Genomic DNA, 144,179 nt, shown 5'->3' with positions numbered 1-144,179 from the left:
ACACCAGTCTTTACTAAAACATTTGGGTGCATAGAAAGAGACTAGAAACCACTCAGTCCATCATTACATGTATTTTCATAGTGTCTATCAAAAGCCTTCTCACCCTCGTCTGTCTCGATGCAGCTTAGCCAGAAACAGCATTGTGAAGCTAATTCTCCCTTAATGCAGTTTTTTCTTGCAGTCCTTGAATTTGTCGCACTTCATCTGGGTAGCTCTGGAGTAATCGGTGAAAATCATAACACTAGTTTCCCCAGCTCAGCTTGCTTTTGTTTCTCGCTGCTCACAACACTGCATCTCGATCTGACGACCTCAAAAACCTTGCCAATATTGGTCTGGGTCTGTCTCCCGGTGTGGATCACTGGCTAGCGAGCCGGTGTGCCCATTCAATCTTTTCGTCTCCCTTCAATGTTTAGCAATTTTGGCAACAGTTCCTCCAGAAATCTCACCATATCACCTACCTCTTTGCCCTCTGGTAAGCCAATAAAGCAGATATTGTTGCATCTTGAGTGATTTTCTATGTCTTCTAGTTTGTCCTATAGCTGACCGACATCTGTCTTGCTAGCTGGAGGGTTAGCTTATCACTCCTGCTCAGTCATTTCCAAGTACTCCACTCGCTTCTGCACGTCATCCATTCTAGCCGATGCAGTGGTGCCACATTATGTTAAATAACTACAAAATTCCCAATTTAGGTCAGAATGGATAATTGGCTCAACACCTATTTATTATTATGTCTATATTACATACACTTAGATTATACATACATTTTTGTTGAATGAATAACGACACACTCCACATGAACTGAAGTGAAGTGGAAGTGGTTCAACCTGTAAACTTAAGAGTGTTCTGTCACTCAGGCACTTTCTTGTCCCTCAGGTGATACACGTCACTAGAAGTTTTTCTGAGCCTTATGTTCCTCCTTTCACCTATTCACATCTGGTAGTGACATAAGCTGTCACACAGAGTCACAGTTTTTTCTGCTACAGTTAAATCATGTGGTACACAGCAGCTGTCCTCATGGTAAGTCCCTCAAGGCTGTCAGGTTTTTTTTATTTTACTGTTTGTCTGATAATTTACAGAAATGCATATAGTTTACAGTATCACAGTGGGTGTAATGATATTATTGCTGCTCCTTAAACGATGTTGTTGATGTTTGACTCCATAGAACATTTGATGATGACATTAGATTGATAATATCATTGTTACCTAACCTAGATGCAAGACCCAGGAAAATCAGGCAGCAGCAGAAGACAAAGAATATACTAGAACTAGCTGAGAAAAATTAGACAAATAAAGACAGAGGCTGACAGCGCCAATCTATTAAAAAAATAACAAAGCAGTAGCCCTGTTTGTTACCTAGCAACCTGAATTAATTTCTGTTATGTGTATGTGTGAAGAGAATTAGCATGGCTAATTAAATACTTTGGGCTATGTTCTCTGCCCATCTTGTCACCAAACTTCAACATTTATGTGGATCCTGCAACAGAGGATCCATATGTACTTTTTTATATTTTGGTTAATGAATTTCAAAGGGGAACAATATACATTTACATCTATATCTAATATCTATATGTTGTCTGATATTGTTTCAGAAACACAAGCTCGCACAAGCTATTCTATTCTATATTCTATTTGTGGACCTTGGAGGGGCTGAGCCTGTTCCTTCTGTCTGTAATGGTCTGCCCAGTCTTTGAGAAAATTCTCTCAGAGGGCACAGATGTGGCCACAATGCACAGTCTTGTACTCATTACCTCACACAGAGTTTTAAATACAGGTAAGCACATCCTCCACCATACCAGAGAATCTGATGTGCGGGATAGGAGTGGCTCTGCCCGGTAGGCCTGCATCTCCATTATGGCAGCAGTGAAGGTGCTTGATGTGGCAGAATCTGGTGGCTCATCAAAATCTTCCCAGAACTTGGCCCCTCCACTGGCAGTCACAGCAGGATCTTGACCCTCCTCCTCCTCCTTCTCCTCCTTACTGTGACTAGGGTGAATGTGTGCTGCAGCAGCTTTGATCCTCTTGTTGCTCTAACGATGATGAGTAAAGCATAGCATGTGGTCTCTCAGGGCTGCCACAATGTTGCTGGCATTGTCTGTGACACAAGCTACAACTGTGTCACTGACACTCCATTCACTTGCAAACATAGTGGCTGGTCACAGACATGTAGCTTGTGGTTGTCACAGATGTCCAGCAGTCTGTTGTGAGGCATACAGCAGGAGCACTCCTGATTTTTTTCTAATAACTCAGTTCTCAGCTTTCCATACATCTTAGTCAGTAGAGCTTAGTCAGAGATAGTGTTTTCCTGCTAGGCAGAGTGTATGAAGGGTCCAGGGTCTTTGAAAAGTCTTTGAAGCCTTTGTCCTCGACGATGGAGAATGGCTGATAATCAGAAGCTATCATTTTAACCAGTACTTCATTCAGTTTGCTCTTGGATCCATTGACCTTGCAACACAAGTGCCCATAAGTGTCACGGTTCGTGGATGAGAGGGCTCAGGCGCAGACAGAAAGGTTAGTTTCTCAGGCAGATTTATTGAGAAACATGCTACAGTCAGGAAAACAGGAATCCAAGCAAAAACACTAAGACAGATACATTCCAAAACTTGAACTCAAAAGATAGCTGAGACTTACAGTGAAAAACCAAGTAAGGACCAGGGGTAATGCAACACATGCAAAGTAAAAGACGACGCATCACAGACAAAGGGGAAGACAGGACTTAGACCCTGTTTACACACAAAGACTTTTCCCTTCGCTTGTGCCTTTCATTAACATAGTTTTCACCTTTGAAAACAAATCTTTCTAAAAACTCCAGCAAAAGTGGAGATTTTGGAAAACGCTGTATTCGTGTTTCAATGTGAACTGACAAAAACAGAGAAAAACAGAGTTTTCGGCAGTCTGTGCGTCAGTTCGTGTGAACTTTTTTTGTGTAGTACAGCTGCCAGAGCAGCTGTAGTCTAGTAATGCAAAGGGTAGCGTTTGCATTTCTGTTGGTGTAAGCACTTTTTACGTGTTTGCATTTCCAAATACAGCTCCTTTACTATGTAGAGGAGCAGAGACATGTTAGGTCTCGAGGTTCAGCAATTTTCGAACATCTTCTGACACAAAGAGCCAGACTGCGTCAATGAGGCTTCTGATTGGCTTGCACAGCTTTCACCTTCTTCCTACACTGCCACCCACAGACCTGGCGTAGTTATGATGGCTCTTGGGAGCGTATTTATGCGGGTTAATGTAAACCAAAACTTTTTCGAAAACGATGATGTGAGCATGATCTTATTTTAGAAAACAGAGGGAAGGAAATATTTGTTTTTTCAAAATACCTGGCTATGTGTAAACGGTGCCTTAAATAAACAAAGGGTGGTGCTGGTGATGATGGTAGGTGCTGCTGGTGTACTGGATGTTGCAGAAGCTGTATAGCCAGTGTTGCAGCTGCAGTGACTTAAGGTCCAGATAAAGTGCAGCTAGAGGAGATATTTGCAGCTGCTGCAGTAGCCCCATCGTCACTCTCCACCCTCATTTATGCAAACTGCACAGTTGGATGTCCTGCTGCCTAAGGTGTCTTCTCACATTTTAAGTGACTTTGGATTGATAAAACTCTTTTGCAAGTATTGCATTTGGCTCTAGTGGCTCATTTTTTCTCCACTCATTTTTCTGACCTGCCCAGACCTCTGTTGTATGTGTTCTGATTTTACCTGGCACCTAATGTAAATGTTGGGATGGGTCACAGCCGTTAGGTGCTCTCCTTTTATCTGTCGGTTTACCTTGATGTCTCATCCTCAGTGAACCTCCATGTTCCTAAGTCCTCCTGTGTGTGTAGCCTTTGTTCTTTTTGTACCATTTGGACTTTGATTGTGTTGGACTTTTGCCTTTTACTATTAAAGACTCACTTTAAGTTGAACACCTTTTTTGAGTGTCTGCATCTGGGTCCTAAAACACTACTCCACATAACAACACAGGCATATGCCATGACTGAAACCAAGTGAACTCCCTCTTGTGCTGTCAAAGAGTGTGACAAAGTGGTCTTTTAACCAAGATGCAAACTTGGCCTGTGTGAGCTGCACTTGGTCAGAAGCTCTTAAGTTAACATTTAGTGAGGATTTGCGTTTCCAATTCTTTTTTTCATCCAATTCTAAGTGGTTATGTGTCTGTCAGACTAAAGGAGATACCGCAGCAACAGAACAGGGTTATGCACAGATTAGTATAGGACAGGTAGACTTCTCATTAAACACATTTTCTCCCGACATGTCAGAGAACACATGTGCAGCAGAGTGACTAAAGTACAGCATCTATTAAAGTTCCTGTGTTTAATGTAATTAAAACGATATAATTCAAATTTAAAAGAACCAGTGATTAATTATGATTTCATGAATAAATAATGTATTATGATATTTTATTATTTTATAGCAGTGTAACACAAAATCGTCAAACATGTTGATATAATTTTCGAAAGTATTCATTTAGCTTAACTACAAGAACCAGACCACTAATTAATAATGATTTAATGAATAAATGATGTATGCTGTTACATGACACATGACGAATGACCGTCAGATATCAACATCATTCATTTCCTTGTTTGTTTCTCAGTCCACAGCCCCATAGCTGAGCTACAGCTGTCACGATCCAAAACGATACGTATGAACATCAATTAATCCATCATCAATTTGTTAGTTGTGATCGAGTAGGTCAGCAGGACAGGAAAAAGAAACGAAGTTCATGACTCACTCCTCTGTGTGTCTGTCGTCAGGTCCCCATTCTTTTTTCACATGGCTGAATTCCACGCAGTGCTCTTGTCCAACCTTTACAGCCAGGTTAAGTTGTGACAGCCTACATCCACAGAAGATGTGGCTTCTGTCTGCCAATGACAGACACAAACAGCAGAATTATTCAAATAAATTCCAAGATTTGGTTCCTGAGGGTCAGGAATCAACGCTCACACAATACAGCCACAAAAAGGATCTGAGCAATAAGTGATGCAAACTTCCATCTTTAATTTCCTCCCAGTTAACATCATGAGTAATGCTTTCTAAACTAAGCTTCCTAAGTTGTCAGCATTTAAACTCATGTTTATAAGCCAAATCAATTAAATGAAAAAAATCAATGAGTAAGATGAACTTAAAACTGTAAGTTTTTATTATGGCTGTGCCTAACTGTCCAACTGCAAGAATGAATACACACATTAAATGGTTCTTAAACTTAAACTCTTAAACTCTTAAACTGTTTAATTCATCAGCAGATACTATAATGCTCCCCAATTTGCTAATTAAAAACAGAGGAGAAGGAGTGGAGCGGAGCAACAACAGAGAAGTAAGCCAAGCAGCGGTCGGTGGAAGACTACGTGTTTTCACAACAACGCTGCTGAACGTGACCTGACGACGTGCTCGGTGCTTGTCATTTCAGTCCAGGAGGAGAGGAAAGCAACGGGAGGTGAGTGAACTATTAACAATTTAAGTCAACCGTTTTAATACCGAAGTCAAAGAGAAATAAATTTGAGGCATACTGATTGGCTGTTGTAGTACACCATTTTTCCTCGAGTGAGCTAGCTTAAGTGGTGTGTGTGTCAGTGTCTGAACAGAGTTAGAACAGAGTCAAATTCGGATTTGGGGTTAGTTTAGGATGTAGCGGCATTTGACAACTTTAAGCATGACATGTGCAAAAACGTTTCAGTGTCGTTTATTCGTTGTTTACTACCAGCTTAAGCTCACCCTGATAAACAGCAACCGGAGAGAAAGAAAGGCTACTGGCGGCATTTTCAAAAGAGTGACGTCGCTTGCCATAATTTAGGCGGGCTTCAGCCTCCTTAAAATATTACAAAGCTCCCCTAACTAGAAGTCGACCGTGTCGTATACGACTTACACAGTCGCTCATATCTCAGGAATAGTAATAATAACTGTAACGTTCTGTTACTCCAGGCTTACCACGGAGCTATCCGCCATGTCTGTGTCGTGTAAAAAGGCTGTATTATTCTAAGGGCAAGTCAGTGTCCACTCGGGCCATCGAGCTATATCACGAGGGGCTCAAATATCCAATTGTAGAGCCTTGTGCTCTGACGTGGTATATCAAAGATGTCTTCTGAAAACAAGAGACGTATCTCTCCCGTATCAGCTGAGTCGTCGACACGTCTGAAACGTTATCTCAGCCAGAAAGTGCATTGTTCTGTATACCCCTGTTATACACAGTAATTTCTTACTGCGAAGGTTTTATTTGACTTATCAGCGTTACTATGTTTTGTTACGCTAACCCAGAAGTTACGTCGAAGACGTTCCGGATGAACAGTGGAGGTTAACTCTCTCAGACGCTCAAAGTAAACAGCTCTCATTTAACGTAGCACATTTTAATTTTTCAACTTTTGCCACACAAATATTGTAGTGACAAAAGAGACATTTACAGTGCGACTATTTCTGAAAGAATAGGATGAATTACGAGGAATGAATTACATTCCGGTCCAATAACCGGAAGTTTGGTGGTTCAATCCCAACTCCTCCATTATTATCCAGGCACCTGCATAGCCTCCAGTGTACCCACTGATGTATGGCGCTCTTTGCTGGGCTGCCTTAAGGAATTTCCCCATTGTTGGACTAATAAAGTTTTCTTAATTTAATTTAATTTACAATGATGAATTATTTATTTAATTTAATTATTTTTGTGTTTTCTCAGGTTAGGGCAGAGTTCAAGAGAATCATCACTAAAGAACTTATTGAAAACTTTTTTGATGGGCTTGATGGCATGGTCCCAAGACTGATGGAAGTGTACAAAGCAGCAACCAGAACTGGAAAGAAGCAGCCACCCAAAGACATTTTGGACGCCCTTGAGAAAGATGTAACGGGATAAAATCTGTACCTAAACATTACAGTATCTGTAATGTTTATTATATTTTAATCTTACTGCACATTTACTTGTCTTGCAGGATACAAATGAGAGGAGGACTGCTGCTTTGCTTGGTCTGCCACACTACCTCTCTGATGATCCATCAGATGTCATCAGGACATGTCATGTAAGTTCATAACTAATAATCTGATGCAAAAATTCTGGTTATGTATATAATTAGCAAAGGTTATTGACTATAAACAGTACTGAAATCAAACTTGACTGACAAAGTCATGTAAAATTTCAGTCAGCGTTGCAGGAGACCTTGAGAGAGTAAACAAAAATAGTCACATTATTATCTTTGCTTTTCAAGGCTCATGGTCAGACCTTGGACACAGCCATGCAGGGGATGCATGTTGGCCTACTAATAGGCCATGAAGATGCAGGTGAAGAGGCCTTACCATATGAAATATTCAATGTGCCAATTGTGGTTGAGGAGACCATTGTGCTCTTCAACATGACAGATGTAGCATACAGCTTTGCAATGCTGATGGGAGTAATTTACACTCTGAATCTTGAGTATTCAAGAGCAATGCGATACACTTTTGAGTTTCTGCAGAGAGTTGTAATGAAGATACAACCAGACCATGCTTCTGCCCAAATACACGGGGTAAGAAACAAACTTCAGAGGTTTACATCATAGAAATGTGCTATGTCTGTATGTACTCTGTGAATGCATGTGTAATACCATGTGACCAGTTTTAATCGTCTTCTCAGGTTGTCATTTGGAAGAGTTACTGTTTCTATTTCTCTTTCATACACACAACAACTCATTGTAGCTGATTTTGAGCTTATTTTTAATTTTCTTAGCTGTTCTCTGTTGTTGTTCTCTACCTGAAGTTTACATTATAAAAATGTAATTGGCTTACTGAATGTATGTTGATTCATATTGTTATGAATCATTTTATGAATTTCTCGAGAAGAGTTATTTTATTTCTGTTTCATCCACACAAGAAGTCTTCCAGTGTGTTTTGTGAGAGTTAAATGCAATCATTTTCATACACATCTGTTTCTTCTTAGAGATGTTTGTAAGCATTGCAGGCTTGCAAGCGTTCAAATAAATATGATATTTGATGTCAGAAGTTGAATTATTGTGAAGCTGGGGGAAAACTGGAAAACTTGTATTTGTTATTTTAGACAAGGGATAGAAATTAAAAATATTTGTCCACTTAATTTGAAAACTTAAAAATTTGAGTTCATTTGCTGCCTTAAAAATGTGAGTACACTTAACTTTAAATGTTTTTTAGAATGAATATAGTTAATAGTTGCTTTACCTTGCATATGTGAGTTAAAAATACTTTAGATTTACATGTTCTTTTAACTCAATGAAGCAAGTTTTTGTGACTAATGTCACAGTTAATTTAACTTGAAGTAACAAGTTGAAACAACAAACAGGTTTAAGTTAAGCTACTTTTATTACTTGTCATTTTGGGTTTAAAAAATCCTTCTCTTCAGGTTGAGCTTACTCACAATTGAATAACATTAATTATTTTTACAGTGTACCTAAACACAGTTAGCAAATGCTAATTTATGCTCTCTAAAAATCCTGTTATTTAACCTCCAGTGGTTCAAGATGTGACCATGCTCTGGGGACATGGAATGTCACCTTACTGGGGGAAAAGGAGCTTAAAATTGTGCAGAATGCTGAGCGATACCGACTTGATTAGGGCCCGAGCACGAAACGTGCGAGAGCCCTATTGAAATGCAAGCGTTTATGGTTCTCTTTTTTTCTTCTGCGTCATTGGGCGCAAATTTGACCCCCTGAACGTGCTCGAAAACTCACCAAATTTGCCAGACTGGCCAGGTTCGCGAAAAATGGATCTGAAACTCTGAAAGCAATTTTTCCCATTTAAATTAATTGAAATCCCATGAATCCGTTCCAGCTCGCAAAATTCCACTACAGTTGATTGTGTGTTTTGAATATGGATAATGTACAGTACCTGTAATTATAAATAATAAATATTGTTTTGTTAAAAAAAATAAACTGGTTTTACTATAAAGTGTATTATTGACTTATGCGATCTGACGACTTCAGCTAACGGAAGATGCGCATGGAGGTTGAGGGGGGGATTAAACAGGCAGAAGAGTTTTCACTCCCGTTCACTTACTTGCTACTATACACTCTTAATGTAGGGTGTGGTGATGTCTCTGGTCAGAGTCAGAATATTTATACCTGAGGGAAAATCATTTAAGATTAACGCTTGTCCCACAGTGAGGAAATTACGTTAAATACGACACAGTAGAATTAAAAGTAGGACAAAATTTAAAAAAAAAAACGTACTGTATTAAACTACCAATAAAGATAGAAGTGAATTAAAATAAAAACATAACATATTACCACATATTGCACAGATGAGGTGAGTAGGTGGGAAGCTTGTAGAGAGGGTAGCTCATAGGGACTAACTACAGCTGAAATAACTTGTTTAAGTTACTGTATGTTACCATATTGAGGAAAACGTCATCTCAATAAGTCAGTTTCTATTCAATTTAGTCATTTACATTAAAAAACACAATGCTTTTGGTAGTAAATTAAGGTCAAATATTGGGATTCACAAAACATATTTTGTGAAAAACAGATTTCCCCAAAATTAAAACGGAACAAACAGAATTTGGGAAAAAATTAAACGGAATTTGGGAAAAAATAAAATTGATTTCATAGGGCCCTATTAATGCTACTTTACACTTAAACCACAGCGGCGGCACCTCAAGGTTCGTATCTCACATGTGGTCGTTGGGGATCTTTGTTTTGGCATCGAAGGTTTGGATGCTCATATCTCAAATATTTGTTCGTATCTCAAGGCAAAAAATTGCAGAATCACAGCTTGAATCTCAAAAAATTTGGATTTGGATTTGAAAGGCTAAAGTTTTCTCAAAAATAATAATAATGCAGTGCGTCTTGTGTATGGGTTGAGTACCAGACACGGGGACGTGATACGTAAACTACGTACGCTGGCAGCAATTCACCAATCAGCTGAACGCTACGGTACTGGTGCAGCAACTTCCAGCGGATTACAAAGAAAAGCTGGCCAGCTTCCGCGTCTACTGCAGTGACAAAATTGCCAGCAAAAACATCCAGCCCAGCCACATCACCAACATGAATGAAGTCCCCCTCCAAACTGTGGAGAGAACGGGGACCAGCACAGTATCAATACGGACCAAGGGGCACGAGAAGTCAGCGTTCGCTGTTGTTCTCGGTTGCCATGGTAATGGACAGAAACTTCCGCCTATGGAAGAGGAAGACGCTGCCTAAAGAAAAGTTTCCAGCAGGAGTCGTCGTTAAGGAGAGACGAGGAGACGAGGAGAAAATAGGACAGTGGCTCAGGGAAGTTTACGTAAAGAGACCAGATGTTTATTAATAAAGTGTATAGATAAAGTTGGAATCACAACAGGCATTCAGCAGCAGCCACTGTTCTGCCCATAGAAACACACACGCTGTTGTCGCTGTCACCGTCGAGAGAGGCTGCACCGGCTCTCCTCACTGATATGCAGCCGGTGTTTACTGAATCGCTGCTGATAGAGATGTGAGCGGCTTGCGGAGGATGCAGAGTGGTTTCCTGGGTTTTCACTTCTGCAGCGCAACGTAACTCTCTGTCTTAAAGCTCAGACCGGAGGATCCAAGCGCAACTCAGAGCACAACAAGAAAAACACCACACAGGCGTGGCATGTGAAACAGAAAATTGTACATACATATTTCAAATTGTTATGCAGAATAACGTGTGAGTAACAAACTGCTGCATCTGTATTATGTAATTATTGCGAGCTACAGCGCTATATGCAGCGAGTAATCAAACTCAATCAAAGTTGTTCCTTCACAACAATAAAGTTCGACTTAACTCACTGTTATGCTCCCATTACCTTTTTATCAGAATCAGAATCAGAATCAGAATCATGTTTATTGCCATGTAAGTGAAGGGGGTTCACACTAGGAATTTGTCTTAGTGATTGGTGCATACAAAGAACATATAACAATTAACATGCAATAAGATAAAATAAGATTATTTACATACTGGTAAGTTTAAGCGTAGCATGCGTCTTATAATATGGTGCGCCTTGTGTATGTGCTGAGGACAGAAATAGACCCTGTAACTGACACTGCGCCTTATAATGCGGTGTGCCTTATGGTCGCGAAAATAAGGTATGTTTGGAGCAGGAGTTTGGTTCGCATTGGCGGCAGTAAGTCAGACCGACTTGCAGAACCACTAGGCAGAGAGACCCCATTTCAATCATGAGAGACTCAGCGAACTGAATGAGAAAGAATTTATTAATACAATAATTGTGAATGTGCATTGGCGTCCTAGACCCCGTCGTGAGGACCACGTCCGAAATGGGGGAAAGCTCGAGCGGAGAGGCCGCTGATCCGAAGACCCCCCGGGGTCTAGACCTGGTGGTGGTGTAGAAGCAGGAGAGCAGGAGAGGGGAGACCTTGAACTGCATGGATCGGGAGGTGCTTGGGGTGGAGGAGGGTTGCCGGATTCGATCGGGAGACAGCTGGAGAAGAGACAGAGACTTTTAAATCTCTTGCTACGTTATGATTGGGCAGGAGAGGGACAGATCGACAGCTGATTGGTGAGGGAGGTGCCATCTATTAAACACCTGACTATGTGGGAGGTCACTAGACGGAGTGCAGTGCAGTGAAGGAGAGTGCTAGGATGGTGAAGAGGGAAGGGGATAGAGATAAGAGGTGGATGATGTGGAATAGAGTCTTCATGACTGAACTTACGCTGAGAGCTACATTTCAATCATGAGAGACTCAGCGAACTGAATGAGAAAGAATTTATTAATACAATAATTGTGAATTGCATTGGCGTCCTAGACCCCGTCGTGAGGACCACGTCCGAAAGGGGGGAAAGCTCGAGCGGAGAGGCCGCTGATCCGAAGACCCCCCCAGAAGAGAAGGAGATGAAAATTGAGTTTGATACTTACATGATTTGGGCACTAACAGATACCATGTAGCATGAAAAGACAATTGTTAGAGGCAGCATGCAAAATGAAATTACGACAATCAGATGCAGTTGGATTCGAAGCCTAGAGAGGAGAATAAGAGAGAGCTTAGGGAGCGAATGCTTGAGCTAAGGAAAGTATAGAGAGAGTTTAGCGAGCATGCGCTCAAGCCGAAGAAGGTATAGGGATTTAGCGAGCGTGCGCTAAAGCTGCGGAATGTAGGGAGAGTGTTTAGCAAGCGAGTGCTCAAGCTAGGGAAGGAATAGAGGTTTAGCGAGCATGCGCTCGAGCTATGGAAAGTAGAGAGAGGATTTGGCGAGCACGCGCTCAAGCCAAGGGGAGAGTGGAGAGAGTTTAGCGAGTGCCGCTCAAGTAGGGAAAATTTATAGAGACAGTTTAGCAAGCATATACTTGAGCTAGAAGCAGGGAAGGCGTGGAAGAAGACTTTGCATGAAAGAAGGCAGCTGACTGTGACTACGTGGGGATAGGTCAGCATGAATCGAAGCCCACTGGCTGTTAATAAAGGGGATATGGTTGCATGAACCGAAGCCCACTGGCTGTTAATAAAGGGGATATGGTTGCATGAATCGAAGCCCACTGGCTGTGAATAAAAAGGATATGGTTGCATGAATCGAAGCCCACTGGCTGTTAATAAAGGGGATATGGTTGCGTGAATCGAAGCCCACTGGCTGTGAATAAAAAGGATATGGTTGCATGAATCGAAGCCCACTGGCTGTGAATAAAGGGGATATGGTTGCGTGAATCGAAGCCCGCTGGCTGAGAATAAAAGGGGATATGGTTGCATGAATCTAGGCCCGCTGACTACAAATACATGGGGGTATGGTCTGCATGAATCGAAGCCCGCTGGCTGAGGATAAAGGGGATATGGTTGCATGAATCGAAGCCCACTGGCTGTGAATAAAGGGGATATGGTTGCATGAATCGAAGCCCGCTGGCTGTTAATAAAGGGGATATGGTTGCATGAATCGAAGCCCACTGGCTGTTAATAAAGGGGATATGGTTGCGTGAATCGAAGCCCACTGGCTGTGAATAAAAAGGATATGGTTGCATGAATCGAAGCCCGCTGGCTGTGAATAAAGGGGATATGGTTGCATAAATCGAAGCCCGCTGGCTATGAATGGATGGAGGTATGGTCTGCATGAATCTAGGCCCGCTGGCTACAAATACATGGGGATATGGTTGCATGGATCGACGCCCACTGGCTATAAATACATGGGGGTATGGTCTGCATGAATCGAAGCCTACTAGCTGGGAATAAGGGGATATGGTTACGTGAATCTAGGCCCGCTGACTATGGATGCATACATTTTTGGGGTAGCGTGAACGAAGCCCACTGGCTATGGATGAACTGATTGTTAGGGTTGCGTGAACGAAGCCCACTGGCTATGGATGCATTGATTTACGGCCTTGCATGAGCGAAACCCACTGGCTATGGATGCGATGGTTTAAGGCCTTGCGTGATGAAGCCCACCAGCATTGGTGCATTGATATGAGGCCTAGAGAATGCCGTGAGAATTAAGTTAGCAGACATGAATTGACAATACAGCAATAATAGGTGAAACTCACCAGGGACGGAGAGATTTCTGAGATGCGAGCACATGTCCGGTGTTTTGGCCAATACAGGACGTGAAGACCATCGACCAAGTGATTGCAGAGATGAAGGGGATACCTTGAGCTGACAGAATGACGCCCACTGGCTGAAGCACAGGGACACGGAGCAGTGAGGCCGCGAGTGCCACATGAATTGCTGAGATCATTTGGGACCACGGCGATCAAGGCCAAATTCGCAGTCCACAGACCAGGCCAGGCTAGTAGCCGAATAGTGAGAATAAGCGCTGCTTACTGGAAGTGCTAGTGATATTGATTGAATATGTTTTCCGACTATTGGGATGGAGGTCTCCCGTTAGAGCTAGATAGACCATTCTTGGCCGCAGATTTATGATGCTGAGGAGATTACAGGATGAGGTTTACTAAAATATTGTCTCCGCCTGCAGAAGTAAGCCCTCATATTTTAGTGGATTGCGAAATGAAGGGCCTACCTATAGGAGGGGCAGGCCGAGCAGATGCCAGAGTGTAGCGGCGGAAGATGGCGGAGGAGATGGGAGATCAGCGGCTGAGATCAAGCGGCTGGATCGGCAGAGACCGCAGGAGCAGGAGACATGGACTCCGCGACTGCCCTCAGGTGGAGGTCGACTGACCGAAGAAACAACGACCGGCACCGAAGTGTTTGATTGAGCATGTCGGGGGGAAAAGCGGAGCAGCGGCAGCGGGAGAGCGAGAAGCGTTCCCTCGTGTAGCCCTGGGAGCAGAGGAGGCTGACTTCTTGCTCCTTTTAGAGGTAGAGGGTAGCCACTGCGGCGCGGGGCAGGGGAGATGGGATTGGATCTGAAGTTGGATTGAGTGAGTTCCGGAGGAGGAATAATGCCAGTTGATTGCGGCATAGAGCAGCGCAGAATCGTTGCCGGATTCGATCGGGAGACAGCTGGAGAAGAGACAGAGACTTTTAAATCTCTTGCTACGTTATGATTGGGCAGGAGAGGGACAGATCGACAGCTGATTGGTGAGGGAGGTGCCATCTATTAAACACCTGACTATGTGGGAGGTCACTAGACGGAGTGCAGTGCAGTGAAGGAGAGTGCTAGGATGGTGAAGAGGGAAGGGGATAGAGATAAGAGGTGGATGATGTGGAATAGTCTTCATGACTGAACTTACGCTGAGAGCTACATGTGAATAATGGAGACCTGTCTGTGCATCACACCTTCAACGACATGTGCCCTTTAGAGAACATCCTTTGCTAACTTTTGATCAGCATGGCTTTTTAGGTGACATCCACCAGATATGAAGTCAATCGGGCAAAATCCCCAAGAAGGGTTTCTCTGCATACCAATGGTGGAAATTTAAAAATTCAAGCTATTTTGAAGCTATTTTGAGCTATTTTGCCCTGTCCACTTGCCACTCCCGTAAACGTGTGTATGATTTTTTATGATCATAGAATGTCGTTAAGGCCGGTAAAAAGCCAAACATAATTTCACCACAAGGGATCAACAGTTTCGGCACCACCACACAGACGCCATTGCACGCAGCTTCACCAACTAGTTGGGAAGGTTGTAGAGCAGAAAAAAAGTTGCTGGTGTCAACTATGTAGGAGCAGTATACATCAGAGTAAAAAGAGGTCATTTCCTGTCACCAGCAGGCGGCACCAGGAGCAAGGCAGGATTTTGAATACGGAGCCCTCATCATACTCATAAAGTTTAAAGACGTTTGGATGAAGCTGAAGTTTGAAATTTAATGGCGAAATCATGAATCACCGACTGTTATCACACTGTCGTATTTTGTGAGGAATATGCATTTTGTTTGTGTTGCAATGTGTTTTCTCTAGTGTGTGTTTGCTGGCAGCTCTACCTTCCCTTCCTGGTGTGTGTGCATGTGTGTGTGGGCATGTGCATGTGTGTATGTGACTGTGAGAGAGAACAGGTAGTGCCCAGTGATTGGACCTCAGAAGAAAGAGGCCTTCATAACAGCAGCTGAACCGGCACTCTCTCTCTCTCAGGCTCTCTCTGTCTCTCGCTCTCCTCCTCGCCTTCACTCTCAGCAACTGTATGTAGCCATGTGTTAGGATATTGTGTGGCTTGTAGCCTTTGTGTGGTTGTAGCCTTTTCCTGAACTTTGTTTGTTTAATTGCCCAAATTTCCCTGAGGGACCTTCCCAAAGGGATTAATAAAGTGTATTCTGCCTTATAGAAGTACAGAAGCTACATGTTGTGTTTTGGTATATTTTCCTTTTTTTTATCTTTGAATGGCTGTATATTTAATTTGGATTGTTGAAATAAATTGTGTTTATGGACTGCCAAACCTTGGTGGATAAATGAGGGTGAATGGAGCAATCATGTTGCATCCAGGGTGTCCCTAGACCTGGGACGTAACGCTGACAGATTTTGGCGAGCCTCAGAGGCCACGCCCTTTAACTCAGAGAAAATTATTTGATAACTTTTGATCAGCAGGTCCTTTAGATGACATCCATTAAATATCAAGTCAATCAGGCCAAATCCCTAGGAGGAGTTCGTCTGCATACCAATAGTGGAAATCGCCAAAATCGCCAACTTCCAACCAAGATGGTGGACTTCCTGTTAGGTTGAGGTCATAGTGTCAAGAGAATTTTTGGTGTGTCTAGGTATGATAAACGTGTACTGATTTTCGTGCACGTACGCCAAACTAAGCCAAATGTGAGGGGGGTTTTGAAAATTTCAAGGGGGCGCTGTAGAGCCATTTTGCCCTGCCCATGTTCAACAACTACAAAATATTACATTTTTTGCCAGACCTAATGAGTGTGTGATGTTTCGTAAGTTTTGGTTTTTCGTAACTTGGAGTAGTTTTAAGCATGGCAAAGGAGGCAAAAATTGCATTTGTTTGGGGAACATATAATAATAATAAACAAGAACAAAACAAAACAACATTATGATTACAATAGGGCCTTTGCACAACTTGGTGCTCGGGCCCAAAAATTACTTTTTTTGAGGTATCCATCAATATACATAAACACAATCACACTTTTTGTTGGTGTTGGTGGCAGACTAAGGAGAATTTGCTATCGAACTCGGAATAAAATCACTGTTTTCGGTAACATATGGTGAGCCTTTTATTAACTTTACAAATTATATCAATCTATCTCCCTGCTGAGTAGCTTAGTTGACACAAATGAATGTTCATAAGCACAAGTCGGAATGAATGTAATGACACTAGTGCTGTGCGTAAGTAGGACAGAGTCAGGAAAATGAGTGTGTGGGTGGAAAGCAGAAGGGCTGCAGTCAGACTGACTGTGATGAAATGAAATTAAGCCAATGAAACAGAGATGAGATTAGCTCAGTCGTGACCTGTGGAAGATTACATAAAAAGACAACATAGGGCTCAATATAACAGAGAACTCTTATTCTCATCTATAATAGTTTAGGACTGATAGATAAATAGATACTTTGTTAATCCCTAGGGGTAATTCAAAAGAAGACCAAATCTTGTCCTGTAATCCCTTGACAATAGAAGTAAAATGTTACTGTAGTCTTGAAACCTGCCTGACAGAGAGAAACAGGCTAGATAGCATAAGTTGTTAGTTAATAAATAAACAGTATTGGAATTGCTCTACAGATCACACATTCTGGATGTTTTTAAAGTAGCTGGTGGAAGTGTTCAACTTTTGATAACCAGGGTCTTGAGCTGAGTTACAGCTCTGGTTATGGCAACCATTTAATACAGCATACATATCACATTACAGAGGACAAACCAGGGCTGGTTGTTTAACTGTTGTGTATTAGAGCTGGGGAACTCCAGTGAGTGCTTTTTTGCATTTTTTTAAAAGTTAAATTATGTTAGATCATGTTTTTAAACATCACATAGGAGCAGCAATCATGGCGGCAGCTAGACCCAGAACGATTTAATTTGGCTGTTGCAGATGATGCTATTAAGAAGAGGGCAGCGGTATGCAAGGTTTGGAGTTCAAATTTAGTTACACGACCACCACAAGATCCAACTTCATCCGTCACTGCAAAACCCACAACATTATTTGTCGGTCCCGGACCGACAAAGTTCCCCCTTTCCCCTGGTCGGTTGAACACAAAGATGTCCAGATATCCAGCTAAGCAAAGGTAGGTGGACAGAGGAATGTGATATCGAATAATTTTGGTTCCTGTTTCTCTCTTGAAGTCTGACATAGGGTCAACATCCACTGGCTGTTTCTGGGGATATTTGTAGTCACATGTTTCTAGATATTTACAATACATTATATTCTATATTGATGGATACCCACTGGATACGTTTGTGAATGTAAAAAGTTTTACATCATCATCAAACATTGACTCTTTCCAACCATTTTTGCCCACTGTTAAAAAGCTATGTTTTGTTTCTATAAGAATAAGAAGCCGAGAACTCTAAAATGGCGCTACGGATTTCAGGGTAACCAGTAGTGAACTCGAATTTTTAATTTAACCCTTATATTGTGTTAGAACGCTGCCGACGTCTTTGGTGTTAGTGGGTCAAATTTGACCCATGACTTAACCCCAAAATAATCAAAGACCAATGATTATCATCCAGTATAATGTTTCACCTCATATCTTGTTATGCATTCATAGCCATGCAAACACTGTTTCAAATGTTTTTATGCCCGCATCACGCTTACTAACAATATACCACTCGTTTTCATTTCAGACTGTTACTGAAATAAATATAAATATAAATATGTTTCTTATGAAATTATGTTATTAATAATGTCCTACTATCATATACAAATATGAGAACACATCTACAAACTTAATTGCTTGTGGATTTTTTTTTTAAATTTTTAACTTTTAACCAAAGTGACATCTGTGGTGTTACCGGTCAAAACTGATTGTAAGTAAAAACGTAAAAAAACGTAAAAAAAAGTCTGCTTGTTTTTTTCCAAAATCAAACTTTACAGTCAATGCAAATTTGTCAATTTTAAGCAGGATAGGTGGTGTTATGCAGTATATCTTTTAGATCCCGGGGTCATTCTGATGATGTTCTCAGCAGATGCTCTATCTAAGATGTCATAAGGTTGACAACCATGAAATGTCACTTTTTTTGGTATGAAGATCTCTCTTTGTGCAGCCGGTATCTGGCATCACACCATATCGGGTGATATTTGCCAGTCAATAATAGCAGCAACAGCCAATAACATTGACGGATCAAATTTGATCCGAACCACAAATGTCACTTTTTTAAGAGACCGTCATAATTTACAGAAATTGTTAAAGTTGCTTTTATTGTATTAAAATACTTGTTTCTGAGGATATCATGCAGTCTTGTTTCGAAAACACATTAAAACTTGTAAACGACCAACAACTAAATGTGGAATTTCATTCTTTGCACATTTGCATGATAAAGGCTGAGCCACCAGTCCAAATACAGCATTTAAATTGAAAACTGAACACTGCTAATGACTGTATACAATTATATACAGCCAATGGGTTAAATAATCACATGTTTAATTTGAATTTGTAATATAAACACATCAAGCTTTTATTGCATTATTACTAGAGTCAGTTTTGTTAACATAACTTTTTTGGGCACCCACCCCTTCTGGTGGATGCAGCCTGTTGCAGCAGCTCTTTTTTACTAACGTCTTGTCCATGAAACATCAAACCGATGGATACCAAGATTGTGGAGTTTGCCCTGGTATTTCTTCAGTTTTTTACACTTCTTGCCTCACACGTAACCGCAGACCACATGCGCAGTGGAGGCCCCATTGTTTACATAAGGGATCAGCTGTTAGCCCTCAGGGACACAGCGGTGCTGCACAGTGTTGTGGAAACTTTTCTGCTCCGGTGAAAAATGAAATAGAGACTTCTGACGGCCGACAAGGATTTATTCTTTGCAAAGAATGTCAATCAAAAACACTCTAGCAGTCAGAATGAATGAAACCAGAGACAATAAAACACTGGATTTATTCTTTGCCAACATCAAGAAGGCCTATGTGACATTGCCCCTCCCCCCTCTGGGAAGATCTGACCATAACCTGGTGCACGTTCAGCCAGTGTACAAACCCCTTGTGAGCAGGCAACCACTAGTCACTCGCACAGTGAGAGGATGGAACGACGCAGCTGAGGATGCCTTGCAAGACTGCTTCGAGTCCACTGTGTGGGAAGTTTTTTCAGAGGACCATGGGGAGGAAATAGATGGCCTCACTCAGTGTGTAACAGACTACATCAACTTCTGCATGGAGAGCTCTGTAACTACCAGGAAGGTACGCTGCTTCTCCAACAGCAAGCCCTGGATTACCCCTGACATCAAGGCTCTCCTTAAAGAGAAAAAGAGAGCCTTCAAGTCAGGAAACAGGAACTAAGGACTGTACAAAAGGAACTGAGGCGGAGGATCAAAGAGGGGAAGAATATCTACAGGAGGAAACTGGAGGCTCAGCTGCAGGACAACAACATCAGTGGTGTCTGGAAGGGCCTAAAGAACATATCTGGCTACAAGGGGAACAATCTCCAGCCGACGGGGGACCAGAAGTGGGTGAATGACCTGAAACTCTTCTTCAACAGATTTGATCAGCCATTCAGCCATTCAGTCCTCCCCTAGTCATGTCTCCCCAGTAGCAATCACTACCTGCACCTACTGTGGACTGCCCCCCCACCCCTCCCCCCTCCCCCTACATCTCACGCCACTCAACTGAGTAACACAGTCACTGCACCTTCTGTCCAGAGCCCAACCCCCACACAGCCCCCATGCACCACTCTGACCATCCCAAGGTACCAGGTGAAGAGAGAGCTGGCTAAGATCAAGGCGAGGAAAGCTACAGGCCCGGACAGCATCAGTGCCAGGCTCCTGAAGTCCTGTGCTGAACAGCTGTGTGGGATCTTTGAGCACATGTTCAAATTAAGCCTGAGGCTGGCAAAGGTACAACTGTGGAAAACATCATGTGTGGTGCCGGTGCCAATGATCTCTCACCCTAAGGACCTCAACAGCTACAGACCAGTGGCACTGACATTCCATCTGATGAAGACCCTGGAGAGGCTGGTTCTTTCCCACCTGCGCCCCCTGGTGAGCTCATCAATGGACGTCCTGCAGTTTGCCTATCAGCCTGGCATTGGAGTGGATGATGCTGTCACCTACCTCCTGCAAAGGTCTCTTTCTCACCTGGAGAAAGCTGGGAGCACTGTGAGGATCATGTTCTTTGATTTCTTAAATCAAAGAACATAAAGGTTTTAAAATTTACTACCATTTTGTGTCATTAGGGGACAAAAAGTATTTATGCAGAAAAAAGTAAGAAAAAATATTAATCTGTTAATTTTTTATAGCAGTTTTTTGGAAGTGGACTTTTTTGTCCCCTAATGACACAAAGGGTAGTAAATTTTAAAACTGCTGCTACACAAAAACTAATAATGCATTAAACTCAATATTTTGGCTAATCTTTGACCTATCCATGGCAGATATAAAAATAATGCCTCAGCCACCTAACTTTTGTTTTATGGAAAATAACTCATTTTTTGTGTTTTCTTCATAAAAAAATTACTGTGACATCAAGTAATCAAACTGGCATTTAAAGGGCTAATAACTTCTCTTGCAGCATTCTTGGGTATTTTGACTACATGTGGTTTTTGTTGTATTCCCTGTGTGCACTGTTTAGGTAACAGGTTACTTGTGTTAGCCATTGAAAAGCAGGATTCAGGTGGTTATTCTCCATATCGGATGTCTCTGCTGGCAGCAGATGAGGAAGATTTGTTGTGAGCTCTTAAAAGAGCTCAAAAGAGGGAAGAAGGGTTTATTCTGCACTGTGTTATCATGCAGTATGTGTTCACATATCTAGAAGTGTGTTCCTAACATCAAGTATTCGTTTTTATAAGTGTTTATTACTCAAAATGTGTTTTTATTAGTTTTTATGTTAGGAAGTTTTATAGAAAATAAAAGTAAGTATACTGACTGTATTAAGAAGTGTGGAATTTTATTCTTCTCATGTAACTTAGTTTTGTAGCTGACTCCCTCTCCCTCTTCTTAGGATGGTACAAGATGGTCATAAATTTAGACCAACGGCAGGGCCTTTGACATGATAAAAGCCAGATTCTATAGGAATGAGTTTTTCTCCTGAGTGCTCCACAGGAGTGTGTGTGTGTGTATATAATTAAGTGTTTGTCTCTATAAGCCGTTATTACTAAAAGGTAGGGTAGGAGATTTTGAAAACTCAGTGAGAGTCAGCCAGATTTTGAAAGTAAACACACGCCCCTTTCTCTCGGAGTTCACCCCGAAGCCACGCCTCCCAACCAGTCTGTGACTTCGGCCATCATGCATGTACGGTACCTCTCTGGTGCGTGCAGAGCAGGAAGAGAGTGACAACCAGCCAATACTCCACGAAGGTGTGCCTCGTAGGATTGGCTGATGTTTTTAGCTTTTATAGCTTCCACAGATGATTCATATTCTTCGTTTTAAAGCAAAACTGCCGAACTAATTGGTTGCTATCGGATTGTAAAGATTTTAAAGAATTTAACAAAAAGTGCATCACAATGAAATCTCGATCTTTATAAGTGTTTAGGTTTTATGATTCACAGAATCAAAGTGGGTCTAGTATTGTGTAAAACATTAAGATGTGTTTTTCTGTGTATCTCCAGCAACGCGAGGGAAGAAACACACAAGCTGTGTCTCAATTCAGGGTCTGCATCCTTCGGAGTGCGCATTTTAAGGCCGCTTACGTCACAAAGCTGCACGAAGGCTGTCCCAATTTGCCAAAAGTCGAAGGGTCCTTAAAATGCATCCTCCAAATGCGTCCTCCTTTTGCCTGAATTTGGAGGATGCATCGCTACCATCCTTCGTGGCCTTAAATAGAGAGGGAGAGAGAGGAGAGAGAGAGAGAGAAAGAGCGGACAGACCTCAGCTCATGGAGAGGATGGTGGACAGCAGTGATTTTATGTTCTGTGTTATTTAAATGGTCACTTATTAAATTGTTCTTGTCTCTGTGTTCTTAAACTCTTCTCACCTTGTTACATTATGTGTTTCATCACCTATTTATAATTTAAGTAAACTTTTGAACAACTTCTCAGTGACAACAGTAAATCATTTATTGTTCTGTTATGTACAATATTTACAAAGACACAGTTTGAACATTTCTAACTATTTACCAGTGGGCATTATGAAAATGTGCAGTTTATTATTTATAAAATATCAGCAGAAAATACTATTCACAAAGAACATATATATAAATGTTTGGCTGAGCAGGAGTCTCTGGTGGTGCTGGACTGGACGATGCCACGGTGAAGACCTTTGAGTCCTCTGGCTGTGAGTGGGACATCATCTGGGGGTGGGGGGTGCCTGTCTCCTCTGTCCACCACATAGTCCATCAGGGTTTGCAGAGCTGACGATCGGCGGCTGCCATGTTACTGAAGATGTTTTTAAAAAGGGCAAAAATAAAAATAATAACTTCAACAGAGCGGCTTCCAAAGCAGCTTAAAATATGAAAAGCTATAAAATATGTATCCTCACCCTCCAAAGGTGATGATGGTCAGTACACCTCCTCCAGGACAGACAGCTGGTCCTGCAGGGAGCCCCACTCTCCTCCACCCAGCAGTAATTCTCTGGTGCAGTGACAGACCTGATGCTTAATGACACATTAAAGCAGTGGTTTCAGGGTTATTTGCAGGGTTCTTACACATTTAGCTATTTAATTTAAAGTATTAAAATTACAAACAGACCCTGTATCAAGTCTTACAATTGAATAAAATATAAATTACATTTAATCATATTTGTCTATCTACTGGTTATATGGCTAGCGTTTGCTCAGTAACTGGTATATTAATTATGATCAATAATATGGTTAAACAGCAGCTTACCGTCACCTCCCCACTGCGCTCTCCCAGCCTGAAGAAAATGAGCCGTCACCGGTTTTGCTGCCGCTGGAGCCGCCTCTCCTCTTCCTCCAACAACAAATAAATATATTAAAAAATTCCAAATTTCTATATCCACACTGTTGTCCCGCTTGTTGTGTAGTCCGTGTTGTGTCGCTGTCGCTGCTTTTGTTTTTCCCGGGGCAAAAAAAATGTCACGCCACAATCAGGAAGTGCTTTGAAGGCCAGACCGTCCCATTTACCAATGGTTGAGGATCCTCAGGAGGATCCTCAGGAGGACGCGGCCTCCTGAGACCGCGTAGGCTGCGTCCTCCGAAGGATGCAGACCCTGAATTGAGACACAGCTACAGGCTTTATACAAAGTAGGGCGGGAAGACAATAGGACACAGGTGAGGCACATTAGGGCGGAGTAGGTAATCAACGGGAGGGGGAGGGAGCACACATGAGGAAGGGGAAGTAAAGACACCTGAAACAAGAGGGAGAGAGTGAATACAAAATAAAGCAGGAAGTAACTCAATGAAAAACAGAACTACTGTAACTGGTTCTGGTATTTAATCAAGCATTCATTCACCCAGTGTTCATTTCTATGTATCTATTTTCTATATATTTTTTTTCTTCTTACGTGTGCTGCTGTAACACTGTGAATTTCCCCTGCAGGGGACAAATAAAGAATTATCTTATCTTATCTTATTATAAATTTAGAAGAATTTGAGCAAATATGTGAAGAATATCAGATCTACATGTTTTCCTGTACAGGAAGATGAAGATGACAACCTTGATGATTTTGACATTTGGAACAACCTGACTGTAGAAGAGCAAGAGAGAGTTGAAACTTTTTATGTGTGGCAGTCTATTTTAAAGTGACATGAGGAATAACGGTAACAAAGGGTGAGCTTTTATTCAAAACCCAAAGTTCAAAAATCAACACAAAGTCCAAAAGTTCTAACAAAGTACACAGTGAAAACCAAGGAAAGAATAACCAACCGACCAAACAATAATCCAGGAGGTGAACAGGAGGACAAAGGAACATGGAGGACGACATGATGAAAGACAGCAGGCTGAACACTGGGGAGAGAAAAAAAAAACCGAGCACAGGACTTAAATAGAGGAGGGTGACAAGACACAGGTGAACACAATCAGGAAGGAGCAGGTAATCACAAGAGGAGGGAAACAAGAGGACTATCAAAATAAAACAGGAAGCACAAGACAATACTACAAACACACGAGGGAGGTCAGGAGACAACACAAACAAGGGAGGTCAAGGCAGGAAGGATAATGCAACAAACGGAAAACTAGCAAAACACAAGGAAACAAGGGCCCTGAAGGGTGAAAGTATTTACTTTGCACTGTGTTACCATGTAGCGTGTGTTCACATATATAGAAGTTTATCCATATTCATTTTTATACATATACAGATACAATTATATTTTTAAGTGTTTATTACTCAATAATGTGTTTTTATTAGTTTTTAAGTTAGGAACTTTTATAGAAAATGAAAGTAAGCATACTGAATGTATTAAGAAGTGTGGAATTTTATTCTTCTCATATAACTTAGTTTTGTAGCTGACTCCCTCCCCCTCTTGTTTTTCTGCTCTCTGGGGATAGCATAGATGGTCATAAATTCAGACTAAGGACAGCAGCACCTTTGACCTGATAAATGCCAGATTCTAAAGGAATGTGTTTTTCTCCTGAGTGCCCAGTTTATGCTCATCCCTAGATCGGACTCACAACCTATGAGATTTAAGGAATTAAAACTTTACCTTATTAGGCAGTAAACACTAATGGTCTGTTCGCTGTATGGCCCAGGGTCTGCAGGGGGGGTAGTAGATGCCCCTGTGGGCTGGCAGGCGGCAAGGCTTATGGGGTATATATATCAATGTGTATATTACATGTCTGGTTGTTGTTGATGAGTTGTTCTTTGTGGTTCATGGTTGTTTTTGCCTTGTTCTTTGTGTCTCACCAACCCAGAGCTCTGTGACTCAGAATCTGCCTCATTGTTCAATAAATTGTAATCTTGAGACCAGAATTTATCCGCTCCTTCCTCATAAACCAACTCGGGAGGTGATCAGAAGGAAACAAGGCGATTTTTACCCCGACAGCCCCTGAAAACATCAAGGAGGATGTGTTTGTTATAATAAAAAGGTTTGTTGTGTTTTCCGTAGTAATACAATTTTATGTCAGCCCTAAGAAGACATAGGTTCTAAAAGATATTTTCAGTATGTTTAAATGCACTAACTAAGCACTGAGTTTTTGTTGACATTGTCAGAAAGGTGATGATTCTATTTTATATTTATTATTGAGGTTGCAGTGGGTGACAGTGGTGTACTGTAGAGTATTATATTGAAAAGTGTTCTGAATATTTACCTCCTACATTTATGTTAGTGAAGCAGACAAAATATTTGGACTGAAATATTTTTTTTCTGATTTCTGTTTTTGCTTCTTAATCAGACTTGATTCTCAGAGAAGCACGCACAACCAGCCAAGCCCCTGTTGAGCAGGACCAAATGATAAATAAGTCTGGCTGAGATACATAAGTCTGGGCTGGTCTCAGCATACCGTAAAAACAGAGGATGTCCCTAAATTCAGCTGAAAATCTATTTGGAAATATGTGATGGACAGAACCTGCCTTCAGTTTTTAAACATGTTCAAGGTGGCTGTAAGAATTATGGCAGTCCCTGCATCAAGTGCACCTGTTGAACGGGTGTTCAGTCATGGTGGTGTGATAACATCATTCACAACTCACTGTCAAAGTACTATCAAATTAATTTATTTTGCAAATGCAATGCATTGTAAGCATTGAGGCAGCAAAATTGCTACCAGCTTTGAGGCTTGTGTAAATCCACTTTCTACAGTATGTCTGTGTGATATTAATTTGGAAATATTCCTTATATTCATGTCTGATATCATGTGTGCTATGTTCTACATGTAGGGTGATTGACTGATTGACTTGATCTGTTCTCATTTGTATCCAGCCTATAAATTCTGATTAATTCTGTTAATAGGTTGCAGATAATAATAAATGTATTCAAATATCATAATAAGTAAATTATTATTATCAGAAATGTGCACTGTAGCCTTGTTATCGGCACATAAAATATATGCCACATTTTACATATTAAATGTATTTTCACAGGGTAAAAATGAACAAAAGTTAAAAGTATTAGTATTGAACAGCTGAATTGTGGAAAGTAGATTTTCCACAAGAGGGCAGTGTCTGAGTAATGCATAGAGATTGGAAAGGGTTGCAGCATCCTCAAGTCTGAACAGTCTCAATCCCTTTCTCAATAAAATCTAGTTCTGCAGTTAGGGTTAGGGTGCAGTCACCACTGTATCAGAATTCATCCCTATTATACACATCCCCCATTGACTGAGGCCCTCGTCTGTGTGGTGGTGACTAGGTCTTTCAACAGCACAACGCTGCAGTTCACAATGCCCCTGATCGTCTTTTTGTGTTAAGCAGTTCAGCATTTAGACTTACTGATCTGTAGAATGATAGAAAGCATTGTATGTGTCATGTATCTTTTATATAAACATTTATGCTATAACACTTTTCAACACAACACAGTTATGTCTTAACTAAATTTAATTGTAAATTTTACAATTAGTAATTACCTTTTAATCAGCAAAGTATGCAATCATTTTATCACACTGTTATAGTTAATAAAACAAGCTGAGTGCTGTTTCTGCAAATACTACTGATATGTTTTTTGTTTCTACATGTTTAGTTGCAGCCAGTGAAAACAGGTAGTGTTACTTTAGAAATCAGCCTTGAACAGAACTTTCTTTTGCATCTCCCTGATGGCTTGATAACAAGGCAACATTTAAAATGTATTTATTCTATATATATATAGAATAAATACATTTTAAATATATATATATATATATATATATGAATTGTTTATTTGTTATTTTTTTTATACTGATACTGTCGTTCTAGACTATTATTTTGAAAAGTCTTACAGGAAACGTTGCAGTATGGGTCTCTTAGTAGCCTACACTTTACTCCAGGGATCGGAGTGGGAGAAACACTCAACAGTCGGCTGAGAAACAACTCTTGTATCTGTGGCGGTCATCTGTGTCATCGTCCCACGTCCCGAGTTGAGTTGCCGACACCGCGCTGCCGATGAGCGGCCATCCTTTCCCTCACACCTCTGCCGAGCACTCCTCATCTGCCTTTTTATCAATATTACATCACTTCTGAACTTTCCGCACACTCTGGACTGCTATTATAAGCCCCAGCGCAATAACTTTACCTTCCGTTTCTGAATGACGGGTGGTCGGTTTGACTTTGATGATGGTGGCACCTACTGCGGAGGTTGGGAGGACGGCAAAGCCCACGGCCATGGCGTGTGCACCGGACCCAAGGGCCAAGGCGAATACTCAGGCTCGTGGTCTAACGGTTTCGAGGTGGTTGGTGTTTACACCTGGCCTAGTGGGAACGTGTACCAGGGTTGCTGGGCGCAGGGAAAACGACACGGGCTCGGAGTAGAAACCAAGGGGCGGTGGATATACCGCGGAGAGTGGACTCATGGGTTCAAGGGTCGGTACGGAGTCCGACAGAGTCTAAACACGCCTGCCAGGTATGAGGGCACATGGAGTAACGGACTACAGGATGGGTACGGCGTGGAGACGTACGGCGATGGAGGTGAGAGGGAGCATCATGAGGGGGGAGGGATGCTTATCTGGGTGCTTATGAACAACCACAGACACACACACACTCACACAAACAAAGATGCGATCAAAAATTGCACAATTTAAACAAGACTAGGAGAAATAGTTCATAAGAGTGGGCAAGAACAATAGAACATGTATTTTGTGTTAAATAATGCAGTTTTCTTTTGTAGAAGTTGTAGATTTAGGCTGTCTTTGTACATGTTTGAGCAAAGTTTAGCAATATGAAACAAGGGATAGTAAAGATTACATCATATATCTGCCTTGTGAGGGCCAACAAAGTGATTTAGACCTGGTGTCTCAATTAACACACGTTTGTTCCATAACATCTTGCTGCAGGCATTCTAAGTATTATGACACCTAACTTGGATCAAATTCAAGATTCACTAACTGAACTGACCAGTCTGAAACATGACGCACTCATAAAATAATAGACCTAGTATAGTTCATTTAGGAAATGTGATATGTAACAGGGACCGTTTTTTTCATTTGGACTCTCATAATGTTGTTTTGTAGTAACTACTTGAACTGTCAACATCTTACTATGTTTCTACAGGTCTAACAGTACAGGTTTTTTTAATCTAGCGTACTTACATAGTAAGGTAAACCACAAAATTTTAGTAATGAATTTTATCATTCTTTTATTCATGCCATTAGTAAATTATATCTTAATTTGACCCTCATTTACAATACCCCTTTGTGAAGTCTGTTTCAGCGTGTGCCCTATAGATTAATCTCTGTGATCATTTACATGTGATGAGTTAAAGTCTCTATAAATAGCCACAGCCCTGCTCAACAGTCACACCTCGGTGTTTTTATTTCCATTTAAGGATAATTGTGGGAGCAGAAATTTAACCTGTCTATTTTTATTGGAGAAAATTGTCACTTTATAATTCTCATTAGGAGAATTCATATATAATCCTATCTACATGTGTACACAGAGTTGTAAATCTTCAGTTTTTTTGCATCTCACCTTAGATCTGTAGTCATGGCACACGGTTTGTTAACAAATACTCCAGCCTGTTCAGATTTTTGTTGTTGTTGTCAAACATTCCTCTCAGTAGATGCATTCAGTTGGAAGTGTTTTTTCAGTTGTTTTTATGTAAGGGAGAAGGCATGCACTGCATTGCAATGTCCACACTTTGGTTGTCAAAAATTACATACTGTGTTTTGGTCTCCTTGTTGATGGTGCATGATATAACTGAACTAGTCATTAATATAACATTTTTTTACTCCAAATCACATAAAAATAAATAAATAAATAAAAATAATTTAAAAAGGCTATAAAATAAACCCTGGAATAAATGTATTTGGGAAATATGTACATAACTTTATTATAAACCTTTTTTATTGTATGCCAGTTACGTTTCATAACACTTTATTTCTATTTATTTACAAAGAGCAGCAGGGTGCTAATAACGAAAGAAAGAAAGAAAGAAAGAAAGAAAGAAAGAAGTCAATAGCACATTTTGCTGCAGAGCAAAGAGAAGTATGACTGGTGGTGAGGGTGATCAAATGCCCCAATGTATCTTTGAGAATATTAAATTATTAACTGTGCTCATGGCCATTTTATTTACAAAAGTGATCACAGCTATCGGCTTACATAACAACAATAACCTGCCTGGTTTGTCCTTTGTAATGTATGTTGTATGTTGCTTGTTAGTTCCTCTTCTCTCTCTCTCGCCAACTTTTAGGAGGAAGGTTCTCCTTATGAGTCAGGTCCTATTTAAGGTTTCTCCTGTTAAAAGGGAGTTTTTCCTGCCACTGTTTGCCTTAAAGTGCTTGCTTGGGGGCTGGAGCAGGACAAAATTCGTAGTAGGCTTGTGCAAAATCATATCGTGTGCAATTAATCGTCAGAAAAACTGTAAGCGAATAATATTTGCTACTTATCGATTATGGCGATTAGTGCCTCGTCTTGATGGCGTATTTTTGTGTGCGACGTACTCTCACCATCACCTGCAAGCGCACACATGTGAGCCCACAATAACAATAATGACGGAAGGCAGTGGTATTCAATTAAATGATGCGGAGCAGCAGGTTCCTAAAAAAGGTTCAACGTCTATGTATGAAGAAAGCCGAAGAAAGAGCAACAAGGCCACATGCCGGCTACAGCGAAGTCTCCTCCAGCAGATATTGAAAGAATTCCACTCAGCATCATCATGATATGTTTAGTCATTGTGCTCCTTACGACCGGTAAAGTAAGCACTGGAAGGACGTAACGCAGGTTGATTTGCACAGACATACATGTGAAATATATGTGAAATTGTCCGGTTTGTTTGTAATGTTTTTTCTGCTGCTGTTCTACAGTATGAGTGAAAACATGCACTAGTGTGTGACACATTCCAGTCACGGGTTCATTTGCGCAGACACATTTTTTTTAACTTGAAATAATCACTGATGTGACTTTTTTCTGGACTTATTTGTCCTGTTTAATTTTAATGTTGATATGCACTCCTTTGTGACCTTAAGATAATAATTTGAAGGACAAAGTTACTTTAAATGTTTGCTTCATTATTATTTTGCATTAGCAGTTTGTGCATTGTGCAATGCAGTGCAATGTATAAAGGAAAAAATATAAGCATAATGTTATATACGCTGTTGTCCACTTATTTGCAACAGCTATACTGTATTTAGGCTACTATAGTGTACATATTGTGGTGAAATTCTAAATATACAACATTTGTGGTACTGAAAGCACAACTGGTGCATGCCATTGGGTGATAAAACAGTTAGCTTCGAGGACTGGTTAGGGGGGCTCAAGTTCTGGCCCTAATGGCTTCAGCTGTAGATCGTACTATTTTGGAAGTAACTTGAGACTCTGGGAAGTCTGCTGGATGGTCAAACATAACTTGAAGCTGCTATTTTGAATAAATCTTCACTACACTACAAAGTCAGACTCAGGGCTAGTTTAAAAACAACCAGTGGCTTGTACTTCTGAATTTTCTGAAAGATTTGTCAACTCACACAGATATGGTAAAATACTGTTGAAAAATTGTCAGTGCTAATTTTTTTCACATCACTGTTTTCCAATATAAACACTGCTTCAATCGGAGGTGGGCCACATTGAGTTGTTCATCATGGGAGTCATTGCTGTTGCTCTTCTGTCCTTCCCTCCTCCCTGGGTGTTTATGTGTGTGTAACCAGTGGGCAAAATTATAAGGGCTCAAAGGCCAAATGTTGCCTGTCTCTGGGCTTTGGCATACATTTAGTGTGAGCAGTTCTGGAACAAAATCGGAGCAGGACACAGGGCAACATTACACACTGTCTTCCCAGATAGAAAAATTGGTGTGGTCCAAATATGGCTTAGAATGATGGCACTCAAGTGATCCTCTAACTGTTTGCCACATCTGAGCCACAAGCAAGCCAGACCATAGCTACCAATCTCTCAATCTCTCTCATATCTATACCAAAATGAACCAAATAAACCACAACTGGCCCAAATCTGGGCCACTAGCCCAGACAGGCCGATTACCCAGTGCTTATTGTGCCACATCTTTTCCTTATAGAAGAGATATATAGACTAGATAATTTAGAGAAATCTTTGTGCACTGTGCCACCTTTTTACCAAACGTGGCTCACATATGGTATGTGACATTTCAGCCACACTCCTTGTTTATCATGTGGGCCACTTTAGGGCCACATACAGAATACAGTGTGAATAAAAACAAATCTTCTTAGCCAGAAGAAGCCCACATTAAATTTGGGAATTTTGAGCTACATTTGCATGTGGGCCACATCCATTTCCTATTTACTTTTAAAAATTCTGGGAACCAAAAGCAACGTGCTCTCTGATAGTGGAGCATTCTATTGGGAATATATTGTAGAGGTCAGCCAATAATTGCTGGCACACTCACAGCACTATTTATTTAGCAGTGCCCACAGTTCAATGCGATCGGTTAAAATTGTGCATGGTGATGCAACAGCGAGGTCTTCTCAGTAGTGCCAGTTATGACTGAACATTAGGCTGCTATAAAGCAGAATTAATTTAGACATTGCAATATGTATTACTGTAAAATTAGTGTTACTGTGTAATAAAACAAAAGCGAGAAGAGAAGAGGTATTCTCTTCTGTCCCTCCCCTCTCTTTCTCTGTGCCTCAGTTTCTCCTGTCTCCTCTCTTTCTAAAGCTGAGCTTCAGCTGACAGCTTTTCATTCTGTCTGTTAGAGGAGGAAAGACACTTTGAGTTGTATGCAGATATTATACTGGCAGACAATGCTCCACTATAGCAGGATAATAACGATATGTTTTAAATAGGCGTTCATCATTTTACCAAGTATTTTAACTCTTAAAACTACCAGACTGCTGCAGAGTTAATCAGCATGGATGAAACCACGCAGTTAAAATATTACTGTCCGTCAGACCTATTGTTCACTGCTACAAGCATGTACTTGCCCCCCTCCCTGAACATTACTGGCTTGTTATCTCCCTCATTCAGGTAAACAGCAAATTAGCAAATCCCAGATAGTAGCAACACCTTCTCCGCTTCAAACATGTTCACCAAAAATGCGGTTTATCTAAACCTGTGTGTGTGTGTGTGTGCACGCTGCAGTGGGAGGGTCATATGAGGAGTTCTGCACACACGTTTCTTGTAAAGTATGAAAATGTGAAAGTGCAACCAGATTTCTCCATTCTCGTGGAGTATGCAACAAGCTTTAGCACACAGCATTCAACTCTCTGTGCAGAACATCTGTCTTTTTCTTCTTTTTATGGATTTCTGGTAGACGGTCTCGGTCTGACTGGAGCAGTCAAACGCAACATGTCCTGAACTTCACTATTTCTGGTTTAGATCACGATATGCACTTAATGTGTGTCTGTTGTTAAACCAGGGAGACTTTTAAGAGTCGTGGAGAATTTTTGGTCGCACCAGTGCAACCTCAGATATTTTTTGGACCAAAATAGTTGCACGCTAGAGCCCTGCTCCAGTTTGACTGTGAGGAACCTCAGAGTTATTTTTGATCAAGACATGTTGTTTATCTCTCATATTAAAGCCTTTTTTCACCTGCTTAATATTGCTAAGATCAGGAGCATCCTCTCTCAGAGTGATGCTGAAAAACTCATCTATGCTTTTGTTACTTCTAGACTGGACTACTGCAACTCTCTATTGTCAGGATGTCCACATTACTCCATCAACAGCCTGCAGTTGATCCAGAACACAGCAGCTAGAGTTCGGACAGTCGTACTGGAGTAATGCTGTCCAGAGAGAGAATGTTATCAGATAATTAGGGGTGGGACAGTTCAGGAAAAAAATCAGAACCATTCGGTACACATGTTTCGGGGCGCAAGTTTTGTTCGGTTCTGAACATGCGCATCAAGTAATGCAGGGAGGCATTTTTCCAACAGCATTGAGACGAGTGCATCTCTCGCTACATTTGGTGGCTTTCCAAACCTTTTTTTAATCAAAAGCTACTAGCGACTCTCTCTGGTGACTTTTGGAGGCTGACGTGAAAGCACGTAAGTATGTGCGCACACTGTGTGTGGTTGTCTGCGCATGTGTGTACGCACATCGTGCGCAGACAGAAATGACATGCTGCCGTGCGAATAAGATAAGGGTTAGGGTAATAACATGAGCTGTTTAGTTTGGTTAATAAAAGAACAAGGTGTAGACCTGCACTATAGGAAAGGTTGTCTTAAATGGCTTCAGTTATGATCTGGTGCTATATAGAAATGAAATTGACTTGAACTGATATAATGATGGGGAAACACTGAACTGATACTTGAATATGTTGAATGTTGAATAAATAGGATGTATTGTATGCTCATCTGGCATTTCCAGAGTGTTAAAAGTAGAAAAAACCTCAACAATGTGAAGCGAACTGAACCGAAAACTGTGACCTCAGAACTGTGATACGAACCGAACCGTGGATTTAGTGAACCGTTCCACCCCTACAGATAGTTCTGAGATGTTTGGGGCCAAAAACCATGACCTCAGTTTTGTAAGTTTAAATAGTACAAAATTGGAGGTCATCCAGTCCTTTATGTCCTTAAGACATGCCTGTAGTCTAATGGCTCTGTTTCTTCAGGCTTCATAGATAAATACAGCTGGGTATCGTCAGCATAACAATGAAAGTTTATGCCATGTCTCTGAATACCTCTCTCCTTCTCTCTGTACCTCTTCTCCATTCAGACCAATTTATACTAGTGATTCTTGCCATTAACTGTTTGCTGTCTTCCTCATCATTTATTTTCTTTGGTTTGTTGCCTGCACAGTCTCTGATGTTCATTTCTGTTGTATAATTAACTCATGATATAAACATCACCTACAATATAAACACAACAGTTTCAGCCTGCTTGACAATGTCAACAACCTGTCATGTTTGTCATTGTATGATATCTGCTGTATGTTTGTTCCGCTCTCTCTCTCTCTTTCATCCTCTGTCCTATCTCTTCTTCTCCTCCTTTACCAAAACCGGCTATCAATTCAATTCAATTCAATTTCAATTCAGTTTTATTTATATAGCGCATATTACAAACAGAAATTGTCTCAAAGCACTTCACAGGAACCCCCCTAAGAGCACTGTGGCAAGGAAAAACTCCCTAGAGGAAGAAACCTTGAGCAGGACCCGTCAGCTTAAGGGGGAACCAGTCCTGCTGCTAGTCAGAGAGGATGAAGGAGAGAGAGAGAGAGAGAGAGAGAGAGAGAGAGAGGATGAAGGAGAGAGAGAGAGAAAGAGAGGAGAGAGAGAGGATGAAGGAGAGAGAGAGAGAGAGAGAGAGAGAGAGAGAGGAGCAAACATGATACAAACATGATACAATACAGAGCAAACATGACAGCAAGATGAAACAGTGATTATATTATAATGGATATCTATATATATTGTCAGTCCATACGTAGTAATAGTAATTTGGTAGCAAAGATGAGCAGCAGGGGCTAGTGAAGTCGATGAGCACAGGAGAGATCAGGGGCCAGACTGCAGGTCAGTATGCAGGTCTTGAGACCTGCAAAGAGAGAGAGCGAGAGCGAGGCACAGAACTACGAGGAAGACAGTAAACACAGATTATGAGACGATATTACCAGTATGAGCCAGACTAAGGAGAGTAGAGGAGAGGTCAGAGGGTGAGGGGGAAACTGCTCAATGGGTCATGTTTGTACCCCCCGACAACGTAGGCCTAGAGAGAGGTCAGGGGCCGGACTGCAGGTCAGCATGGTCAGCATGGGTGTTGAGACCTGTAAAGAGACAGAGCGAGAGCGAGGCACAGAACTACGAGGAAGACAGTAAACACAGATTATGAGACAGACTAAGGAGAGAAAAGGAGAGGTGAGAGGGTGAGAGGGAAACTGCTCAGTGGATCATGTTTGTGCCCCCCCGACAACGTAGGCCAAGAGCAGCATAGCTTTGCTACACACTAGGTCTAAGGCTAACTGTATGCCTTACTAAACAGAAAAGTTTTAAGTCTAGTCTTAAAGGTGGAGGCAGTGTCTGCCTCTCTGACCCAGATTGGTTCCATAATAGCGGTGCCTGATAGCTGAAAGCTCCTCCTCCCATTCTACTTTTATGAATCCTAGGAACTACAAGTAAACCTGCACTCAGAGATCTGAGTGTCCTATTAGGAACATATGGTACAGGTCTGCAGGTCTGATTGGTCCTGCAGATACAATGGAGCAAGTCCATGAAGAGCCTTGTAGGTTAGAAGAATGATCTTTTACGTGTAATCTTGAGTCCACTGGGAGCCAGTGAAGAGACGCTAGGACAGGAGAGATATGATCCCTTTGGCTGCTTCCTTTCAGAACTCTAGCTGCTGCGTTCTGGATCAGCTGCAGGCTGTTGATGGAGTAATGTGGACATCCTGACAATAAAGAGTTGCAGTAGTCCAGTCTTGAAGTGACAAAAGCATGGATGAGCTTTTCAGCATCACTCTGAGAGAGGATGCTCCTGATCTTAGTAATATTACGCAGGTGAAAGAAAGCGGTCTTGGAGACCTGCTTAATATGAGAGACAAACGACATGTCTTGGTCAAAGATGACTCCAAGGTTCCTCACAGTCGTAGTGGAGGCCAGAGTAATTCCATCCGGAGAGAAAGTATTATCTGATAAACTAGTTCTGAGATGTTTAGGTCCAAAGACAATGACCTCAGTCTTGTCCGAGTTTAATAGTAAAAAGTTGGAGGTCATCCAATCCCTTATGTCCGTTAGACACGCCTGTAGTCTGACTAGCGGCTCCGTTTCTTCAGGCTTCATGGATAAATACAGCTGGGTATCATCAGCATAACAGTGAAAGTTTATGCCGTGCTTCTGGATGATGTTTCCTAGAGGGAGCATGTAGAGGGTGAACAGGATCGGTCCGAGCACAGAACCCTCTGGAACGCCGTGATTAACCCTTGTACCTGTGGAAGAAACATCGTTAGCATGAACAAAGTGAAATCTGTCAGATAAATATGATTTAAACCAGCGCAGTGCTGTTCCTGTAATCCTGATCTCGTGTTCTAATCTGTGTAGCAGGATGCGATGATCTACTGTGTCGAAGGCAGCACTGAGATCCAGTAGAACGAGTACAGAGACAAGTCCACGGTCCAATGCCATGAGGAGGTCATTGGTGACTTTAAGCAGTGCTGTTTCTGTGCTGTGATGGGCTCTGAATCCAGACTGGAAAGCATCGAGCAGACTGTTCCTATGCAGGTGGTCATTTAGCTGACTTACAACAGCTCTTTCAAGTATTTTGGAGATAAAGGTGAGGTTGGAGATCGGTCTGTAGTTTAATAAGACGTCTGGGTCCAGTGAAGGTTTTTAAGTATCGGAATGATCACAGCAGTTTTAAAAGCCTGTGGTACATATCCTGTTTCCAGAGACAGGTTGATCTGTCCTAATATAGACTCTCCGATCAGAGGAATAGCATCCTTGAGGAGCCGTGATGGGATCGGATCCAGAAGACAGGTAGTAGGTTTAGACTTGCTGATGCTGGTGGTCAGCTCAGGGAGGCCGATGGGCACGAAGCAGTCCAGAGTTAGATCAGGATCCGTTTCCAAAAGTGGCGGTGTATCCTCCGCAGTCACAGAGAGATTGTGGTTGATTTGTCCTCTAATAGTGGTGATTTTATCGGTGAAGAAGCTCATGAAGTCTGCACTACTACTACTGCACTAGAGCTGCAGGAATGCGAGGCTCCACAGAGCTGTGGCTTTTTGTCAACCTGGCTACAGCGTTAAAGAGAAAGCGCGGGTTGTTCTTGTTTTCTTCTATTAGTGATGATGATGATGATGATGCTCATGGTGAAGACCCGGTGAAGCAGATCAGGTCCTGCAGCCTAGCTGGTGGGGAGTTTGCTCAGCTGTCTAGTGCTGTCTCAGGCAAGAATTGAATTAAATTAATCATTTATCAGTCTATCAGCAGTAGGGTCCCCTCCTTTGAGCTGGGTCCTGCTCAAGGTTTCTTGCTGTTAAAAGGTCCTTCCTGTTAAAAGCATATATAAATAAAAATTATAAATAAAATTTAATTTAATTTAATTTAATTCTTGCCTGGTATTCATCCATTCAGCTGAGACAGCTGAGACAGCACCAGACAGCTGAGCAAACTCCCCACCAGCTAGGCTGCAGGACCTGATCTGTGGAGTGCTTCACCGGGTCTTCACCATGAGCCTGAGTCTCCAGAGGGTCCCTGTGCTGTGACGTCCTGCACAGTGCCGGTGCCGAAGGCCCAGTGGTTCTTCGAACTACCAACCAGTGGCACTGTCTTCACACATCATGAAGACCCTGGAGAGACTCATTCTGGAACAGCTCCGGCCTACTGTTAGGCCTCACCTGGACCCTCTCCAGTTCACCTACCAGCCCCAGCTGGGAGTTGAGGATGCCATCATCTACCTACTGAACCATGTCTAAACCCACCTGTCTAAACCCACTGTGAAGGTCATTGAGGATTTTTTATGAGTCTGTGGTTTCCAGTGCGATTTTGTTTGCTGTTGTGTGCTGGGGCAGCAGACTGAAAGCAGCGGACACAAACAGACTCAATAAACTGATCAGAAGGGCCGGTGATGTTGTGGGGGTGGAGCTGGATTCCCTGACAGCAGTGTCAGACAGAAGGATGCTGTCTAATCTGCAGGCTATCCTGGAGAACAGCTTCCATCCTCTCAACAAGGTGCTGCTGAGGTGCAAGAGTACTTTCAGTGTTAGACTGATCCCTCCACAGGAGGTCATTTCTCCCTGTGGCCATCAAACTATACAACTCCTCCCTCTGAGATCAGACAATCTGATCTAACTCACTGTCTTGTAATTATATCCATATTGGATTTATTGTAGACACTGTAAGATTTTAGTGCACACAGTATAGGTTTTGTTATATATGACTACCAGTTTTGACTTGCGGGGATATAACCTGAATGTTTATTATTGTTTAGAATTTTATTAGGTTTTATTTTTTTTCCATTCTTCTTCCACTTTGCCACTATTTTACCTTATTTTATATTTCTAATATATTTCCATGAGTATACATGGAGCACCTGGAATGCAAGCAATTTCCCTCTGGGATCAAGTATTTCTGATTCTGATTCTGATTCAGTTTTGACAAAATCGCATATTTTTGTCACATAATTACATCCATATATGAGGATTACTTAGTTCACTTGTCTGTCCTCTCTTTTTTGCTATAGGTACGTATCAAGGTCAGTGGACTGGTGGAATGCGTCATGGCTACGGTGTACGTCAAAGCGTTCCATACGGTATGGCTTCTGTCATTCACTCACCTCTACGGACTTCACTGGCGTCCCTCCGCAGTGAGCAGAGTAATGGAACTGTGCTGCGTGACAGCCTGTCTGACAGCCCTGCTGGCACACGAGGTGGCTTTGTGCTTAACTTCCACTCCGATGGAGAAAGTTTAGAGAAAAAGAAGGGTCTTTTCCGGCGTGGCTCCCTCTTTGGTACCCTGCAGCGCCTCCGCAAATCAGAATCACGCTCATCAATTTCCAGTAAGCGCAGCTCAGCACACAGTGACAGTACTATGAGCCGCATCAGTTCAAGTGATGCCAACTCTACCATTAGCTTTGGAGACGGAGACCCAGGCGATGACTACCTGCCAGTGGAGGATAATGTGGATGCCACTACTACTGAGTCCTACATGGGCGAGTGGAAGAATGACAAGCGCAGTGGATTTGGTGTCTCAGAGCGGTCTAATGGCATGAAGTATGAAGGGGAGTGGTTGAACAATAAGCGACATGGCTACGGCTGCACTATCTTTCCTAACGGTACAAAAGAAGAAGGGAAGTACAAGAACAATGTTCTGGTTCGGGGCATAAAAAAGCAGCTGATACCACTGAAGAACCCCAAGACCAAACAGAAAGTAGATCGCGCAATTGAGGGAGCAGTGAGAGCAGCAGCCATTGCCAGAACAAAAGTTGAAATTGCCATATCCAGGTAAAATGTCTTGTATGATTAAATCGAGTTGTTTTTATAGTGGCATAATGTATATTGGTAAATGTTGACCTGGTTAATGATGATGAAGTGGTAACCATTTGCAAAATACAGCCCTTTAGATTTTTAGTTATTTTTCTTAGTTTTTGGTGGATTTGCTTTTGCTTTTGGTGGAAAGAGTCCAGCTCTTTCATATCTTTTCCACATGATTTAACATCTCAGCATGATGTGGCATAAATATGATTTTGGTGCTAAGCTTGGTTTTTAAGTAAATTTTTTTTGGGTTAACATTTTCCCATACTTTTTACATCTGCCAACATCAAAACCTCACAATGACCTATGCATTTACCTAAATAATCAAGTGTTAGCTGCCCCTCAATATCTTTTGTTTACTAACTAGGCCACACCTCTGAATTGTTGGCTTTATTGTCTTAGGGGTAAGGGGAGGGGTAGGGATGAAGGAATGAGGATAGAAGGGATAAGGAGTTGAAGGCTGGGATAAGTGTAGAGGAAATAGAAGGCATGTTTAATCTGTGGAATCCAGGAGGTGAGACTATCCAATATTTGCATCTATCCATTCGGTCACTGATTCACTGATTCGGTAGTAAAGAGAGGATCTTGCGGGGTAGCATGGAGGGCTCGACAAAAGTGAATGTACCAGAGAATAGGTTTGTAGGGACTGAGGTAGGAATCGAGGTGGAACAGGTAGATGGGATGGGATAAGCCAAGTTGGTGTTAGGTTTTATTTTGGGTCGAGATTCACAATTTGAGATGAGTGCAAAACTGACAATTGGCAGTGAGGTGGGTTGATGAGATCACAGTGCGCCAACCACCAGCCAGCAGGAAGCCACACCCAGCTCCTCTGAACAAAAGAGGAACTCCCAAATGAGAAGGAGGAAAACACCAGGCACAAAACTAAACACAAAAATAGTCCATACATTTCCCATGCATAACAGTGAGTATAACAGAGTTACCTTCGGAGGGAGTCAGACCAGTGACGAAATCCACAGAAATATGGGTCCAAGGGCGATGAAGAATGGAAAGAGGCTGACGGTAGCCATAAGGTCCATGATGAGTAGATTTGCCATGGGTACAGACTAGGGGTGGGCGATATGGCAAAAATTTTATATCACGATTCTTTAATGATAAAATCACGATCTCGATTTTATCACGATTTGTTTTTACATTGACACTAATTTGCATGTTTCTGTGTAAATGACGTCAGGTAGCCTACTCTGTCACCTCTCAAAAACTATCAGTAGATTTAAGGGCAAACAACAACTCTGATAACGTGTACTCAGTATTAGTTTTCAATAAACATGAAAATTTAAATAACAATTACAGAACAAAATAAAGTTTTATTTCAAATAGGTTAAAACGAAGACTAATGTAATTTTGTAAAGTATTATTCAACAGTCATTTAAACAGACTGAAGTGTGCCTCCTAAGGTTAAACAATAAATACAGTATTGAGACATAAGTAACTCTTAAAGTTCAATGTGATTTAGAACAAATGATCAAACTTTAATGGGAATCATATCTAAGGACAAACGGAGCTGCTGCTGTCACCGTTTACTAGAGTCCTCATATGGAGCCTCTTCATGAAATGCCTGCGTTATTGTTTTGGTGACGTCATTAGCTGTTGCCTCTGATGTACACACGCGGCCCTCCCACTGCACACACACACACACACACACACACACACACACACGTAGAAGAGCTGCTGACGGCACAACAGCAGCGAACCTGAATATAAGGAGCTGGTAATGTTCAGAGAGGTGGGCGCGTACATGCTCGTATCATTATAATACATTCATATACATGCGGCCCTTCCACTGCGACACACGTTGCGCACACACACACAGGCTTAGAAGAGCCGCTGCTGCCGGCAGAAACAGTACCGAACATAAAGGTGGAGTTTGTTAGGGACCAGTTGCTCCGTTCTCTTTTCGTTTTCAGCCATAGCTTCCTAACAGGGAGGCTGTCATTGGTTGGTCAGGTTCACATTAAGCGCACTGAGAGTTGGACGAGTGAAAAAACTCATGCATCTGCGAACATAGAACGTGCTCTATGGACGATAAAACGATCTCTCCGTTCTGGTAGATCGCCGATACGTTCAAATCCTTCACGATCATTTATCGTCAAATCGCACACCCCTAGTACAGACAAAGCAGGCATTCACAAACTCCATGCAATCCTGGGCCATCCTAGGTCACAACAAACATTGCTAGAGGAAGATGAGGATTCTGTGGATTCCAGGGTGGCAGTTTATTTTTGAAGACTGACCCCACTGCAGCACTTGGGAATGGAGATGAGCGGGAACGAACAGTTGGTCTGCTGGACAGTTTTCAAGAGGCGAGTGATCACTCTTTGACCCTATCTTTGACCCTATCCGGGAGGGAGGAAGGATGGGAAAAAGAAGGCACAGGGATGGATCTTGTGGTCCTCAGGGCTGCGTTGGCAGAGGACTGCACCTACTCCAGTAGCAGATTCATCTACCTCAACATTAAATTGACAAGAGGGATCAGGGTGTGAGAGTATGGGTGCACTGGTAAACAGAGCTTTTAGTTGAGTAAAGGCTGCCTCGGGTTCCAAAGGTAAGGTTTACTGGTAGAGGTGAGACTGGTGAGAGGCAACGCTACCTTGCTGTAGTTCCGAATGAATCTTCTGTAGAAATTGGCGAAACGTACAAACTGCTGCAGTTTCTTCTGGGTTTGGGGTGTGGACCAGTTCATGACAGCCTCTGTTTTGACAGGATCAGGATGGAGTTGGCCAGAGGCAATAATGAAGCTGAGGAAACTGATTTTAGGGACATGGAACTGACATTTCTCTGCTTTGACAAACAAATTTTCTAGCAACTGCTGGAGTACTTGGCGGACATGTTGATGGTGTTCTTCCAGAGAGCGAGAGAAGATGAGGATGTCATTCAGGAAGACGAAGAGGAACTTGTTGAATATGTCCCAGAGAATGTCATTTTTTTAGGGTTTGGAAAACTGTTGGGGATTGGTGAGACTAATTGGTTGAATTAGGGGCAAAGAGGCCACAATAAAGGCACAAGCATCCTTGGAGCCTCCGAAGCCTTTGCCTACCTAGCTGCATATGCCCCTGCACAGCACGATCAAAAACTTTTACGCACCTCTGAGACAAACCTGTTGTATGAATGCAAAATAGGCGAACTACCCTGCCAAAGGGCTGTGGCCCACTGACTAGCCTTCCCACAGTGCAGATTAACCACATAACCAATTTTAGCTTTACTATTAGGATAAGTAGATGGCTGTTGGTCGAAAACTATCGAACATTGCAACAGGAAACAGCCACAGGAGCCAAGATCTCCCACATAGGGCTCAGGAGAGGGAACAAATGTCCTACGTCCCACTGTTATTCCCTGGGTGCGAAGGGCTTTTGTGATAGTGTCCGAGTTGGCTGGGTCCATATCTTTTTGGCTGGATTGTTCTGTTTGAGGTGAGAACCAAGAAGCAGACAGATAAAGGTTTAGGTGATATTTAATGGATGATTCACAATTTGAGACAAGTGGTGTGGTGTGAGGGATCATAGGAAGAGGAGGAAGCAGTGAACTCAGAACATCTGAGAAAGCCAAAGATGGCCAGTAGAAACATGGCCAGGGTTGTAACAATGGATGGAGATAGGTAGATGGAGTGGAGGGTTTGGATGCATCAAGCTAGAAGATACAAGGAGAGAGGAAGACGTTTAGGGGCCAAAAGCGGTTTTGACTTGCATAGTCTTTTACGGAGCATTGAAATATGTGGATGAGAGACGGATGAGCATGGAGAGCCAGTGATGAGAGTGATGAAGAAGTTCCAGTTGGGAACACTAGGGAGTGGATAGAGTGAAAGGCTTTAAAGCAGTTCTACCCAGTGTAGTAGGAGGACCAGATGTTATAATATTGACAGCTCCCACATTATCTGTATATGGAGGATAACCCTCCCTGTCTATTCGTGCCTCCAAAGGAGTGAATGATGACTGGGTACACTTTGAAGAGGGCAGGGCGGGGTACACCCTGGACAGGGGTACACAGGGCAAAATACAGGCAACCATTTACACTCACACTCACACCTATGGGCGATTTAGAGTGACCAATTGACTTGAACCTTGAGCACTAAAACCATATTAATGCCACATCGTGCTGAGATATGTGAGATCATGTGGAACAAATATGAAGGATCTGAAGAAATTCTATAGATGTATATAGAAAATTAACAAAAGTTATTTGACAGATCCTGTAGTCCAGTGCTTCTCAAATAGTGGGGCGCGCCCCCTAGGGCAGAGACACCGCACACGTTTGATTTTAATTCAGCTGCTGTAGCCTACAATTCACTGCAGGAAAAACACATTATAAACTGCCTGAAACATGTCAAGCGATCTTTTACAGGTAATATAGTTTTTATTGAGGCTATTTAAAAATGCATATAGTGAACAGACTTTTTTAAATTTCATTACGTTATTAAATTGGTATTCTTTATATTAGAAGTTACGCATGTGTGTCAGTTGACGGCACTTTAATTTGATACAGCCTATAGCCTGCATTTCATTAAAAAGATTCTAATTGATATGCTTTGACACAGGTGTGACTACAACTCTCTCTCATGTGAGGACATCAAACTTTATCAAACGTCTCCAGAAGTAAAATATATTATACTACTGAAGTAACATTGAAAATTCAACCACACAAGGCATCAAATATATTGGTTTAATGTTTGATCCTTATCTTCTATATACGTACATTGCAATTTTTTTGACGGTTTTGAAAATGATGATGGGGGGGAGAAAAAACATGTGCTCTCTCTTTTTACAGGACATCCCATGCCCGAGTGAAAGCGGAGGCCGCTGACCTGGCTGCACAGTCAGCCAGTCAGGATTCAGATATTGCCAGAGGTGTGGCCAGAGAGCTGTCCCCAAGCTTTTATCAGCCAGGTACTGTAACAGAAGCAACAGCACAACAACACAGCAGAGGAATCAAGTAAGACAAAACTAAATACTCAAAACTAGGTATGTGACCACACCCTCGGCTCATGAGATAAGTCTGTACTATATCTGTCTGTACGTAATATGTTGGGCTCACAAGACAGGCGCAGTTAATTTCAGCAGACAGTGGGATGGTAAGGGGTTGGACACAGTTCACATTTAAACTGATACTGGTGCTGTTTCCGTAAATTGGATACCTAGCAGTACTATTTATAGGACCTTTACTACATTAAAATGTATTAATTTTTAGTATTGATCTTAATTCAGATCCTCTTATACTTAACATGCTGCAGTATGCTCCAGGGAGAGGTTTTTTTTTAGATTGGTAGACCAATCATTGTGATACAGTGGAAAATGGATGTATTGTCTGTAAGATGTATTTATGGAAGGCTGTATGGAGTGCCAGGTATACACTTTGAGTATATTTAAATATCAAATATCAAAATAACTTTAAATCAGACAGCTTACTTAACATAAGGTGGCCATATATAAAAAAAAAAAATTAAAAGGTAGACACTTGGCTACTAGATGTTATGTCTTATTATGTCTTATCTCTGTGTTAGTGCATGAAAATAGATTGTTAGATTTATTGAGAGTTGATTTTGAGTGAAAATTGATTCATTGATATAATTTTTCTTAATTTTGAATGTATTTACAGAATCAGGGAAACCTGATTCAAACTTTCCTAATACTTGTCTTTAATGTGGACTTTTACTTTTATATTTATTTATATATAGCTTTATATTATTCATGCAATTCCAGGTCCTGACTACATTCGGCAGAAGTTTAATGAGCCATTAGATGTGAATGAGGTTATTGTTGAGGAGAAAAAAGAGACATCTCCATCAGGGAGCCCTCATTTCTACCGGAAAGGCACGACACCCACTCATTCTCCATCGCAGAGCCCAGCTCCCAGTCCTGGTCCATCACCCACTGTGGTCAAAAAGATCCCTCCCAGCAGTGAAACTCCGGACAACATGGCTTCTGCAAAACCTGCTGTGAAAGAAAATAAAATGTCATCAGCTGAGTCAATGTGCTCGGGTAAGCAGTTTGGGTTATTGCTGATTTGTCCAACATGTCTTTTTTTAGTAGATAAAATTAAAAAAATCCTTGCTTGAAACACACCTACAAATTTTCATGGTTCTGATGTCACCTGCTCATGACTATAAAAACATTTTTATAAATCACTGTAGATTAATAATAATTTCTTTATTGGTATTCACTGGTTTGTGAACAAATGAGACCTTGCCAGCCTGTCCTTTGAAGGGCCTACCAAAAATGTGATATATATGTATATGTGTATGTATATGCTCACTTATAAGTGTCTAGCACCAGAGATGTCAAATTGCCGCAAGCACTACCCACAGAAAGATTATAGCAAAGCAGTCAAATATGCTTTCTGCGTGCAAACCATCTCCAGCTGCCAATCTGATGGCAAAATTTGCTGTTTGCAAATTACTTTAGATAATTACAATTTGTAAACAACAATAAAATTATGTGGTGTAACCTCTACTGGTATGGATTTAGATATAGTTAGTTGGTATACAGTAGTTTAAAATATAAAACATAAAACACAAATAAAAGTGAGAAACTAAGTACCTGACGTCCAGGATACTGTGACCACACGGACCAATACCTACTGTTTGATTTACACCACCCACAAGCTGGGAGTAATTTGTAACTTTAAACAGCGTTTTTTTCTGTCACTGACTCATAACCACCTTTTCAAGCATTTTAGACATGAATGATATTAGTTTGTGGTACATAAACTGCTGCTTAGGACAAGTTGATCTGATCCAATATACATACAGCCAAGTACAGGTTTAGCAGGAATGTGAGAAGTGCTAAATCACTGTACTCTGAGAAAATCCAGCAGCAGTTCTCTGCTAATGACTCGGCCTCTGTGCGGAAAGGGCTTAGGCAAATTACCAACTACAAGCCCAAAGCCCCCCACTCAGCTGACGACCTGCAATTCAGCCAGTCTGAATGAGTTCTACTGTCACTGTCACCAGCGCTGACACCTCTCCACACCCCATCAACACGGACATGTCAAGGCTCCTGGACCAGATGGTGTTTCCACCTCCTCTCTAAAGCTGGAGCCATACTCCACAGGAACAAAGAATTGTATTTCTCGCTCTCTGGCTGGCAAGAACAAAAACCTGAGAAAAAAACAAGTCTGTGTCGGCACAGAGTATTCATATTCCCCACAAGCTTGTGTGCAGAACTCCTCATACGGCCCTCCCACTGCAGTGCACGTCACACACAAAAGGTTGACAATGCAGAAATGAGGTCATTTTGTTGTCAGAGCGAGGAGAAAGTTCTTTGTTTTTGTGGAGTATAGATCCAGCTTTAGACGCTGCACAGACCGGCTGATTCCAGTGTTGACAGACATTTTTAACACCTCAGATAACAGATCTGTAGATGATGCTGTCAACCTGGCCCTTCACTACATCCTGCAGCATCTGGACTCCCCGGGAACCTATGCTAGGATCCTGTTTGTGGACTACAGATCTGACTTCAATACAATCCAACCAGCTCTCCTCTAAGACAAGCTGTCCCTGCTGCACGTGCCTGACTCCATCTGCCGGTGGATCACTGACTTTCTGACAGACAGGAGACAGCATGTGAAGTGGTGAAAGAATGTCTCGGACACCCCAACCATCAGCACCGGTACCCCCCAAGGCTTTCGGAAATTGTCAGCTCCATCGCTTCATCACCCTGACAGACACTCCCATCTCCACAGTGGACTCCTTCCGCTTCCTGGGTACCACCATCACCCAGGACCTCAAGTGGGAGCTCACCATCAGCTCCCTCATCGAAAAGGCCCAGCAGAGGATGTTCTTCCTGCGGCAGCTGAGGGAACTCAAGGTGCCAGCCAGGATCATGGTTCATCATTGAGTCCATCCTCACCTCCTCCCTCACCGTGTGGTACACTGGGGCCATGGCCAGGGACAAGCACAGATACTCATGTTCTGTTCTGTTCTTTGAATGTCTGTAATGTCATGTCAATATATAGCCTTAATTTTAGATTACATTATTTACTTTGTTTTACTTACCTATTTTATTTTTTTAACCCATGCATGCTTCTTATTTCATGTTAATTGTTATACGTTTTATGTATGCACCAATCACTTAAGGCAAATACCTACTAATGTGAAACCACTTACATGGCAATAAACATGATTCTGATTCTGATATGTAAGTGCCAATCAGAGGAGCAACATCCCTGCTTTTTTATTAGTGATTTGCCTGGTAAAGAAACTTAAAGAAAATCTTTAAGCCTTCACTACAAACAGATGCAGGAATACTCATCAGAGCTGTGACATTTTGTCAGCCTGGCTACAATGTTAAAGAGAAGTTTGGGTTGTTGTTTTTTTTGTATTTATAATAAATAATGAGCTAATCTGGCATTACCCTGGGTCTTTTTTATATGTTGATGTACTGTCTTTCCAGGCATGATGGAATTCTTCTGATATTGAGGAATGTAATTAATAATTACAATCAGACTTGTGCTTATGTCATTCAGGCAACCTGTGGCAGTAAAAACATCATCAGCATGCTAATACAGCATGTGTTTAGTTGACATCTTGCACTACCCCTGCCTGAGCTAGAGTACAATATACTGTATATGTTTTTTGTTCTTTGGCTGATTACTTTTCCTTTCTTCTTTTCCATCTTTCTGCTTGGCAGGTATAGGAAAGGCAGTATCAAAACTTTCTCTGAGACACGAAAATAAGCAGCCTCCAGTAGTCAACCAGTCTGTTAGCACCACAGTCAGCAATTACACCAATAATGGGCAGATTCACTCCCAGTACCATGGTTACTATGTCAAGGCAGATATCAAGATTCCGCCACCCGAAGAACCTGTTGGTATGGAGGATGTCCTGCACCCATCAAGCCTGGCACGCTTGCCACCACCTGCTAAAGAGATATGGGCACCAGCACCAAAATTACTGCCAGCTCCTAGTCCATCACCAGTACCACCACAAGACAGCAGCAAAACTCAGGAGCTTCCCAAGCCAAAAAGACAAGAATCAATCAAACCAAAGAGTCTTGCAGAAACCAAGAAACCCAGTATTGAAATTGTTCCTGAAATTGTTGAAGAAGAGTCGGTAAGTTCCATTTTTACATGTGTATATATTTTTAACTTTTAAACTGATCTGGGGCAGTCGATCGTGGAGCAGTTTATACAGTCATTTTTCATATTTTTACATTTATGTATATAGATTATGTATAGGTTTGTATACGTTTTTATACTCGGTTTAATAGCATTGCAAATCATCTCTTTTTTTTCTCTACATTGGTAAAAAAAAAAAACTTTTCTTCTTCTAACTGAGTGGGGGCCTCCACCACATTTTCCCCCTTTGCTCTGAGCAATCCATGGATCACAACATGGACAAATTTGGATTTTTTTTCTTGAATTGCCCCTAGGGGACAACTAAAGTTCTTTGACTTGACTTGACTGGAGACTTCAAATTGCTGTTGTTCCCGCAATTTTAATAAATATTTTCATCCCTCTATCCATTTTCTAATTAACTTAATCCACCAAGGTTATGGTAGCAATAGGGGCAGTCCCCAGCCACTTCTTCTCAGCTGCTCCCGGCAAGCCAGGAGATAAAATTCTTCCTGTGTTGGCCTCATGGTCTCCGCCCAGATGGCTGTGCCTGGTATACCTCTAAAGGCCTCCCGCCTAGAGGGCATCCTAACCAGATGCCTGAACCACCTCAACTGTTGAGTAGTAGCGACTCTACTCGGAGTCTCTTCGCAGATTTCAAAATTTTTGTACCCAGTCTCAAAGAGTAATCCCAGTCACCAGAACTAATTCTTTCAGGTTTTTAACCAGATTTCATTACCATAGGTGAGAATAGGAACAGTCAGACTGGTGATCTGAGTGCTTCACCTTCTGGCTTAGTTCTGTTTTCATACTAAAAACCTGAGATCCAGATCTGATTGTACACATTTTAATAATAATAACAACATACATTTTATTTGCTGGAACCTTTCTGGACACTCAAGGTCAATATTAAATTCAGATCAGTATTCTCTCAAATGTAAAGCATTTTACAGCGACCCAGAGCCTGAACCCCTTTAAGAGCAACAGTGGCAAGAAAAACTCAACAGGACCCAACTCATAAGTAGAACCTTCCTGCTGACAGTCGGCCAGGTAGAGGAGGAGAAGAAGAGGTAGACAGAACAGAGAGGATGAAGGAGAGGGAGAGAGAGAGAAACAAACATGCAGCAAACATCCTACATTATTGGACAATCATGGAAATTCAGAAATAAAATGCAGAAAAACTATGTCTTGTATATTTTAATGTTTTGTCTGGTATATCTTGTTAGGTTAAGTATGCTAGCACTACATAGATGAACAGCATAGGCAGGTGTTTGCGTCTGACTGCAGGTCAGCATGCATCTGAAGGCAGAAAGAACTTGCACAACTTAACATATAGTGCAGTTTGTCAAGGGCAGTAGGCAGTTTTAAACAGATGGGTTTGGAGAGAGAAAGAGAGGGAGAGAGAGAGGGAGCCATTTTAAACAGATGGGTTTTGAGTTTGGTTTTGAAATGTTGGAGTGAGTCAGTGTTATGCAGGTCAGTTGGGAATGGGTTCCAGAGCTGGGGAGCACAGTGGCTGAATGCTCTGCTTTCCATGGTAACAAGGCAGTAACAAGAGATGTGGATGGGAGAGGATGATCTGAGGGTGCAAACGGGCATGGCAATATGGAGCAGGTCGGAATATATATGCAGGGACAAGGTTGTGGATGACCTTAAAATTGAGTCAAAGTCAAAGTCAGCTTTATTGTCAAATCTGCTATATGTGCTGGACATACAGAGAATCGAAATTGTGTTACTATTCACTCCACAACATATAACATATAACTAAAAACTTAAGATAAATATAAAGTGTAAAAAAGTGTACCTACAATGAGGCACACACAAAATACAATGCACAAAAAGAAGGCACAATGCAGTGAGAGTGCAAAGGATGTATAGTGCAAGACAGTGCAGTTGGCATAATGTAAACAGTCCAGGAATGGTTTAAGTTATAGCAGCTTATATGAGACTGGTATGACATGACTAAGGTGCAAGAGAATACACAGGGTAAAGTGGCTGGTGCACAGAGTTCCTTTTGGTAAAGTGGCTGGTACAAAGAGTTCCTATCTTGGGGGGGTGGGGGGGGGTGTCAGGGTCAGGGTTCTTTTGTAGAGGGAAGGGGGAGAAAGTGGGGCACAGCAGGGAGAGAGTTAAGCTTCCTGACAGCCTAGTGGATGAAGCTGTCCCTCAGTCTGCTGGTCCTGGCCCGGAGGCTGCGCAGAAGCGGTGTGAAGGGTGGGTGGGGTGTCCTGTGATGCGGAGGGCCTTTCGGGTGAGACGGCTGTCGTAGAGGTCTTGGAGGGAGGGGAGAGGGGCGCCAATGATCCTCTCAGCTGCTCTCACTATGCGATGAAGCGTCTTCCTGCAGGTGACGGTGCAGACTCCGTACCACACAATGATGCAGCTGGACAGGATGCTGTCAACAGCCCCTCTATAGAAGGTGCACAGGATGGAAGGAGGGGCTCTGGCTCTTTTGAGCTTGCAGAAGTAGAGGCGCTGCTGTGCTGTGAGGGGTGTGCTGACTGTGTGCTCTCCTGTAGTCCACAACCATCTCCTTTGTCTTCTCCACATTCAGGGAGAGGTTGTGGTCTCTGCACCACTCGGCCAGAAGGTGCACCTCATTTCTGTAGTTAGTTTCATCTCCACTGGAGATGAGACCCACCACATTTGTGTCGTCCGCAAACTTCACAAAGATGTTGGTGTTGTGTGTTGGCGTGCAGTCATGGGTCAGCAGAGTGAAGAGGAGGGGGCTCAGCACACATCCTTGGGGAGCCCCAGTGTTCATTGTGATTGTGCTAGATGTGTTTCTGCCGCCCCGCACTGTCTGAGGTCTCCTGGTGAGGAAGTCCAGCAGCCAGTTGCACAGCAAGGATTTCAGCCCCAGCTGGTCCAGTTTGTTGATGAGCTGCTGTGGGATGATAGTGTTGAATGCTGAGCTGAAGTCTATGAAAAGCATTCAAACGTATGAGTCTTTATTTTCCAGGTGGGTGAGAGCTGTGTGGAGTGCTTTGGAAACAGCATCACTGGTTGACCGGTTGGGCCGATATGCAAACTGGAATGGGTCCAGGGAGGGAGGGAGGGCCGCCTTGATGTGTTTCATGACTAACCGTTCAAAGCCCTTCATGATGATGGGTGTGAGCGCTACTGGACGGTAGTCATTGAAGCAGGCGGGGGTGGACTTCCACAGGGATGATCGTGGTGGCTTTGAAGCAGGTGGGGACAACAGCCTGGCTCAGTGAGATGTTGAAGATGTCTGTAAACACCTCAGCGAGCTCCTCAAAGCTTCCAAAGAAGTCATTCAGCTGGTTCAGCAGAGAGCTGTTGCTGTCACAGGTCTGTGGTGGGGGCTTGTAGTCTGTGATGGTCTGTATCCCCCGCCACGGGCTCCGGGTGTCCCTGCTGTCGCTGAAGTGGTGGGCAACCATCCTGGAGTACTGCCTCTTCGCTTCCTGATGCCACAGGACAGGTCGGCTCTGGCTAACCTTAGGCTGGTCTCGTTGCCTCTTCTGAAGGCAGCATTCCTGGCCCTCAGCAGCCTGTAGACATCCCCTGTCAGCCATGGTTTCTGACTGGCTCGAATGCTGTCAGGAGGAGGACAAGTATTTTGTAGTTGATACAGTGTATGATGAGGAACTGGTGGAGCTGCTTACAGTTCTAGACAGAGAGGACAGATGGTTTTAGAGGAGTCAAAGAAGCCATCAAAGTTAATTTGGCAAACCTTCCTTTAACAGAGGTGGTGGACTCAGGCATGATCTCCCTGCCACGTATAATGCAGTTAAGTTACATGTGTCCAGTAAAAATCTGATCAGGGAGTCAAACCAAATAATCTTTATTGATTAGATAAAAGGTTCAACTATTGCACTTTGAGACAATTCTGATTGTAAAATGCACCATATAAATAAAATTGAATTGATTTGAATAATTAGTCTTAACCTTAGTTCCAATACTACTACTTTATTTACCGGGGATGTGGAGGAGTATGATGCACTGACAATTGGGACACACCCTTTTAAAGATGGGGACCACTACCACAGTTTGCCAGTGAGCAAAACAGCACTTAGAGAAATAATAAAAATGGGTGTGTAATATGTGTGTAATAATGTAGTATGACTCGTTTCAGATTAAACCTTTTCTTGTGTCTTCTCAGGGCCCTAACTCTATCCTGGTGGCTCTTGTGATGCTATTGAATGTAGGTCTAGCCATCATCTTTGTCCATTTCCTCTCCTGACCAATTCTGTCACGAGTCAGGTGACCTCTCTCTCTCTGGCTAAGTATTGATTCTGACATTTATGTGCATGCATTGTGTCGCACCATATCTGTTTTGTATGTAATGTATGTTCAATGACAATTAAGAAACGTGTGTATTAGTGTGATAACAAAGTTAGATTGAAGGTTATACTGTATCTATTTTGTTTAAGTATTCCTTTATGGATGTCTTCAGTATTCGTTTTTTTGTATTATTTTCTGCATTGTAGAAAAACTATCCAATAAGAAAGAGTGCCTGAAGTTTTGTATGGTAGTGTGTATCTATGTACATTATTTCATTATATTTATTTTATATATAAATATATAGTTCACATATAAGCCTGTATTTCCCATCCAGTTAAACAGATGAAGCTGTTCCCCAGTCCCTGCTTTCAGCTCTTGAATATGTACATTATTTTCAAATAACTGGTGTTAATTTGATTAAAATCCTCCTTAATGGCTGCAATACTTGAATGCCATTGTAATATCTGCATTTTGTCTCTGATTCTGTACTTTCCTTACCCTGCAGTGGACTCAGAAGTGTTGCCCAAGCCGCTCTCCATGACGCGTGGGTGTTAATAAAAAATGGCGCCAGACTGAACAGCAGACATGGGCAAAACGGAGAACTAAAAATAGATGAGTGAAAGATGAGAAGGAGAAAAAACATATGGAGGATGGAGAAGGAAGAAAAGGCAGAGTGAAAGAAAGATGAAACCACCACCATACCTGGATGGACTAAATGTCATTGGTGCCTAAGTCCAACCTGACTGGACTGGACTGGCAATGATTTGTGAATGCAATGAAAGCTGAAGCAGTAGCAGGTGATAGCTGTTTGGAAATTGGCCCTTTAGCCCCATCTACTGATTTTCTATCTGCGGTTAGAAATACAGAGTCTGTAGAGTGGGGGTGAGGCCTTGCATCAATACTCTTTGTAGATGCTTGTCGGTCTGTATCTATCCAACTGACAAGCACATTTGTAAGATTTTGATAAAAAATGGTGCTTTGTTCAGAAGAGTTAAGGAGAAGTTGTTAAATCTGAATCAGAATTCCTTATTTATCCCAGAGGGGAAATTCTTTTTTGTTACAGACATACAAGATTACAACCAAGAATCTAGAGATGGCATAGAGTTGAAATATAGCATATAATAAATATCTAAGTAAATATCTAAGCAACATTTCAATCACTGAGGTTTATCTTAAAGAATCATATTTACTACTGTATACACCTTTACATGGTAAAGACCATGAGAAGAATGAAGAAACAACAAGTATGTATTAATAGTAATCATGCATCAGATTGACTTCTTAGACTCTGGATGGAAAGCAGCATAAAATCTAGTTTTTGTACTTTGTACTTTAATTCAATCAATGCTTTTTCACTGCTACTGTTGTGTTATCTGAGTGTTTGTGGGAAAATCATCCTAATGTTTAGCTTTTGTTGTATATTCAGTGAAGTGTTTTCTTCTGTGTTGTGTGTGTGTGTCTGAGAGAAAGAGAGAGAGAAAGAGAGAGAGAGCATGTGTGTGTGTGTGTGTGAATCTGTATGGTGACTTTGCACTGATGGAAGCCGACAGCTGCCTTACCCTTTTACAGAGTGAAGTGGGTGGCTGGGTAAAAAGGGCCCAGGGAGAAATGTGAAGCCCTTGGCGGATTTTCCCAGTAAGGGGCTTGGGAGAGATGCTCTCTCTCTCTCTCTTTCTCTCTTTTTTTAATCAGTCTGACCTGTTTTTATCTGTTGATCTCAGTGCCTGCCAATGCTGCATTTTTATATATGGGTTTTTAAGAGAAAGTGGAGCTTTGCAAGTAATTTTATTTCTTGTTCATGAGATCTGATTTACTTCAGCCTTATCTAAAACTGGCATTGTAACATGTAGCATAACATGTTTACTTTTTTTGACTGACAGATACATCTAAGCCCAATTTTATAAATTTAGAAAGATTCTTTATATCTTTGGTGTTAATGGGGCAGTGTTGTAGCAGACACACTTACAGTGCAGTGCTGTTTAAGAATTACTCAGTCTTTGTTGTGAATCAGGCATTGTTTCAGTTCACCCCACTGTAGCTATGGTTGACCAAGTGCAACATTCAGAAATGATCAGTCTAGCAGGTATTACCCTCAAACATTCTGCTTCATTTTGTCTGAACAGCACAGAAGCCAAACATATATTTACATTTTAAAACAAGTGCTGAATAATATGCATGTGCTATAATATGAGGTAACTATGTCCTAAGATGACTGCAATATCCCTCACAGTACATGTTATGGAGTGCTGAATGTGTGGGTAATGTGTATCAGGCTCATGTACACATGTAGTATGTCCAGACCCACATATTACCAATGTTCTTTTCTTTAAAATACATAGGAGTATAGGATTTATTTTGGAATATGCAAAAGAAATGCACAATGCTGTAACAATAAGAACAAAATCATAGAAAAGTTTTTTTTTCCTTTTTCTTTTGTCACTTTAGTGTTAGGTCTACACAAAGTTTGGTTGTACTGCTTATGTTTGTATATTGGTGTATGAAATGTAGCATTGCTAAAGATTCATTAATGTACCTATCTGTTAAAAAAATATTATTTAATGATTTTGAGTTAATGATTTTCCTGTATTGTTAATCATCACCCAGTCTTGCCAGAATTTTGGAGCCTTTGTCTCATTCAGTGCCTTTAACACAGAAGAGCTAGGGAACCCTTGGTAAAGGCTTTGGAAGAATCACAGAACACAGTGTGTGATACACAATTTATAATAATAATGATCGTCATATATAATTTATTTATTTAATATAGGCTACCATCGATTTTAGTAGGCCTCATGATTTATTTATTGATTTTTTTTGTGGACAATTTTTGCAACAGGTGGACACTTTTAGGGAATGGAACATGCCGATAAATGGGATGGGATGATTTAGTGATAAAATATAATTTAAATTTAGGCTAACACATTTCAAATACATTTCTCAATACATTAAGACTATGATGAATCAGAGGCATATTTCTGATGTTGTCTTCATCCATATTTTATTTCACAGCTGGAATAGAGCTACCGCACCATTGTAATGTGCAGTAGTTTTGGTGGTTTTTCAAGTTTTACTTACTTTTATTCAGATTAAAGTTTCAAATTCTTTTTTATTTTGAAATTAATCACTGCTAACATGCATGATACCTTCTCATATATCTAATGAGTTTGGATGAGAGGTTTAGAGATTTGAACTCTTAATTAAGTTTACATTAGAGTAAAATGTCTTAATATTTTTCCAACCTGATTTCTGTAGTGTAAATTGTTTTTATTCTGATGTGTTTACTTTAGCATACAGATAATAGCGGGTTTGCGTATGCACTCATGACAGTCTTGGGGTGGACTGCAGTAATGAAAGTTACAACTTTTTTATCACTTAGGAATGTGATAAAAAAATACTCTACTCTGCTCCCCACTAATACTCCATAAAAAATTAATTTATTCCTGGATCTTGTAACATAAGACCCTAATAAATAACTAAGTTGTGACTGACAGTTGAGCCTCTCTGACACTGCTTTGAGGGTATGGACAGGCAGAGAGGATGCCGTGATCATGTGATCATTTTATCATAAGGGAGGAACTCATGGAGGCATTTGTAATCTCTATGGTAGGTTGTTATGAAAACTTTTCTTTGCTGGATGTGGGTGCTGTACAGATATATAATTTACTCAGGTCTGATCTTGGAAAGAGAACATAAGGAGGATGTTTGAGTAGTGCAATGAAAGTGTTGGAGCAGCACTTTGCTGTTGTTTTTGAGAAAACTGGAAAAGAGAGGGTAAGAGAGTTTTGAAAGTTTCAGCGATGTTTTCTGGGCTGGATTAATATCATATTATAATTATTACAAGACCAGCTTGTCTAACAGGTTTGACAAATCAAGGTGGAACTTGCCAATGTGTTGTCAGCTGTCAACATAGGTTGATGTAATTACTATTAATAAATTGCAGAATCATTTAAATTAACTTTGATCACTAATGCTGATCAATTAACATATTTGCCCCAGTAGACATTTTAATGAAGACTCTTTCTGTTTGTTCAGATTTTCTGCATTATTATATTAAGGCATTTTGTTTACTTTTGTCTAAAGTAATAATAATAACAATGTTTTCAATGTTTGACTGTCAAATGTAACTAGCATGTTATCACCTGTTGCAGGTGATACTGTGGCCACAGTTTACAATGTTGTTTTTTCTGTCTTTTGTCTCCCGGTTGTAAGGAGATCGATTAAAAAAGTGGGTTATGATTCCACGCTGTGCATTTGACTGTTCTTTGTCCCTTATCATTCCCTTTACAATTACATTATTTAATATGATTATTATTGTCCTAAAATGTAATATATGGTCAAATATATTCATAAAATATATGAACTAATATATTATACTAATACTATAATTACTATATTATAATTAGTATATTATACTAATACCGCCCACATGGTGTAACATCGATCTGCGTATTTGATAACTTTTTCTCAGACTCTCATCAGAGTATTTCCCTAGGATGAGTTCGTTCAAATACAAGGTGTGGAACATGGAAAATCAGCCTCAACAACATTCATACTGCCAGTAGGTGGCGCTGCAAGAGTATCAGCTCATTAGCATATCAATCTGTTCAGAATGACAGGCTCAGCATGTCTGATTTTTTTCATCCACATTGGATGAAGTATGTGGGAGATACAGGCACAAAAACATCCATTTCCTGTGCGATGGCGAAGGGTCAACTTCGTGGCGGCGCCACAGCAGGGCCCCAAAAAGCCATGGGTTTTGTATAGGGGAGAGGAGATAGTTTGTGTTAACTGTTTGGTACAAAAATACCATTTTTACAAAGGTTTGAAGAGTTACAGTTTTTTCTGATTGCTTAAGCACATTTCTGTAACTATTGGCTATTTGTGCAAAACTCTACACACAAATAAAAAAACCTTACACCAAATCAGCAAAACATTGTAGATCTCTTGCAAAAGCTAATACATCTTGCTTAACTCTTCAAACCTTTGTAAAAATGGTATTTTTGTACCACACAGTTAACACAAACCATCATATTACTAAGCACACAATGTGCCAACTACACACTGATGGTATTAACTGAAAACACATCTGGCTTTTGCTTTCTCTGTGCACAAGGTCTGTCCATGTGAGGTCAAACTTTTGTCATAAATAGTTCTATAAACACACAGAGATTCAAATTTCAAGTATGAATGTTTATTCACACACATCAAAACAAACATGCAATTTCACTGAAAGAGAGAGAGAGAGAGAAAATCATTGTCTCATTGTCTCTCTGGGTCCGGCCACAGAATTTCATCGTCTCATGCAATGTCTTCTAGTCCAAGTCACCGGGGAACATGTCTCCTGGAGTGCCGTATCCAGGCCTGACATGATGCCTGGTCCATATCCTCGCATGCCTCCTTCCAGATGCTGGATGTCTAGTAATTCTGTGGAGTAACAGTTTCAGTTTTACATGTACAGTATTGTTGTTTTTCTCATTAGAGAAAAACTTAGAGTGAAGGAACTGTACTAACCCATTCTCATCAATATGTCCTCATTATGCTTGCTATATTGTAGCGGCTCAGGCTGAACCCGTTGTCCAGCTTCCCTCAGGGTCATTCCATGGTTGATCACATGATCCACTATTGTAGCTCCGATGACATCAGTAATTCTATTTCTTCTTACCCTTCCTCCTTCCTCTTCACCTCCTCGTCCTCTTCCTCCTGCTTCCTCATGTCCTCATCCTCCTCTAATTCTCACTCTTCTCAGTCTTCTTCTCCCTCCATTGTTCTCCACACTGAAGTTTACCTGTGGCTTATTTACAGAGCTCATGCTGATTGCAAAGTGAACTAATGATGTAAAACAGTTCTCACATGTGACAGTGTAGCCAGACAGTTGGCAAAATAGTGTAAATACCAGCCATACATGTGTGTAGTTTTACTAGGAGTGTGTTGATCATTTGGAAGTTGTGTGTAAAGCAGTGAGTTGTGTTTACAGTTCAGCAAAAAGAGTGCTGTGAAGTTGATTATATTTATACAATTGCAAATTGTTTGTTACAAAAGTGCAAATTGAGTGTAAAGCAGTTTTTTTGCTTTTAGTTTTGCAAACTCAGTGAGTGATTTTGCTAAAACTATTAATAGTTTTAGAAATTGTGCTATAAAAATCATTGTTAGTGTTTAAGCAATCAGAAAAAACTGTAATGTGAGGGAACTGTACTAACCCATTCTCATCAATATGTCCTTATGATGCTTGCTACAGTGTAGCGGCTCAGGCTGAACCCGTTGTCCAGCTTCCCTCAGGGTCATTCCATGGTTGATCACATGATCCACTATTGTAGCTCCGATGACATCAGTAAATTTATTTCTTCTTACCCTTCCAACTTCCTCTTCACCTCCTCGTCCTCTTCCTCTAAATTCACATCCTAGTCTTCGTCCTCTTCCTCATGTTCCTCCTCTAATTCTCACTCTTCTCAGTTTCCTTCTCCCTCCATTGTTCTCCACACTGAAGCTTACCTGTGTCTTATTCACAGAGCTCATGCTGATTGCAAAGTGAACTAATGATGTAAAACAGTTCTCACATGTGACAGTGTAGCCAGACAGTTGGCAAAATAGTGTAAATACCAGCCATAAATGTGTGTAGTTTTACTAGGAGTGTGTTGATCATTTGGAAGTTGTGTGTTAAGCAGTGAGTTGTGTTTACAGTTCAGCAAAAAGAGTGCTGTGAGGTGGATTATATTTATACAATTGCAAATTGTGTGTTACAAAAGTGCAAACTGAGTGTAAAGCAGTTTTTTTGCTTTTAGTTTTGCAAACTCAGTGAGTGATTTTGCTAAAACTATTACAGTTTTTTCTGATTGCTTAAGCACATTTCTGTAACTATTGGCTATTTGTGCAAAACTCTACACACAAATAAAAAAACCTTACACCAAATCAGCAAAACATTGTAGATCTTTTGCAAAAGCTAATACATCTTGTTTAACTCTTCAAACCTTTGTAAAAATGGTATTTTTGTACCACACAGTTAACACAAACCACCATATTACTAAGCACACAATGTGCCAACTACACACTGATGGTATTAACTGAAAACACATCTGGCTTTTGCTTTCTCTGTGCACAAGGTCTGTCCATGTGAGGTCAAACTTTTGTCATAAATAGTTCTATAGAAACACAGGGATTCAAATTTCAAGTATGAATGTTTATTCACACACATCAAAACAAACACTAGAAAACATACAATTTCACTGAAAGAGAGAGAGAGAGAGAGAAAATCAGTCTCATTGTCTCTCTGGGTCCGGCCACAGAGTTTCATCAACATCACATGCATGCAATGTCTTCTAGTCCAAGGCACCGGGGAACATGTCTCCTGGAGTGCCGTATCCAGGCCTGACATGATGCCTGGTCCATATCCTCGCATGCCTCCTTCCAGATGCTGGATGTCTAGCAATTCTATGGAGTAACAGTTTCAGTTTTACATGTACAGTATTGATGTTTTTCTCATTAGAGAAAAACTTAGAGTGAAGGAACTGTACTAACCCATTCTCATCAATATGTCCTCATGATGCTTGCTATATTGTAGCGGCTCAGGCTGAACCCGTTGTCCAGCTTCCCTCAGGGTCATTCCATGGTTGATCACATGATCCACTATTGTAGCTCCGATGACATCAGTAATTCTATTTCTTCTTACCCTTCCTCCTTCCTCTTCACCTCCTCGTCCTCTTCCTCTTCCTCCTGCTTCCTCATGTCCTCATCCTCCTCTAATTCTCACTCTTCTCAGTCTCCTTCTCCCTCCATTGTTCTCCACACTGAAGCTTACCTGTGTCTTATTTACAGAGCTCATGCTGATTGCAAAGTGAACTAATGATGTAAAACTGTTCTCACATGTGACAGTGTAGCCAGACAGTTGGCAAAATAGTGTAAATACCAGCCATAAATGTGTGTAGTTTTACTAGGAGTGTGTTGATCATTTGGAAGTTGTGTGTAAAGCAGTGAGTTGTGTTTACAGTTCAGCAAAAAGAGTGCTGTGAAGTTTATTATATTTATACAATTGCAAATTGTGTGTTACAAAAGTGCAAATTGAGTGTAAAGCAGTTTTTTTGCTTTTAGTTTTGCAAACTCAGTGAGTGATTTTGCTAAAACTATTAATAGTTTTAGAAATTGTGCTATAGGAATCATTGATAGTGTTTAAGCATTCAGAAAAAACTGTAATAGTTTTAGAAATTGTGCTATAAGAATCATTGATAGTGTTTACAGTTTTTTCTGATTGCTTAAGCACATTTCTGTAACTATTGGCTATTTGTGCAAAACTCTACACACAAATAAAAAAACCTTACACCAAATCAGCAAAACATTGTAGATCTCTTGCAAAAGCTAATACATCTTGCTTAACTCTTCAAACCTTTGTAAAAATGGTATTTTTGTACCAAACAGTTAACACAAACCATCATATTACTAAGCACACAATGTGCCAACTACACACTGATGGTATTACAGTTTTTTCTGATTGCTTAAACACTAACAATGATTCTTATAGCACAATTTCTAAAACTATTACAGTTTTTTCTGATTGCTTAAGCACATTTCTGTAACTATTGGCTATTTGTGCAAAACTCTACACACAAATAAAAAAACCTTACACCAAATCAGCAAAACATTGTAGATCTCTTGCAAAAGCCAATACATCTTGCTTAACTCTTCAAACCTTTGTAAAAATGGTATTTTTGTACCACACAGTTAACACAAACCATCATATTACTAAGCACACAATGTGCCAACTACACACTGATGGTATCAACTGAAAACACATCTGGCTTTTGCTTTCTCTGTGCACAAGGTCTGTCCATGTGAGGTCAAACCTTTGTCATAAATAGTTCTATAAACACACAGGGATTCAAATTTCAAGTATGAATGTTTATTCACACACATCAAAACAAACACAAGAAAACATACAATTTCACTGAAAGAGAGAGAGAGAGAAAATCAGTCTCATTGTCTCTCTGGGTCCGGCCACAGAATTTCATCGTCTCATGCAATGTCTTCTAGTCCAAGGCACCGGGGAACATGTCTCCTGGAGTGCCGTATCCAGGCCTGACATGATGCCTGGTCCATATCCTCGCATGCCTCCTTCCAGATGCTGGATGTCTAGCAATTCTGTGGAGTAACAGTTTCAGTTTTACATGTACAGTATTGTTGTTTTTCTCATTAGAGTATGGTACACCTACAAAACTTAGTGTGAGGGAACTGTACTAACCCATTCTCATCAATATGTCCTCATGATGCTTGCTACAGTGTAGCGGCTCAGGCTGAACCCGTTGTCCAGCTTCCCTCAGGGTCATTCCATGGTTGATCACATGATCCACTATTGTAGCTCTGATGACATCAGTAATTCTATTTCTTCTTACTCTTCCTCCTTCCTCTTCCCCTCCTCGTCCTCTTCCTCTAAATTCACCTCCTAGTCTTCGTCCTCCTCCTCTTCCTCCTGCTTCCTCATGTCCTCATCCTCTTCTAATTCTCACTCTTCTCAGTCTCCTTCTCCCTCCATTGTTCTCCACACTGAAGCTTACCTGTGGCTTATTTACAGAGCTCATGCTGATTGCAAAGTGAACTAATGATGTAAAACAGTTCTCACATGTGACAGTGTAGCCAGACAGTTGGCAAAATAGTGTAAATACCAGCCATACATGTGTGTAGTTTGACTAGGAGTGTGTTGATCATTTGGAAATTGTGTGTAAAGCAGTGAGTTGTGTTTACAGTTCAGCAAAAAGAGTGCTGTGAAGTGGATTATATTTATACATTTGCAAATTGTGTGTTACAAAAGTGCAAACTGAGTGTAAAGCAGTTTTTTTGCTTTTAGTTTTGCAAACTCAGTGAGTGATTTTGCTATAACTATTAATAGTTTTAGAAATTGTGCTATAAGAATCATTGTTAGTGTTTAAGCAATCAGAAAAAACTGTAATAGTTTTAGCAAAATCACTCACTGAGTTTGCAAAACTAAAAGCAAAAAAACTGCTTTACACTCAATTTGCACTTTTGTAACAAACAATTTGCAATTGTATAAATATAATCAACTTCACAGCACTCTTTTTGCTGAACTGTAAACACAACTCACTGCTTTACACACAACTTCCAAATGATCAACACACTCCTAGTAAAACTACACACATTTATGGCTGGTATTTACACTATTTTGCCAACTGTCTGGCTACACTGTCACATGTGAGAACAGTTTTACATCATTAGTTCACTTTGCAATCAGCATGAGCTCTGTAAATAAGCCACAGGTAAACTTCAGTGTGGAGAACAATGGAGGGAGAAGAAGACTGAGAAGAGTGAGAATTAGAGGAGGATGAGGACATGAGGAAGCAGGAGGAAGAGGACGAGGAGGTGAAGAGGAAGGAGGAAGGGTAAGAAGAAATAGAATTACTGATGTCATCGGAGCTACAATAGTGGATCATGTGATCAACCATGGAATGACCCTGAGGGAAGCTGGACAACGGGTTCAGCCTGAGCCGCTACAATATAGCAAGCATCATGAGGACATATTGATGAGAATGGGTTAGTACAGTTCCTTCACTCTAAGTTTTTCTCTAATGAGAAAAACATCAATACTGTACATGTAAAACTGAAACTGTTACTCCATAGAATTGCTAGACATCCAGCATCTGGAAAGAGGCATGCGAGGATATGGACCAGGCATCATGTCAGGCCTGGATACGGCACACCAGGAGACATGTTCCCCGGTGCCTTGGACTAGAAGACATTGCATGTGATGTTGATGAAATTCTGTGGCCGGACCCAGAGAGACAATGAGACTGATTTTCCCTCTCTCTCTCTCTTTCAGTGAAATTGTATGTTTTCTAGTGTTTGTTTTGATGTGTGTGAATAAACATTCATACTTGAAATTTGAATCCCTGTGTTTCTATAGAACTATTTATGACAAAAGTTTGACCTCACATGGACAGACCTTGTGCACAGAGAAAGCAAAAGCCAGATGTGTTTTCAGTTAATACCATCAGTGTGTAGTTGGCACATTGTGTGCTTAGTAATATGGTGGTTTGTGTTAACTGTGTGGTACAAAAATACCATTTTTACAAAGGTTTGAAGAGTTAAGCAAGATGTATTAGCTTTTGCAAAAGATCTACAATGTTTTGCTGATTTGGTGTAAGGTTTTTTTATTTGTGTGTAGAGTTTTGCACAAATAGCCAATAGTTACAGAAATGTGCTTAAGCAATCAGAAAAAACTGTAACTGAAAACACATCTGGCTTTTGCTTTCTCTTCGCACAAGGTCTGTCCATGTGAGGTCAAACCTTTGTCATAAATAGTTCTATAAACACAGGGATTCAAATTTCAAGTATGAACTTTTATTCACACACATCAAAACAATCACAACAAACACAATTTCACTGAAAGAGAGAGAGAGAAGATCAGTCTTGTCGTCTCTCTGGGTCCGGCCACAGAATTTCATCAACGTCGCATGCAATGTCTTCTAGTCCAAGGCACCGGGGAACATGTCTCCTGGAGTGCCATATCCAGGCCTGACATGATGCCTGGTCCATATCCTCGCATGCCTCCTTCCAGATGCTGGATGTCTAGTAATTCTGTGGAGTAACAGTTTCAGTTTTACATGTACAGTATTGTTGTTTTTCTCATTAGAGTATGGTACACCTACAAAACTTAGTGTGAGGGAACTGTACTAACCCATTCTCATCAATATGTCCTTATGATGCTTGCTACAGTGTAGCAAGCATTGTCCAGCTTCCCTCAGGGTCATTCCATGGTTGATCACATGATCCACTATTGTAGCTCCGATGACATCAGTAATTCTATTTCTTCTTACCCTTCCTCCTTCCTCTTCACCTCCTCGTCCTCTTCCTCTAAATTCACCTCCTAGTCTTCGTCCTCCTCCTCTTCCTCCTGCTTCCTCATGTCCTCATCCTCATCTAATTCTCACTCTTCTCAGTCTTCTCCTCCCTCCATTGTTCTCCACACTGAAGCTTACCTGTGTCTTATTCACAGTGCTCATACTGATTGCAAAGTGAACTAATGATGTAAAACAGTTCTCACATGTGACAGTGTAGCCAGACAGTTGGCAAAATAGTGTAAATACCAGCCATAAATGTGTATAGTTTTACTAGGAGTGTGCTGATCATTTGGAAGTTGTGTGTAAAGCAGTGAGTTGTGTTTACAGTTCAGCAAAAAGAGTGCTGTGAAGTGGATTATATTTATACAATTGCAAATTGTGTGTTACAAAAGTGCAAATTGAGTGTAAAGCAGTTTTTTTGCTTTTAGTTTTGCAAACTCAGTGAGTGATTTTGCTATAACTATTAATAATTTTAAAAATTGGGCTATAGGAATCATTGATAGTGTTTAAGCAATCAGAAAAAACTGTAAGCAATCAGAAAAAACTGTAAGCAATCAGAAAAAAACTGTAAGCAAGATGTATTGGCTTTTGCAAGAGATCTACAATGTTTTGCTGATTTGGTGTAAGGTTTTTTTATTTGTGTGTAGAGTTTTGCACAAATAGCCAACAGTTACAGAAATGTGCTTAAGCAATCAGAAAAAACTGTAAGCAATCAGAAACAACTGTAAGCACCAGTTTGTGTGCACACCTGGTGGCTGTGGTTAACCATTTGGTTCATGGGGTTTCAAATGCATACGTGTGTTTAGTGTTTTGTAAACGTGTTTACAGTTGTGCAAATCTATCTTAATTTCAGTGTGTAAGCAATTGAAAAAACTGTAACTTTTAGCATAGCTATGCTGCTAAAGGCCTATACTGTCGGGGGACACAAACATGATCCACTGAGCAGTTTCCCTCAAATCCCCCTCTCACCCTCTGTCCTATTCTCATTAGTCTGGTTCATACTGGTAATTTATGTCATAAACTGTGTTTGCTGTCTTCCTTGTAGTTTTCTCTCTCTCGTGCTCTATCTCACTCTTTGCAGGTCTCTCTGCCTCCAGACCTGCATGCTGACCTGCAGTCCGGACCCTGATCATTCCAATGCTTATTGCCTACACCAGTCTCTGTTGTTCATCTTTGTTTTAACTACTATTAAATTACTATTTATTAACTGAAAATATATGGACTGTGGTTATCCAGTGTTGCATTATTCTTTGGGACTGATTTTTGTGTATGAACTTTTGCCTGTATTAAAGGAACTGTCTTATCTTTACCACTGAATCTGAACCTGCTTCTGAGTTCAAACCACTCAGTAAACATGACAAAAGGGTGCCATTATCTATCTTATATTTTCTAGATAAATAGGTTAAAAATCCATCTGATCAAGCTTTATCATTAATCCCACCTCCCTTGTCAGTATTTTTTTTAGAAGTTTATTATATTGTCTCCCAACCTGACACAATGCCAGAAATTTAAGTAATCTCAATGCTGGGCAACAGAAGGCAACTTTTGAGCACCCAAACACACCAACATATCGTAACAAAAGGTATAAACTATGCCTTCAACTATGCCTTGCTTTTAAGTACTGTCTAACTTATGGTTTCTAAAATTTCCAGAAGTAGAATGGGTGGCTGAGCCTATCAGCCTATATTATTGTTTGTGTTGTATAAATAAAAATGAACTACTTGAAACATAGGCTGTACGTTAGATTTAACCTCCTTCAGCTGGATGCTGCAGACTCTTTCAATAATCACTGATGAGTTAAACAATATCTCAGTACAAAATCAGTACAAAAAGGGGGCAAAAACAAACAATAAACAACAGAAAATCACATTATAAGGTTCATTAAGTGGAAAGTAATTTAACTTTGGCAAAGTTGTTTTATCCTGTCAGCCAGTTCCAGGCAGTGTAGGATCCTGTCTTTCTCTCTCTGAAGCTCCTTGGGATGCACTTGGCCAGCCAATTTGGCAGAGAAATAAATCAGGTCTTGCATGAAGAGGCCCACAGCCCCTCTGGGTGCAGGAGGGATTTGGGTCAAAGTGCAGGAGTCAAAGCGAAAATTGATATCTTTCGCCCTGGGCAGCCCAGGTCCGCGTTCCTCAATCCATGTCAGGGATCTAGAAGGAACCATACTCATTTTAATCTCTGTGTATGTACCCTCTTATCCAGAACTGGACATTTACTGCAAAAACACTACTAATGTGAAATTCTCAACATTTAAAAATTGTGTAGGAATCCTGCCATGAAATGCCCTGAGATTCTTACAAAGATTGATTTGAAAGTTTGCAAATGCAGGGGTGGCTTCTGCACATGGAGGTTTGAACACCTGATAAGGGAGGAACTTGGATGCCTTCCCTCAAATTGTAATTGAATACATACTTGTTTAACACAACAGGAAAAAAATCATCCACTTTGAGCCCCAGGGGAAAACCGTATCTGCAGTTATTAAGTACTTAATAAAGTAGTAGTACACCTTAAGTACAATATGTGGTACAGGAGAACCAAATGTGGGTTACCCAAAAAAGTCCTGAACATTCATCTCCTCCTGTTTCAGTAACAAATTAAAACAACAACAATGTATGTCTGTGTGTGGTAAAGATGCACTCTTGTACCTGTTTTCAGAAGTTTGCAGCTTTGCAGTCATTTTGCTGTAGCCGTTTGCAGAGTTGTCCTCCATAGTTGCTGCAGTTACTGACAACTCACCAAACAACTCTACCAACCATGTGAGGCGAGCAATGCCACTAAATGATGGGAATCCAAATCCTGGCTTCAGGGATCCACCTTCAATAAATGACAGTACAATTATTACTGCTACATTTCCTAATGTCCTGCATCTGACCACTGTTAGTGTACCTTAACACTTACTCCTCCTTGGTCCCCACCTTTGTCTTTCTCTAATGGTTCCAGTGGTGGAATAATGATAATAACTTTATTTATATAGTACTTTTTTAAACACACAGTTTGTGTTTGTACAATGAAATCTAACAAGAACAACAGTGAGTGGTTAAATTACCATCCAGTGAAATTCATAAAATAAGACAGGGATTGCACAAGGTAAATTAATAAAACATAAAACAAATTAGAATAAATATATATATATATATATATAATATAATATAATAATAAAGTAGAATACAGATAGGCCCGTAAGATAAAACCAGGGTGATAGCATAAAACAATAAAGCAATAAAAACAATAATAAAATGCAATAATGTAAAACTGTAAATAAATAGATGAATAAAAACGGCTTAGGAAAAGGCTAAGCAACAAAAGTGAGTTTTAAGAAGAGATTTAAAAAAAGACAATGAGTTTGCCTGCCTAATATCCTCTGGCAAGGAGTTTTTGGGCGCATAGATGGCAAATGCGCAGTCACCCTTTGTGATTAGCCGGGATTTGGGGACTGATAAGAGGAACCCTGAACAGAGGATCTCAGGCAGAGTTCAGGCTCGTGAGGGGTTAAAAGGTCATGTATATAAGAGGGGGCAAGGCCATTTATTGCTTTAAAAACCATCAGTAAAATCTTAAAATCAATTCTAAAACTCACAGGAAGCCAGTAAAGGGCAGCTCGAACTGGTGTTATGTGGTCACTTCTCCTTGTCTGAGTTAGAAGCCTTGCAGCGGCATTCTGTATTAGTTGTAATCTGTGAATTTTGTGTTTACTGATACCAGAGTAGAGGGTGTTGCAATAGTCTAGCCTGGAGGAAATGAATGCATGACACATGACACATTTTAAATGTAAAACCTAGTCAGAACTCAAAAATGTCTCTTACCAGTAAAATGAAGAGTTCCGTCCTGCAGTGTTTTTCCTTGCACCTGTCTCTTAAGTTCTTTGTAATCTTCTGTCAGCAGCTCTATGTGCTCTTCATGGAGAATCACTCCTACACACACAGTGTGTTCTTTAAAACTTCACAAGCCAAAATGTCATCGCCAGTATTGATGAGAACAGCATTCTTTGGAAATCAATGTGAAGCATCACTCTAAACATCAGTAATGCCTTACCTTTTTCTTTGGCTAAATCCCATAGTTCTACAGCAGCCTTGTGATTCATGGTCATTGGGTACTCCACACAGACATGTTTCCCTGCTTGCAGAAATGTTCTGAATAGAAAGAGAAGTGGGAAGAGGGAAATTGTCAATTGTGACAGGATTCCATGGTCAGAACCAGGAAGAACAAAACTATGTTTCAGACATAACATTTAGAGTTCCTGCACAGCTTCAATTTACTTTTGCAACCAAGTGCATAAACAAATCATTCTAGTGAATTTTATACTTTAGAGAACAGTATAGAACAGAAACTTTGAACATGTGTATCAAGATGAAATAATGTTGGGAAGTGCAAAGACAAAATAAAAGGTTCTTGAGAGTAGCTGTATGTGGGCCTGGTGGATTCTGCACATATGGTTAGGTTCGCAGGTTAAACAATACTGTCTGTCAGACCTGTTGTTCAATCTATTATCATGCTACAAGCATGTATGCGCCCACCTCTCTGAACATTACTGACTTGTTATCATCCCTCATTCAGGTAAACAGACATTTTGGCAAACAAACAAAAACGTGAAATCCCAAATAGTAGCAACATCTTCCTCCTCATCTGCTTCAAACACCTACACAACACCTACATTGCTGTTTCTGCCATTGTTCAGCAGCGAAATGTCTTAAATGTCTTCAAATCCTGTGTGTGTGTGTGCGACATGTGCCACAGTGGGAGGGTCATAAAAGGAATTCTGCACACACTTTTTATTTTGTGAGGTATGAAATGTCCAGGCCCAAGCGATCTTGTTCTTGCCACCTCGGGAATACAAACAGATTTCTTTGTTCTCATGGCGTATGTTACAAGCTTTAAAGACAGATCAGCCAACTGGAGTCCTACATCCGAGTTACCACCATTTTTTGCCGCCACAAACATTACCTGACATGGTCCTCATGGAAGTCATTTTCAGTGCAGATAAAGGCCACATTAATATCTTCTCTGCTTACAGCCTCCTCCATAGAGATCTGACACACGCCCTGTTGTGTGTCAAGGTTCCTTCTGTTGGCAAAACGAAGGCAGATGTGGTCGACTTGTTCAGTATGATCCATCTAAAATATCTATTTATTTATCTGCACACAATCTTGACAATCCTGTTCTAATGCAGCATTCATTACATTAATGCTTCCAACCATAATTAATCTGAAATAGATACTTAGTGTTTAAACAGTGTTTCTTGATTGCCTTTTAACAGCAGAATCATGTATTGAATTGTTCCAAAGGCAGTCACACAATACTCTTAAACTGCTCCTGCTTACTTACGCAATGTTTAAGCTGTTTGTCAGATATGCCCTGTTTGTTCTTCAAATATACCTTTGGTAACTGGCTGAAGAGCTCAGTAAACATATGTGCACATAGGTCTACATGACGAAGGCGCAGACACAGCACTGGTTTATCCAGTAATCTTGCAGATTTCAGAATGGACCTTTTGAAAGAAGGGGGACATTTTCTTTCTTTTAACCCTTCTTGTAGTTCCTGTCTGTGTAACTATGCTGTATAATGGAACACTAGTCCTCTGGCTTGCATTAGTGACACACAGCATTAATATCACTTTAAGCATTGCACCAATACAGTATCCACTGACCACAAGCCAATGATGTTTGCCAAACGGCAGTAGCAACATACCAACCTCAAACTGACGGTTTCTCTTCAGGCCTGACTATATTTTATTTTTGTTTGCTGGTATTTCAAATGTAGTTTCAAACTTGGAAAATGTTTTTTTTATTATTTAAAGTATTTCAATATATTATTACCTGGAGATAAATCCTTTAACAGCAAGTTTCTCTGCAGGACTGGCAGGCAGTGGAGCTAACATGTCTCTAATCCTCACCAAACCTGCTGTGCCAATGCCTACCACCACTGCTCCAAACATATCTGAAAGACAAAAAACAGTTACTGTAGGTAAGTAAAATGAGTATCCATGATGATGAGAAATGAAACGATGAACAGAACAGCCAAGTGAACCCTTTTAGGGGATATAGCATTCGCAGAAATACTGAAGCAATAAATCATGTTATTATTTGTCTAATTCAACTTCTCTAAAGAAAGCAAAGGGCCACTGATTTTTTTCCCCAACTGCTTTTTTAAATAAAAAAATTGACTGAATACTAATACACTCATTACGTTGTCATATTGTAATACCATCCCATTACAGCGATCATTTTCCATATGCACTCTACATTTCAGTTTCACTGGTATTTGGCCAAATTAAATTTAATTATTTTTTATTTTATTGTTGTCTGCTGAGCACTTGTTGCAGGGGATGCATACCAGGGTTTTAAAAATGTTAAGAATTGTATTCATTTTGTGAAGATTATTAAAACTACTGGATTGTAGTTTTATGTCAAACATTTTAAACACACTCCTTTTTTCTCTACTTCTGCTTTGTGATGAACAAATTCAAGATTTAATTATCTGTCATTACAAATAGTAAGTTAATAGTAAGCGACCTGAAGGACTACAGGCCTGTGGCTCTGACGTCACACATTATGAAGACTCTGGAAAGACTCATCCTGGAACAGCTCTGGCCCATGGTCCAACCACTTCCACCAGCAACTCAGGGATTTAAATGCTATCTAGGTATTTAGATATGTATTATATATTTCTATATTATATTTCAATTTATCTTTGACTTCTATTTGTCTGTAACAAACAAGAATTTCCCCTAGGGAATAAATAAAGTAATTCTGATTCTGAATAATTCTGTGGAAGGAAAAGCTGATCTCTCAATGCTGCCCACCTCTGCACATGTCCAAACCATCTCAATCTAGCCTCCCTGTCTTTGTTCTCAAAGCAGCCAACCTGAGCTGTCCCTCTGATGTGCTCATTCCTGATTTTGTTCAACCTGTTCTTTTCTCAGGTCCAGATACAATTCCAGCCTTCTATTAAATTTCAAATTTAAGAGTTTTGTCAACCTTTTAAATAAATTCAGATCAGATTTCAAGTTCTTTATCAATTCACAGCAAATCCTTCAGCATGAAGCAATCAAACATTTTCTCTGAAACTGTGGTCACACCACCCAGAGCAGTCGACTCAACACAAACTATTCAATTGTTAGTTTTTTATATTACCAATAATTGATACAATCCACCCATACCCATACACTGATAAAATATGAGAGGACATTTATGTGTAAGTACACCAAATGTTAAGTGAGGCATAGTGTTTTGCTTAATCCATTTTACAACTAAAAAATGTTGTGAAGAGCCAGGCCCAGAGGAGGAGCTAGCTGTGGAGGAAAGGGAGCTTGACCTGACCAAGGCTGTATAAGTACAGGAAGGCTTAGAACTACAAACACTCCTCATCAGGTACAGAGGACCTAGCTGAAACTATACTTTCTTGGCAAGTTAAAACAATCCCAGCTACCACAGCAGGAGCTGGTTTAGAGTTTGAAAGTTTTGTATCACTGTCATAATTAAAATTATTTATTCAATTGTGTTTAAAGGATTGCCTTGACAATACAAATAAACAACGTAACTAATCTACAGAACGAATGAACAGAGAGACAACAAAGAAATAAAGAGAGTCCTCAGCATGTTTCAGCATGTGTAAATTCTGGTCGGCATCCCCCGCTGCATACACACATGGTTTGACCCAGGCGCTCGGCAGCCAATGGAAGCACAGGACATTAACGCCGTTCAAACTGGCCAGCCAGTCCTATCACATTCACATCGCTGTTTCAGCCCGCCCTAAAATACGGATACACACCAGTCCAAACGACCTAGATGACAAACAAACGAACAAACAAAAAGAGCGTTTTGGTCGTAAAAAAAAACCTTTCAAGGGGTTCTGAGACTCATAACATGTGACAGGGCTGGCTTGCTCAGTCCTTTAGTTTTCGAGTCAGGCAACGCAGTCCAGGTGCGAAATGGATGGCAGCCATAACTAACATACTGACTGTTCGTCCATTCCAACAACGCTTTTTTCCTTACCTGCCTTTCTTTAGGTCTTTTAATCCACACAACGAAACCAGGTTATCACTAACGTGTGTGCAAGTTCTTCTTTTGTGTCACTGTGACAATACGAAGCTATCTGAATGCAGCGAAATGAGCCCGCCTCCCGTTACATAAACTATCTCTCTCTCTCACTCACTCAGAGACACATCCTGGGCTGAACGTTTGGGCCAACATGACATTTGAACAGTTTATAAGAATAACCTGTTCAATAAAGTAATAAACTTGCTATAAAGGTTACCCGTAGATTAGCCTAAATCTTATTGAAAGTAAATTGTTTTTAAAGTCGGGGGTAAAAATGACAAGAAGACTGTTCTTCCACTTACAATGAACCCTCACAATGAAAGAGAAATTACCAGAAAATCTCGATTATGTGAGTTTGTGGTTCATGATCAACATTTATTGCTATTTTGAAACATTAGAAACATTTTTATTTCAGTGTTTATAACATTTACGCTATAAATTCGGCTATAGCTACTTTTGAATTAGTTAAATTAAAACAAGCTAGCCTGCAGGAAACTAAATGCCGCCTGCCAGACATGACAGGAACATGCCAGTGCTTTAATGGAACACACCCATAACTAACTGATATTTTCACACCCGTGTGTAATGCCGGTGTGTCTCACGCTGGAAAAATCTGATCAAATCCAGCCCCGGGACCATGCCTTCGTCCTGAATCGCCTACTGAGCAGCCTAGTGCTTCGCTCCAACTATGGGGGCAGTATTGCGCGATTCAGCGTACAGCCTGTCGGAAAACATTAGAAGAAGCCATGGACTAACAAAAGAAGAAGAAGAGGAGATCTTTGCTGGGAAGCAGGTAGGAAGCGGCTTCACTTGTTTGGTTATAAGTAACGAAGGTGATTTAAGCTAAAGACTGGCTGTACTCTAACGGTAAAGTACAGTAGCCCAATAATTTGTAATGATGGCCAGATGAATGAATGCCCTGTGATTCACTGAGGCTTTCCAGCCCATTGCTTCACCAAAAGGTTACTACTACTCGAGGCTTCAGTGAAATAGTGAATACGGCCATCTGCTGGGCAAACGAACATATGACGGTCATTGCGATAATACCAACAGTTCATATTGTCAAAGTGGTGTCTAGAAGTTTATTTTTTGACTGCAGGAGAAGCTGCACACACATACAGGACCAACATTATTTAACTGACAAACACATGCACACAAACACCCATAATTTTACACAACTTACAAACAAGTTTAAAATAGAACAAATGTATACAGTGCTGCTTGAAAGTTTGGGAACCCTTTAGAATTGTCTATATTTCTGCATAAATAAGACCCAAAAGATTAACAGATTTTTCCTAACTGTGATAAAACAGAACCCAATCAAACTAACGAAATATTTCTCTTTGTCATTCATTTATTCAAGAAAATATTTTTCCCAATATTACAAATGTGTCAGTTGCAAAAGTGTGAAACATGTCAGTATCATCTGTGACAGCAACCAAAACATTCTGTTAGGTCGTCCAAAAATGTTTGGAGGAAACATTTAATTTTGTCATTTGTTTGTTCAAGAATATTATCCAAAGCCTCATATGTGTGACTTGTAAAAGTATGTAGAAGAGAATCAATTTATTGGCCAAATTAGAATCCATCTGTTCAGAGGTGTTTTCACTTAGTGGAAGATGTCAGTGAGTGCCATGTTTACAAGTGTATAATGGCATCAAATGACATTTCTGAGGACCTCATTCAAACAGTTGTTGCTGGAAAAGAAAAGAGTTTGGACTCCACAAATCCACACAACACCTTGGAACTTCAAGTCCATTGTTACCCTCTACAGGAGTGGTTTATCAGCAAAGATCACACTCAAAAACAACTGACCCTCACCCTCTATCTCACCCTGTACCTGACATTATCACAGTGCAGTCGCTTTTTTTATCAGTTAGCTTTTTAGGTCAGCTGCAGTCAAGGTCTGTTCTAGATGTGGACAGATATCCTATTATAAATCCAGGTTCAAATGTAAGGCTTTAGTGTTAACCTCACATGCTTGTGGCAATCAACATGTCCCAAAATTTCTTTTTTTATTATTTTATTGTATAATGTAATATCATATGTAAAAATGATTCAGACATTCCATTTTTACATCTTTTCCAGATAAGTGTTTCCAGATACGGAAAGCAGTGATGAGGGTTTCTACCAATAAACTGCAGCAGCTCACCATATTCACCACTGTACTTACTGGTGGAGGGGTCACCACTATGTACTGTCTAATGCAGAGTGAGTACAGATGTGTGTGCTATTTAACTAATTTTTAGTTTACCGTAGTAGCTTTTGTTACTGTTTACCAAAGCTTACACAGGTAAAATCAAGTTATATGAGCCACACCGCACACGGGCTGGTGGAGTAATTTTCTGCTAACTGTCTTTATTATCCAGATTGCAGGGCGATTGTTATTGGAGGCCATACCACTGCTACTAACAGTTGTTGGTTGAAGATAATTGTTTTTCAGGATAAAGACAGTAACATGACACAAAAATGAGTCCTTCAAACAAAGGGGTAGTTTCCAGTTGGCTTTAGTGTGTTTTTCCAGCATCAGACATTTTTTTTGAAGTGTCACCTGAGTCTTACACCCCACATGCTGCTTACACTTCTCCTCTTATGTGGCTCTAATTTCTCATAGACAACTGCCCTTTATCATGTCCACCACTCTGAGAAAGGATTAACTCTAAGAACCAGTAATGACTGATCATCAGTGACCATGACACATGTGTTCTTTACAGTTTTTATTACAGGTTAATGTAGAATTTATCTAATAATAATTTGTAGTAGTGTGTCATAAACCTTTTATCTTCTGTCCACTTTCTCTTTGTTTACTATTTGATTAGAAAAATTTGCTGCATCAGATTACCATGTACTGGCTCTGCAGAGGTTGGAAGCATGTCCAGTTGCCATGGAGAGACTTGGGGCCCCGCCTTTAAAAGTCCACAACATCCACCTGACTGACAGACACAACCAGATACATCAGCACACTGCACAGGTACTGTGACTCCATCACTTGTGCATTGCTATGCAAATGTTTGTTGGGGCACTTTGTTGTCATCCTAAACATGCTAATTCAATACAGTAGGCGGACAGTGGTAATAATGTGTTGACTCATTCCATTCAAACGGTTGAATTTGTTAATCAGTATGTATAGCTAGTGCTAGTGTAGTTTTGAATAATTCTTCTTTTCAACAGCTGTTTTTCACAAAGGCCATGTCAGTTTCCTTCATGTGGTGTCTCCAGAGAGACATGAAGTGTCATCTTGGGATAGCTATAAACCTGTCCTGGGTCTTTCCAGACAGCATATCCTCTGTTTGGAGATAGACAGATTAACTTGTCTAGGTATGGAAACCATGTGACCGTGGAGGACATAGGGTGGCAGTTCAAGTGTTCACTTGTCTGGTAAACAATGTTGTCCATGATCGACTTCGATCAAGTATTAATAAATTCTTCTGTTTAACCGTGGTGAAGCTAGCGTAGGTTGAATATTAAACAGACTTTCAACTGTGTTGTGTGTTTGTGTCATGTGAAAACGTGATTCCGTATTGTAGTACTAAAAGTGACCAATAATACACATCTTTTTTTATATTAATAATATTCATAGAAAGTGTCATCCTGTGTGACCAAGTAACTCCAAACCTAAGTGTAAATGTCATTCTACAACATCACTTCACCGTTTCAACAGCTTCCTTGATTTTATACAATTTCTTTAAATAAAAAAAAATGATTTTTTTTTTCTATAGCTTGTTCAGCCTGTCTGAAGATTTTTTTAATCACAAGTTATTTACTTGGTTATATGTGAGGTATGTATCAAGCATTGGACTGGATTCCATGTCATGAGACATTTTTTAAATACAGAATCTTGTTATGATTTTTGGGAAGTTCTGAGGATTAATGAGTTGAGTTTTTGTCAGCAGCAGTGTTTTCTTAAAATATATAAATATATAGGGAGCACTGGTCGCTTGCCAAATTATTCTGCCATCCACATCTGCTCCTCCTCACTTTGTGTCTGCAGATAAGACTAATATTATCCATAACTTTTAACAGAATGTCATTAGTGATATTTTTACACTCTGGCGATTACATTTCAGTAGTTCATTTTTTTAATTAATTTTGAACTAGATTTACTACAAGCCTTGCCATACACTGATGGCCTGTCCAGAGAGCAGGTAGCCTTGCCCATTGACTACTAGGATTAATTAAGAAACCTTTATTAGTACACTGGAGGCTATGTGGGTAAAGTGCCTTGCCCAAGGACACACAACAGTGACTGCTGCCCATACAGCCCAGCCCTCTGTGACCCTGTAGTACAGGACAAATGAATGGATGTATAGACCTTTAAATAGGACTTGTGTAGCTTCTTGATGATTATTTAGTTATTTATGAGGTATGTATCAAACATTGGATTGGCATAGGTGCTGGGCAGCTTAAACATGTTCCGTGTGCACTTTCTGCAGATGTGTTTGTGTTACAGATAAAGATCCCAGTGACTGGTTCAAAAACTGGAGGCTATCTCTATACTTCATCTCTCAGAGACCCTGACACCAAGTAAGTACACACAGTCCCACTAATTATAATAACCTTAGATGCCTTTAGTATTTTTTATTAATCCAGGATGTTTGCTATGTATCTAACTAACCAGCAGGTGGACTCTAAAGCAAGCTGTTCTGATGCTGCGGGAAGGACAGACCATTGACCTGCTGAATCCTCCACCAGATACAGCAGCAGAGAGAATGGACAGAAGCTACTGGGACTGACAAGTTCTATGATTGTAGACGGTATTATTACAGACAGGTGCAGAAAATGAACCAAATAACAATTTCATTAGCATCATTTTTGTATAAGCTTGAAGCAGCTCCAAAATAATCTGAATTAGATTGTGTTATGTGTTTCTGTGTTCCTAAAAATGTGTTTCCATGCATTGAACAAATATATCCTGGGCTGTGACGTCTTCTTGGTAAGAGTGCTCTTAGCCAATCATTTGATCTTACCTGGAGAAAGAACAAAAATAAGAAAACATCTGGGAATCCCACAAGTCTATACGTATGGACAAAATAAGTGTAGAACACAAACAAAAATAAGAGACAATTGGTTCGTATGTGGTTGCATGAGACTCAATATGTGTGCATGTGTTAGTGTGATCTCTGTGGTTTGTCTGACATTTTGTACCAGAATGTCCTGCTTCCTGTGCAGATGTAAAGAAGTTCCACCTCATGTTCCTATTTTAATCTGTCTTGTGACCATAGTTTTTATACCAGTTTTACCTCTAAGAAGCTTCCAAAACAGAAAAGCCTTCCTTGATTCAGTTCCTTCATTCACAGGTGTGCCTAGCCAACTTGTACAATAGTGTGGTTGTCATGCTTGTCATGCCTTGTTAGATGATTGACTTATTAGTTTAATGCCTATACAAATGTGTCCAGAAGTACTTTCAGTGTTGGGAAGGATACTTTTTAAAAAGTATTTAGTAGTTACAGAATACAGATTGCATGTCCGAAAACATAATATGCAATGTATTCTGTTACATTACTCAGTCTGATTAAGGTATTCTTATTTCTTGGATTACTTACACACTGAATTGCATTATAAAGGTGGGGTAGGAGATTTCATTCTGATGCACTTTTTGTTAAATTAGTGTAACTTCTCTTTACAATCCGATAGCAACCGAAGAATATTAATCATCTGTGGAAGCTATAAAATGCTAAAAACATCAGCCAATCCTGCGAGGCACCCCTGCACATATAGTTGGCTGGTTGTCACTCTCTTCCTACTCTGCGCGCACCAGAGAGGTTCGTGCATGATGGCCAAAGTCACAGACTGGTTGGGAGGCGTGGCTTTGAGGTGAACTCGAGAGAAAGGGGAGTGTGTTTACTTTCAAAATCTGGCTGACATTCAATAAAAAATGTCCAGATTGTTACAGCTAACTGCATTCACATCAATGTTATTCTATGTAGAGAAACAGATTTATTGAGGAGCATCATGTTCACTCTTCATCCTCAGCCAAAAAAACATCTTTAAAAATGTTTGTAGATTAGACTTTTAAATTTTAGATCAGCCTATGCTCCACACAATTTAATGCACAATGTACTAAGTAAGTAATGTACTTACTTAGTATTCATGTAACTAAACAAGAATACACCTTCAGCAAAGTAGTATGTGCGATGCTGTGAGTGGTGTTTATCCTCACACCAACAGTACATGTTTGAATGTTTGCAGTAACATGAGTACTTAGAAAATAGCAGGCTCAAATAAAAACGGTGATTGAAGTTTGATAAAATTGCAAAAATATTACATCTTAGTTTACCGCAGGTGCTTCCACCCTTGTCTTAAATGCCACTTACATTTACAAGTTTGTTGCACAAGCTAAAGAGCTGCTCACCTGCCATCAGCTTCAGGTTAAGAGTCTTGACCAAGGATGCATGGTCAAATAACAAATAACTCCTTCAACAAGCTTTGCCACAGCCACATATACTCCAATAATGCATCCCAGGACATATCACATCCTATTTAATCATGTAATATATGTATCTAGAAGTATAAGAACTCAACTGCTCTTTGGTCTTGCAAATATAGCTGCTACAGACAATCAATGATAAGAACTGCAGCCTGACGACTATGAACAGGTAATTTTTATAGAAAAGGCAACTCCTTCATGCAGATCACACTGACCTTATTCATACTACTAAAAAGATTATATGAAGAGGACAACTGACAACTGTATTGATAGTAGTGCTTTCAGGTAGTAAGCTCACAGCAGTAGACAGTTACATATTTCATAGTGTTTTGTCTTGAGGTGCTGCAATGGTTAGCATTGTCATGCAAGAAGGTTCCACGTTTAATTCCGACTGGGGCCTTTATATACAAGACGTGCTTGTTAGGTCAACTGGGGATTCTAAATTGCCAGTAGCTGTGAATGTGAGTGTAAATGGTTGCTTGTCTGTGTCGGTGTACCCAGCCTGTCACCCGTAGATAGCTGGGATAGGCTCCAGTGCCCTGTGAGCCTACACTGCAGGACGAAGTGGGTTCAGATGATGGATGGATGTCAAGTTTGGCAGTTTCAGAAAGTAGTAGAAGTGAAACATGGGGAGAGGAAAATCTGGCTCATTTTTACACACTTCTTTTACCTCACTTCCCCTTTCTTTTTCTCCTTTATTGTATTGTATTCATCAGCACAGCAGTCCTTATGATTCTTCAGTATTCATTTTTAGTGTTTACCAAGCCTATGAAGTGTAAGGTGTTGTTGCTGCAGAGCCTGGGACTGTCTGTAGCCGTTTCAAATACAGTTTCTATTCCCAGCATTTTGGTCTGTATGAAAAGTCTTTTAAACATTTTATTGTAGATATCAGATAGTCTACCAGTAATATGGGAAGTATGAGCATTAGTTTCATAGATCAGACATAAACTGCAGCAAATCAGTCAGTTATAGGACAGCCCCTTTAGAAGCTCTACACAACATCCTAAAGCTCAGTCAGCTTCTCCTCCTGCACGCGTACAGAGCTGCCCTGGTAAGTTCAATAAGGCTTTAGATTTATTTGTGGTTATGTGGGAAATGAGTATAATCATATGCATGGTAAAGTGTCTAACTGCGAGGGCTTTTTTAAAAAAACTAAATAAATAAAATGTATGTAAGGAAAATGTATTGAAATATCCACAGAGGCAGTAAATAATTAGCTGAACTTTACAGTGTTGTCTGTTTCTGGGAAAAAAGGCTACTACATGAAAATTGGAACACTATGGCTTCATTATGTGGTTCATGCATAACCATAAGTTTGCTAAATATAACAAGCAATACACGGTATAAGGCATAAATGTAATAGGCACTGCAAGTACTGTGTCCTGATTTTAGTTCAAATCAAACTAAGATGCATAACTGGACTTAAATGCATTTGGCATAACCGAATGACATAATTATTTATATATTTAGTTTTTTAAATTACCTCCTAAAACCAAAAATAATTTTTTTCTTCATATCCAAATTAAAGTTATGATTTTCTTAAACCTAGTTCAAAATATATTGTTCAGTCATAGCAGTCATGCTGCTTTCACTGTAATACCATGGAAAATGAGAGGTGACATTCTAACTATGCAGTTAATTTTAACATTGGGTAGCAATTACCAAATAATTTATACTAACACCAAGACAACCTCACCATGTGCAATCATTTTCACATAGCAACTAATGTTAAACTCCAAACAAATGAAATAAGCTTAGAATACAGCTCTCCTTTGACTATACAAACTGCAGAGCATTCTATATTTTTGTAACTTGGTGCTTGTCCTTAGTCTTTAAAAAGATTAAACACTGGCAGATTAGGGTTTCTGCAATGCAATCAGGATTCAATATTAATGTTTAACATAAAGTTCAATAAAGTAAAGTTGTTTATAAATTGTGATAATTTTTGCTGTTTTGAGCTCTGTTACATTGTGCTGAGGTAAGGAAAAGTCCTGATAAAAAGAAAAATGTATTTTATGCTCCAGACTCTAAGTTGCATAGAATCAGACAAATCTTTAGTGTCACACTGTCACAATGTAAAACTATCAGACATTAGTTAAGTGGTTAGATGCTGATGTTGGTTTTTAATGTGTGATGTGATACAAACCTTCTGCTACATGATCCTGCTGTGTCCCTGCTACAAAATACAGAAAGTACCAAGTCTATGCACCAAGTGAAGTAATAACACCTTAAACATCTCTAGAATGTGTGTTGAGTTCACTCTTTAGAGTAATTTCTGGGAACAATTATTACTCACAAGTTGAGACAGTCAGGACTTTTTTCCTTCTGCCGTCAGCAGTTTCTGTTCTCGATTTTTTTCTCTCGAAAAGAAAAAAATAGAAGAAGATGAGGCACGCACAAATCAATAAGACTTACTATATTAGCAAGACAGAAGATTAGCTGTCAGTTGTAAATACTGTCAAACTGTCAGTTAAGATAAGCAATAGGGCCAATTCAGCAGTCCAGTTACTTTTCTAAGATCGGGACTGGATATCTTGTAGTACATCAGTTCATTGGAAATTTGGCTCCTGTGAATACACAGGAAATCCACAATGTATTGTGTAATTGGCGCTTATGTGCCACAGCAATCTGCTCTGCAAATAAAAAAAAATGGGCCAGTCTGTTAAAGATTTTCAAAAAAAGTATTAAATTACAAATTTTAGTCTGTAATTCCAAGTAGTCATGCTTTGTATTGGCTATCTTGTATTAAGGAGCAATCCACGATTGTAACGTTATAACCAGATGACAGACATTCAAAGGGTTTAAGAGAGGCAACTTGCTTGGAGGAGCAGCGAAACATCTTCAAGAAAACTCTACAGTTGACCTGGATGACTGAAAATCTTCATCAACAGATGACAGAAAGTTATTTTTGGGTTTGTTAGTTTAGCACTGGTGAGAGAATCTATGTGGCCTGTTTTTCATCCCCTAGCAAACTAAAAGGAATCTCAAATTCTTGTCTCACAGGGCAAACATTAGCCATGAGTGATGACGATGACCAGTACCAGGATTTTTTGGATCTGCTCAATGCAACCTATGACACAACTGACCCCAGCTATGTGGTCAGTGGCACTGTCAAGATTTGTGCAAAGGAATACGTCAATAAGTTTGGTGCAAAATTCATCCCATTTTTCTACTATGTCAACTTCCTCCTGAGTTACCTTGGAAACGGCCTTGTCCTCTACATCATCTATAAATATGAGAAGCTGAATACTGTGACAAACATCTTCCTCCTAAATTTGGTCCTGTCCAACATTCTCTTTGCCTCCAGTTTCCCTTTCTGGGCCATGTACCATGTGTCTGAGTGGAGCTTTGGCGTGGCTCTGTGTAAGATGGTCAGCAGTGCCTACTTTATTGGTTTCTACAGTTCTATCTTGTTTCTCACACTCATGACATTTGACCGATACCTTGCAGTAGTGCACGCTGTGACAGCAGCCAAGAGCAGGAAGAAAACATATGCCGTCATTGCTTCAGTGGCTGTTTGGTGCATCAGCATTGTGGCGAGTGTGAAAGAGCTGATACTTCGCAATGTGTATACGAATCCAGTACATGGACAGATGTGTGAGGAGTCGGGTTTCTCAGCGAGCACCATGAAGCGCTGGCTCCTGGTCAGCTACTATCAACAGTTCCTGGTCTTCTTCCTTCTCCCTCTGTTCATGGTGATGTATTGCTACATCAGCATCACTGTGCGCATTTTATCTACCCGAATGAAAGAGAAGTGTCGTGCCATTAAGCTGATATTTGTCATCATCTTTACGTTTTTTGCCTGCTGGACGCCCTACAATATTATCATCCTACTTCGAGCTGTCCAGATTTCCAACATCAGTGAAGAGGGGGAGTCCTGTTCTGTCTCAGAGAAGTTAGACTATGCGCTGTATGTGACCCGCAACATAGCCTATTTGTATTGTTGTATTAGTCCTGTGTTTTACACATTTGTGGGGAAGAAGTTCCAGAGCCATTTCAAAAGGCTAATTACTAAGAAGATCCCCTGTTTGCAGAGACACATCAGCCTCAGTAGCCAGAGCACTAGAACCACCTCACAGAGGACACCACACTCTACTTATGAGAACTGGACACACATACACATACACATTTGATATAATCAGAAAACCAAATATAAATCAACAGTTTAAAGTTGTGAAGACTCAATAAAAAGATTTGAACTGTGTTCATCTAAACTTTGTTGAGTAAGTCATAAAATGCAACAAACATATTCCATGATGAGTACAAATCTGAGTAGAAGATTTTACTTGCATTTTTTCATACACCCACATATTGTCTGGTTAAAATGGATTAGAAAGAATGTAAAATAAGTGAAAGATATTTCTCTGGAAATTCTACATTTTAACACACTTCTCTCCTTTTATATACAAAAAGTGTCAGCTTATAAAATCTATTTTCATGTTTTAGATTGTAAGCCTTTATGGATGTTTAATGTGTCATTATTTTGCATTAGAATCTGCTGTTATTTGTTATATAGGAAACATAGCATAGCATAATATTATTGAGCATTGTTAAGGTATACACAGTGCATTTTTTTGTTTTTTCCTTTCTGTGATGATTTTATGCTGATTCATCAGAACAATGTTCTTTGCTGTCAGGAAATATCCCTGGTTCAGAAAAGGGAAGTGATGTAATCATTAGTTCACACCTACAAAAAGAACAGTAGTATGACACATACACTGAGTGGGAGTCAGTTTTATTGCCAAATATATTTGGACACATGAAATATATGTTTAAGGATGAAAATATTATTCTCTAGAGAAATCAGTGTCATCAACAGTAATTTACAATAGAGCTCACATGATTGATTTTGTTACTACATCACAGCAGTAATTAAACATTAGTCATAGTTTTGCAATTTATTATTAACATATTAACACATTAAATGTTAATAAATTACAACTGGATTTGTGATTTGTAATTTTAGACTTAGTGGCGGTCATGCTGTCAGAACTACTAAAATCTGTTGCAGCTTACTTCTGTATTAACCCATTCCAAACTTTCAAAAGCACATAATAATGTTGAGCATGGTTCCAGCCACCTTTAGGATGTTTCACACAGGATGTGCTACACAGGATGTGAGAGCTGCTTTGTTAACAGCAGAGAGGTGTCATGTCACCGCCATGCCTTTCGTTGTTTCCCTGCTGTTGTGTGTATGGGGTTTTGTTTCCAGGATGTAGGCCCTACTTACAGTACCTTTGGCTAACTAACTAATCATAACCAACCATTTAGATTTTTCCTTAGCCTGGCAATTTATTAATCTGCAGAAGCATTTCTTGGGATTCACTTCCTGTGATTGGGATTGAATGCCTTTATTGTCATTTCACGAGATGTGCAATAAAATTAAAAGTGCCCCTGTGCAGGTTTTTAACCAAGTTAAACATAACACTCATACACCAACACTGAATAAGAGTCTTGAAAGCAACATGAAACATGCACAGGGTTAGGGTGAACACACAACAGTGACTAGGGACTAGTTGGGATTGAACCACCAACCTTCTGGTTGCTGGACAACCCTGCTATACCACTGCGCCACCATACCACTGCGCCACCACTGCGCCACCACTGCCCCTAAGTAAGGTACCAAGTGCAGAAGATGTACTACAGAGAGGGCAGGGAGCAGCTGATCTTTTCTCAAATTAAATAATGTCCCCTGGAAAAATTTTTTTTGTTGTTTATTTGCAGCACATGTTGACAGTGTTGAATGGATCCTATATTTTAGGTATTGTATTGATTGAAAGCAGATCCATTCATCCTCTCTCTCTCTCTCTCTCTCTCTCTCTCTCTATCTCACTCACACACAGCTCTCAGTAAAAAACATCCAGTCTCTGGATTACCTGCCCATCTCTCTTTGCTACCTTGAAAAAGCCCCAGTAATATTTACTTTTTTATTTTACTTGGAAACCCCATACCTTGACACATTTGTACTTTGTTGGAACTGTGTACAGTATCTCGTACTTGTTTGCATTTGTACTGTTGCTATTCTGTGTCAAATAAAAAACTAAAGGCTGTTTTGTAAATTATATATAGATGGTGGAGACTGTAATACATTACAAACCTCAGTCTGAGAGATAAAGATTGATTGTTTGTTGAACACAACAAAATGTAAAGGTAGTACTGCCATTAGGCCAAACCCTACATTGATTTGCTGTGCCCCAGATGTGGAGCCTTAAAGCTGAATCACCAACAGCCTGGACAAAAGACATACCGGTATTCGGTTTGACTGTTTTGTAGTGGGAAGAGCCATGTTTTGATTGCGTGAAGTCTAGTGTGTTTTAGACTGTGGTTTGCATACAAATAATTTTAACATTTTTGATTTTTTTTTCTGAAAACTGAATATATTTTTTCTAAAACTGAGATCTGTGTTGTGCTGCCTTTCTTTTATTGTATTCGACACTCCATTTGTCCTTCTGCTCTTCTCTCCCCCATCCTCCTACCAGGGAGCCTTGTATTGTTGTGCATATCAGACCGTACCAAGTGCGGTGGGGGGTGAGTTGATTAGTCCGGGGATTCAGCGATTGGACAGCTCTTTTCTCACCGACCATGCACCTAGAGCTGGAGGCCCAAACCACAGCACAACCGTGGTGTGTTGACAGGTTCGTATCGCAGGTTGCTAAAAAAGCCCTGCTGGATTGCTGCAAAGCAGGTCTAGAGAAGAGGAGAAAGGAGACAACACGCACGGCCATCGCTTTTTACTGATGCTAAGAAAGAAAGCGCCTCTCAGCTGTGTATCACTGGAACAACAGAGCGGAGAGAACGGCACGCAGAGAACCGCCTGTACCCGCTGCATCTCTTTGACTGCGTGGATCATCTGCCAAAATGTCTTTTCTGACCGCGGTGTTATTGCTGCCAGTCTGTAGCATCATCAGAACCTCCAGCTTCGCATCCCCAGTATCCCGTAAGTAGGCAAACACACACACACACACACACACACACACACACACACACACACACACACACACACACACACACTCAGTAACCAAGGCCATGGCTAAGCTTGCGTCTACTAGTGCCAGAGCAGCAGTCCGTGCAGGCTGCAATGTGCACTACAGCCAGGACTCAGCATGAGGCCGTAACCTAAACACTATAAAGCCACACAAAAACACACTATTATCACGATTAATTGCAGAACAGGAATAGAGAAGCAAATTATTATTCAAAATAGGCCTATTATGTGGCCTATTTTAAGCAATCTGTTCAGAGAATCGAGTTAGTGTGCATCTTAAAAGTTAAATATGTTATATGTTAAATGAGATAAGATAATCCTTTATTAGTCTCTCACAGTAGAAGTAGAAAGATAGAAGCACACATTTTAAGAAGACAAAATCGCAAAAATATAAAAAAAATACATATAAATGAATACAAAAGAATGAATGCTTGTGATGATAACAGAATGAAGTGATTAATTGTTATTGCACATTATGGCATAAGGCATGGTGACAATTTACACTATACATAAGAGCATAAGTTATTGCACAGGAGGTAGTATAGATTTAAATGTGAGTGTATACAGTGTATATACTCACAGTTAAATCTATACTGTGGTGGTGTCTACTGGGAGCGAGCCTGATTGTAAAGTCTGACGACAGCAGGGAGGAAGGATCTGCAAAAGTTAAATAAGTTGTTTTGATAAACGCTGTAATGACTGAAATTGAGCTCATGGTGGCTAAGCTGGTTATTGCACAATAACCAGACACTATGGATTTATCAGTAAGTTGTTTTGATAGAACTACCACAATGATAAAAGTGATGATTGTAGCGACTAATAAACTCCAATTGGAGTATTGCACTGTGGGAAAAAAACAGAACTGGGTGAAATTAGGAAGGGTACACTCTAGACAGTCCAGTCCATTACAACACGCTAACCAGTAGTTTAAGCTTATTGCTGCTGCATCTTTGTCAAGTTTCTGTACATTTACCAGTGGGTTGAATACCCACAACTATACTAAGAGGGGGAACACAAGCACACATGGCAAAGTACATAGTGTCTGTGCACAATACATAAAGTGCACACTCATAAAAACTCATTCATGTTGTATACACAGAACAGAAATCAGTTTTGTGTCAGATGCCAGCAATCTTAGATCAGGTAGTGTAGTATGAGGTTTTATATATAACTGAAGTATTTGAGGAGATTTTATTATGCAGAATAAACCATCACAGAAGGATCCATGCAGACTTGGCTCATGGAAACATTTATGAACCCTTAAGTGAAGTTTTTATGTTTGCCAAAGGTGTCATTATGGTTGTTTGTTTGAGGGACAGGAAGAGTGCTACCAGCAGCATGACGTCTGTCGACAGAGATTCTGCCATTATTTATTCTTTAGAAGTTTTTTTGGCCAGTCTGTACATTGCAGTGTATGTGGCTCGGAAACAACATCTCAGATAAGTGATATTATTTGTACATACTCTTATCTTTTCTCCAGTACAATTACAACTGTTGGTACAATCATCACAATAATTTATCAAGATTAGGACATTTTGATAACTATTTGATAGCCTTTGGTATAATTTGAAGTCGTGGGGATGACCAGTCAATCTGTTCTGTTTTTTTGTCTGTGGTTCAGGAAAGTGTGAGGACAGCTTGGCCACTCCTCTCCCCTACAGCTCTTTTACCAGTTCATCAGTATATGGCCGAACATATGGAGCTGGGTATGCTAAACTCAACCGCAAACAAGGTATGCCTTTGTAAAGTTACGTTTCTGCTATTGCTAGTGCATACGATCCTATTTTACATTTTGTAGGTTGGATTTATTTATCTCTGCATCATAGCTTTAGAATATAGTGGTAGGTCTATACTTGAAATAATTACCCAAACCAATATCTAGCAGATGTCCTCAGACGTCGATCCTAACTCTAACCCTTGGGCAAGGCACTTTACCTGCATTGCCTCCAGTGCACTCACTGGTGTCTGGAGCTCTTTGCTGGGCAGCCTAAAGTATTTCAAAACCTTAAATAAGTATTTAAGCAGCAGTTAGGATCCCAACCAACATTGCAACAAGTTGAAGACTTTTTTGAAGAAGCTAGGATCCTCAGTATTTGGACCGTAGCTGTTAGGATGGGTTAATGGAACTGGATTAATAGCGCCAGAAACCATCTCCTAAGAGGGTCAGTATATCAATACACTTCAATCTATGCAATACGCTGCATTGATTTGCATTTCCTGTAAGAAAATTACATCTGCAGTCACAGATTTAAGATACCTGAAAACCTTAGCCCCCCATCATTCCAAGATAAATAAAGGGTCCTTGCCCCCTGCCTGCATTCTACCTAGTGCCCTCTGCATTTAAAAGAAAGAAGACAATTTCACTCAACACAGTTGAGTACATGCACATCAACCATCAAAATAAAATGGTCAGTTCTGTATGACACATTTATAAGTTTCTCATACACTGTGCTGCTCTGAGCAAAAGACACTTATTAAATAATGCGTCTGTTCCCAGTGTTCCTCTCCATGTTTTTGCTCTTCCCTTTCTCTTCCTCCAATATTTCACCCTGTCCACTCCTACTACACCTGCAAACGTAGGTGCTGGAGGCTGGTCACCTTTGGATACAGACCGTTACCAGTGGTTACAAGTAGACATGGGATCAAGGAAGCAGGTGGTTGCCATATCAACACAGGGTCGCTACAGTAGTTCTGACTGGACCAGCAAGTACCACCTTCTTTACAGTGACTCGCAGAAAAACTGGAGACCTTACCTACAGGATGGGAACATTTGGGTAAGGAAAACATTTCATGCAGTTTGTTTCTCTTTGTAGCAAACAAATGGATGTATGCTGTATGCATGAACATACAGTCTTTCCATCTGCCTATAACCAAAGTGCATGAGGTAGAAAAATGACTCAGCTATACAAGTCTACTATATATATATATATATATATATATATATATATATATATATCTATATATATCCCTTGCCAAACAAGTAAAACAATGAAATACATTAACTACTACAACTAGGGCTGGGCAATTAAGCGAAAATATATCGAAACCATCAATTAGACCCTCTAACCGATCTTACTCATGTTGGTTTTCCGTGCTGTCCTCTTGGGGTAATAAATTAAAATAAAAATGTTGTCTAAAGCTTGTTACATACTCCACAAAAATAGATAAATATGTTTGTGTTCCCTCATACGGCTCTCCCACTGCAGCGCACAGCACACATCGCACACACGCACAGGTTGTGAAGACGTTTCTCTTCTGAACAACGGCAAAAACAGTAGTTTATGTGAACATACTTCCCTAAAAGAGGTGATCAAGTCAAGGAAAAAGGGGACTGAATTGGATCAGTCTTCGAATAATAATAAAATAAATACACTCAACAAAAATATAAACGCAACACTTTTGTTTTTGCTCCCATGTTTCATGAGATGGACTTGAAGATCTAAACTTCATTCCAGATACACAATATTACCATTCCTCTCAAACATTGTTCACAAATCTGTCTAAATGTGTGATAGTGAGCACTTCTGCTTTGCTGAGATAATCCATCCCACCTCACAGGTGTGCCACATCAAGATGCTGATCTGACATCATGATTAGTGCACAGGTGTACCTCAAACTGCCCACAATAAAAGGCCACCCTGAAATGTGCAGTTTTGTCTCACAGCAAAATGCCACAGATGCCACAAGCATTGAGGGAGCGTGCAATTGGCATGCTGACAGCAGGAATGTCAACCAGATCTGTTGCTCGTGCATTGAATGTTCATTTCTCCACCATAAGCCGTCTCCAAAGGCGTTTCAGAGAATATGGCAGTACATCCAACCGGCCTCACAACCGCAGACCACGAGTAACCACACCAGCCCAGGACCTCCACATCCAGCAGGTTCACCTCCGAGATCGTCTGAGACCAGCCAATCAGACAGCTGCTGAAACAATTGGTTTGCATAACCAAACAATTTCTGCACAAACTGTCAGAAACCGTCTCAGGGAAGCTCAACTGCATGCTCGTCGTCCTCATCGGGGTCTTAACCTGACTCCAGATCGTCGCCGTAACAGACTTGAGTGGGCAAATGCTCACATTCGATGGCGTCTAGCACGTTGGAGAGGTGTTCTCTTCACGGATGAATCTCGGTTTACATTGTTCAGGGCAGATGGCAGACAGCGTGTGTGGCGTCGTGTGGGTGAGCGCTTTGCTGATGTCAATGTTGTGGATCGAGTGGCCCATGGTGGTGGTGGGGTCATGGTATGGGCAGGCATCTGTTATGGACGAAGAACACAGGTGCATTTTATTGATGGCATTTTGAATGCACAGAGATACCGTGATGAGATCCTGAGGCCCATTGTTGTGCCATACATCCATGAACATCACCTCATGTTTCAGCAAGATAATGCACGGCCCCATGTTGCAAGGATCTGTACACAATTCTTGGAAGCTGAAAATGTCCCAGTTCTTGCATGGCCAGCATACTCACCGGACATGTCACCCATTGAACATGTTTGGGATGTGCTTGACCGGCGTATACGACAGCGTGCACCAGTTCCCACTAATATCCAGCAACTTCGCACAGCCATTGAAGAGGAGTGGACCAACATTCCACAGGCCACAATAGACAATCTGATAAACTCTATGCGAAGAAGATGTGTTGCACTGCATGAGGCAAATGGTGGTCACACCAGATACTGACTGGTTCTGAGTCCCCAGACCGCCAATAAAGCAGAAACAAAATGCACATTTCAGGGTGGCCTTTTATTGTGGGCAGTTTGAGGTACACCTGTGCACTAATCATGATGTCAGATCAGCATCTTGATGTGGCACACCTGTGAGGTGGGATGGATTATCTCAGCAAAGCAGAAGTGCTCACTATCACACATTTAGACAGATTTGTGAACAATGTTTGAGAGGAATGGTAATATTGTGTATCTGGAATGAAGTTTAGATCTTCAAGTCCATCTCATGAAACATGGGAGCAAAAACAAAAGTGTTGCGTTTATATTTTTGTTGAGTGTAGTTTAATGAATAGTTAATGTTTAGTAATGAGAGTTTCCATACTTCTCACCTCCAGGCCCATTATATTTGGACGTTCTCTTATTTTCAGGGCACATGGCTCCAGTGCAATAGCAAATTAACCTGGAGAGAACAGGACAACCCTGTTGCAATGAATGCTGCAGGGGTAATGTGGTTGACCAGTTAGTCAAAACAGAGCACACTGGACTAGCATATATTATTTGAACCTAGGTTATAATTGTTTCACCAAATCCAAATCTGCACAGTGACTCTAGCAGATAGGGCCACTCTTCTGATTAAAGGCTTTGTGACATTGTGTTTGGAGAGTACAGCTCACTGTAAAACTCTGTAAAGCTGCTTGTTTATTTCTGCTAGGTTAGTTAGAAGAGTGGCTGTTTTAGATTTTATACAATTAATTAATCTTGATTTTTGGGTGCTTTTGCTTTTGAGCTGGCGTACAGGGAGTTTCCCGCCTTATTCCCGAACTCAAAATGTTTTTGCTTTAATTTTAAGAGAAGATTATTAACTTGACTACTTAGGATGTCAATCTATATATTTAGAGGCTTGATGTGCTCTTTCCAGGATCAGAAGAGCATTGTTAATTTCTGAGTCTTTCCTCTTTCTCTTTCTTAGCATTGGAGGTGTATGAAGTTTCTCAAAGTGTAGAGTCTGACAGAGATGTAGGGAGATTATCACAGGGCTATGATCAGATTGGAACTGTATAATTCCAAACTGTAAAACATGAGGATAAAATGAGTAGTCTCTCTTTGGGGTGTTGAATTCTCCATATATTAATCAATTTCTTGGATTTAAGCAAATTATTCAGGAATCGTGCAGACACATTGTCTTGAGGTGAATCAAGAGCAGCAGTGGCTCAATGGTAGAGCAGGGTTGTCCAATAACCGGAAGGTTGGTGGGTCGATCCTAACTCCTCTCTAATCATTGTTTCCTTGGGCAAGGCACTTTACCTGCATTGCCTCCAGTGCACTCACTGGTGTCTGGAGCTCTTTGCTGGGCAGCCTAAAGTATTTCAAAACCTTAAATAAGTATTTAAGCAGCAGTTAGGATCCCAACCAACATTGCAACAGGTTGAAGACTTTTTTGAAGAAGCGAGGATCCTCAGTATTTGGACCGTAGCTGTTAGGATGGGTTAATGGAACTGAATTAATAGCGCCAGAAACCATCTCCTAAGAGGGTCAGTATATGTGGAGATAAAGCTGGAATGGGATGCCTTTCTTAACAAGTGTTGCTACTCCACGGGCATGCAAGGTGATTGGTGATTGATATATTTTTATATATATATATATATATCAATACACTTCAATCTATGCAATACGCTGCATTGATTTGCATTTCCTGTAAGAAAATTACATCTGCAGTCACAGATTTAAGATACCTGAAAACCTTAGCCCCCCTATCATTCCAAGATAAATAAAGGGTCCTTGCCCCCTGCCTGCATTCTACCTAGTGCCCTCTGCATTTAAAAGAAAGAAGACAATTTTAACACAGTTGAGTACATGCACATCAACCATCAAAATAAAATGGTCAGTTCTGTATGAACCACACGACCTGGATGGACTAACAGACTGTGTGGAGTACTGCAGCACCTGTTCAACCAGAGCCTTCATCTTCAGAGGATTCCAGTGCTATGGCACATCCTGCCTGGTCCCAGTGCAAAAGAAGAACCATTCTGTGGCACCGAATGATTACAGGCCAATAGCACTGACCTCCCATGTTATGAAGGTCATGGAGCGGCTCACCTCAGACCCCTGGTGAACCCTTTCCAAGACCCACTGCAGTTTGCATATGAGCCAAAGGTTGGGGTCGATGATGCAGTAATATACCTGCTGCACAGGGCTTAGTCCTCCCTGGACAAACTGAACACCACATTGTGGGTCATGTTCTTCGACTTCTCTTCTGTCTTCAACACATCCAGCCGAGACTGGACTAGACTAAGTTTGTGGATTGAGGACTACCTGACAGGCTGACCACAGTTTGTGAGACTGCAGAGCTGTGTGTCTGACACCCTGACCAGCAACACTGGAGCTCCCCAAGGAACTCTGCTGTCCCCCTTTCTATTCACCACCTACACAGCTGACTGAATTGTGACACCTTCAGAAGTACTCGGATGACACAGCCATAGTTGGGTGTGTGGAGAACCATGTGGAGTGTTTTGTCAGGTGGTATGGGGAGAATCACTGCAGCTGAACATGGCCAAGACAAAGGAGATGGTGGTGGACTACAGCAGGGATAAGCCCCCAATCTCCCCGGTCTTTATCAGTGGGAAAGATGAGGACGTCTCATTTTCCTTGGTGTTCAACTGAACAATAACTTCGGGTGGTCAACAAACACTGAGGCTGTCTACAAGAAGGGCATGTGTAGACTGTACTTTCTGAGCAGACTGACGTCCTTTAGTGTCTGCAGCCGGATGCTCCACATGTTCTACCGGTCTGTCATGGCGAGCACCATTTTCTTTGATGTGGTTTGCTGGGGATCAGGCATTAAAGCAAAGGACGCCAACAGACTGGACAAACTCATTAAAAAGGAAGGGTCTATTAAAGTTCACAGTTTAAATGAGGTGCAGTATGCGGCATTTGGAGGTTACGACTGACAGATCACAGTCTACTTAAATCTCTGTCACCTTATTTCATTGTGTACACAGGTATGATTACCATCCTAAGGAAAAGCTGAATGCTACAGGTTTACTTGTCTCTAGAAACCAAGTTGCCTCTTTTGAGATGTTAAGGATTACAGACCCCTAACCCCCCTGATAGATGTAGAGCGTGGCTGAGTAGATTAATCGTGAAACAAACTCAGCCAAGATGGCACCGAGGATGGACGCCCTGATGTTTTTGTGTGTCTGTATGCTTATACACAAGAGAAGAGCTCATGAACATCAGATATACCACACCTGTGGACTTATCTCCAGATTTTTTACCATCTGCTGCCGATTTATTGCAAGTTTTAGTAGAAAAAGTGAGACGCCTGCTGGTGTGCTTGTGCGCCACCGCAGACGTGGATTGCACACACCGTTACCTGGGATTTTTCTCTCTAATGTACGCTCACCTGGCAACAAAATGGATGAGCTGACAATGCTAATGAGAAGTAACAGGGGCTTTTCTTCATCTTGTGTTAAATAATGGTTAATTAAAAAAAAGTTCAGGTGTTTTAAGTGGGCAGTCTGAACTTGCTGCTGTATGTACAGAAAACTTTATGAAGTGGCTACGGCTACTATATAACCACCCAGGAGCAGCGGTACAAACCAATGGATATATCTCGTCATATTTTGGGCTGGGAGGAGGCATTCATCAGGGATCACCTGTTATTCCCCTATTATTTTGGTAAATGTGATGGAACCCCTGGAAGCAACACCCAAGCATGAATTTTCAGTAGTGACCTGTATTGGTTTTCCAAACTCTGCAGGATCTATTCCCAAGCATAATTTACACTTTTTCAATGATCTATTTAATTCAATTTAATTTAGTGCATTTTAGTGCATTTTACAATCAGTCATCAATTGTCTCAAAGAGCTTCACAGAGGAAAAAAATATCTGTTTTTCTAATGTTACAGGTATTGACCATGATTTTAAATATATTGGTTACATGCTCTTTGTGTTTTAGACTTTTGAGGGGAACATGAACAGTGAAGGTGTGGTTCGCCATGACTTGCAGCATGCCATCCTGGCTCGCTACATTCGCTTTATCCCATTGGACTGGAGTAAGGAGGGACGCATCGGTGTACGTCTGGAGTTCTATGGCTGCACATACTGTGAGTACAAGTGGATTCGATTTGAAAGGACTGTGAAAGACTTGGCACCTGGTCTGGTTCTTAACTTGACATCTCCCTGAGCAGGGCTTCAGTCTCTGTGGCTAAACGTAGGATCAGCAGTTAATGGATACATGAATCAGTAGTTAGACAGGGCATGTTTTGCCTGTCTGTCTTTGCATTCTTACTCTTTCATTTGATGTAGGCATTAGCGATCTGGACAACCTAGTGAAAATGAGGACATAACTAATGTTGACCTAATTTTGATAAAGTCATGTCTATTTATTAAACATGACATGCTCCTTTTCTGTGGTTGATCTGATTGGTTTTGTTGAAGTTATGTTGTGATAAACGGTTCTGACAGATCACCTTTGATTTTTTTAAAACTCTCTGTAACCAATTAGATGATGTAGCATGATCCCTAATTTCTTTTGTGTTTAAGAACATCTGCTGAATTTGTTTTCAAAGCAATTATATATAGATAAACACATTTTGGAGCAGGTTAAATTACTGAATAAAAGACTTTTGAGTTGAAACTCTCCTGAAACAAAAACCTAACATTTATTACATGAAATGCTATTGTATTTTTTATCAAACAAATTTTAAGACACAAATAAACTAGTACAATCTCTAGACCCTTGACCTTTTGTACAGGCAAAAAAGTTGAATGTTGTTCTCTGGATTGCTTCTTGCAGGGGCAGACGTGATCAGCTTTGATGGCCATGGCATCATCTCGTACCGCTTCAGAAGTAAGATGAAGATTGTAGGGGATGTCATCTCGTTAAAATTCCGGACCATGGCTGGAAATGGGGTGCTCCTCCATGGAGAGGGACAGCAGGGGGACTATATTTCCCTGGAGCTCCGCAGGGCAAGGCTGCAGCTGAGCATCAACCTAGGTGGCGTTACATGCTGTCTGCTGTTCTCAGACAGTTCAATTCTTCTACAATTCTGTGTAATCTACTGCTGTCAAAGATGGCACAATCCATATTTGATTTTCTCACTGTTCTCCAGGCAGTAACCAGTACAGTTCTATTCAGGGTCACACTTCTGTGACCCATGGGAGCTTGCTGGATGATGACCACTGGCACTCAGTTGTCATAGAGCGTTACCGTAGGAATGTCAATTTCACTCTGGACCACCATACTCAGCAGTTCAGGACCAATGGAGAGTTTGACCATCTAGACCTGGACTATGAGGTAAAGACACATTCTCATCTTCTCTGCCATATGTCTAATGAAACAAGCTGAATCAGTCATAAAAGCAGCTAAACTAATCTGAACATAAGTTGAATCAGTCATAAAACAGCTGAATCAGCATAAAAGCAGCTCCAACAGGAGCTGGATAATTGCTTTGAATAGCAGGTAAATTGTCTGATCTTGGAATAATAGCTGAGGCTTAGGGAGACTAAATGATTTTTATGTGGACATGTAGCAGCTCCAATCCAATGAATATGGCAGATATCATGTGTAATGATTGATAAGGAAGTAGCCGAATACTATACAGCTAAAGGATGATTAATATGACAGATATAATGCTTAACGTCTGATAAAGACTACAAATATAGCTGTATTGTATGCTTCTTGTGTGTCAGCCTGTCACCATGGTAACCGCTCTGCCTGCCTAGTTAAGCTTAATTAAGGTTAGAGAGAGAGGTGGCAGAGAAGTCACCCTCCTTTTACTCTTCTCAGGGCAGATCCCATGTATTTTTTTTTTTAATGGGGGTTGCACCCTCCGAACAACTGCTTGGTGTGTCCAAACCACTTGGTATGTGAGCATCACAAGCGTTTGCTCTACAAATGTCTGCAATTTCATGTTGATCCTGTAAAAGATGTGGAAATGGTGGGGAGTTAGAAAATAGATTTGCTCTGGTCCTGTCGCTTCACCGTTTATATGGGCTGTGAATGAGGAAAAGACCGGCACTCTCCCTGAATAGCTGGCTCTACAGGAAAAACTGTTTGGTTCTCAGTTTTAAGAGCCACACCGTCAGAAAACAAACAAGTTTTTCTTCGAAATGGTGTAAAAACTATCCTTGTCAGATAAAAGGTGCAGACGTGACAGCAGGATAGAAACGCAGAAACTGGTTTCATTTTTTTCCTTCCCGCACTCTTGAGTGATGACATCACCCACTCTGCCTTTAAAGATTCCGCGCAATACACACTAATGTTAAACTCAGAGGAGACCTCAAAAACCACTTGGTATAAAACTGTTAACCATTTGAAAACTATAAACAGCAGAACTCTGAAAAGCAGAGCTGAAAAGACCAGAAGAAGCTGAACATTTTGATATATGAACGGTTTCTGTAGCTGAAAGTATGCAGGCGCTGAAAACTTTTAAATGTTGAAGACTCTGAAGGGCTCTCTCATAGACTTTAATGTTAATTAATATTTTGAAACACTTAATATTTTAAAAACTATAAATAGCTGAAAAAAACTAGTCGACCCATCATGTCCTCAATAAGCTGAACATTTTGACATTTGAACGGTTTCAATAGTACAAAGTATGCCCAAGATACGCTGAGCCAAAAAGTGTACGGAAGAAAAAAAAACAGAAGTAGAAATTGCTTTGCAATCAAACTTAACTATAGTGTGTAGACAAATTATGTATAGATATAGTCACTTGTTGATATGGCCTCAGCCACAGGTATAACAGGTATCATATGCTGTAGGCCTATGCTGTCGGGGGACACAAACATGATCCACTGAGCAGTTCCCTGCCCCCTCAAATCCCCCTCTCACCCTCTTACCTCTCCTCGATTCTCATTAGTCTGGTTCATAGTAGTGATTCATGTCAATAACTGTTTGCTTCCTTGTAGATTTGTATCTCTTTCTCTCTCTGCCTCCAGACCTGCATGCTGACCTTCAGTCATCATCATTCCAATGCTTATTGCCTTCACCAGTCTCTGTTTTTGATCCTTGTTGTCATTATTATTATTTATTAACTGATGATTGATATATTATAATATACTATATAAATACAATAGTTTCATCTTGCTCGACAACATCAACAATCTATCATATTTGTTCTCTGTAATGTTTGATGTTTGCTGCATGTTTGTTCCTCTCTGTTCTGTCTACCTCTTCATCTCCTCCGCTACACCGGCCGACTGTCAGCAGGAAGGTTGACTTGTGCACACTTACAGCATCTTACTTACATTTTCTTGCAGAATGATACTATTATAAAGTTATTCAAATAATGAATCAATTTGATTATGCTCAAGCAATCTGAAGAAATCTTAACTCTGGGCCTGGTCTGGGGTTTTAGTTCATTCTTACACATACCGTAAGTTAACCAAGGCAGGGCATCTGGGATCTCAACTCCACTTAACATCATCTTCTCCTGTTCTCTGTGCCCTCAGATCAGCTTTGGAGGACTGCCTATATCCGCAAAGCTGAGCTCTGGAGGTAAAGAGAACTTTGTGGGCTGCATGGAGGGAATCACCTACAATGGCAACAACATCACCAACCTGGTCCACAAGAAGAAGGTGGACACCTCCAGCTTTGTAAGACAAGTTCCCTGTCTAATGGTTGTGTGTGCTTAGTCTATGTGCAATCAAAGCTGATGTTTCAGTATTTTACATATCTATACATGCATAATTGTAGTTCCTCTCTGTTATATCTGCTTTAAGGCTGTAAAAACAGGTCAAATGTGTTTTAAGAGCCTAGTTTTGAGCATTCCAAGATTTAAAATTACAAGTGACTAAGCAGCATTCCAAGGTTTACTACTTTTATCTTTGTCTTTGTTTCACCTTAGCGCAACCTGACATTCTCCTGCACTGAGTCCAACTCCTTCCCTGTCTTCTTCAACTCCACATCCTTCATGCAGCTGCCTGGTCAGAGTGATAGTGATACTCTGTCAGTTAGTCTGTCCTTCAGGACGTGGAATCCCAATGGGCTGCTAATGTTCACAGCACTGGCTGATGGCTGGGTTGAGGTGGGACTGATAGAGGGCAAGGTCACCGTCTACATGAATGTAACACAGAAGAAGAACACTCGTATTGATATCTCATCAGGTGAGCTCAGCTAATGAAACTTTGGTTGTTCACTTGTAGCACATTTCATCATGTCAATGGGTTCATTTTGAAACCTGTTTCCATTTGAGAAATGAAGCTAACAATGCAGTGCCTCCAAAAGTGAGTCAGTCCCCATAGACCACCTGGTTATTAGTTATTATATTGAGACATAATGTTTTACATAATTAAAGGTAGATTAGGGGTGTCCAAACTTTTTGCAGGGAGGGCCAGATTTAATAATGCGAAAGTGTTAGAGGGCCAACAGTCCCCAATGACATTATATTAAACAATACAATATGTGTATGCTGTTATTTATTTCATTTCATACCGCAAACAAAGTAACAACATTTCAGCATTCAGATGAACATATGAATATACAAGTTATCTGAATGTACAACATAAATTTACAGCATTTAGAAACTGTGTGATAATTATTCACCTCGTAGAACTAATCGGTTGCTATCGGATTGTAAAGAAAAGTTACACTTATTTAACAAAAAGTGCATCAGAATGAAATCTCCTACCCTACCTTTAAGTCATGGACACTACTGTGAAGGTGAGCTCTGATCATATATGGCAGGTCTGGATTAAGAACAGCAGTACGTAAAATGTCACACAGACTATTACAGATGGCAGTCATTTAGTGCTGATCTCAACAGAAGCATACTGAATTATGGGTCATACACTGTACAGCCAGCAATTTAACAACAAAGAATGTAAATAAACAAAGACAGACTGCTCATTGCTACATCAGTAAGGCATCACAGTTTATAACAGACAGTCTGCTCACACGAATGCAGCCGAGCAGGTTCGTATTTTCTTTACAAATGTTTCTGTTTTGGAGAACTTCACTTGTACAGTATAGACTCTCTCTGATAGCAGGTTGTATGCAGCAGCATGTTTAGTCTCGTGGTGAATTTTGTCAAAGTGCTGAAGTGTGTTGTGCACCTTCAGAGCCCCCTGCATTGTATGGGGGATGTCACAGAAGGTCCATACTTCTTTAGTCTGTGTTTTGTCATCATAGGTTCAGGTTTGAATGATGGCCAGTGGCACACTGTCCATCTGAATGCACTGGAAAACTATGCTATGCTGACAGTCGATGGAGACGAAGCCTCTACAGTGAGGACAGCTATCCCTATTCAGATCCAGACTGGAGGATCATACTACTTTGGAGGTGAATATACAGTACATAAAGATCCAAAAAGCAATACAGACAGTGCCAGTTTTTCCCACTGTTTTAAGTAATAAGTAAGTAAGTAACCTATAAATTCTTCATCCTGTCTTCAGGCTATTTCCTGCAAACTCATACCCGCCCAGTACAGCGCTCCTTCCAGGGCTGCATGCAGATGATCCACATAGATGATCATCTGGCTGACCTACGAGCTCTGGAGCAGGGGCTCATTGGAACCTTTGAAAATGTCAGCCTAGATATGTGTGCTATTATAGACAGGTATACAATCAAAATGATAAATTTACAAATGTATCATAATTAGTTCTGGTGCCTCCTAGCAAATATTATAGGTGTAAATCATGTTGACATGTCTCCTGCTGTTGTATGTCATGTTAGATGTGTTCCTAACCACTGTGAGCACGGTGGGCACTGTTCTCAGACGTGGGATACATTCACCTGCAACTGCAGTGGCACTGGTTATACTGGAGCCACCTGCCACACCTGTAAGAACATGCAAACACAAGTATACACACACACACACACACACAGCTTTTTGTCTGCTGAGCTGTGTGCTGCATTTTCTTCTGTAGCTCTGTATCAGCAGTCCTGTGAAGAGTACAAGCACCAGGGGAAGAGCTCAGGGAGCTACTGGATTGACCCAGATGGCAGTGGCTCTATAGCCCCCTTCAGAGTCAGCTGTGAAATGGCAGGTGAGATGTCACTGTGAGCAGGATTTATTATCCTATGCGGTTTAAATTGCATTTCATTACTGTTACTGTGGTATACAGATATTCTACATTTCTCTGACTGAGTTTGCTGCAGTAGGTGGGGAGGCTGACATGTTTTCTGGTCTCTTAGATGGAGCAGTTTGGACAACACTAAAGAACAACCTGTCTCCTCAGACGTCAGTCTCCAGGGCAGACCAGGAGGGCAAAGCAGTACTGCAGATTACATACAATGTGACTGATATACAGGTACACAATAACCACTTGTTACTCACCAGATGTAGATTACGGGTATCGTTCGTAATCGTTTAACACTGCATTTTTTAATAGTTCCACCATCTTCAAATACTTGCCCCCTGTTCTGTTTTCTAAAATATAAAAAATAAACTACTGAGTTGCTTGTACAAAACACACAGTGAGCAATATGCTGTAACATAGTCATTCTAACAAATTTAACCCCAGCAAGGTGAAAAAGAGGGGTCTCCATCTAGAGTAGGAGTATTCAACTTAAAGTTAACAAGGTCAGGTTAGAGAAAATTTCTTGAAGCAAAGGTCCGTATATATACAGACAAATTTCCAAAAGAGATCACAGGCACCAACCTCCGGCCTGAGACTGGCAGCCTTAGTAAAACTGACAGTACCCTGAGAGGAGAGGAGGGAACAGGTGAGGCAACTAGACTTGTAGAGTTTCTTTAGGACATTTTGCTACTCAAGCAGCTTCAGTTCTAGCTGTTTGGTGGGGAATACAGGTTGAGTCCCGAACTGACACCCGTCCCATTTACAGGCCTGGTCCGATTATGGATTTGGACATATAAAGGCCGGCCTCAATTATAAGCCGGGTATGAAGGAGCAAATATTTAACTAAAAATATAACATAAAAACATCAACAATTTATGCCAACATGTGACGTTGTCATGGATACACATAAACAAGGCTAAAGAAACGTACGATGACATTAATAATGGAAGGGATGTGGAGAATTTTCAGCTAGTTCTGGATGGCTTTTTCGCCAGAATAAATAAAGGCCTGCCCCAAATAGAGAGTTTGCATCCCTTATGAAGTGGGCAATCACTCTGGAGAGATTTTGGAGTTCCTGGAATGAGAGGGCCAGCCCACAGGAAGCCGATTACAGATCTATCCAGGATGCTGAGACAGCATCAAGATGGTTATGGCTATGGTTTTGCCAAGAGGTCTGACCAAAAACTTGGTGGCAGAGGAGAGAGGGCAGTGCCTAATAGGAAAAACATATATATGTTGTTCAGTACATTTTTGCGAAATTTCCCAGCTTGGGATGAATAATTTCTATTCTATTTTTATGGTGGTTGCTGTGTTTTATCACTACACTAGTAAATTTACATCCAATAACACCAACAACTACAAGAAAAGAATATTAATTATTTCTGACTGCTTTTCATGTAATAAAAGAACACACACACACACACACACACACTGTATTTTACCTTTTTTCTCGTTCGTGACCAGGTGCTATCAGTGACCAGTAGTGCAGAGAACTGTGAACAGTATGTGGCCTACGCCTGCCGAATGTCTCGGCTTCTGAATAGTACAGGTGAAGTATTCATCATACATAAAGGAGCCTAACGGCAATAAGGTTGTAATAAGTAATAAGGTTGGAACCAGAAATTTATGATAGTAAGCAGATTACTTAATCCTGCATGCCTGTCATTACCCCTGTGATTAACCACACAACAATGACTACTTCCTGCTTACTTTTACTCTTAGATGGTGTTCCATTTACTTGGTGGGTAGGAAGAGCCAATGAGAAGCACTTCTACTGGGGAGGTTCAGGACCAGGGATACAGAAGTGTTCCTGTGGAATTGAACACAACTGTACTGATCCTAAACACTACTGCAACTGTGATGCTGACCAGCGTGTCTGGTGAGTGCACATTTGCTCAGATGGGCAGCTTCTTATTTAGAAACAAGATACAGTGGTATCTTACATAAACATTTTATAAAAGCTATTTAGAATATAGTCTTTAGATTATTCAATAATGTCTGTAAGTCTTTCTGACATGTTTCTCACATGCTAACCTAAATTGAGCACTTAACAGAAGAGTTAAGCTGGATCCATAAGCTGATACTCCACAAGAACAAAGAACTCTCTTCTCCCTTCCCTGGGTGGCAAGAACATAAAAAAAGTTTCGTCACGGAGTATTCATACTCCCTGAGAAGGGTGTGTGCAGGACTCCTCATACGGCCCTCCCACTGCAGCGCACGTCACATACAAAAGGTTGATAATGCAGTTGTATTGCAAATTGTGAGCACAGTCGTGGTTACCTGGCCTAACGAGCTGATAATGCTCAGTGAAGAGGGCGTATAGCATGACAGTAAATTAGTATAGCTGACTGTAGCAGACCTCTGGTCTGTGTGAGTTTAATTCTGTGAACGTGTGGATGACTGTCTGCAATAATACATCCCGTCTCCCAGTGTTTAATGTGCGCATCGAGCCACTGTAACGCTGTGATCAATACTGGGATTAATTTCTTAATACGCAGGCATCGCCACATTTTGGTTAGGGTTCTCCTCTGTGCGCTGTGTCTCTCCTTCCAGCAGCTGTTTGCCAGCTGCTCATCTAAGCTGTCCATCATTGCTGTACTTCCTCCTTCCAAGTCTGTGTGATCTGCACCTGAAGAAGCTCTTGCGCTTCACCACATTCATCACGCCCACTAAATTCCGACCAATCACACAAGTGTCCTCGCACACCACTGAAGAATGTGTCCGCGAGAGCTGCCGAACAGGCGCTCCGAGAACAAAAGTTAATGTTATGTTGTTATAAATAAAAGGTTCAGCCTCCTACCAGTGTGCCTCCTACCAGTGTGTCAACAAATGCACAGCTTAGACTGATCAACAATTAAATATAGGTCTGCTTTATTTATAATAGTTTGAATTCACAAAATTAAGAAATCTGTAAAAGAAAAAATGTGTTTGTGTGTGTTTTTGTGTGCGCATCAAGGAGGGAAGATGCTGGCCTGTTGATATATAAGGACCATTTACCAGTCAGTCAAGTTGTGGTTGGTGATACAAGCAGAGCTGGATCTGAGGCCAAATTGACAATTGGACCTCTAAGATGCCAAGGCGACCGTGAGTCTCTCATACACACACACACACACACACACATATTAATGTTCCAGAAGAAACTATGAGGGAGTTCATGTATTTATCCACATCCTGGTCTCTGAAGGAAACTACTGGAATGCAGCCTCCTTTACGAGCCCCGCCTCCTACCTTCACTTCAACTCCTTCAAAGGAGAAACCAGCATTGACATCTCCTTCTACTTTAAGACATCCTCCACTCATGGAGTCTTTCTGGAGAACCGAAGAGCTGCTGACTTCCTTCATATTGAGCTCCGAGGTGTGGCATTTAAACATATGTTACATTTACATTACATTACATTACATTACATGTATTTTGTTTTTAAATCTAATTCAATAATTGTGCTCCTGAGAAATTAGTGATGGAAGAAGAAAAGGTTATGTAAAGATTAAGATTAGGATTAACTTTATAAATCTTGGAAATTAAGTTGTTGAAGTTCCTGTCCTGTTTCTTTCAGGAGGCTCAGTGGTCTTATTCTCGTTTTCCGTGGGCGGTGAGCGGGTGGAGCTTAATGTTCACTCCCCAGTGCCTCTGAATGATGACCAATGGCATCGTGTGGAGGCTGAGAAGAACATCAAGGTGGCAGTTCTGCAACTTAATGGACAGTACAGAGAGGTCCGACCCACCCCTCCACAGGGACACATAAAATTGGAGTTCTACAGTGATCTATATGTTGGTAAGCTACATAAACCTTTACATTTCACAGCTGCCTCATTTGATGCCAGTTTCTTGTTATGAAGGAGACTTTAGGCCTTAGTAGCAGAGATGTTATAGTGTCAAGGGTTGGATACACAATAGTCAATTTGATAGTGCAGTTACTAAAATAGGACAGTCACACCCCTAGGACAGCTAGCCTGGATGATTTGACTTGCTATTGTGATGTGCCATCATGCTACCCATTCTTAAAAACAAGTTCATGTCTCATGTCCTAGGTGCTTCCAGTGGTCAAAGAGGTTTTCTGGGCTGCATGAGGGCTCTGAAGATAAATGGTGTAATGTTTGACCTGGAGGAGAAAGCAAAAGTGACTCCAGGAGTGAATCCCGGCTGCCAGGGCCACTGCAGCAACTATGGGATGCACTGTAGGAATGGAGGGAAGTGTGTGGAGCAGTACAATGGTTACTCCTGTGATTGCTCCCTCACTGCATACGATGGACCCTTCTGCACTGATGGTATGGCTTCTAACAGTTGGTTAGCTTCAGCTTAAGGTGAAGACATCTTTCAATATTGATTACTGCATGTATCTGTATATGTCTTATAGATGTAGGTGGCTACTTTGAGACAGGAACCCTGGTGCGTTATGATCTCCTGCCAGAGGCTGCACCATTTGCCATGCAGGAGGTCAAAAGCATGTCACATGTTGGTGTTTCAAGTGAGGCCAACCTGACTCAGGAGGAGCTGGTGTTGAGCTTCAGCACCTACAGTGCTCCCAGCATTCTGGTCTACATCAGCTCCAGGACTCAGGACTACTTGGCTGTGGTCCTCAGACACAATGGTAGGTTCATCACTACCCTATAGCAGTGTTTCCCAACCAGTGTGCAGTTAGAGATCATTAGGTGTGCTGTGGGAAAATATCCAATTTCAATAGCGAAATTGTTCATTTACTGTAAATAATTTGTCTTCGCTCATCTATGCCAGCAGCATATAGTGATGGGCAGAACAATTAAATACCCCCTAGCATTAGATAAGTGAACTAACAGATTTTTGTGTCAGTGCATGCATTGTCTTGGTCTGGCAGCATGGCCGCTACCTTAACTTAGTGCATGTAGAGCCTGTAGAGACAGAAACGACATGTCTTTGTGTAAACTAGATAAATAACACAAGTCTATTTAGTTGTATTTAGTGTAATAAAAGGTATAGAACTGTTCTATAGGAAGAATAACCTTAAATGACTTTGTTGTAATCTGGTTAAATGAATTTTTATTTTTATTTGCAGGGGAAATAAATAAATACAGGTTGAGAAACACTGCCCTACTGGATGCTAATTTGAATTTATGAACACATTTATTTAAGAAAATAACTGTATTTTTGTGTGTATGACTCTGTGTCCAGGAACTCTACAGATCCGCTACAGTCTTGGAGGGCTATTAGAACCTTACACTATAGACGTTCACCATCGTAACATGGCCAATGGACAGCCACACTCTGTCAACATAACAAGGAACTTGAGAGAGATACGATTACAGGTATTGCTTTCTGATGCACAGTTCCTCACTGTGAATGTATGTAGAAAGTGTTGAATGTATGTGGGGAAATGGTGGGGAACTGCTATTTAATAACATTTCCAAATTATTGTGAAATGTCAATGATTGGAACGCGTTTCCGAGTGGCCTGGAGCTGGAGAGATAGTCTCTCCACTCAGAGAACCGAGGTTACAATGTAACCCATTATTCTCTTTCATGTCAAGACCATTTCTACCCTACATATTCCATATTTACAGGGACTCTTTAACACAAACCACAAGGAAACCTCCTGCAGAGGGTGGGCTACATGCCCTCCTGCACGCTTCATGCATTACCTCTATGATCCAATGTGAGAGCCTCTGCTTGGTGACTGGGTGCCCCAGGCAGCTAGACTTGTAGCAGATAAACAGCTGGTCCTTGGTTCTGTGGGCAGGTGTGTGGGCAATGTATACTGTCAAAGCCCTGAAGTGGTCATTTACCAACATACGGTACCTGAACTTATTCCCAATAATAAGGCATTATTCAAATTGCTCCTCCAATAAGTGGACCTGTATGGGCATGAAACTGCTAGGATGAAAAAGTGGCTCACTCCTGCCACCTGAAATTTAAAGTTTAGGACTTTGGACTTGACTCTGGACTTGCCTGTCTTGACTCTGGACTTGGGACTTGAGGACAAAGACATGCAAAACAGTGACTTGGTCCCACCTCTGCTTTGAAGTACTTTTGGAAGGCAGAATCCATGACATATAAATCCTGACAAATAACAATGACATCCACATGAGTTAAATGGAACAGCTCAGTTGGACTGTAACTGTAATTTTCTTCTGTCTTGGTCTTCAGCTGGATCACTATCCAGTGTCCATATACACTCTGCCAGAGGCCTCTGACACCCAGTTCAACTTAGTCAAAAGTATCTTCCTCGGAAAGGTGTTTGGTAAGTGTGTAGATGAGTAGTATGCATGTGTGTACATAGCTCCCACTCATGTAGGAATGGTGAGGTTCTGTGGATGGAATATTGTCCAGACAGTGTGTGTCAGGTACAAGTACCTGCCGATTGTTGTTTTACATTGTGTACAATAAAGACATTATGTATGAGAACCTAGAAGTATATAAGGTCACGTTACCCACAGAATATTTGTTAATGACAATAAACACTGAGATAAAAAGGAAATACTGCAAGACAAGAAATAAATATGCAATAAGAAAAACAGTGCGGAAAAATATTAATACAGTACCTCGAAAAGGTATTCACCCCATTAGATATTCATAATATCATAATATGCAACAAAATGTGACCAAGAACTTAACAGCTATAAATGTTTAGTGGTAACATATGGTCCTGAAAAAAGGTTTGCTAGTGTCAGGGCCAATAAATCCTTGCTGTTTTTTTATTATTAATATTATTATTATTTTTATTTGTTTGTAGAAACTGGACAAATCGACCCTATCCTTATAGAGCGCTACAACACACCAGGTTTTGTAGGCTGCTTGTCAAGAGTTCAGTTCAACAGTGTCGCTCCACTAAAAGCTGCGCTGCGCTCAGGCATGGCAGCACCCATCAGCACCCATGGCATACTTGTCCCATCCAACTGTGGAGCCTCCCCCCTGACTATTTCACCCTTGGCCTCAGCTAGTGACCCCTGGCACAGAGAAGCTGGTACAGACACACTCATTTTCAAGGAATACAGAGGCATGTCAGACTTTAAATGGATAACCAGTATTTGCTTTGTCCACAGTAGGAGCTGCGTTTCCCTTTAATGAGGACAAGGCCAGCAGTGATGGTGTGGATCGAAACTCTGCCATCATTGGAGGTAAATTGGAATCTGCAGAAATTGCTTGCTTTCAATAAAAGATTGAGCATAATTGTCCATACATCCATCATTCGAACCCGCTTTGTCACAGGGGGCTAGAGCCTATCCCTACTATCTGCGGGGAGAGCCGAGGTACACCCTGGACAGGTCACCAGTCCATCACAGGGCAACATACACAGAAAATCAACCGTTCACACTCACACTCACACCTACGGGCAATTTAGAGTGACCCATTGACCTAACAAGCACGTCTTTAGAATGGGGAGGAAGCAGGAGCACCCAGGTACAGGCAGAACATGCAAACTCCACACAGAAAGGCCCCAGTCACAATCGAAGCAGACCACACACTATTTAGTATCTAAGTTGCATCCTCATGATCTGGAAAACACCTACAAGTTTACTAGTTATCAAGTGGTGCAGTCACTTCATTGGCACAATCCCGCATTTATTGCAGCGATGGTTCTAAGTCTACAGTTCCACTATTTGAAGAAACCTGTTGAATAAAGTCCAAAAAGTGTCCAAAAAATGATCACAGTTACTTTAAGTCAGAAGTCAAAAGTCCATCAGGGCTGTTTATGCATGGGGACGTATGTGTGGGGCTCGGGGAATTAGAAATGAGGCAGTGTGTGAAGGGCTGTTGCAGTGGGTCTGTAACAGTGCAGAGATTTGTTGCTTGAGTTGAGTGCAGCTATAATGAACATAATGTTCTCTGTTTAATGAAGTGCTTATTTGTTTTTTGCCTTCAGGCATCATCTCCATGGTCATCTTCGCCGTCCTCTGCATCATGGTGTTTGTAATCCGTCACATGTTCCGTCATAAAGGCTCCTACCACACCAATGAGGCCAAAGGAGCCGAGTCGGCAGACTGTGCTGATGCGGCCATCATCGTTAATGACCCAGCCTTCACTGAAACCATTGATGAAAGCAAGAAGGAGTGGTTTATCTGAAGCCTTCACCACATAGACAAATGACATTAGGATGTATGTAGTTTTTTAAGACTAGGGATAGTAGTGAGGTGACTACCTGTGGAGCCTCCAGGATGCACCCATCAGTTTATTTACAAACTCTATGGACAGCAGCTGCCATGGCATTGCATTATGGAGTGCCCCTGTGAGGGAGTGGTTTGTGCTTTATTCACAGTAGACAGTGTGACAGAATGAGCCTAATGAAGAGGGTGTCATGCATTTACAGGCCTTGGGTGAATAAGTGTTCACTAGCTTTATTTTTGACATTTTGTTTCCCTATATTTAGCATATTTAATTTATTTATTCATATTTAAATCATGATTTTATATTTATTTGTTTATTTTGATAGGTAAATATATTTTTGGCTGGTGTTTCAGCTTAGAAAATGATGGACACGATTATTCCATTAACCACAATAACCCTCCATTGTGTAGCAATGCTCAAAATGGCATTTTTGTAGTGTCTTTTTTTATCATTAGGGCCCGAGCACCAAGTGGTGCGAGAGCACTATTGTAGAAGTTTGAAGTTTATTTAAGCCTTAAGACTTTGGTTGTGTTTGTGTGGCTTGCTTGTCTGTGAAGGAGATGTAGCCATTACAAAAGGAACCTTGACATTTTTTTTTATTTTCACATCCACACAACTGACAACATCTCATAATAACACTGTAAACTCTTGATGATTGCATCCTCTATGTTTACTTTGGGAACACTCCAGGAGGGAGCTCCGCATTTGAAGACTGAACACAGAACTGGAGTTAGTCTTCTGTTCCTAATGCCAAACAAAAGCCATTTAACAAGCATTACAACCTGGAAATCTACTCATGTGCCATCTGACCCAGAGTCTTATAGGATTTAGTTTATCTCAATGCATTCAGTTCAGATAAGTGTGAAAGCAGGGCTAAGCCATTAAACCAGTACACCTTCCAGCAAACAGTCAATTTTTGAGCCACAGTAAAGTTAGTACAGACCTAAACCTGGTTACTCCCAGATTATACACTGCTTAAAAAAATAAAAGGAACACTAAAATAACACATCCTAAACCTCAATGAATACGTTTTCCAGAAAATCTTCATTCATTACATAATGGCCCCCCTACAACACCTGGGCATGCTCCTGATGAGGTGGTGGATGTTCTCCTAAGGGATCTCCTCCCAGACTTGGATTAAAGCATCAGTCAGCTCCTGGACAGTCTGTGGTGCAGTCCTCCATGCTCTGGACACTGTGCTGACAGACACGGCAAACCTCCTTGCCACAGCTCTCATTGATGTGCCATCCTGGATGAGCTGCACTACCTGAGCAACTTGTGTGGGTTGTAGACACTGCCTCATGCTTCCTCTAGGGGTGAGAGCACTGACAAAATGCAAAAGTGATCAAACATCAGGCAGAAAGGATGAGAAGGAATGGTCTGTGGTCAGCACCTGGAGAATCTCTCCTTTATAGGGGTTGTTTATAGGTCATTTAAACCTGTTGTCTGTTCCATTTGCACAACAGCAGCTGAAATTGATTCACAATCAGTGTTGTGATTTCACAGATGTGTGATTGACATGGAGTTACACTGTGTTGTTTAGGTGTTTCCTTTATTTCTTTTTTATTCACACAAAAAATCTGAGTTTTGAAATGCACATGGAAAAATGGCGCCCCCTAACGCATAGCGGGTTTGACGTAAGATCATGGAAATCGTAACACGTGTCACCCCAAGTCTTTTGACAACCAAGAGAAATCCAAGTGAATCCATTCATAAGAATAATATAATATCTGAGATAACAGAAAAGAAAAAACACTAGGAGACAGCTGGATTACTTTAGTACTTTACTTTACTTTCACTTTTGATGTTATTACGGTATGATATTCTCCTGGTTCCAGTCTTTGTGAGTCAACTCCTGTAGAGAAGAGATGAAGCCGAAACTGATTATCTTCATTGTGTCTGTGAAGGAAGGAAACTGCAACACTTCTGTAAAGGGCCACAAAGTAACCACTGTACTGACAGGATGCTATGAATGAGTTCCTCCCATTGAGTGTTTTTTTTCTTTTATAGTATTTAGAGAGTGACAAATGTCAATAAGTTTGTTTTCCTGTAAGTTTCCTTTGTTTCTGTAGAGCAGTGTTTCCCAACCTGTACTGAGCCACGGCACATATTTTTGCAAAAAAAAAAAATCCCACGGCACAGCACTGAAATTAATTTAACCAGATTACAAAAACGGTCATTTTAAGATTACTCTTTTCCATACAACAGGTCTGTGCCTTTTATTACACTGACTAAGTAGCCTTGTGTTTTTTATCTAGTTTATAGCAGAGTTCACCCCAATCGCCACACACACACTGACTGCAGTTAAGGTAGCGGTTACACTGCTAGACCAAGACAATGCATGCACTGACACAAAAATCTATTAGTTCACTTATCTAACTAGGGGGTATTTAATTGTCCTGCCTGTCACTGTACAGTGCTGACATAGACAAACAAAGACATTTTTTCAGTAAATGAATAACAATTTTCCTACAAATTAAGTAAAACTGGATCATTTCCCACAGCACACCCAATGATCTCTATGGCACAATGATGTGCCACGGCACACTGGTTGGGTTGTATTCATTAGCCAAATGCTTCAGTAGTCATGCTGCTGGGATACATAAAAATTGTTTGTCATTGTCTTAATGAGATAAACAAGACCTTCCCTGAAGACTGTTTGGCAGCTTGTGTTGCTCTAAAACCCCTGGCTAATGAATACAAATATGGAATCAGTTTCCTTTTAATTTTATTTCACAACACATTTCACAAGGTCCTAACATTTTTGGAAAGGGGGTTGTGGAGAAGCTGACTCTTGGAGTCCTCTGATGTTGAATGTCTTTGAAAACCTGAGCTGTCTTTAAGTTGTTATGAAATATGACATGTAACCCACACAGAAAACTGTGGCTGACATCCTGACATTTGATTGTACTGCATTTGTATTCATTTGACTGCACTGTAGCATATTGGCATGCTGTTTGACACTGAATGGCACACTTCTGTTTGATGAGCTACTGTAGTATTTCAGTGCTTTTACTTCATATTATAGATGCTGTTCTTTTTTATATTGTTGTGCTTTTCTCATTGTCTTGAAACTTTTTTGATGCTTTTGATGCACCTGTAAAATAAAAGTACAAATCTTTTATTTGCTTTCATTTTTAACTCCGTGGAGGTGAATGAGTTGTAAGAAAAAACAAAGAGAAAACATGGCACCATTTGGATATCTTGGCCAGATTTTAAACTAGCCACTAAAAGTGTAAGTAGAGCAAACCTGCAGCAGCAGAACCTTTGGAAAAAATGATAACCCATTGATAAAAATGTAGTCAACAACATAATGCATACAAAAGCTATATACAACTGGACCAACTCTAATAGGAGCATTACTCTACAATACAGAATTTTGGGGTGCAGGCCAGTTCTATAGCATAACATAACATAACATAACAGTTCAGCTGTGCTTACATAATTTCACAGGAGTTTTCTAATCATCAATGAGCCTTTTTAACAAGATTAGCTAACACAATGTTCCATTAGAACACATGAGTGATGGCTGCTGGTGCCTCTGCACACCTTTGTATATATTCCATTAAAAATCAGCGTTTCTAACTAGAATAGTCATTTCCCACATTAACAATGTCTAGACTGTTTGTCTGATTACATTAATGTCATCTATTTAAAAAAACATTATTTAAAAAAAAAATAAAGACATTTTTAAGTGACCCCAAACTTTTGAACGGTAGTACACACACAGATGGAAACCCAGCCCCGGATAAGCAGTTGAAGATGGATATCACTCAGTATGTCACCTGCCCCACTAGAGACAATAGAACACTGGACTTGCTTTATGCCAACACCAAGGAGGCATATTTTGCATCCCCCCCTCCCTCCCATGGGAAGAGCTGACCATAACATAGTCCATCTGCAGACTGTGTACACTCCTGTTGTCTCACGCAGAGTGAAGAGATGGACTGAGGAGAGTAAGGCTGCTCTCAGGGACTGCTTCAACACCACTGTATGGACAGAGCTTTATGACCCACATTGGGAGGACATCAACACAATAACGGACTATGTTAAGTTCTGCATTGAGAACACTGTTCCTTCCAAGGAGGTACGGTGTTTCTCCAACACGTGCCGATGAGACAAAGACTGAACTCTTTGGTGTGAATGCCAGACGTTATGTTTGGAGGAAACCAGGCACCACTCATCACCAGCCAATACCATCCCTACAGTGAAGCATGGTGGTGGCAGCATCATGCTATGGGGATGTTTTTCAGCAGCAGGAACTGGCAGACTAGTCAGGATAGAAGGAAAAATTAATTCAGCAATATACAGAGATATCCTGGATGAAAACCTGCTCCAGAGTGCTCATGACCTCAGACTGGGGCGAAGGTTCTTTTATCAGCAGGACAACGACCCGAAGCACACAGCCAAGATCTCAAAGGATTGGCTTCAGAACCACTCCACCGTGAATGTCCTGGAGTGGCCCAGCCAGAGTCCAGACCTGAAAATGGCTGTGCACAGATGTCTCCCATTCAACCTGATGGAGCTTATAATGCATCAATTAAGCAGCTGTGTAGACTTGAGAGAACTACTTTTAAGTTAGACTATTCAGAAATTAAATTCATAACGAGTGAACTCTGGGGTAATAACAAAATGCCATGGAAGCGCTGTGACATTGCAAAAGCTTATTAAAATGATGTCATTACAAATGCATGCTTTAGCATACTGACATCAAGGCTAATGGCAGTCAAACAAAATATAAACTATAAAAATATATTTTTTTTTTTAGCCCTGGCAACAGTTAAAATTGTCTTGTGTTGTTGAACAACATTTAAAGAGTTCAAAGTTTGTTTAATGCATCAATTTGTCGTCACTTGCTGTTTGTTTGTCTGTCAGGTTATATGACTATCAATATAATGTAGTTTCTCATTAAAATGTTCTGTTAGCTGAATTGTTTGACAACCAAAAGAGAGAATCAACATTGTGAAAAAACATTTATTTGGTCAAAGGTAAAAAATATAAAATGCTCTTTGCGCTGTTCATTTGTTTGTAAACTTTTGTTTACATTAGTTTCGCCTAACAGTATAAGCAACAACAAACTGTTACAATTTGTAGTTTTTAAGTCAAAATGGGAATGCGGTCTAGAAGGTCCTTACAGAAGTGTTGTACACATTGATTTATAAGTTACAAGCTCTCCACCTTAATCAAACTGCCAAAGTAAGCAGTCACAGTCTTCAGCTTGTTGTTGAGGAAGTTCTGCTCCAGCTCAACCTTTCCTCCTGGACCAGCCAGGGAGGCTATCTGTGTCAAAGGAGACATGAATATCGATTATTTACAGACAGTAAAATAATGTTTGTACTGACCAAATCAACAGCTAACAGTTCAACACTGCCACATGAGAAATGGGTTAAAAAAACATATATATTTGACACATATATATGCCCTATATATATATATGCCTTATGTATCATCTAAGATCCACTTTACACTTCTTCAGTTACATTAACCGTGTAATTATGTTCACACACATGTTGCCATGTGTTTGCTGAGTGTTGAGTTTTTCCGTTACATATTGTATTTATTATTATTTTATTATATTATTATTACTTCTTTGCTATAGGCTGCTGCTACTACAACCTAATTTTCCTACAGGGATGAATAAAGTAAATATTTATTTTAAAGACACACAAGTACAGGCATAGCATAATTATAAGTTTTAAATTAACAGCAACGGTGTATGTATTATAGAATAAGTACACTGTAGGTACATGCCCAGTCATAAACTACATATGGTCTTACCTGATCCATGTCAGTATTACGAGGCAGGAAATACACAATGTTGTCCGATATCATTTTGGCCAGGCGGAATATTTCAAATGTGTCATCTGTTAAGGATAAAAACCACCTTTTCATAAAGATCAATTTATAAGTAAAGAACACTTATCCTTTTATCCTATTTGTATTCAAATGAGTAGTAATGTGTTATTTATTCAGGTGGTATTTTGTACCACTTGAATATTTTGTATTTAAGGGAGGTGTTACTTCACAACTCACAGTAACATTCTGTGACAGTAATTTAGACTGTGATATTTTACATGCACAGTTTCGCATACAATGCAAGTCACCAAAACAAAAGACATCTTCTGGAGACCCTCAGTATCCACATAAAAAATTCCATCTGGTCAATTATTATCTGAAACAAACATTAGACACACTAACTATCCTCAGGCCAAAAAAGGCAGGGTACCGTCAAGCACTACAATACTGGTCCCATTCATACTTTTCAGACTACACTCAGTTTATTCAGGTAAACTCATTCATCTCCCATCCATTTGCTGTCGGTCGCAGGGCTCTGTCCTAGGGCCCCTGCTGTTCATTATTTAACTTTTCCCCCTCAGTCACATTTTCCACTAACATCATATTCACTTCCACTGATACGCAGATGACACCCAGCTCTATTTTCTAACCACCGGTTAACTAAACACCAAACTCCCAGCTTCCTCCCTCAACAACTGCCTCCTTGAAGTAAAATCCTGGTTCACCTCGAACATCCTAAAATTAAAAAGATATAAAAGAGAACCAGAACTTCTTTTAATTGGCACGAAATCTGCATACACAAACTCAATAACTTCTCTTCACTATTAATAACTCCTCCATCTGCTCCTCTCCTTAGGTAAAGAGTCTGGGTACCATCTTCAAGTCTTCACCTCCCACATCAATAATGTTACCCATTTGCCTATTTCCACCTTCATAACATTAACCACCTTTACCCCTTCCTCACTCCTAAATCCATTATCCTTTTCATAGTCTAGTCTCCTCCCATTTAGACTATTACTCCGTCCATCATACTGGTTTCCCATCACACACTGCATCAACTACTTTCTCTCTGTGTATATTTCTGCAGGTCTCTCTCCCTCCAGATTAGCATCCTGACCTGCATCAGGCCCCCTGAAAAGCCCACTGTCTGTCAACACCTGCCTATGTCGTTCATCTATGTAGTGCTAATATAATTAATTATAGTGCATTAAAAAATACAATACAGCAGTGTCAGTCTACTGTTACATCAAAGGATATCCATCAGGCTCCATCATGGTCCTAATGTCAAAAACCTCAGCAGACAGGTAGTCTGGGCCACCCCATGGCGGTGCCAGAAAGACCACATCACCCCGAAGAGTGGGTGCCAGTTGAAGGAAGTCCCCTTGTAGGAAGTCGATTCGTTCCGAAACGCCATATACTACAGCGTTGTGACGCGCCATGTCCAGCCGCACTATGTCAATATCAACAGCCAATACTGAGAGCAGAGAAGAGGAGACAGAGAGAAAGTTAGAGTTTAGGAAAGTCTTTCATCTTCCCAAAATGCGTACATCTGTACATAGTCACAGGAACTGTCAGAGCTATGACTAGTTCCCATAAATACCATTATGCCACATTTGGGTTTATAATGTCAGCACAAGATGACACAACTCAACACTTTTCTAAGAGACACTTTTTAGCTGATATTGTGTAAGTTCCCCTCCACACGCCTCTGAAGGAATCAGGCAACAGGGTTATGGATTAAGTTAGGTGTCGATGGATCTGTTTCTAGACTGTTATTATGATGCTTCACAAATGCTCAGTCAGTCAACACCTGAACTAAGTTTTCTCTAAATCTTCCAAAGCATTTTTTGTGTGGCAGGGCATATTATCCTGCTATAAGAGGCCACTTTCACTGAATAATTAGGCAACGATTTTTGGTAGGTGGTACATGACATTACAGTGAGCAACAATAAAACCTAAATGAAACATATTGTCTCCCAAAAAAACAACAATGGCCCAACACCGTGCAGGGTGATTGGCATTTGCCAGAGAACACCAAGACTGGCAGATTTGCCATTGGTGCCCTGTGCTCTTCATGGATAAGAGCAGGTTCACACTGAGCACATGTGACAGACGTGTCTGGACACGCTGTAGAGAACGTTCTGCTTCCTGCAACATCCTCCTGCATGACCGGTTTGGTGGTGTGAGGAGGCATTTGGAGGGCTGCACAACCCTCCATGTGCTAGCCAGAGGTACCCTGACTGATAGGAATTTAATGTGATTTTCCACTATTATTTCGAGTATGGTTCCAAATCCAGACATCCATGGGATAATAATTTCGATTTACATTGATCATTTTTATGTTATTTTGTTTTCAACATATTCCACTATATGTTATTTTAGTGTTCCCTTCATTTTTTAAGCAGTGTATATTAACAAATGTTTATCAATGGAGCAGTGATGGAAAAGGTCAATCATGGGGTTCTTCATCAACACACACACACACACACACACCATACACACACACACACACCATACACTTACCTCTCTTTCCAGTAAGGGCAAACTGGATGGCATTTCCTCCCACACCACAGAAGGCATCAATGACCAGCTCAGAGTCAGGGAAGCTCTGTTCCACCCTAAGGGCAATGTGCTCAGCAATCCTCTCTGGTGTCACAGAGAACCAGCCCTCTAAAATACAATGTGGCAATGCAGGACTGTTAGAGCATCTCACTTGCAAATCTTATTCCAACTGTCTGTTCATGTCAGAATAGCATTTCACAGCTATTCTAATGGCCATTCTACACAGATAAATTAGGGAGGATTTGATATGTGATTAAGTTTTAACATTTAGTGCACAAAAAGTAGCAATACTAAATAGGATGGATATTTACAAAGACAGAAATCACTTGACAATAAAAGACTGTTATTGGAAAGGAACCTTGTTTCTTTGTCTTAACTGTGTTGGGACACCCTCAGGTCTGCTCTAATGCCAGGCACAGGGTGAACCATAAGCCCAAACAGAAGTATTTCATTTGTTAATGATAGCACTAGGATATATCATATATGTATCTTGCAGACTGACCTCTGTCCAGCTTGACCCCTTCATCAAAGCGAGAGAAGAGTCTATAGCGCTGAGCCCAATATTTAGCCAGCTCTGGTTCAGCTGCCATCTCTGCTGGGATCTTCATACCTCGCTTGCTTTTCTTCTTCTTTGGCTTTTCAACTCTCCTCCCTATGCAGAGATTCACATTATTACTTTATCATTAGATTACCAGCATGGTCCAACTATTTCGGCAAGTATCATTTGACAGAAACTAGGTTACCTTCGGGTATATCAGACAGGGGAACATCCCCAGGCTGCTCCACCCTTGTATTATCAACTGATCCAGTTTCAAAGCTCACACACTTTCCCCTCTCTGTTTGTAGATTGCATGCAGTACCCTCTTCTTTCTCATCATCACCCCTCATCTCCTTGCTCTTCTCTTGCTTTCCTTTAACTTCTTCCTGAAGGGAAGGATCATCCTCAGGTGTTCCTTCATCTCCTATGTCACACGGCTCGTCTTGAATCATCTCAGCCTCTCTCTGAACCTTTTGAAGGAAAGTTTGGACCTGTGAAACAAACAGGCTTCTGTAAGTGAAGGCAGAAATCTCTCCTACTGAATGTTTGTGGGTCTGATTGGTTGAAGGTAGCAAGTGACAGCCAGTGACTTACAGAGGGTTCATCCAATCACTTGATTTCAACCTTTTCTTTGCAAATATTTTCCTAGAGCAACTTCTCAGATGGTTGCATAGAAAAAAACCCTGTTGTGTCAGGTTAACTGCATATGCCACCTGGTATAGGAACAACAGCTAAACCACCCGGAGTAGTGCTACCTTTGCAGAAGGATGGAGGTAGAGAACCCTTTATATATCGGGTATGGCAAGTACCTTGTAGAGTGAGGTGTTGGCCTGGCTAAGTGGCTGTTTGATGTCCTTGCTATGTTTGCTGGTTCTGCAGACAACCCTCTTGCTCTCATGCTTTGGAACTTTAAAGCTCAGCACCTTGGTGAACCTGAGACACACAAGCACAAATACAACCTCACATATGGAATATGTTTCATCACACATTTTGGTGAGTACCCCATTGTTTAATACTATGCTCTATATCTAAAAACATAATAAAAATGATCTGATCATAGTCACACAGACAAACATTTTTTCAGTGTCATTATTTATTTAACAAAAAAAAAAAATACTGTGTTCAATACTAAGTATCCCCATACTGCTTCCATAGGATTTAGTTTGGTGATCTGCTAATCATCACATTCTACAGTGAGAAAGATTATTCACAAGTGGAAAGCATTCAAGACAGCTGTCAATCTTGCCAGGAGTGGACATCCCAACAAATAAAAAAGGTTGATATGTCATACAGGAAACTATTACTTCAAATTAATGTGAGTAAGTGACTCAAGGGGCACTGTACTCCACTGTATTCCAGTATTAGAGTAGTATTAGTAGTAGAATAAAATGTACAAAAATGCCAGAGGAGGGCACAAGGGTTAGTCAGATTATTACCCTACCATCTGAATGTTGCAGCTTTTTTTCCAATCTTCTATTAATTTTGGTAAGACTGTGCAAACTGTAGCCTCAGTTTCCTGTTCTTAACAGGAGTGGCACCCAGAGTGCTCTTCCACCCATTCTACTCTGACCTCTGACATCAACAAGGCATTTTTGTCCATACTGCTGCCAACTAGATATTATTTACTTTTATGGACTATAGCCTTTTTTGGACTATTATTTACTATCTGTAAACACTAGAGATGTTTTTGAAATACTCAGACCAGCCCATCTAGCACCAACAACCATGTCACAAACAGGTTTTGAAGTCGTCTCCGACACGTTTAGATGTCTAAATGCAGAGTTGCTGCCATGTGATTGGCTTGTTAGCTATTTGCATTAACAGGTGTACCTAATAAGGTTTTTTGAAAACCCTAACAATGGAGAGTCCAGATCTATGCAACATTCAAAACAGTAATGTGGTTCAACCACAAAATTTGGAAAGCAAACTAACTAAACTAACTAGACTTATGGTATTGTTCCAGCCTCAGACCTTCCATATGGTATGTTTCCAGGCTATTTAAGGTCATGACTTCATACTGTTCTTGTCTTCAGCAGTGTCTGTTTCATATCTTAATAATATTAAGATTTTCTACTTCTAACTACTCTTCTACTAAATCTTCATCTTCATCTTTTCAAATTCTTAACTGTGTTTCAGCAAATTCAGATTGCAGATTCTCCAGAGCAATCCTTCACATCAGCATTCAAAGCAATGCTTCAGCTGCAGCAATAAAACTTGCATTTTCTTCAGGAAATGCTTTTCTAGTCTCTGCAATTAGCAGACCAACCAAAAGACACAAAAGCAACTAACCCAGCAGCAGTAGACCTACCTGGGCTCTTTGTTGTGTTTGAGTCCCAGTTTACTCCAAGCATGCTTAGCCGTCAGATGCGGGCACTCCTCTACATCCAACTCATGACTACAGAAAAATACACACAATAATAATAAAAACAAAGGTAAATATTACATCTGCATCTTTTTGAACACAGGGACAAACGTTCTGTTTTATAATAATTGTCATTTCTGAACTAAACTGCGTTAAGAAACATTATGTGCTGTAAATCATTGATATTATGATGCCACATCAGCAGAAACATTGTGTTCTAATTGGGATGTGCTACAAAACACAAGTAAAGCTTTGTAACTAAAATCACAGGCAAAAATGGTGGCATGGTGAAGTGCTGCTCACCAGTGACCATTTTTACCTGTACTCCTCAGAGCTCTGCGGCTTTCAACGCCCACGCCTTTTGGGTTTATTCTTCTGCTAACTCATTTTTCCAGCACACTCATCAATGTAGTTATGCAATTTGAAATACATGTTAAGAAATTTTGACAGTTGCCCACACTATGAAAAGAGAAACTAACACCTCGAACCTTAATATTTAGAGAATGTTTTTGTATTGATGAAGTAAAACTTTTAAGTTGTGACTTATTTACAGAACCATGCATATGACCGAGGAAGAGGTAATGGCCTGTTTAGTGGTTTTCGACCACATTTGTTACACATGTAGTGCAGACTCACCTGCGTTTAACTTGAGTACGTCTTCCTCCTGGGGGCTCATCATTATTTTCATCATCTTCCTTATCCGACATTTTATTGCCAGACCCTTGTGGTCTGTCAGCAGTTTTCTGAGAATCTGGTAACAAAAAAAAACATACAAAATACTGTATCTGTCAGCACAAAAAGGAACTGCTGTGAATTCAGGGAACTCCGATGACTGGCAAGAATATCATTCTTTAAGAAATTACATAAATAAAGTAAATTCTATAAGAAAAGACATATCACCTGTAAATGGTCAGTTATTGGAATCTATCATAAAAGAATATATCATGCAGCATAAAGAATGCAAATTTGAATTCTCAGAAACGAATATATTGGAAATTCAAAAGCTAATATCTGAATTAAAATGTTACAAGCCCTGTGGTTATGATAATTTAGACTTTTAAAGTAATCAGCTGCAGTTGTAGCTAGTCCTATTTGTCACATTTTTAATCCGAGTATTAAAAAAGGATGCCTTGGCAAGGAATGATACAGACCTGAGCTGTGTACTTCAGGATGAGTTAATGCAGATTTCTAATTGGGTAACTGAAAATAAGCTGAAATTAAATGTATCAAAAACCAAATGCCATGTCATTGGCTCAAATTAAGCTCTGAGCTACCATTGCTTGGAGCTACCATTGAACAAGTCAAGGAGGCCAGACTGCTGGGGACTACTGTTGATGAAACACTTTCTTGGACTACTCATATTAATGAGATCATATTAGAAGAAATGCTTATTTTTTAACTACTAAGCAAGTAATAAAATCCCTTGTGCTATCTAATCAAATTCAGTTAACTCAAAACAGAACTGCAAGACTTGCTCTGCACTCAGGTACAGTGTTAAAAAATGCATAATGAATTGTCATGGATGAGAGTTGGTGACAGACTAGCTTGTAGCCTGATTCTGTTTTTAAAAAACATTTATACATCCGCTAAGCACTTCCTGTCTCTTTTCTCAGCTGGTGCTTGCCAGCGAAGGTCACAACTACGGCACTAGACAAGCCTTGAGAGGTGTTTTCACCCTACCCAAACCCAAATCAGACGCTTTAAAAAGAACGTTGTACAGAGCAATTGCTTACTGGAATAAACTCCCACAATATTTGGTTTCAATCACCAGCAGAGAAAGTTTCAGGAAAAGACTGAGAAAAGGTGTTTTACTGAAAGAGACTTCTTTGGAATTTGGTTAAGTTTGATTAACTTAATATTTTTAAAATTTTGTAACAACACTTTATATGTCAGTCCTAGTTCTACAAACTACGATTGAGTTGTTTTGCTGGGTTCAGGATAATTGTCTTTTGAACACTTGACCATGTATGTGTATGCTTATCATGATGTGAATATTTAGATTAGCATAGGACCTTTTTAAATGTACATGTTGTATTTTTAATGTTGTAAACGTGGACCCCAGGAAGAATAGTCGCTGCTGAGGCAGAGACTAATGGGGATCTATAATAAAGCAAAACAAACCAATACAATTCGTATTATAATAGACTAGGATTTTTTATAAATTGGTTTCCGAATCTGTCAGTGTGTTGCTGGGACAAGCCTCCAACCAGATGAAGCTGGGCAGTAAATGGTCTTGTTCATAAACGAATGACTTGACAGTGAGCAGACACAGCTTCTGATCATTGTCCTCTACAAGCATGTCAGATTAATGAGTATTAAAGGTAGGGTAGGAGATTTCATTCTGATGCACTTTCTGTTAAATTAGTGCAACTTCTCTTTACAATCTGATAGCAACCCATTAGTTCGACAGGTTCTCATTAAAATGAAGAATATTGATCACCTGCGGAAGCTATAAAACGCTAAAAACATCAGCCAATCCTCCGGGTGGACCCTGTGCGGAGTATTGGCTGGTTGTCACTCTCTTCCTGCTCTGCGCGCACCAGAGAGGTACGTGCATGATGGCTGAAGTCACAGACCGCAGCTCGTCTTCAGGTAATGCGCGTCCATGTCATTGGGAGGCGTGGCTTCGGGGTGAGCTCCGAGAGAAAGGGGCGTGTGTTTACTTTCAAAATCTGGCTGACTCTCACTGAGTTTTCAAAACCTCCTACCCTACCTTTAAATCCTTAAAAATAACATAATAAAATGTTGTATCAAAAACATAAAAAGACATCAAATAAATAAGTGTTCAAGAGGAATACCTGTTTGTCCAGTGGTGTTGTGCTGTGAAGAGGCAGCAGGTCTCTTGCAATCACTCCCACCATCAGAAGGACCATTAGAGCCACACTGCTCTTCTTCAGAGTGGTTCGCTCCATCAGTAACATTCACATACTCACTGTCTGTCTCTGAGCTAATCACACAGTTCCAACCTTCCTCTAGTGTGAAACTTTGTCCAAACTTATCATTCAAAGATTTGACATCCTCCTCTTTCTGTAAGTTTCCAGCTACAGTTTGTTCCTCTGAGTATGCCTGAATGCCGTCCACCTTGTCTGCTTGTTCCCTATCAGTAATCCCACTGCAGACAGGCACCTCTGTGGTCCAACCTTGTGCTGCCCAGTATGAATACTGCTCCCAGTACGAGTAGTAGGTCTCTGTAGCATGTGTGTCCCAGGCAGCCTTTGTAGCTGGGCTGTTCCAAGGAGCAGTCACTGTACTTAAGTCTCCTGAATTCTCGGTTTCTGGGTATTTTTGCAGCCAGCTGCTCCACAACAGAGTTTCACCATGTTGAACTTTGGGAGATAAGAAGGAATTGAAAATGCAATATGTCATTTGTTTTGTTGAAATATTTTGTTTGAGGTGATAAATGGTTTGTCCCATTAAACGCCATATATAACCACCTATCATGAGAAATTCCAGACTAATCTATCACATGATGATGATGTAGTAATTTATATCATCAACAGCTAAACAAAGTTTACTATCAGACATGGAACCTCCTGAGAGTCAATGCATGCATCACTATGTGGTTCAGTGTAAAAGTGTTATTTTACATTTTATTGTCTTATTCTAGTGAAGATTTTGAAAAAGGCACATGACTAGAAGAAGAGTTCAGACTTCAAGCCACATGTTGCCTGATGTATGTTAACATACCCAACTCCTGGGCTGCATATTTAACTGGGCTCATATACTATAATGTAATACTGCTACAGAGATCATTGTCAATTTCTTTACCCCAGTAGGTTTCCCAGCCAACATCTTGCAGCCCTTCTGTTGCATCCACTGGTGGATCATGTGTTTCATTCTCAGTAGCTAGGGCAGAAAACACATGGTGGTGTCAAATGAAATCGAAGCAGAACATTTAAAATATTAACAATAATATGTGTATACAATGACAATTACAAAAACAAGTCAAATATGCCTAATCTTCTCTGTAGTTAGTGAAAAAATATATGTGCATGTTAAATATATGTGCATGTTACTACTCACTACTAAGTGCAATCAAAGAAAATTATTTGGACACTACTTGCATATTGGATACATGCAAAAACTTTAATAACATGCACCCTTAGTAAAATAAGGCCCAAACAGATCAGCTACTGTGAGGAACCTGTTAATGCAGGTTACGATGTTTCTTCTTGTGATAAGCTGTCCTGCCCATACTTATTAACCTGCTCTAAGTGATCAATTGTTATGATGACACTAAGTCCATTGATATACCTTTGTTGTCAAACTGATCTCTTTCACCTTTGTCCTCTTCTGCTGGTTCTTCCCAGAACGTGTCCAAACTCTTCCTCTGTCACATGACAAAACAGCTGACTTTATGTTTTTATTCATCGCATCCTTTTTCATATCGTATCTCAGACAGCATTACAGAAGAAATGACTTACCGCCCTTCTACGGTCAGATGAGCTAACGAAGGCCACAGGCAGACCCATGCTGGCCATTAGCCGAGTCTCTTCATCCAACACCACCTCCTGAGCCTCATCTTGGCCCTCTTCTTCATACTCTGTGTGAGTACAGGCAGAGTGAGGGTATTTCAAAGAATTAACGTTCTGTGCAAGACGTGTGTGTTTTCACAGTTTTGAATGTGCCATTTAGCCAGCGTGTTTATCGGAACCAGCTGGAGAAGACCTATTTCATTGAATAATCACTCTCAATCCGATCGTGTTCCGTGCAGTCGATAGGCAGATGTATGGCATACCTCGTATTTCAATGTCTGTCAGGTTAGAGAAGAGTAGTCTGTTATCAGAGCGATACAGCTCTCGATCCCTATATAGGAGAAACAGCTGATTAATACAAGATTGTATTTGTTCACATTAAGGCTTTTAAAATAGATTTTGGCTCCTTTGGTTGAAACTACACACTTAGCTAGGCAGCTAGTATCTGAGTAAAGGAACATTTTGTCAAAAAGATAAGGATGGCTCACTGTACGAAGGCTCTGGAGCAGCGGCAGTGAATTTTGTCCTCCCTCTCATTAGAATTTCTAATCGCGAATATAACGTCCGCCATCACCGTGACCCTGCTCCTCTCCAGCATCATGGCGAGACAGATTTTAAGACGCACAACCACACGAAACCACGAAGATACAGTTCACAACTGTACACCGTCACTTCCACTGTGACGTAACCGGACCGCAGCACCGGAACTTCCGTTAGTACATTTTCAAAATAATAGATGCATCTGTTTTATTTGTCTTCTCCTCCTCTACCCGGCTGACTGTCAGCAGGAGGTTCCCCTTATGAGCCGGGTCCTGTTCAAGGTTTCTTCCTGTTAAATGGGAGTTTTTCCTTTTGTTATTATAGATGTCAGTGAATTCAATTTTATTTATATAACTTTTATGACGCTAGTGAGTGGAACCCATTATCACTGCGGAGGTTTCCAGGGATGCTTAATGTCCCGAACACTTGACTGTGTCACACTAAATGCGTTCCGGATTTAGAAACAGGATAGACAGTCGTTATCACCTGTGTATATCACACCTGAAATTTAATGTAAATATAAGAAGAAGATACCTGAACAAACAGTGGTGTTCTGCAAAGAGTAACACGCCCTGTCGTAAGGTATTATTTCGCGTATTTTTGTGTTTCTCTGTGACGTCTGGTGACGTTAGCGACTCAGATATCGTCGCTTGTTTAACTAAATTGCAGGATGCTTCCGCAGTTCCTGGTAATATTGTTATTGTGTTTAGTTTTCTCATTCCTTCTCTTTTGGAGCTGATTTTAACGTTAATCCATAAATTAAAGCTAGTTTACAAAATCATGCACAACATGGATATCATGACAGACTTTCTTCTGCTTTAGTTCACCGTTGTGCAGCAGCAGATGCTCTCCATGTAGTGTATTCTTCCTCCCTGAGGCTGCCGGACTACCTGATCCTGTCACCAGCTGGGTAAAGTGATAGCACAGCAGGATGTCAGACAGTGGCAACGAATCGTGTGTAACAGGAGCAGAGGACACAGTCTCCGTCTTGGTATAACCCTTCTCCATTTATACTGACTTTTCCAATATGATAATGTTTAGTGTTCAGTTAACCTGAAACCAGCTCTGTTAATCCATTTATTTTACAAACAATGCAGTCTCACTTCTCCTCAGACATCTCAAGACAACACTACACTTTTTAGAAATGGTCTAATTATGGTGTTATTATCTTGTAAATGTCCGTATTTGTCTGCGATACTTTTGTCTGGTTAGTATTCACCTGTAGCTACTTGTCCACAGGTGTGTCTTTTTCATGCATGGGAGAAATGGGCAGGCCTTGGTCAGGTGGAGGATTATCTGAGTGTTCTGGAGTACCTGTTGTGGGTCTTCACCCCTCTAGCCATCGTCTTCATTGTGCCCTTCCTCATTGTTATTCTTCTGTACCTCTCTATACTCTTCCTTCATGTCTATAAGGTAGGCAAACAAACATCTCAAAATACCCAACATCACAAGGTAATCAAATATTGGATATGTGATAGCGTTTGCTGTGCAAGTTAGAATGGAACCCAGAAACCACCAAATGTCCTATAGAAATTTAGAGTACGGTAGACAAAAGTGTGGTAAAATGAAAAGGTCTGTGGATAATTTCCTGTAGAATAATAGAAGTACTTTATTCATCCCAAGCTGGGAAATTTCTCTATTGCAGCAGCAATATAGGGGCAGCATACTATACTTCTAACGGTAGAAATAAACAGTATAAACATTATAAACTGATTGTTTACAGCAAATAGGAATATAAAATATAAGTACAGAAACAAAATTGTGCAATTTGAGAGTGAAAACCTAACTTTTTGCAAAATCTGTCAGTTACAGCAGTCAGTGTTATCTCTGGCACAGAGATGAGGTGTTATACAGTCTTATGGCATGAGGTAGGAAAGGCGCTCCATTGTCTGTCCCAGGGTGAAGAGGGTGATCGGGGTTATTCATGATAGATAATAGTTTGTTCAGTGCAAATGGCATACTCACATTGGTCCGTATCAGGGAAAAGGAAACCACATTTGTGGGAGCCTTCAAAATAGTACTGACCACACTGCAAATTGTTGCTGGGTCCTTAAATGTAGCTTTTTGAAGGATTAGTAAACTGAGACACAGCTTTGTAGTCAAAGATGAATTTGGTGAAAAGTCATCAAAGAACACATGTTGCTACTTATGACCTAATTTAAGATGCAAACATCTTATTTCAGGAACATTTTTTAAATTTAGCAGAGACCCACACTTGGACTGTAAATAAATTACATTTTGTCAAAGGTTTCTATGACCTAACAGAAGTCATCTTGGATATAATGTGCTACTGATTGGTCAGCAGTGCTATACATCAGCAGGAAAATAATCAAGTCAAGCCAAGTGATGTACATTTATTAATATTGTGGAGAATTCCAGAGTTTTAGGCCAGTGAGTGTAACCAAAAAACAGCCCTTTGAAATTTTAGTCAAGTGTTTTTTGGCCAAATTTAAGCTTTTACTGCAAGGCCTCTGTTGCATGTAGGAGTCTGGTGTTTGCTGCATAGGGCTAACTTTTCCCATAATGTAATCCAGTTTTCCTATCTTGAATAGTTTGGGCATGACAACAAGTGACTGTATCTATACCTATCACCCCTACACACTATGTTTAAGGCTAACTGTATGCTTTACTAAACAGAAAAGTTTTAAGTCTGGTCTTAAAACGTTTTTCAGCATCACTCTGAGAGAGGATGCTCCGAATCTTAGCAATATTACAGAGATAAAAGAAGGTGGTCTTAGCGACCTGTTTAATGTGAGGGCTAAACGTCTGATGAGGTAAATGTCTTGATCAAAGATAAGTCCGAGGTTCCTCACAGTTGTACTGGAGGTCAAAGTAATGCCAACCAGAGAGAGAATGTTATCAGGTTACTGTGGCACAGGCTGTCACATCCCGCTCAATTGCTGCAATGTGCATAAGTGGTAGTGGTAGTGGTAGTGGTAAAGTAGATGGCGTTAGTAATAGCTGCGTTGTCTTGCTTACATGCCAATCTGCCTTAAATAAATAATAAATAGGAAGGTAAATCCACAACTATTTTTAGAAACATTTACAGACAGAGGTCTGGAAGAGTGAAATCAAAAGTTATTAATGAGTGGTCTGAAAGGAGACCACACTAGCAGGTTCTCAGTTTCTAGGCAGTAAGTGAGAACCAGATTGAGGGTGTGATTGTGAGGGTTTGTGGGTTCATTTACTATCTAAGAGAAACCTTTTAAATCTATGAGCATACAGTTGAAACCAGAAGTTTACATACTGTATAAAAAGACACACATTTTTTTCTCACACTTTCTGACATTAAATAGATTAAACGTTTTCTGTTTTAGGTGATTTTAGGTTTACCAAAATTATTTCCAAATTATTACCAGAATAATGCAAGACATTTTTAGACATTTTTTAATATTTTCTTCAAAGTCAGAAGTTTACATACACTAATGTTACTATGCTTTTAAACAACGTGGGAAAGCCAGCATGATGATGTCATGTCTTTGGAAGGTTCTCATAGGTTTATTGACAGCATTTGAGTTAATTGGAGACACATCTGTGATTATAAGGTACACCTAAAACACAATGCTCCTTTGTGTAACAGCATGGGAAAGTCAAAAGAAATCAGCCAAGATATCAGAAAGAGAATTGTAGACTTGCACAAGTGTGGTTCATCCTTGGGTGCAATTTCTAAGTTCCTGAAGGTGCCACGTTCCTCGGTTCAAACAATTATACGCAAGTATAAGCAACATAGGAATGTCCAGCCATCATACCGCTCATGAAGGAGACAGGTTCTCTGTCCGAGAGACGAATGGGCATTAGTCCGAAATGTGCGTATCAACCCAAGAACAAAAGCCAAAGACCTTGTGAAGAAGCTGGCTGAAGCTGGTAAGAGTGTCTCATTATCCACAGTGAAACGAGTATTGTACCAACGTGGGCTGAAAAGCCACTTTGCCAGGAGGAAGCCATTACTCCAAATGAAACATTAAAAGGCCTGATTGAAGTTTGCAAATGCCATAGGGACAAAGACCTTAATTTTTGGAGACATGTCCTTGGGTCTGATGAAGCAAAAATGGAACTGTTTGGCCATAATGACCACTGTTCTGTTTTGAGGAAAAAGGGGGAAGCTTTCAAGCCTGAAAACACCACACCAACTGTAAAACATGGGGGTGGCAGCATCATGTTGTGGGATTGCTTTGCTGTGGGAGGGACTGGTGCACTTCACAAAATTGATGACATCAAGAAGAAAGAACAGTATGTGGAAATATTGAAGCAACATCTCAAACCATCTGCCAGGAAGTTAAAGCTTGGCCGGAAATGGGTCTTCCAAAGCATACAGCCAAACTGGTTAAAAATGGCTTGAGGACAACAAAGTCAATGTTTTGGAGTGGCCATTACAAAGCCCTGATCTAAATCCTATTAAACACATTTGGGGCGAGCTGAAACGACATGTGCGTACAAGATGGCCTACGAACTTGGCTCAGTTATACCAGTTCTCTCAGGAGGAATGGGCCAAAATTCCTGCCAACTTTACATTTAAATCTATTATTACATTCATTCACACCACATTCACACAGTGGCAGTGGTAAACTACATATGTAGCCACAGCTTCCCAGACTGAGACATGGCTGTCAAAGTGCCACCGCCGTCATTCTTACACATTCATACACCAGTGAGTGTGCTGGTGGAAATGTGGGTAAGGTGCCTTGCCCAAGGACACACCACACAGGGTGTCTGTGGGGTTTTAAAAAGTATCTATCTTATAAAGTTTGCGTTGTGTTGTTTAAACGATGGGCTTTAGCCATATCTAGAGCCTCGTCTTAGCTGTTTGACGCCATATTCAGTGGTCATTTCAAACAACTATTGTCATAAGCAAATGCAAGTTTTCTGACAGCTAGGTGGAAGACCCAGCATTTAAGGACTGTAGTAGGGAATAACCAGCAGGCTTATTGTTGGGTTTGTAAAAACATTTCACTGTCAACTGGATGGGAGCTAACGCACTTCAGTTGCATATGCATGAGCATTAAAACAGTTAAATATTCTAAAAGTGTAGACAGTCTTGTTTTACAACCAAAAGTTCCCAGTGTGAATCCTTGATTTTGAGTAAGAAATAGTCAACTAGCTTATGATTTGGGCTGTAACTTGAGTATTAGAAGAAAATAATAATGAGTCATGGTCCTAAACCACATAAACCATTCTGAAACTTACCTTCTGCTTCCCTTTACCAGAGGAAGAATCAACTGAGGGAAGCTTATTCCAACAACCTGTGGGATGGTGCCAGGAAGACCTTGGCTACTCTGTGGGATGGACATGGAGCCATATGGCATGGTAAGACCTCATGCTCATTTATGTTACAGTTTTTTTCAGTCGCTAACAAGCATTTGTCCAAACAAGGGTCACATTTTCAAAACTCTTAATACAATGTGCACACAATCGGTCTGTTGTGACCATACCATTCACACATTCCATGACGTTTTCACACAATAAGCAGTCAGTAAACACATTGCTATAATGCTTACATTTTCTTAACAGATAAGCTATACCCACCACCAAAATGGTGGATCAATTTTGTCTTTTTTTACAAATGTTAGCACACAACACACCACAATAAAAACAACAATATTCCAAACCTTAGCTACAGTATAAAACCTCTACTTCTGCAACAATATCAGCTCAAAAACAACACATCAGCTCAAAAATAAGCTGATAATTAACAAACAGTTCAAAAATTGACATACAGCTGATTTATGATGGATAAATTGGGCCAACCACAGATGATTGTAGACTGGATTGCAGAGGCAGGTGCTGAGGATTCTTCAATGGAATTGACAGATAAAGGAGGACCTTGAAGGGTGATGTTTTTGGGAGCGTACACATGAAAAGACAAACGTAATGTCTGACAAAAGTAATGTCTGGACGAGGGTTCAGTCTGGCCAAAAGGTGTCAGCGAGGCCACAGCTGAAGTGCCAGGACAGAGAGGGGCAAACATCACAATGTGTGCAGCACTTGGAAATACTGGGTTAATTCATCATAGATGTCCGAGTGGACCCTACAATACCGAGCACCTTCTTGCCTTTTTGAATGACCTTCACCAGCACCTGGTTCCAAAGCAGGATCAGGAGGGAGAGAACATGAGCATCTTTGTCATCACCTGGGTGATGTGGCATTCCATCATTCTCAAGCCATCACAACATGGTTTGAAGTCCACCCAAGACTGGTCCGTCTCTTCCATCCATCCTATTCACCTTTTCTCAATCCCATAGAGGAGTTTTTTTTCTGCATGAAGGTGGAAAGTTTTTGACCATCAGCCACATGACCACATGTCACTCCTTGATGCCATGGATGCTGCCTGCAGGGACACTGCAGTTGAAGACTGCCAAGCATGGATCCGTCCTACCAAGAGGCTTTTTCCAAGGTGCATCGCCTTGGATGACATCAGATGCGATGTTGACGAAAATATGCCCCCCGACCCCCAATCACAAAAGCTGCATAGACTTTTATGTTTCAGTTTTACAGGTATTTGCATCCACCGTTTTCACACTACATTTACACTACACGGTGGATTGCATGTTTTGCATGCAAATACCTGTAAAACTGAAACATGAAAGTCTGTGCAGTTTTTGCCAGTATTTTTAAGCCTGGTGCACTTTGATTGACTGCATGTACCTTGTGAACTGAAAACATGTGTTTTTGTGTGACAGAGTAATTTCATTTTGAGTCTGATTTCCAGTGTTTTGGTAAGGTTAGTGTGTTAGTGAAAGATGTATTGTATTTTGAAACGAAGAGTTAGTGTATATTTAACAAAATGTGTTTTTGAGAATGAAATTAACCCTTTGGCCAATTGTGTTTTGTAGGTGTGTGTCTGTGTTAAGAGTTTAGAAAAAGTATCTGAAGAATGGCTAAGCGCTTGTTAGCGATTGGAAAAAAACTGTAATGTGTTAGACTCTTTTATGAATAATACTCTAGTTTTACCATCATTTTTCTTTCAATTGTTTTAGTTCTCCTTCATTGTATCTACTCTATTGCTCAAGTAACATGCATATCATTTAATGCATGTCATTTCCTCCCTTTTGTATTTAGACCTCATATACTAATGTCTTTTGTCCATCATGTGTGTCCCAGGCTATGAAATCCATGGGATGGAGAAGATCCCTGATAAAGGACCAGCTCTAATTGTGTACTATCATGGAGCCATTCCAATTGACTACTACTACTTTCTGGCCAATGTTATCATTCAGAAGGGACGGACCTGCCATTCTGTAGCTGACCACTTCCTATTTAAAATTCCAGGTACTCCCACTCTTGGAGCATATTGTACACAAGCATACATATGTGCACATTCTTGTACAATTTCCACTCATTACAGTGTATACTCAGCACTTAATACTTACTTTTCACTAGACTCAGTCCATTTATCCTAATCAGTCGAAGCCAGAAGTTGCCTTTCTCTGCCTCTTTTTCTAGCTCTCTGGTGGCTCTTTTGACTGCTACTTCTCACAATGGGTGGAGAAGCCAATCAAGACACAGTGCCCCACTTCAATTCAATTCAGTTTTATTTATACAGCACATTTTACAATCAGAATTGTCTCGAAGCACTACACAGAGACCCAGAGCCTGAAACCCCCTGAAGAGCAACAGTGGCAAGGAAACTCCATTTTAACAGGAAGAAACCTTAAGCAGGACCGGGTTCATAAGGAGAACCTTCCTGCTGACAGTAAGCCGGGTAGAGGAGGAGGAGAAGAGGTAGACAGGACAGAGAGGATGAAGGAGAGAGAGAGAGAGAGAAACAAACATGCACAAACATCATTTCCACCACTTCCATGGGGCAGGTGACTGTCTTTCAGCCAGCCTCTCTGCACTCAGCTACTAGGTTCAAGTATTTTGTCCTCTTCCTTGTGTAGGCAGCTTCCAACCTAGAAGTCCCTTGGGACTGCCAGTTCCACAAGAAGAATGGTTTTGCTTGTCTTGAACCACATTAGGGCACCTCACTTGGGAGGTGTGTGTAAAGGTGTGATTGGCTGAAGCTGGAGCCCTGCAGTTTGCAACCTGCTTGCATGCTTCCCAGACCACTACACATTTCCTTAAACTTGGTTGTGTGCCACTTTTTTCTGTCCTTGGGACAATTTTTTCCTGCACCCTGACATGAAATGACATGGCGATGTTGCACAGGGCACACAACTCCTTGTTTGGTGGAGTTCCTGGGGCAGGATAGGGTGTCATAGATCTGTCTAATTAAGAAGCTGAGCCTGGTAACCTTCACTGACAGATCCACAACAGTAACTGAGGTGTGCCCATGGGGTCCAACTGCCTTGCTAGCCAGGGAAAATTGACCCTGCTGCAATTCTGTTCAGTTCTTCAGTTCTCCTCCTCTTTTTTGCATCCCTTGAGAATTCTGAGGGGGGGGGGGGGCTTTTTTTTCAAGGCCTTTTTGTACCTTCCTCCTGAACTGGTGCTGCAGCTTGCTAACTGTTGTGTCAACCTTTCTTCCGATCTTTCACATCCTCCCAGTTTGACATTGGATGTGTGCACCCCTCAAAAGATGGTCAGTGGACGTCTGCAGCTTAAGTCCCCTTTCTGGTTATATTCTGGAGGCAGATAAATCACACTGGGAGCTGCAAAGCATTTTCCCAAAAGACCCCAGCACGAGAGAGGCACCTCACTAGACTCAGCCACTTGCTGATACAGGAGTTCCTGATCCAATCCATGTTGCTTGCTTCTAAGGAGGTCATTTTACCTAGCATCCATTGGTAAGGAACTGGGAGCACCAAAGCCAGGCCATCTTTCAGGCTCTGTAGACCTGCCCGAGGTTGTTGGTACAGCAATGGAATCTTTTTTTTTCTGCAATGAAGTTGAAACTACTGTTTTTTCCCCCCTCTCTAGAAAGACAGACTCTTAACCTTGAAATGTTGGATTTAAAACACATCATGTGACTGACTGCACATAGCTTATGTAACTTGGTATGTGTATTTGGGACCATCTTTCAAAACCGTCGGTTGTCATATCAAGTCTGAAACATATTATATAGGTATTATAGATGTATTTCTACTTTTTGTTTTCTTCTTTTTCCCTCATTATTTCCCATTTCTCCAGGCTTCAAATTGCTGTTGGAGGTGTTCAGTGTGATTCACGGTCCCCAGGAGGAGTGTGTGCGGGCTCTGAGGAATGGTCACCTGTTGGGGATTTCTCCAGGAGGAGTGCGGGAAGCTCTGTTTAGTGATGAGACCTACCCTCTTTTCTGGGGCAAACGTAAAGGCTTCGCCCAGGTTGCCATTGACTCTCAGGCGGTGTGTTGTTTTACCTCTGATATTATATATATAGAGATGTTGATATTCCTGTACTGTTTTATTAGAATTGGTTATCTGGTATTTTCCTTTGAGCTCTATTAACATTTTAACTTGGCATTTATATACTGGGCTCAGTTGGTTGGAGAGCTTGTCCGCCAATCAGAAGGTTGGCAGTTTGAGCCCCACATCCGGCTGCATGTCTGTGTGTCCCTGGGCAAGACAATTAACCTTAAGTTGCTCAAACCTTTTGAGTATGTAAAAAAAAAAAGCACTCTCTCTCTCTCTCTCTCTCTCTCTCTATATATATATATATATATAGATATAAAATGAAATTTTCAAAACCCCGCTTGCATTTGGCTTAGTTTGACATAGGTACACGAAAATCAGTACACGTTTATCATACCAACATGCACCAAAATGTCTCATGTAACCATGACCTCAACCTAACAGGATGTTGGAAGTTGGCGATTTACAGCATTGGTATGCGGACAAACTCCTCCTAGGGATTTTGCCCAACTGACTTCAGCAGGTGGATGTCAGGTGGATGTCACCAAAAGTTATCAAAGGATTTTCTCTAAGTTAGGCGTGGCTGCTGCAGTGTCAAATTCGCCACTCATACACATACAGCTGTCTCTCCTACATACTTCCTCCAAACAGCTTTACACTTTCTGCATGTGGTCTCTGTAATCATGATCATGACAACATTCTTTCAATTCACTGAAAATCCTTACAATGCTGCCAACAACAGGGTCACATGTCCAAGCCTCATTGGTGTGATGCAGTTTCTTAGAAAAACTACAGTTTGCTTGGGGCTGGGTTTTGTTGCACTTTCTAACTGACATCAAAAAGTGTTAAATATATTTAAATAAATGTAGAAATATTCACTTTAGTATGGCCATTATGGATAACACATGTTTGTCGTTCAGGGAAATGTCATCAAAATCATCACTTTTAGTGTCCATCAAACCATTCTTGAACCATTTTGGTTTGGAGCAGGGTACTGTCAGGGAGTACTGTTTCCATGAAAAGGTGTACTCGGTCTGCAACAGTGCTGAGGTAGATTGTTCAGTTAAATGTAACATCCACATAAATAGCAGAACCCAGTTTTTTATTGGACACAATTTTGTCCTTTCACCAGACCATTTTTCTCACACAACAATATTAACATGTTCACTTACTGTCCCTTTTCACCCACTGACAAGTGCCAAAATAAGATAACCAGTATTATTATATGTCTGTGCTCAGAATGTAATGGCTAATATATATATACTTGTTAGCATTACTAACAATATTACAAAACATAATCTTTAACTGGAATTTGTTTAATTTCTTCAGTTATCTGCAAATGATTAAACCAAGCTTAAATAAGACCTTAATAAGCAGTTTTTTCTTTTTCTCATACTTTAATAATCCCAGAAGGGAAATTGCTTAAGGCTGCCAGCAACTAGCGCCACACACCAGTGAGTGCACTGGAGGCAATGGGGGTAAAGTGCCTTGCCCAAGGACACACAACAGGAGGAGTTGGGATTGAACCACCAACCTTCTGGTTATAATAATAATAATGCATTGGTCTTATATTGCGCTTTTCTGCTCTGTTGGGCAGGCACTCAAAGCGCTTACATTGAGATGCATTATTCTTTCACACCACATTCACACAGTGGCAGTGGTAAGCTACCAGTGGTAGCCACAGCTCCCCAGGGGGAGACTGACGGAGACGTGGCTGCCAAGGTGCGCCTACGGCCTCTCCGACCACCGCCGATTCATTCATACGCATTCATACACCAGTGAGTGCACTGGAGGCAATGCGGGTAAAGTGCCTTGCCCAAGGACACACAACAACGACTAGGGAGGAGCTGGGGTCGAACCGCCGACCTTCCGGTTATTGGACAACCCTGCTCTACCACTGAGCCACTGCTCACTGCTGAGCCACAATGGACCTGATAATATGGACCCGAGATTGTTATTAAGCTGATTTGATAATGGATTCATAATTCAAGCAATGACTATTATTGTTCGTCATGTTATATTTTCTCTGTATAATCTTTTCTCCCTCTGTGTTTCAGCCAGTAATTCCAATGTTTACTCAAAATGTACGGGAAGGCTTCAGATCTCTGGGAACTCTCAGTAAGTGAAATATATATATATATATATATATATATATAGATCTTAGCAGTAACACATTGAAATTGTGTTACTAAACTGCACAAAAATACTGGCCAGCAGATATACTCAATGCTAGTTTAGCTTGACAGTAAGCCTTGTAATGGGATGTGGCTGCAGGCAGTGGCTGAACTCTGTCTGCATACTTCACAGTTCAACAATCTGCTTTTCTCTTTGTGTGCAGGATTTTTCCGCTGGCTGTATGAGAGGTTTCGTCTTCCAGCAGCTCCTGTCTATGGTGGATTTCCTGTCAAATTTCGAACTTTCCTCGGTGATCCCATACCATATGACCCCAATGTAAATGCTGCAGAGCTGGCAGAGAAGGCAAGTGGGCCACAACCATTGTACTAATACCTTCTTTCTTTCTTTCTTACTTTCCATCCCTCCTTTCTTTTGCTATGCGATGTCTGTTCTCTGAAGAAATGTTGTAGGTTAGCTAGTGTTTACTGCAGCCTCAGACTTCAATTCTTTGCCTTTATGAGTAGTTCAATAAGAAGAGACCAAGTAACAAGAATGTACACATTTATTCAATTAAGTACAATAGAATGTGTTTTGGCTTATAGACCCCAATGTGACTTTATCCAAGAAGAGGGAAGCAAGGGAGGTAAAGCCAACGAAAAAAATATATTCCCCAGGGTCTAGACCTGGTGGTGGTGGAGAGGAGCTGGATGAGGGGGAGGATCAGAAGCTGACCTGGCCTAGGCTTCTGACCGGTGGTGCCTGGGGTGGAGGAGGGCTGAGGGTTCTATCTGAAAAGAACGATGACAGCAGAGACAACATTTTTTAAATTTTACACTCAAATGTGATTGGCTACTCTAAACCTCAGTCTACTCCTTGATGTTACCAAGTGGGTAATATGGATGACTGTTTTGTGACAGTGACACAACAGTCTGATCATGAATAACTACTGAGGCTTACTTGAGTGGTTGTAATAATGCAAACATTATATTTTGTTTTGCAGGTTCAGCAGGCAGTCCAGTCTCTGATAGACAAACACCAGCAGATCCCCGGGAACATTCTCAGAGCTCTTTTTGAGAGATTCCACACCAAATATAAACACCAATGAGGTCATCGACCAAAACAACTTATCACCAAGGGTCAGATTATTGCAGTGTGCACAGGTTTGGTGGACTAATATGTTGAAATATTTGCACAGTATTTTTTGATCTCCCTAATTGGACACCAATTACTGTAGCTGTTGTTGTTCTATTGAATGTTTTATTATGCGTTTTTGTTAAAAATGATACCAAATTACATATACACAATAGTTGTGTTATGTGTTATCAATGTTGTTCTAAAAACCTATAGAAAATTATACATCAGCAAGAGATTTTTTAATATAACAACAACAATTTTCCACTTGTTTTCCCAATAAATCTTTTAAAGAAAATCTGTTCGCACGTTGCACATAAGAAATATTTATATTAATAAAAAAATAATTGTATAACTGTAAAGACAAGGGATAGGATTATGGGAACAACAATCTTGGTAATCAGCAGCATTCCAAATAACCTTTTTACTCACTGAGCAGCTATATTCCATATGAACACAGTTTCTGCAATTAATTACATAGAAGCTACATGGGAATTAAGGGGATGTTGTTACTGTTGTTAGACAGCACAACATGATTTACAGTCAGTAAAGGTTTGCTGCTGTTTATATCACTGTGGCTCAAAATGTATTATTAGATGTTGATTTGACAAAACATCAGTGAAACATGCATTTTATACCTACATCTTTCTCTTGATTTTGACATTATATTACTGCCTCAACACATTTAAAAATTAAAGCTGTAAACAGCAACAGTGTTTGTTGTGAATTTGCCGAAGTTATTTAATAGGGTCTGTTTGTCTAACAGCACATTGATGCTGGTATAGCCACTTAAATTGGAGCTGTTAACACAAGGACATGTATGCACACATACATACAAAAAAATGTAGAAAGGTTCAACTTTCACTAAAACACACTTGACAAAACTCTACATAGCCAAGACTAAAGAGACACCTAACCAGGAACACAGGTCAAAATGGAGAAAATGCTGTTGAAAATGTGTATGCCTGATTTCCCATTTGTTTGTTTCAAATACCAATAAGATGAACCTAATATTGGAAACAACATTGGAAATTGGATTGCATCAAAGTAGGATTTTATTAGCAGTTCCCAGGTCGCTTCTTGAGGTATGTTTACACCTACTGCCTCCTGTAGGATTTGTACGCAGCATACCTCAGTATGTCATATGCTTCTCATCACTGTCTTGTTTTCGCAAAGAAAATACTATTTTTCAGAAATTGTAATAATATTTGTATACTTATTTTGAGAAAAAAATAATTTGCATAGTTCTTTTTCTTAATGAACAACATTAGTTCAGAATTAAGAGAGACATTTTCATAACATGGCAAGTTACTGGAAGTGGGCAAATATATTTCTGTGTGTGTGTGTGTGTGTGTGTGGGTTTTAGGTCCAGCAGCCTGTGATAGTGAACGACATAGAGAAACAATATCATCCCTTCATTGTAGTATTTATCATATCTGTAATATTAGTATTACTCTGCATGTATTAATGGAAATGTAACATAAGAGATTTTTTTTCTGGATCCCCAGTGCTTTATCAAAAGTGTTGTTAACTGTTGTTTTGTCTTGTAAGAATCTGCAAATGTTATGAAGAAGACTGTAAATATTATGATTCCACACAACTCATCGACGTGTTACTGCCAACTCAGATTTTTCATTTTTAATGAAGCCTTTGACACCAAGTGTGTTTCAAAGAAATCTCCAACTTGATGCATCTATCAACTGGTTGCCTTTTGTCCATGTATATCTTGTTTATTTACAGATGATCTAATGTGTTTTAAAGGATGTCAATATCGTATTTATTTTCATTGCACTTTTAAATATTGAAATCCACTCAAACCTGTTAATAAATGTATTTTATTAAGATCTGTCATGTATACTCTATTAACAGCGCTTAAAAAGTTGTATTACAACCAAAAACCTTTTCTGCTAATGCTGTAACTCAGGGGTCCAGTTAGAGGAAAATTCTTGTAGCAAAGTTTTTTGTATATATACATACAAGCGTACTGCGCATGCGCGGCCCGAAATGCATCTAATCTAAAAGAAGACTGTGACAAATCCCTATCTATTGAAGAACTAAAATGTGCTATCAAAAGCCTAAAACTCAACAAATCACCAGGCAACGACGGTCTAACCTCAGAATTCCATTATAAATTTTCTTCTGAAATCTCAGAATTTCTTCTTGCAGTCTATAATGAATCTATTAATAATGAAGAGTTAACCCACTCAATGAAACAAGGTCATATTACTCTGATTCCAAAGCCCAATAAAGACCGTTTAATTATTGATAACTGGCGAGGTATTACTTATAATGATTATAAGATTTTTGTGTCCCTTTTAGCAAAAAGATAGTGGGTAGTGCACGGGAGCTATTCTAGATTAGATATGTTTTTGATATCTGGAACAGAACTCTATCGAACTATTGTATGTAATATCGAACCCATCACTATATCAGACCATGCACCAGTAACCTTAAAAGTACAAATGGGATCTGGTAAACAGTTTAAATATTGGAGAATGAATGTATCTGATGATGCCATTAAACAAGAGATACAAAAATATTTATTAAGCTATATAGCATCAAATGATGATGGATCTGTTTCCCTTCCTTTGGGAAGGGGCCAAGATGAGAGGAAAAATTATTGCTATCTCTTCAAGATTAAAAAAGCAAAGGCTCACCCAACAAGATAAATTATAGAGAGAAATTAAGAAACCATAGAGACAGAACACAAACAATCAAATAATCAGGAAGTACTTGGATTATTAAAGGAAATTAGGCAAAAACTGGATGATTTGTTAACTTATAAAACAGAAGGAGCATTGAGATTTATAAATAGGAAATAAATACGCAGAGAAGATTGAAGCAAGGCGTCTGGACTTGTAGAGTTTTCTTGAAGACGTTTCGCTGCTCATCCAAGCAGCTTCATCAGTTCTGACTGTTTGGTGGGGAAACATGGTTTATATGTGGTTACAGACCTCAGTGGGTGGGTCTGGGTAAAACTTAAAAAACAATAGCACTAAATGTGTAGGAGCCGTATGAACATTTATGGTAATGTGATTTGACATTTGAAATTGACATTTAAGAGTAGTAATTTGGGATTTGATATTATTTAAGTAAGAAGTAAGCAATGTGCATGATTATAATTTAGTCAAATTTATACGATTGTTATTAATTACATGGTCAGAAGAAAATAGGGCGTGTAGGTTAACGAGAGCGGATTGCGTAGGAGTTGAGGAAATTCGGTGTGGAGAAGTAGTGTGGCTATAGGAGCCAAGAGGAGCGCACGGTTTTCTGACCGTGTGATGGGATGTGATACCGTGTGGTGAATGTGAGAAAGTGGAGGATAGGACAAGCCAAGTTAAGTTTACGTTACATTTTTGTGGACCTGGCAAGCAGCAAGTTATTTTTTGGCTTTGTTGAATCCGTGTTTTGTTCATGAGTTTAATAAAAACAAGAGAAGAAATCACTGTGGAGGACACATCCTTTTTTATACACGCGTCAGCCATAAGCTCCAGGGGAAGGTTTTACTGGAAAACCTAAACAAAATGTTTCCATAATTACCTGTGATGTTCTGGCTGACTGCCAGGTGTGTCTAACGACTGGCTAACGACTATGAGACTCCCGGAGAGGGACTGGTGACTGGAGTATGTGACTTGGTGTGAAACTTCCTGGGAATGGATGGAAGCTGCATTGTATGTGGTAGAAAGATGATGTCTGAGACCACCACCTCTGTTAAGGGAAGGTTTTTCCAGCTCAACATAGATGGCTTCCTTGACTCTTCTTTCAAACCATCTTTCCTCTTTGTCTAGGATGTGGACATTGTTGTCCTCAAAGGAGTGTCCTTTGTCTTTGAGGTGCAGGTGAACAGCTGAGTCTTGTCCTGAGGAGGTGGCTCTCCTGTGCTGAGCCATTCTTCCGTGAAGTGGTTGTTTAGTTTTCTCCAATGTAAAGATCAGAGCATTCCTCACTGCACTGGACTTTTTTGACCCAGGTGTCATCCACATATCTAAACCAGTGGGTGGGGGTGGTTCCAGGAAAGGAACTCAGGGCTCTTCTCTCCACTTCTTCCATGTAGATGTTGGCCACGATTGGAGACACAGGTGATCCCATTGCCAAACCATGCTTCTATCTGTAAAAGTTCCCATTGTACTGGAAATAAGTGGTGGTCAGGCAGAGGTCTAGCAGGTCACAGATGTGGTCTGACGTGAGGTTGGTTCTTTCCTTGAGTGTGCTGTCTTGTGTGAGGCATCTCCTTACCATCGCTGTGGCTTCTGAGGTCGGGATGCAGATGAACAGGGAGGTGATGTCAAATGAGACCATGGTGTCGTCTGGGCCATTCGGATCTTCTCCACCTTGTTCACAAAGTCCTGAGAGTTGTGGATGTGATGTGCTGTGTTCCCCACCAGTGGTGTCAGGAGTTCAGCCAAGTGCTTAGCCACGTTGTATGTGACTGAGTTTGTCCTGCTGACGATATGTCTGAGGGGGACTCCTTCCTTGTGTATCTTGGGGAGTCCATACAGGCGTGGAGTGGCTTCCCCAGGATAAAGTCGGACTCAGAAGTAGAGCTTGTGGTTGATGATTTGGTCCTTCTCCAGTTTTTGTAGGTAGCTGACTAGTTTTTCTTGTAGTTGCCGGTGGGGTCCCTCTTCAGTGTCTCATATGTGGCTGTGTCACTGAGGAGATCTGTCACTTTGGAGTGGTAGTCCTGTGTGTTGAGGACTACTGTGCATCAAGAGAGGTTGGATGGCGGTGATTTGGCAGTGGAGAGTGTGGCTGTATCCATGGTGTAGCTTCTGTAATGTGTGATATTTGCTGCATGTTTGCACTCTCTTTCTCTCTCTTTCATCAGCAGGAGAGTTGCCCCTCATGAGTCGGGTCCTGCATAAGATTTCTTCCTGTTAAAAATAAAATGTAACTGAAATGTAACTGAATTGAATTAATATACATTTGTCAGTTTTCTAAATAATTTGTAATATAATATAATACAATGATGCTTTAAGTCAGTAAACACCACTACAAGACTGACCTTATGTCAAGTATGTCAGAGAAAAGAGAATGCCAGCCTGATTACAAAATCTATACTTGTAGATGTTGCTTTAGTGAACTATGAGATCACAATTAAAAAGATTACATACAGACAGTCACTGCAGATTTATAATCTACCCACAGCTGGACAGTTGTCTGATATGTATAGTACAGTAGATTATGAAATATAGTTTTTGGGCAGATATTTCTTCTGGTTTAACATGTAGAGTTTTGAGAAAGACAACAGTTTGACGGACATGTTGCACAATATGATTTTCTTCTTATAGACAAGAAATTAAAGAAATTCCTAATAGAATAAATGGAAAAAAATGAACAAACTTGGGGCCAGAAAATGACCACAGTGTACTTTATTAAATGAATTTTGGTAGTTTGTGTTGCATTAAAGTCAAATAAAAATTTACAAAAAATCCCATATATACAAAAATGTCATTTTGATCATTGTTATCCCTCTTAATTTATTATTTTTTTTTTTTTTACAATAAAATGTATTCTCCTTATTTAATGCATGTTTTGCACTTAAAACTTCCATCACACAATGCAATTTACTAAAAAGATTTTTTTTTCCTATTAAACATTTGTATTTTTTTAAATACACCACATAAACCACATTTATCTTTTTTTTTCTCTGTAGTATAGACTTACTTGCCATCATGGTGGCATCAAACCGCTATGGACATCCTTCACAGTCAGAACTTAATTGGAGAGGAATGTTCTTTTTTAACATGTACACTTTGCATACATTTATTTACAGATAAGCATTTAAGTTGATCAATTCAGTATCTGTGATATTTCATATTCAACCAAGTCTCTAAACAGACATCTGTACAGGATGATTAAACATGTGTGCCTGGAGTCATATACCTACATCACTTGCTACTGTGCTTGTACTAAAGTTGGAACTACTGCTGCTCAGGTCCAAATACCATGATTTTACTTTGTTAGTGTCACTTTCTGTTTTTGTTTGGCTGGTGTGTCCAGACTGCTAAAACTGTGTTTATAGCTGGTGAATAAAGAGTTTGAATCAAGATGCTCACAAGAATCACTTGTTCACATCCCAGAGAACCCTGGATACATACTGCTGTAGGGTGGAAGTCTAAAGTCTAAAATTATTTAATATTTTTTCTTGCCAGAGACTTTCACTTTTAAACCTGTCTGAACTTGTGTTACATTTGGCTAAACTGTGTGAAAGACTGCTCATTCTGACAGCACACTCTCATTCCTATCTCCTTATATATTGGATGCTGAAAGTTATCAATATCAGAAATGCTTTCTGTGCCTGAAAAACACTACAGAAGTAAAACCGGGTGGGGGAGACTCAGTCATGTCATGTCCAATTTTTGCATTTAAGTTTAAAAAAACACATTTTTTTGTGTATTTTGACTTTGTCATGTTGTTTTACAACACGTTTACTCCCTGCTTGGTTAGAAATAAAAAATACTTGGATTAAAGAGGTCCTTTAACGTCTGCCAGACATGTTGATCATGTCCATTCCTCTTATATTTCTCTTTGCTCTTTTATTGAAGTCTCTTGGACTACTGTTCACTGTAACTATTAATTTGTTGGCTGATTAAAAGCAGCAAAACAATCTGAGGCATAAAGGAAAATGTCCGATTTGTATTTTTCTTTCTTTTTATCCGACCCAAAAAGAAGCCATAGTATAAGCACAGTAACTGTTGTTGACACATTATGCTATTTTGAGTAAAAACAACAAATACACACACACACACACACTCACACACCAGTCAAGAGGTTAAAGCAAGGCATCTGGACCTGTAGAGATTCTTGAAAATGAATTGCTCCTCCGAACAA

General features: G+C 40.5%; 7 protein-coding genes across 12 annotated transcripts; 5 read left to right on the top strand and 2 right to left on the bottom strand.

The window, feature by feature from the left end:
* Nucleotides 1-27,146: 27,146 nt before the first annotated feature.
* On the top strand, nucleotides 27,147-56,745 carry LOC114449653 (junctophilin-1-like). Of its 2 annotated transcripts, XM_028427468.1 has the most exons (7): nucleotides 27,147-27,806; nucleotides 38,407-39,166; nucleotides 43,976-44,094; nucleotides 44,908-45,186; nucleotides 47,836-48,257; nucleotides 52,386-52,486; nucleotides 53,013-56,745. In XM_028427468.1, the coding sequence occupies exons 1-6, from the start codon at nucleotides 27,428-27,430 to the stop codon at nucleotides 52,464-52,466; spliced, it is 2,040 nt and encodes a 679-aa protein (XP_028283269.1). In that variant the 5' UTR covers nucleotides 27,147-27,427; the 3' UTR covers nucleotides 52,467-52,486; nucleotides 53,013-56,745. The 2 variants fall into 2 exon arrangements, with proteins under 2 accessions (XP_028283269.1, XP_028283270.1); XM_028427469.1 differs by lacking the exons at nucleotides 43,976-44,094; nucleotides 44,908-45,186; nucleotides 47,836-48,257; nucleotides 52,386-52,486; nucleotides 53,013-56,745 and adding an exon at nucleotides 43,746-43,845.
* Nucleotides 56,746-65,425: 8,680 nt separating this feature from the next.
* Nucleotides 65,426-72,481, bottom strand: blvra (biliverdin reductase A). 4 transcript variants are annotated; one of them, XM_028428431.1, is made up of 8 exons: nucleotides 72,336-72,476; nucleotides 71,988-72,124; nucleotides 70,158-70,278; nucleotides 69,286-69,405; nucleotides 68,377-68,474; nucleotides 68,148-68,255; nucleotides 66,990-67,158; nucleotides 65,426-66,494 (listed from the first exon to the last, which is right to left on the bottom strand). In XM_028428431.1, the coding sequence occupies exons 3-8, from the start codon at nucleotides 70,274-70,276 to the stop codon at nucleotides 66,239-66,241; spliced, it is 870 nt and encodes a 289-aa protein (XP_028284232.1). In that variant the 5' UTR covers nucleotides 70,277-70,278; nucleotides 71,988-72,124; nucleotides 72,336-72,476; the 3' UTR covers nucleotides 65,426-66,238. The 4 variants fall into 4 exon arrangements, with proteins under 4 accessions (XP_028284232.1, XP_028284233.1, XP_028284231.1 ...); XM_028428432.1 differs by having other exon boundaries at nucleotides 72,112-72,124; nucleotides 72,336-72,475; XM_028428430.1 differs by lacking the exon at nucleotides 71,988-72,124 and having other exon boundaries at nucleotides 72,336-72,481.
* Nucleotides 72,482-73,039: 558 nt separating this feature from the next.
* coa1 (cytochrome C oxidase assembly factor 1) lies at nucleotides 73,040-77,782 on the top strand. Its single transcript, XM_028427823.1, has 5 exons — nucleotides 73,040-73,173; nucleotides 74,469-74,591; nucleotides 75,200-75,351; nucleotides 76,831-76,904; nucleotides 76,999-77,782. The coding sequence occupies exons 2-5, from the start codon at nucleotides 74,498-74,500 to the stop codon at nucleotides 77,111-77,113; spliced, it is 435 nt and encodes a 144-aa protein (XP_028283624.1). The 5' UTR covers nucleotides 73,040-73,173; nucleotides 74,469-74,497; the 3' UTR covers nucleotides 77,114-77,782.
* A 1,924-nt stretch (nucleotides 77,783-79,706) lies between these two features.
* On the top strand, nucleotides 79,707-84,871 carry ccr12a (chemokine (C-C motif) receptor 12a). Its single transcript, XM_028427822.1, has 2 exons — nucleotides 79,707-79,858; nucleotides 81,811-84,871. Exon 2 carries the CDS (start codon nucleotides 81,825-81,827, stop codon nucleotides 82,938-82,940), a length of 1,116 nt encoding a protein of 371 aa, XP_028283623.1. The 5' UTR covers nucleotides 79,707-79,858; nucleotides 81,811-81,824; the 3' UTR covers nucleotides 82,941-84,871.
* Nucleotides 84,872-85,401: 530 nt separating this feature from the next.
* On the top strand, nucleotides 85,402-109,620 carry cntnap2b (contactin associated protein 2b). Its single transcript, XM_028426971.1, has 25 exons — nucleotides 85,402-85,744; nucleotides 87,414-87,524; nucleotides 88,373-88,566; nucleotides 94,417-94,564; nucleotides 95,257-95,457; nucleotides 95,573-95,757; nucleotides 97,917-98,060; nucleotides 98,312-98,570; nucleotides 99,595-99,744; nucleotides 99,858-100,020; nucleotides 100,138-100,244; nucleotides 100,332-100,451; nucleotides 100,600-100,715; nucleotides 101,949-102,033; nucleotides 102,207-102,363; nucleotides 103,441-103,568; nucleotides 103,669-103,839; nucleotides 104,039-104,257; nucleotides 104,514-104,750; nucleotides 104,840-105,073; nucleotides 105,631-105,764; nucleotides 106,602-106,695; nucleotides 107,188-107,418; nucleotides 107,498-107,572; nucleotides 108,319-109,620. The coding sequence occupies exons 1-25, from the start codon at nucleotides 85,666-85,668 to the stop codon at nucleotides 108,516-108,518; spliced, it is 3,942 nt and encodes a 1,313-aa protein (XP_028282772.1). The 5' UTR covers nucleotides 85,402-85,665; the 3' UTR covers nucleotides 108,519-109,620.
* Nucleotides 109,621-113,516: 3,896 nt separating this feature from the next.
* On the bottom strand, nucleotides 113,517-124,958 carry tgs1 (trimethylguanosine synthase 1). The gene is made up of 15 exons (XM_028428322.1): nucleotides 124,782-124,958; nucleotides 124,557-124,624; nucleotides 124,243-124,361; nucleotides 124,073-124,148; nucleotides 123,587-123,664; nucleotides 122,617-123,144; nucleotides 120,455-120,569; nucleotides 119,765-119,851; nucleotides 118,266-118,389; nucleotides 117,662-117,947; nucleotides 117,421-117,570; nucleotides 116,880-117,026; nucleotides 115,614-115,830; nucleotides 114,339-114,417; nucleotides 113,517-113,840 (listed from the first exon to the last, which is right to left on the bottom strand). Exons 1-15 carry the CDS (start codon nucleotides 124,892-124,894, stop codon nucleotides 113,724-113,726), a joined length of 2,304 nt encoding a protein of 767 aa, XP_028284123.1. The 5' UTR covers nucleotides 124,895-124,958; the 3' UTR covers nucleotides 113,517-113,723.
* Nucleotides 124,959-125,282: 324 nt separating this feature from the next.
* Nucleotides 125,283-139,187, top strand: tmem68 (transmembrane protein 68). Of its 2 annotated transcripts, XM_028427816.1 has the most exons (9): nucleotides 125,283-125,415; nucleotides 125,656-125,824; nucleotides 126,073-126,246; nucleotides 130,038-130,137; nucleotides 131,932-132,099; nucleotides 133,900-134,093; nucleotides 136,157-136,217; nucleotides 136,438-136,577; nucleotides 137,215-139,187. In XM_028427816.1, exons 2-9 carry the CDS (start codon nucleotides 125,765-125,767, stop codon nucleotides 137,317-137,319), a joined length of 1,002 nt encoding a protein of 333 aa, XP_028283617.1. In that variant the 5' UTR covers nucleotides 125,283-125,415; nucleotides 125,656-125,764; the 3' UTR covers nucleotides 137,320-139,187. The 2 variants fall into 2 exon arrangements, with proteins under 2 accessions (XP_028283617.1, XP_028283618.1); XM_028427817.1 differs by lacking the exon at nucleotides 126,073-126,246.
* The last annotated feature ends 4,992 nt before the right edge of the window (nucleotides 139,188-144,179 follow it).

The sequence above is a fragment of the Parambassis ranga genome, chromosome 17 (genome assembly GCF_900634625.1).
Source record: "Parambassis ranga chromosome 17, fParRan2.1, whole genome shotgun sequence".
Classification (NCBI taxonomy): Eukaryota; Metazoa; Chordata; class Actinopteri; family Ambassidae; genus Parambassis; species Parambassis ranga.
Note: the sequence above shows the minus strand (reverse complement) of the source record. Positions and strands in the feature narration are given on the sequence as shown.

Excerpts from the sequence above, each read along its gene's own strand:
- LOC114449653 (XM_028427468.1), top strand. The coding sequence starts at position 27,428 with ATGACGGGTGGTCGGTTTGACTTTGATGATGGTGGCACCTACTGCGGA. Across the intron at positions 27,807-38,406 it reads GGAGACGTACGGCGATGGAG|GTACGTATCAAGGTCAGTGG; the intron begins GTGAGAGGGAGC and ends TTTTTGCTATAG. Across the intron at positions 44,095-44,907 it reads CCCAAGCTTTTATCAGCCAG|GTCCTGACTACATTCGGCAG; the intron begins GTACTGTAACAG and ends ATGCAATTCCAG.
- tmem68 (XM_028427816.1), top strand. The coding sequence starts at position 125,765 with ATGTCAGACAGTGGCAACGAATCGTGTGTAACAGGAGCAGAGGACACA. Across the intron at positions 134,094-136,156 it reads TTGCCATTGACTCTCAGGCG|CCAGTAATTCCAATGTTTAC; the intron begins GTGTGTTGTTTT and ends TCTGTGTTTCAG. Across the intron at positions 136,218-136,437 it reads CAGATCTCTGGGAACTCTCA|GATTTTTCCGCTGGCTGTAT; the intron begins GTAAGTGAAATA and ends CTTTGTGTGCAG.
- cntnap2b (XM_028426971.1), top strand. The coding sequence starts at position 85,666 with ATGTCTTTTCTGACCGCGGTGTTATTGCTGCCAGTCTGTAGCATCATC. Across the intron at positions 103,569-103,668 it reads TCTAAGATGCCAAGGCGACC|GAAACTACTGGAATGCAGCC; the intron begins GTGAGTCTCTCA and ends TGGTCTCTGAAG. Across the intron at positions 105,765-106,601 it reads TGAGAGAGATACGATTACAG|CTGGATCACTATCCAGTGTC; the intron begins GTATTGCTTTCT and ends CTTGGTCTTCAG.
- tgs1 (XM_028428322.1), bottom strand. The coding sequence starts at position 124,894 with ATGATGCTGGAGAGGAGCAGGGTCACGGTGATGGCGGACGTTATATTC. Across the intron at positions 124,625-124,781 it reads TGCTCCAGAGCCTTCGTACA|GGATCGAGAGCTGTATCGCT; the intron begins GTGAGCCATCCT and ends TCTCCTATATAG. Across the intron at positions 115,831-116,879 it reads TGCCCTTACTGGAAAGAGAG|TATTGGCTGTTGATATTGAC; the intron begins GTAAGTGTATGG and ends CTCTGCTCTCAG.
- ccr12a (XM_028427822.1), top strand. The coding sequence starts at position 81,825 with ATGAGTGATGACGATGACCAGTACCAGGATTTTTTGGATCTGCTCAAT.
- coa1 (XM_028427823.1), top strand. The coding sequence starts at position 74,498 with ATGAGGGTTTCTACCAATAAACTGCAGCAGCTCACCATATTCACCACT. Across the intron at positions 75,352-76,830 it reads TACATCAGCACACTGCACAG|ATAAAGATCCCAGTGACTGG; the intron begins GTACTGTGACTC and ends TTTGTGTTACAG. Across the intron at positions 76,905-76,998 it reads CTCAGAGACCCTGACACCAA|CAGGTGGACTCTAAAGCAAG; the intron begins GTAAGTACACAC and ends CTAACTAACCAG.
- blvra (XM_028428430.1), bottom strand. The coding sequence starts at position 70,276 with ATGTTTGGAGCAGTGGTGGTAGGCATTGGCACAGCAGGTTTGGTGAGG. Across the intron at positions 69,406-70,157 it reads GTTAAAGGATTTATCTCCAG|AAGGAACCTTGACACACAAC; the intron begins GTAATAATATAT and ends TTTTGCCAACAG. Across the intron at positions 68,475-69,285 it reads TTCCATGAGGACCATGTCAG|AACATTTCTGCAAGCAGGGA; the intron begins GTAATGTTTGTG and ends CTTTCTATTCAG.